This window comes from Thunnus albacares, chromosome 13 (genome assembly GCF_914725855.1).
Source record: "Thunnus albacares chromosome 13, fThuAlb1.1, whole genome shotgun sequence".
NCBI lineage: Eukaryota > Metazoa > Chordata > Actinopteri > Scombriformes > Scombridae > Thunnus > Thunnus albacares.
In genome coordinates this window covers 29,379,336-29,512,796 of record NC_058118.1, presented here as the reverse complement: position 1 = coordinate 29,512,796, position 133,461 = coordinate 29,379,336, and the positions used below count along the sequence as shown (strand labels likewise).

The window sequence follows — 133,461 nt, the reverse complement described above, 5'->3', positions numbered from 1 at the left end:
AGCCACCTGATGCTGCAAGACTGTGAGTGATGAGGAGGTGTTGATCTGTGATTATTGTACACAAATCATCAAAGTCAATCATCAGTTTCACTGAGTGAACGTTGCTAATCAATGAATGGTTGAGAGTCGTGAATGGGTTTTTGGCTGAATGACATAGACGGGGTTGAGCAGTAGGAGACTCTTATTCTGATGAAGCGATAATCAAAAATGTAAAACATTTTGATGTTGTACTTCGTCTCAGACACCTGTAAAAGAAAGCAAGGTGGTTTGTTTAATTAATTTTGATCATGCAGTTGTGTATATATGCATGACGCCATAACAAAAACAATCAACATCAGTATAAAATTATGAATTATGACATGTGATCTTATAAGAAAAAGAACATGAGAGGATTCCAGTAAATCTGAATTTCATGTGCTTTATGATTTAAACATCTCAGTAGAGCTACAGTGCCAGAACACAAAGAAATAAGGCATGGAAAGAAATTTGCACATAAGATCAGAGGGAATAATACCTGAAAAATTTAAAATGGAAACCAGCTTCACTCCCAATTTATTACAGTACAACTTCCCCCATCCCAGCAAAAAAAAAAAAGTCTTGGATGAGTTAGTGCTGGAGGGCCAGTGAGAGCGAGGCAGGGCTGAACAAATGGGACGAGGAGCAAAGTGGATGGGGAAGTAGAAGGGGAGGAGGGCTGGGTATTCTCCCAGCCTGCACCTCTTTCATCTTTCTCATTAAAGCCAGAGCAGTGGGGGCCGTCAAGAATGAGCCCAAGGACATGGGGATCGGGGACCGAGCCTGAGCCTCGCAACAGGAGGTGAAGAAGGAGGGAGGGAACAGCCGAAGCAAGCAGACAGGCCCTCCATGTCAAACCTTCACCTTAAACTTAACCCTCCTCCCTCTGGGACGCAGATAAAGACTTCTTATCTGTGCTCACCTTCTCTCCCGGCCTGGGAACAACTCTAGCAGCAGCAGGGAGGGAGGAGGATGGAGAGCGAGTAGGTCCAAAATACACAAGCTCCCTCTCAGAGAGTGTGTATGAGAGAGAAAGACAGCACTGATGAGCTTCCATCTGGGAAAGACTGATTAAAGAGAGGCGAGGGGAGGAAGTGGCTCCTGATAGATGAAGTGATTCTGAAGAAAGAATGAGTGGTCCAAGAGGGGGTCTATGATCAGAAAGCCTACTGTGACTGAAATTTTGGGATTTATGTAGGTGTTTTTGTTATATAAATGTTAAGTTTTACTGTCTTGTACCTTGCGAGGCTGTTTTTACAAAGATCAAATTCAGTTTTTGTATTTTTATATTGGCTAGAGACCAAGTTTTTAAACGGTACGATATACAGTATTTGAGTGGTTCATTGCACGAGCAGCTTCAGGTGTCAGATATTTCTGAGTAAATCTAAAATTGGTCTTCGATGACACCAAGGTAGCTGAAGTTGAAAGCTTTTCACCTGATACTTATATTGCTAATATGGGACATCAGTTGGAGGAGGAAACAAAGGTGAGCAGTGAAAATACTGCTCAAACTGTCCATCGCAGTTTACAGACCAACCTCCTGGTTCAACTTTAACTTACCACACTTAACATGTGTGTAGAGCTGCGCCGATCAGTCAATTAATCCATTACTCGATCAATAGAAAATTATTCTGCAACTATTTTGATAACTCAATAACTGTTTTAGTAATTTTTTGATCTGATGGGTTTTTTTGTCATACATGATGGTAAACTGAATATTCTTGGTTTTTGGACTGGTGGTCGCACAAAAACAAGACATTTGAAGACGTCACCTTTGACTCTGGAAAATTATAATTGTAATTTTTCACTAATTTTTGACATTTTATGGATTAATTAATAATGAAAATAACTATTAGATAGATAGATAGAGCCCTACATATGTGTGTATACAGTTTTTGGGTGCACTCACTTTCATCTGTTGGTATGTTTGCAGCCTGTCTGATCATCTGACTACTTGTGTTTCTTCTTTGTAGAAGTCGCTGTTTCATTGTATCTCAGCATTTACTTTGGTGAGTACAATGTTGTCATAAATGATCATATGAATGATGGATTTACGGAGTTGAAATAAATCAAAATAATCTTTTAAATGCCACAGGGCAGCTGGCTGCTGTTGTATATCACCCCACGGACAGCAGGCATGTTTTTCTGTTTCTGGACAGATCTACCCGTGACAGATTCCAAAAAGCAATGATGGTGTTTTGAATGGCATGTTTCCAACCAAACCGTGACCAAACTCATATATCAGAGAGAGTTTTTCAACTACCAAAAGTCCGACCACAGGATCAAACTTCATTTCTTGAAAACCTGCTGTTGTATCTTTCAGTTATAGCAAACAGTCTGCAGGTGTGTCAGTCAGTCCAAATTCATGCTGTGCAACCGAATATTGTTCAAACCCACAAAACGTTATTTTAAATTCTACTCAAGATCTCAAAGTTTCCAAAGATACAAACATCTTGGGCTGAATTTTGGGGTAAATGTGCGTAAAACGATGCACAAGTATGTATATAGAATATTTATATGTATTTGATGGAGGACTGCAGTTATGAAAAGCATGGAGTGTTGGGTTTAAGCACTTTACTCAGTGTAAACATCATATAGCTTAAATGAAAAGTTAGAACAAACTGCAGATATACAGTATGCAATACTGTCAGGAGCTATTTAAGTTGGGCGCCCCTGAGGCTTCAGACATTGAACATGAACAGCGAGATCCCTGGAATCTGGCTGGGGGCTTTTTCTCTCCCTCATTTCCTGTCATGTGACAGCTATATAAAAGGCAAAAAATAAAACGCCCAAAAAATAAATAAAAAAAGAACCTACTGTTCTGCAGGTGAAATAAAAAGGAAAAACTGGATGTAAAAGGCGTTAAAGTCAGACTGTATACCTCAAGTCATAGTATTGAAATATCTGGTGTTGTGCAAGATGATGGTAGAATATTATACCATATTTTGTTTAGCTAGATAATTGTGGTAATATTACACAATTGTTGCTGCCTGCTAATGTCTTTAAAGTTTGCCTTATCACAAGCTGTTCTCACCTGCCCGAACAATAGAAGAAGTAAATACTGTATTTGGAAGTTTGGATGAGTCCAAGCAGGTGTGAAAGTTTTCACCATGTGACATAAATATCCTGCGTTTGAATCTTACTCATGAACTTTGTCAGATGTTCAAATGAGAGTCACAATCCAGACCAACAACCACCAACAATCTGTGGAACATCCTCCTCAAGATAAATGCATATGGAAAGGATTATAGAGCTACTCAGAGGAGAGGAAGTCATAATGCATGCATATATTTTAAGGAAAAGCTTCAACAAAATAGGATCATATAGAAAACACAGTTTTATGCTGTTGCAGCTACGAGATTTCCCTTCCTCATTAGTAAATTAAGTCCCACGACAGCAACTACTACATCACCTCTTGAAAAATGAACAGAGCGCCAAATTAAATATGCATATTTAATAAGAGGGGGACATGATTACATCCACTTGTTAAGTGAGAGCATGAGAGATGAGGGAAATGAGAGAGTGAGATCTTCAAGGCCTGCAGAGTGTGAAAGAAAAAAGAGAATTCATCTTTATTTTAACACGGCTCTTTGGGAGTAACCCTAGCAGGACTTCCCCCACTCTGTAGAGCTGATTACTCACATTCTGGCTTTCTGGGGGTTTGGGCTGCGGGTTCCTATAGCAACCAAAAAAAAAGCAGACAGTAAGGAGTAGACTTGCTTGCCATACGCCTTAACATTTTTACCTCTTCTGGAACCATCAAACAGCATTTTGGATCAGGCTATGTGCTGCCAAGTGTCTTCTTTTGTTTTTTTGTCAGACTGGAGGCAGCCCTTTAAAACCAACCAGCACAGAGCTGATCAAAAACATAACTCACACACGATACAACATAAAGATTATTCGATCTCGATCAATCCACTAGTCGTTTGGTCTTTAAAATGTCAGAAAAAGATGAAAAATATCAATCATTTTTTCCAAGATGCGACAAACAACAACAACCAAAAGATCAGACCAGATAATATTCACATTTAAAAAGCCGGAACAAGAGAATTTTAGGATTTTTTTCTTTAAAAAATGACTCAAAACGATTGGACGATAATCAAAATATCTGTTTTCGATCCATTAATTGATCATAAGATATAATCCTGCTTTCGGGAAAGCACAACAATAAGATATTTATTGTTGTATCTCTTTATTTTTATATTTGTTTTTCTAAATATTTTCATTTTTTATATCATCACACTGTCAATTAAATGACATAGACAAGTAACAACACATATACTGCACACCAGCATGCAATATACTGTAATACTACTTCTACTACTACTACTACTACTAGTACTAAATACATTAGATACATTTTTATGGTTACAGAACTTTTATACAATTAAATAAAATTAAGATTTTAGGAAGCTTTAATTAAACAATAACACAATACAAATTTGAACATCTGGACATTGAAACTAACTTTAAAGGATTCAACAGTTTCTCTACTTCTCTTTCAAGAAACAAAGAAGTGTCTCTGTTACTCTGGTTAATCCACAAGACTTCACTGTGAACCGTTTTCTCTTTTACTAAAGAAATATATGCTCACTCTGAGGTCTGTGGATCATCCCAGAGTTCAGGGTCCCTGAAGCAAAGATCTGATGCCAACAGGTAGATTCGTGGTGTCGTTGCAGATGAAAAGTCAGCTTGTCTAATTAGGTGACAAAGGCAATTAAACACCAGAGACACAGTATTTTTCCTGCAGTCTAACTTCCTTTAATAAACTACTAAAGCAAACAGGCTCCTCGAGCTCTGCAGCAAGAGGAGCCCCTTGACCAGCTCATACAAAAACTTTATATTTTTAACACACTCACACTTCTCTGTCTGCAGACACCTGTTTCCTGCAAGATTATTAATGATAATTCCATAATTGTGTGTCATACCCATCTGGCACAACTTCCAGTTCTTGCATTACGTTCTGGTTTTCCAATGATCACTTCTCAGAATCAGGGTCACCATAAATCATGATAACCTTTGTTACTTCTTCTTTCCTAACAGACGGGACGTTCGTTTCGCTGACGCAAACAAGGAGTGAGACGTCTTACTTAAAAACAGAACAATGTGGTTACGACATTATAAAGGTCAATAGACATGGTCAAGAGTGCATCATGTTCCTTAAAGACAAAATTGATCAGTTGATCACACTTCTACACTGGATTAATGATCATCAAAATATTAATATAATAATAGGGTATTTTCTCCAACAATACGCCTCTAATATAGTTTTTTCCTCCACAGTAGATACACATGAGGTGGTAGAAGATCTATTGTTTATTCTGCAGCCAGGCCAACCTGCGTTATAAAGTGATTCATACTAGTTTTTAAAAGAGAAAAACAATTCTAATTTCTAAACAAAGTCTTGATGCCAAACCAGGGATGATAAATTATCGTAATATGCTCTTTTTATAAAGTCTGACGCCTGCATTTTAGACCAGCTGGAAGTGTAGGAGTTGTGTCTGTCTAAAAGCATAATAGCTCTCTAGAACTTCTTCTTAAAGTTGAGATGTGAATCAAAGATCAATAACTTCCTGGCAACAGGCTTGAAGGAACAAGCAGTGATCCAAATGTAAAGCAAAGAAGGAGTTGGTAGGTGTATTGTTGAACTTTTGACAGAGTCAGTCTGGCTGTTTCCAGTTTTCATTTTAAGCTAAACTAACCATGTCCTGACTGCAGCTTCGTACGCCACGTGCAGACATGATATTGATTCATATTGATTTCCTCATCTCACTCTGAGAAAGAAGTTTGACCTATTCTTTTAGGAGCACGGAAAAAAAAGCTTTGTTTTACCTGCAGGTTAGATGTTATCCAAAAGATTTTGAGAGAGATTTCTATGTGCCTAAGCGGTTGTAAAATATCCACAAACCCTTTGAAGATCCTTGTAATCCTTCAGATGTGAAGATATGTAGATCATCATGTACTATTCACTTACTCTTGGATGTTAAGACTGTGACCACAAATCATCCTTGCAGCTATCAGAATCATATGACATATTTGCAAATTGATTGTATGGCTGAAAACAAAGACAAATCAATATTCCACAGAATATATAGACATTTTAAAACACCCTGTAGCCTTTGTATACATCCTAGGGGTGTGCCCGAATACAAATACATTATTCGGCAAAGCACAAATAGTGGGTTTTATATGAATATTTGTTTCATACAAATATTTTAAAAATTATTTGTTGGGGGTGTTCCCCAGAGATATACACATGCAAAGTGCTCTTAAGGACTCTCCATGAACTGTTGTTCCCCTTCTCCTTTCCACAAAGTTAGGTTGTAAAAAAAATAGCCAATAAATGAAAAGTGCAAAGCAAGAATCGCTTTTGAAGTTCCTCCCTACACGTTACACGGTGTGCTGTCTCTGTGCTATGGGGGTATAAATAGATAGGTCTGGCTGCAATGAGGCGATGAGTAAAGTTTTAGCTCAGTAATTATAATAATTTTCTAAAATTAAAAGTGTAATAAAAACAAAAACAAACACAAATACAGATACAAATACAAATACTGGGATCTCTGCACATCCCTAATACATCCATATAATTAAATGGAGTATATATTTTGTATACCATGCACCTTCATACACAAGGGCATCCCACACAGTCCTTGACCCACATATAGGAAATATATTCATCCCCGAGGGGACAAAGCATGAACACCTTAACGGTAAAGTGGGTCAATAGGCCCACTCCCACACACACTTCTTGTAAGCCAGATGGCCAATTTGGTCCGAGCCACGAGAAAATTAATCACAAAACATTTTGTCCTCCGTCTGATTGACTACAATCGCCCTGCACAATAAACACCCCGTAGCCTCCCGCAGTGCACAGTCAGCATGTCAGGTGCAGCACATTCACTGAACATGTACGTTCACAATGGTGCAAAGGAGGAAATACTTGCATTTGGGATGGAGCACTCCAGCTGTCATTTTGTGATGAAGTGTCGTAATTGACTTTTTTTTTTTTTCATGTAATCACTCTTTACTTCAGCCAATGACTTCATGCATTTCTAAAATTGGCTTTTGTCTGAATTTATTGCAACAATCTGGGTTTTACTTGTACGACACAGGCAAACACACCATTATGAAAGAGCTGCAACTGTAAAACTAAAACTAAACTGTCCTGATTAAAAAGTGACCTTTTGAATGATAATAATAATCTTTATGTAGGTTTATTCAAATAAGTTTACAAAGTGTTTTACAGACATAAGAGCGGATAAAACAATGAAGAAATGAAGACTCATAGGAGCACAGAAAATACATACTAAATAATTAGATTTACCAGAGAAAATGTGAATAAAATAAGATAAAATCATAACACAAAAAGCCAGTTCAACATTAATTAAAAGCCAATCTATAAAAATAGGTAATTAGGAAAGATTTAAAAGAGAAAACAGAGGTTACTTGTCAAAGTTCCAGTGGAAGGCTATTCCTGAGTTTTGGACCCCTGACCGTGAATGCACCACCACTCCCTGTCCTCAGCCCGGACCTGAGGACAGTTAACAACAACAACTGGTCAGCAGATCTCAGGGTACGAGCCGGAGAGCAGGGAGAGAAAAGGTCAGCAATGCAGGGTTGGGCAAGGCCTATATGTGTCTTAAAAAACAAGTAATAAGGCCAAAAATATCCAGTGCAAGGAGACCAAAACACATTTTCTAGTTCTTTTGAGAACCTTGGCAGTGGTATTTCATACAAACTGGTGCCATCAGACTGATTTCTGGGACAAATGATAAACTATTACCATTTTCAGCTTCAGGTGCAATATACAAATGTGTAGAAAATGGAAGATAAACCACCATTAAAGAATTTGGCTTGTAAACAAATCTCATGTGCAGAGCCAAACTAACAATGAACTCATCCTGCTTACAAGTCTTGTGTTTGTATCAAAGCCTGATATGGTATTCCTCTGTGCTGTAGTCAAGTGTTGATGTCCACAAACTATTAAAAATCATCAGGGAGTCACACCATTGCACTGGGTGAGATGCTCCTTCATTATGAAGATTACAGGCAGTCAGTTTGTTTAGAAACAGCTCCAAAGACTAATAACCATGATCATGTTTTCAGTCTCCAGAGAGTAGTTCCTTGTGTGGCAGACAAGGACAAAAAATCTCTTATTGAAATATGATTCAATTTTGATAGTCTTTGCATAAACACAGGGTAATTTGAAGATATTTAATCAAAAAAAATTCAAATCAACAATAATAATTCAGGTGTGATTGTACAATGTAAACTCCTCCTGGGGTCAGTAGACCCCCAAATTCCCAGAAACAACACAGAGTGCATGACCCTGTGACCCCGTTCAGGGTTACAGACACATTTATAAATCTGTGATGATGGATTGGTTGGTTGATTTCTTCTTCTATGACTAATACTTTATGTCAAGTAAAGTTGGTTATGATATTCTTGCTGCAGAAACTTCTTGCTGCAGGTACTTCTAACATTCAGGATTCTGAAAGCACAAAGGACTGCAGGGCATTACACAAGCTGGTGGGCTGAAATAAAGAAACCCCCACTGTGTGACAGGTTTAAAATATCACAGCACTGCTTGTTGAAAAGCTTTTCTTTCCAGCATCTGGTTTATTGCCTTTGTTTCCATCTTTTTCAGTAAAAGGTTTCTAAAGCCTCCTTTTGCCTCAGCTGTCATTGTTACTTTCACTGCAGCCATGGTTGGTGAGCGCTGGCCACTGCTATTTCTAGTTTCCCCTGGTTACCATTTTCCTTTTAAATCCGTCATTTGCTTCCCACTGAGGTGGGACGTGAACAAGTAAATAAAACAAAGCTACAGTGAGTGTACACACATTTGCAGCACAGACTCTGAATACATCCAAATCATGCATCTCTTTCTAGCATTATACCATTACAGTGTTTTTACCAGTGTTGGAAACAGAGGATTTGTTCCTGTCCTACACAATTAGGATAGAAAGAAAAGAAAGAACACAAGAGAGAGTGAGGGCACACAAAAAACAACACCTTGCAGAAAAACTATAATAACTTTAATATACTGCTGAATGCTGAAAGTTGGTGATGATGGACTGGTTACCTCACGTATTGATGACCTATAATACTTTTTGTTCAGGGCACAGCAGGGAGTGATGAAGAAAATGCAGCACAGATTGCATCAAGTTCCAAGTAATTACTCCAAAAATGACCTTAAATAGTATAGAATAAAAATATTCAGGGTCATAAGTCCCATGAACTGTTTCAGGTGTGCATGGGCCACAGGGTTAAAGGGCTCCTATGTTATTCAGAGAACTAGGATTACAATATGTAACAGTTTTTCTATTTCACACTGCAGGTTGCACTCTTCAACGGGCATCTCCAGAGACACGGGGGAGAGTGAGTGTTGAAAAAAATGTGAACCTATCTTTCAAGAGGTGAAGCTCAGTAAGTGTATCCCCTGGCAGGGCACTGACATTACAAGCAGCTGCTCAGCAGAGGGCAAGAGAGCAACAGTAAACCCCAAACATAAAGATGTTCCAGACTCGAGCAGAGTCTCTCTCACCCACAAGTTTCTTCTTGGAGTAGAGCTCAGACCTGTGAAAAAAACAAACCTGACAGTCAGCATCAAGGGGCACAGAGAGAAGGGAGATAAGCTTACTGAACATGTCACCCAAAAGTGGTTGCCTCACAGCAGTTGGTGGCAGTAACAGTAACATGAGCAGATCTGCATCAACACAGTAAGACCCAAAGCAAGTGTCTAAGCTACTGCAGGTCACACCTGAACCATGACTCAAAACCCCATGCTTCTTCCCGCCATCTTCCCATTACATTATGAGATATCTTGCACGCACAGTTGACATTTTGTCCTAAACTCCTGGGGTGTCCAAAATGAAAAGGGTTCATCCTCTAGGGAAGATAAATGTGCTCAGTAAATCTCACAGCAACCTACCCATTAAAATTTCATACTTCATGTGAGTATTGTTTTGTCCTGAGGTTAGGTCAGGAAAGGTCAGGAGGTCACCAGAAACATCAGGGTTCCTCTTTTGTGTGAATACGATTACCACAGAAAATATTATGGCAATGTGGTCAGTAGTTGTTGAATTATCTTGCTCCACACACACCAAGGTATGATTATGGTTAAGGATAGGCAACTAAAACAGTTCATTAAAGTCCCCCTCCAGTCAAAAATTAGTTTTTCTGATTCCAGTTAAATGTTTGAGCTTCACTGCAGAATGACACTAGAAGGATGTTTTTTCACATTCATCTGCTGAAAGTGGAAAGATTTCCTGTGCATGTCTTCAATCTGAGTTTAAAGTGTGTACCTACAAGCAGAATTTGTGACACCACAACTAGTTTGGAGCCTTTCCCGATCTAGTATGCAAATGTCATGTGGAAACTTAAAGCCTCAGGTACACTGAGAATGGACTTATCAGTGAAGTAGGAAACATCTTGTGACCAGAAGTCAAGTTTAAAATTTAAAAAAAATTTGCATATTCATAGATTCTTGAGTTTTTAAGAAGGAACAGATGTCATTTTAGGGATTTTAATGAGGTAATTTAACTTTTTTCTTCGTGGAAAAACCATACCAAACCCAAATTATTACTCAAAGCAGAGTATTTTTATATGTCTTAAAACATGTCTGGAGGAGACCTTAAAGGTTAAGGAAAGATCATGGCAGTGAATAAAGATGCAAACTTTAACTGCAGGTTTGTGACAGGAAGCAAATTCTGGTCTTCTGCGTGAAAGTCAGATGATGTCCCACATCCCCACATTAAGGGCACTGAACATCAGTACTAGATATAAATTATGAGGTGCAGATTTGTCCAATAGGGATGCGAATCCCACAGATACTGTGCTGTCACTGTTTCTTAAGGCCAACTGCAAGCAGCACAAGATTTAGCAAATCTTTTGCAAGAGAAACAAAACAAAGTACATGTAATTATACATTCCAGCTAGCTATTGCTCACTCCCCATAACTGAAACACCAAATAGACACTTAATTCAACAAAACAGAGTAAATATAAAGCTGGCAGCTGCAAGATGTGTCACACTATAAAAAACACACTGAACAATGCAACCTCAGGGCTGCTGCTGTGTCACAGCTGTCTGCGGTGGTAACAGTGGGGGGAGTAATAAAATAGTGTTGGACACCTAATCATTTGCAAAACAGCTTAAAAACAAAACAATTGGGCCTCAGTTAAAACTCATGATAAACGTCAAGAAGAATAAAACTGGGACTGCTTTCAGTTAACCGAGGTTTAAGAGAACGTGTTTGCTCTCAAAAAGACCACTAATACATGAAATATACAAACTAAGAATGGATTCACTGTTGTACTAGTAAGTCTAATAAGAAAAAAATGTGCTTCTAAAAACAGTCAGAGGATAAAAACATACAAACGGTGGAAAATCGTACCCTGAAATTGACCTACACCTTATTGTGAAAATGTTGCAGTTGTGAACACTGTGAATAGTTAACACCTTTGGGAAAACTACACACTTGACTTTTTTATGTGATTGGATGATTGAATGGTTTAAGGTTAATGGTGTTAGCAACTGCACTTGGAGTTGTCACTCAAGTTACAGGGGGCTAGTTTCAAGGGGCCAATTTTGACCCTCTGACATGCCTTTCCATGCAACAACAAGAAACAGTATCTCACATTAGTCTGTGAAAAGTTAAAATGTCTCTCATCAGGTCTGTTAAAGGTGGTATTTACATTTTGTTGTTCAGACTTTCAGTGCAGGCTTTGGGTAAAGGAGAACTCCCCAGAAAAGAGTAGCAAAGCTGTTATTTCTTGTCTGTACAGCTGAAAGGGCTGCAGTCATAATGTGGCTGAGGAGCGGCAGATTAACGCTGCCTTATCAGAGCTGCCTGAAGGTTCCTGCTCTTTATTTCAAATCCTTGTTCGACTGAATTAAAATTTACCGGGATTGACTCCATGTAAATATTCAAGAGGCACATCATCAAAGCTCTGTTTTTTTTTTTTTTTTAATTTGCCTTTAATGGATAGACGGCAGTGAAGAAGCAGACAGGAAAAAATGGAAGAGAGAGATGGGTATGACGTGTAACACAGGTCCCTGGCTGAAAATCAACATCCAATTCTGCAGCCTGTGCAGCTTTTTTAGCCTCTTTTGGCCCATAGTTTTGTATTCATCCCCTGCCAAAAGACTGTATGTACCCTACCCACTGTTCAGTAATACTATCCTTAACACCCCATTTACACCTGATATGTATCTGGAATCATTATCTGGATTTGTTATCTGGATAATGACATCTAATCAAGGGTCTTTGCATTTACACCCGGTATTAATAAGCTTTTCTTGTTATCTCAATCTCAATGTTGCCTGCACTGTGATCAGATCTCAATATGCAAATTGCACAGACCTGGTGAACACACCGAGGCAGCCAAATGCATCTGTATGCTATTTTTCAATAGCCTGAGTAAGTAGACTAATGTCTTGCCAGGTCTAATGCTTACTCGACATGTGACCCCCATCTCGCGAGTCGTAGTGGTCCCTCGAGAGTCTCCCAAAGCATTGCTCCCATACAGGATCTACTTATTTTTTGTATACTCAGTAACGGGTCAGGGCCAGACCTCTAGATCTGTGAGCAATGTAATGTCATGTAAAACAAGAATTTGTGGTATATGTATCTGTAGGTGGTATATGTAGGTACAACGATACCAAAAACCAACACGACATGCAGCTGTTGTTTGCCAAGAAATAGTTTCACCGACGTGGAAGAAATCCAGGAAGAATCACAGGAGGCTCTTGACACGATGACAAAAGATAACGCTGAGACGGAGAAGTGCTGGGACAAGTGTATCGCACCTCATGGAAAGTGTTTTGAAGGGGATTAGAAAGGTGCTGCTGAAAGATTAATAATTACAGTTTTTTTAAACAAATCTTGGGATTTTTGGGTCCTCCTTCATAGGTGTTGGTAGGTGGCTTTTTCCAAATTTTTGGACAGAGCCAGGCTAGCTTTTCCCCCCTGCTTCCAGTGTTTATGCTAAGCTAGGCTAACCAGTTCCTGACTGTGCTTTACACACAGACATAAGACTGATATTAATCCTCTCATTCCCAGAGACGAAACAAATTTCTCAAAATGTTGAACTATTTTTTTTTAATGTGCAATGTTAGGATTAATGCAGTAATAAAGAATTTACATAGGACAAAGGTCTTACAAGGTCCAGGAGAATTTCCACATACCGTAGCACAGTGCACACAAAAGTGACTGTAGTCTCTCCATTATTTGAGTAGAAAATAGATGATGTGGTCTTAGATGTCTTGTTAATGTAATCAGAGAAGACTGGATGTGAAGTGTGGCTGTCTGCTGGTGATTAAGAGCTGCACGGACCAAATTTTGATTCACTACATTTGGGAGCAATCGGCCACCTGGGTCCCATGCACGGCTTTAACCAAACCCTATTTTGTGTCTAAATGGAGCCCTGGCTCCGCCCCTTCCCTCCCTCCTCCTGTGCCCTCAACGAGACACTGATGTGTCTGAGCCGAGGTGTGCCACAGTGATTCATTAGTTCATTAAGGCGTCTTGTGGCCATGGCAACAATCTTTCCAAGAGGTCAATGGTAGCATGACAGTCCCCTTCAGGGCAGACCCTGTCACAGGATCTGAGCAATGGCAGGAGGTACAATCAGTTACCCCTCCCCCAAAACATTCTGAGGTCTGCTAACCCATTTATCCCCTTAGCCTTACAAAAACACACACAAATGTGCACATACACAGCTGCATAACACAATGCTCCAACTATAATCTAATCAGAAATTCTGGCTAGTATATCTAATGGTACTTCATATTATTCCAGTACGCCTCCAGCATTGCAAATTTCACCACTGCAAATGGGAGGTGAAGGCACATGACTTTATTTTTAGATTTCCCCAGAACTCTTACTGTTTGCAAGCCCCTTCAGGCGAAATTTGTGATTTTTGATAGTTTGCTTTATAAATGAAAATTGACTTGACTTGACTTATTCAGAATCTGCTATGAATGGTTGCTGTAGAATAACTCCCTCTAGTAAGTTATGTTTGTTGTAATGGTAATTAACAGATGAGTAACATCTAAATAAAAACAAAAGAGAATTATTTTTGTTGAATAATGAACATTATTTTTTCATTTACCTTAATAAACACATTATATATTTCATATTCCCAGACTCCACGATGGCGCTCATTCATTCCAATGAAAGTCACTCACCTAGAACATGAGACAAAAGTCTTCTCTCTTCTATGTTTGCGTTATGCGACTCACTGAGGTCAAAACTTCACCTACTTCTAAGGTGCATAGAAAAGAAAAACCAGCGGTCTTTATAAGGCTACAAGCTGAAATGCATTGGTCTCATAATAGAGTTGTTCTTTCTACTACAAGTGTTGCTGAGGTTTGATCTCTGCACACTTCTTTCCTTCTCCATGCACCTTGGAAGTAGATGAAGTTGTGCCAGAAATCCCTAATCTGCATTATACGACTCACTGCACATGTGCATTAATGCTTCTCTTCTTGGCCCCACCCAGAGCAGCTCCGCCCAGTCCTACAGACTTTTTGAGATAATGTCATGCAAATAAAAAAGGCTTTTCTGGGCTCTGTCAACATTTGTGGTTTGAAAATTCATAATAAAATTAAGTGACATCAGTTCTATAGATGTCTCTGTTATAATGATGCTAATCTAATTGGGGCTGCAGAGGATCACTGTACTGCACCTTGGTACTTGGACCAATACCAACTTCCCGCAGTCTCCGGCTGAATGATACCATGCTTGAAGCCTGTGGAGCCACTGCTAAAACTGGACTTCCTGGTTGGTGTTTCATCTCCTCACTGGTACCCGCAGCAATATCTCTCTTCCAAAACAGCCTCTTGCATTTTTTAGCATAGTGCTATTTTCAGTCTGGACACCCTCTTAGGCAATAAAAGTAGTTAAGACTCACAAGAATCCTCTATCCAGTGATGTAGTTTCCGACAGAGCAATATTCCTGTTTCCATTTGGAGGGTTATCAGTGTGATTGCTGTAATTTTCTTTAAGACGTTATAGACATAAATGTTTTTCCTTGGTGAGCATATACAAGTTTTTAAAATTCATTTTTCTTGCCCTTGAAGCCCCCTGGTATTTTTTTGGTGAATGGTGTTCTTTTCCCACCCCTTCCCCCTGACAGAGTCTGTTCAAACCATCAGTCCTTGACTCCGTCTGGCACCCCTGTGGTGAAACACTCTGCCCCCAATCTGTGAGAGCAGAGCCGCCCGTGTGTGGGCTGCAGAGAGATGGATGATGATGATGATGATGAACTTGTGTAAAATGCCCTGACTACTTCAAAGATTTTTTTATGCCAGTGGTTGATTACCTCTATGTTGGCCTACACACAAGAGCACCATTTTCATTTCAGATTTTAGGGAAGACATTTACTGCCACTACAGTTATAGCTGTGTGGTATTCATACACATGATGCACTGCACATATGAAACTTCACATGACATCCTGCCCTGAAGACTATATTGAGAAAGGGTCGTATTTTCTGTAATTCTGATTCACACAATAGTAGCGGTCTTAATAAGAACAAAAGCCATTTACACCATCATCAATATATCAAAATGTTAAAGGGGAACTCCATCAATTTTAAACATGAAGGTCAGTTTTTAGGTTAGTACTACTCATGTTTTATATTGTCATCTGTGGTTCTGGGGGAAGATTTTTAAACTTTGAGAAAATAACACCTGCTGATCATCTCAGTTTGGGCTCGGACACAACAAATCTATAACAGAAAGTCTGTGTTACAAACTGGTTTTGTGGAGTTTGACATTGGCATTTGCCAGACATCTACTGTATGTAGCCACTAAAAGTTACATCATGGTTAATGTATTTTTGATCATTATTGTACAGAGGAATGATGAAATACTGTTAAGATTAAGTCAGGTTTGTGCCTGAGGTTGTTTCCTGATTCTTTATAGTTCATCAATTATTCATGTGACTTATAAATCAACATAAATACTAGAAAAACAACATGCTTTCTGCAAAATACAATTTTTACTCCTGGTAGATTAAAAAGGCCATAATAATAAATAAATAAAATAATATACAACATTGCAACCAACTCTTCAAAATACGGTAATTAATCTTAATCCCACAATGGGTAAAAAGCTCCATTTTTTAACACTTGCAATATGTTATATGATATACTCAACCTCATTTTTCAAACAAATTCTTCAAAACACATTACAGTCAAGTCTCTTTGATCTCCTCAGTCAGTCAATCTCCAGTTTAACTCACATCGCTCCATATACATAATTCAATTCCTATCTAGTGTAAACAAGCTCAGTACTCGTATATAAGGGCCATTTGCTCTGTTGCAAAGATGAGATAATGAAGTTGAAGTTGATTGAATGCTGTAATGGTCTTCAAAACTTGAATTTGTCTCGTCTTGAACTGCAGTTTTACATTTCTTCAAATGAAGCTGACATACTTGTCTTTTTTTGGACATGATGATTTTGCTGGTTTGCTGTTTTCGCCATAAAAGGGGCATGACAACAAAGTTTTTGCTTCAGGGCTTCATAAAAGGATAATCAGACAGTCAGAAAGTCATATAGAGATTAAAGAGAAAAAATATATAAAGCTGAGCAACACACAGAGTTCACTTGCTCTTGGATCAGTAAGATTTCAGCTTGTTTGTGGAAAATTTACCTTAATAAATTAACAGGAAAGTGAAATCATCTCCATCAACACCTGTCTCCTGTCAAGTCTGAGTACATTTACACGGCATGTGTGAATTTTAATGGAGTCTGACCGTTAAATCTTAAATTTGATACCCTTTCTGCTCCCGCTGCCTCTGTTTGATTTCCAGCCACTCACAAAGCGCTAGAGATGGCTGGAATAAAGATTAAAAGGGAGCAGAAAAAAAAAAGGTTGAGAGAAAGGAATATAACAAAGAGGCACAGCTGATTTAAAGTACAGTAGAAGAATGATTTGGCAGAGGGGACTCATCTTTTTTTCTGCCTCTCCTCTCCATTACAGGGGAAAAGAAGGATTTCAGATGGGGTCTGGGATTTCTGCCCACTTCAAAGACTTTTTCACACGAGCCTCTGACTTTCTTTCCACTCTTACATAAAACAGACTTAATTTCTGAGGGTCAGTGATATTTGTGTGGCCCAGCCTTCATGTCTATGAGTTAAAGAGTCAAATATAGATTTTTACAGCAATATCACAGCCAGTAACAATGACACCAATACTGTTTCCTACTTGAATCCTACAGAAAGGCATAAAGTGCTTTAAACTAGGCACAATAAAATGTAGATCATATGTAGAATGTTTCAAAAGCTAAAACTCTTTTTTAAAAAGTAGGGTAAGAAATGGACCAGAAAAAGAGGAGATTTACTTAAAATGCTTGAAGTCTTCTGGCAAAAAGTTCCAAAGTTCAGGAGCTTTTACTGCAAAAGTCCAGTCAAAGTTGAGTTATGAGAGTGAATGACTGGTCGGGACACCTGCACAGAGGGGGGTGTGATCTAGAGGGCATACATGAACCTCCGGCTCATTATGCTCTCCTGGTGAAGCCCCTTTTCAATGGCAGGTGAAAAGAAATGGCTGGTGATACCATCTGTCACGGACATAGCACATGCCTGTCCACACCCTTCCCATGACAACAGTGGAGTTAGCAGTGAAATGACTGCAGTGCAGAGGGAACTGAGCACTGTAAACTGAAGGGGAAAAAAAGGGAGACAACTGAAAATAAGCTAAACACAAAGGCTCTGCCAGGTAAGGTTTTAAGGGTTATTAGTAAAATCTTCTACTGTGAGTTAGTATGAAGCAAAAAAATTAAGTCAAGAGACAAAGACAAAGGAAGGATGACCTTTTCAGTGTGAGCTAGACACAACTAATTTTTGAAAATGAACTTGAGGAAAACAGTATTAAACTCTCTCAGTTAATAGATTTGTGGAAGTATGATTGGGGTCAAAAATGTACTCAAATACTACCATTCATTTGGTTTAGCAAGGATGCACAGCTGGGTGTCATCTGAATAGCAGTGAAAATGTGTTATAATGTTACCAAAATTAATGATAATGCTACATTCATGAAGGGCATGACCTAGAGGAAACATGTTGATTGAAACAATACCTGGTATGGAGCCCTGTGGGACACCACAAGTAAGGGGAGCGTTAAAAGAAGAAGCCTCATCAACTACAGAAAATGTTCTGGCAAAACATTTTGAGAGGAGATGAGTACTTGATGTCAAGCAATTTATCCAACTAACTTAGTAAAATATTGTGATCAACAGTGTCAAAGGCATAATTAAAGTAAGGTGCACTTTAAAAGGGATAAATCTGAACACTGCACCCGTAATTAAACAGAAAAACATTAGGAAAACCAACTAATCTTTCCTCTTTTGGATGGCAGCATCCAGTAGGGCTGGCAAATAATATATGTGCATTGCAGCCATAATCAGGCAAGAAGTGGGACAGACACAGCCTAGATACTCACCTTGGTCTTCGCAGGTTTAATCTGCCTTCTGTTGCCTCCTTCATATTCCAAAAAAAGCTGAACATAATGTCAGAGTTCTCTTCAACATATCTTCTGTTTCTGTAACAGAAAACTGAACAACTATATAGTGGTGACTCATAAACTCAGTCTTGACAATACAGTGAGACATCTAATCAAATCACTATTTTACACTGAAAAGTCACCTGACTGCATAAACATCACTACAGATTACAGACAACGGCTGTATTGTGTAATTGGCTATTTTGGCGTTCAAAATGACTGATCAGAGAGAGAATTAGAGTGACTTCTTAACATCTCTGCTACACCTGACTGTGTCTTAGCAGGGATATCATTACTTTGTAAAAGCTTTGTTCTCATTGCCCAAACTACAAAGTGTGAATTGTGTTTTAAGGTTCCTTTTGGAGAGATTGTTGAAAAGCTCAGTTTATATGTTTGAAAAATGCCGTCTTAGTGTGGAAGGGAGACCAAAACTAAGAGGAAGTGTTTAATAACAGATGTTTTGGCCCATATTGAAAATGTTATATATGTTAAAAATGATAAATGTAATCAATTAGGCAAAGTATCTCTGACATGTTCACTAGTGCCAGTTTTATACATCAAAGAGAGTCTGAGCTTAGATTCCTCAGTAACGGGGGTAACTAGGGCATGCTGCAGACTAAGGAGGAAAGAGCCAGTGGATAGTGAGCTACTGGTATTAACAAAGGAGAAAATTTGTGGGCCAACAGTTGGGAAAAGCCTGTTTCAGGAAGAGCCTGGTTAGAGTCATGTCTCATGAGTAAGAGGTAGATAGATTTCATGTAAGAGATGGTTTCCTCCAGAGTGGAGAGAAAAACTGGCTCAAATCCAAACCAAATATTCCCTGATGAGGTGCAAGATACACTTTTACACATGTGTGTATAGCTGCTGCTGCTTTTCAGCATGAGGTTTATTTCAAGTTGACAAAAGGCTGATTTAGTTATGATTCATATTGGTCAAAACCTACAGTAGTACGTAATCAAGAAACAAAATAATCTCAACATGAAGCTTGATTTACTGGCTTTTTTGGAACTTTCAGCCGAATCTCACAGTCTTCATCAGTGAAGTAGAATGAACTTCCATGGTCAACACACAATGATTTTGCCTTTTTGTCGAGAAATACTGGACACCCTCACATTCTCAGGTTTCTAAAAATCTTTCAAATGAAACAATCCAAGAAGGTGATATGCATGTATGGCACGTAAGTAACAATTAAGTAAAGGATATATTTCAAAAAAAGAAATACCACAGTTGCCAATATCATGTTTGGTCACCATCCTGAATGCCAAATGAAGGCAAGGGGGTCCGATCTTTTATGATATTGTGCTGTCAATCCTCTTAAAGTGTATTTGATTTTTTTCTAAGTATAAAAAGGAAAAGAGATCCTTGAACCACAAGAGAGAAGGAAGGTCACAGTATTTCCAATCCAAGCTACAACCAAAAGCTAAGGCATCAGTCTTCATTGCTGTAAGGCCCAGGAGTTTTCAGCTGATTCCAAAAATAGCAATGATACGAGAAGGTTTAAAAGGAAGATTCAGCAGCTTGGAAATAGTCCAAAAGTACAATAGTTTGGAAGCTTGTGGCAAGAAAATAACATGTGTATGATTGACTGTAGATATAATGATTATTAATAAAAACTTTATTTCATGCCCCTTTTTCTTTCAAGTAACTTTGATGAAATTCATGGATCAATGAATAATAGCTGTCTTCAATATAATTTATTGTCAAATCAAACTTTTATGATTTCATTAAATGTATTCTATATTGATTCAAGGCATGGATGAAAAAGCTTGCCTGATACTGATTTTGTTTAGACTAAGTAAAATGAATACATATACATAGTTATAGAGTGAAGTATGTAAGAGGCAACAGATAATGCTTAAGTAGAGATGCTTTTGTTTTTATTGGTGGTTTTGCAGTTTGGTGATGAAGTCACTGGGAGTCACAGTGTACACGCCTTTTTTTTTACTGAAGACGAGTCAATCACAGTCACAGTCTCATAAGATGAGAGCCCCACATTTGGAGGTGCTTTCTGGTAAGTCTATAGTGGGCTGTAAGTGTTCTGCAACCACAGGATTTTTGTCTCCACGTCTAATGCCCACACTATGTCCACAGCTGTAGGTGCATGCATGACAGGGGACGGACAGCTGGGTGAGCTTTTCTGCTGCAGCTGTTAGCCAAGGTGACTCTAAAGTCAGTGATGAAAACAGCAGAAGCCTGCTCACTTTACTGGAAGAGTTTCTTAAATCTTTGTTTAATCCTCACTCTGAACACTTGAGTGTGTGCATCATGGCTGATTATTTATCCCTAATGCACTCCTGTGTTGAAAGATATGCAAATATTAATACTTTCCTTTAGCTTTTTTAATCACAAGAATATTAACAAGACCATTTATGTCCTGGAGAAAATGTGTGAGCGAGATGTAAACAGCTGGAAGTATTTTAAAAACTAACATTTTAACAGTTGCTAGGGTGTTTGTAGATTATTGCCAGATGATTCAAAGTGGTTGCTATTGACTTTGTGGGTAGCTTGCAGATTTATAACTTACTGTATGATTGCTAAGTTGTGCTAGATGATCGGTTGGTCAGTTGAAGCATGTTTTATAATTTCAGAATTTTTGAGAAAATATACATTTGTTAGTAAAGTTTATTTACCTTTCTAGGTCAGACTTTTAGCGTTAGTAGTGTTAATAGTGTTTTACAAAAAAAGACAAAAGCAAGAGATAGAGAAAATAGAGGTAGAAATAAATCAAACTAAACAAAAGTAAGTCTCAACTGGTTGGGTGTTGAGCTGCTTTTTGAAGATGTCCTCAGATCTTAAGTCCAAAGTAAGAGAGCTCCGAAGTTTAGAAAGCCAAAACTTCAAAGGCACAGTCTCCTTTGGTTTAAAGCCTGGATCCTGGAGACTGGAGAGAGGTACAGCCAAAAAGTGTGAAGACTAGATACCTAAAGATGATATAGGGTGTGGTATCTCTCTAAGCAGATGCCTGACTGACCATGCAAAGCTCTATAGGTCACTACAAGTCAGTCAATAAGTCAATAGACAGCCTTTACATTTATAAACAAGTCATCTCTATGTGAAAAATGTTAAAGAAGCAAGTGAGAAATTATTTGATAGCATTTTTTAAAATCAGAATTGTCAAGTGTTTCGGTTTTGTGTGTAAATGATCTTCATTTCGTTATGAAAGTTCTCAAATACTGTCCAAAGGAAATTCAATTTTAACTCATGGGTGGATTCAGTTTTAACATGCATTAAAAACACAGTGATAAAACCCAACGTGCTACAGGAGCTAGTGTTTTAAATACAATCAGGTGTGGAAACAGCACATGCATTGCAAACTCACCTGTATTACAACTGAGTCTGTTCCCCTCTACTACTGGATGTGGCTGAAGTGGAGGTATCACTACAAAAAAAAAAGTATTCATAGTGGTAGTAGCAGGAATAACAGTGATATATGGTAACAATAGCAGTATTTGTGGTGATCTAAAGGCAGCATTTATACTAGAACTAGCTTCTGCAGGAGTAGTTTTACATTAATAGTAGTTGTTGCAGTATCAGTATGATGTATGAGGAGTGATGTAGACTTCCTCAACCAGTTGCCGCCTCAGCAATCAGTCTAAAAAGCAAACAAACATGTAGCTGCTGTCTCTGCAATCACAGTCAACTGTCAACAGTAAAATCACAGAAGTGTGAATGGCGTATGGTAGCTCACAGCTAGCCCCTATAGTCATTTCCATGTCTCTGCACCTGTGGTGAGCTCCACTATGGGACACCTTTAACCTGTGTTATACTTGTGATATTAACATTGAATCAGATGGCTCAGTGTAGTCAAGGTTTGTCCTGGTGCCATGTTCATGCTGATTATTATACTGTATGAGATCACTGAAACTTACCTTCACCACCAAAATAATATGTCTATTATGCATTTTTATTAGTCCTGTATGTTTTTACACTTCCACTTGTAAGTTTCAGCTCATTGTTTAGCTGTCCAGCACGCAACTTTACTGTTTTGGTTCATTCTCACTGCTCTCATAGTGTCAACTCATTTTCAGATGCAAGTCTTTCTTAAAACAACAGCAAGGACCCCAAATGAACATTGAAACAGGGTTTTCTTGCTGTAATCATTCCTCCTGTTCATACTGACCATTAGTTCTTACTGACCACCTTCATGATGCCCTTACAATGTCAGTGATGGGGACCAAAATCCACAAGCCGCCTTCTGTGCAAAAATATATTTTAAAGTTTATCTGATTCTAATATGAAGCTTCAGCGTCCAAATGTGTCAAATCAAGTAGATATCTCTCAGCGTTACAGTCTTTTTAGTGCTAAAGTCCCTCCTTTTGTTACTATACTTCCACCACAGCTCAACAGGGAAACACAAAGATGGAATTTGATGCTAAAAAAGACTGTAAATGTGGCAGATATCCACTTGATATGAATAACTCATGACTGCTGAAGTGTCATATAAGTTTCATATCAACTTTTAAATGCATTTTTGCACAAAATGACTGTGTGGACACGCTGCAGATTTTGGCCCCTATCACTTACACTGAAGCATTTGAACAGCCAGTATGAACAGGAGGAATGATTACAATGAGGAAAACCTCTTTCAGAGTTCATATGGACACCTGACTGTTTTAAGACAGACTTGAAAAATTGTGACCAGTGTGTAGAATTTAGTGGCATCTAGCAGAATCGATTTTACAGAAATGGATTATAATATGCATAAGTATGTTTTAATTAGTGTATAATCACCTGAAAATAAGAATTGTTTTGTGTTTGTTACCTTAGAATGAGCCCTTTGTATCTACATAGGGAGTGGGTCCTCTTCCACAGTGGCCGCCCATAGTCTGTAAAAAAAATATGGATGTAGTCATTGTGACATCACCCATTGGTTTGTGAACTGCCATTTTGAAACCCTGAGTTTAGTCATTTGACCATCGCAATCTTGGATTTCACCATTGCCATGTTTGATTTTTGGAATTTTTTGTTTGATTTTTTGAAGTGACCATATTTGGACGAGAGGGTGGAGCTGACCATGACGCTAGCTGCTAGCTTGGTTAGCATGGTGATAGTGCTAATGCTAATTTAGGCTAGCGAAAAACAGGCCTAAAAGCATTAAAACAAAATGTACTCACCGGAAAAACTGAACAGCCGATTCCTTAGAGGGTTGTTTAGTACAAATAAACACTGAACAAGACTTTTAGGCGACCAAGATGTTACAATTAACTTTCATGGACTGAAAACACACTGAAATAGCAGCAGCTCTGCCTATTCTCTGTGAATCTGGGGTTATGCCATGGTTACGTTACGTAATCAACATTATCGGTGTGGTACCGACTTGTCAATCACAACGTAGCCAGGCCCTAAAGCATACGCTGTTTTATCATCTATTTTACTTTAAATGGGACCATAATCTATAAAATGAACATCATGATGCATTGAAGAAGACTTGATTCTAGCGATTGAGACCATAAATCCATTAGGAAAGTGTTTACTGAGATAATAAATCAAGTGAGAAGTTGGGTCATTTTCTCATAGACTTCCATACAATCGGACTTCTTTTTGCAGCAGGTGGAGTCGCCCCCTGCTGGCCATTAGAAAGAACGCAGGTTTAAGACTTCCACATTGGCTTCACTCTCGGACTGGGAGCTACCTGCTGGTGGCCACCATGTTGCACCACCATGTTTCTACAGTAGCCCAGAACAGACAAACCAAACACTGGCTGTAAAGAGGGCCTTTCGCGTTTCACGGCCACCATAGGTTCTTCTCTATGCTCGGAAGGGGAGGGGAGGTGTGTTCATGTGGTTGCAATCTGCAAACTCACCGCTAGATGCCACTAAATCTTACACACTGGTTCTTTAAAGGTGATGATATGTGACATAACATCACCTTTTAAAGAATATGTCCATGCTCTGTTCACAATTTGTGCCCTCAAGTGACCAAAAAATCAGCTACTGGTTCTTTAAAGGTGATGATATGTGACATAACATCACCTTTTAAAGAATATGTCAATGCTCTGATCACAATTTGTGCCCCCAAGTGGCCAAAAAATCAATTAATGCAGTTTGAGTCAGTAGCTTCTTATACACTTAATTACTTTCCACTACTGCAAAATGGGAACACTCAACGTCCAGTAATGTGTAAATGAACTTACCTTCAACCTCCATGCAAATGCTAATAAAGTGCCTCAGTTAAGCTGAATTCAGCTAAAAGGTGTAGAGATGTGATAAGGTTTGCTTATTTAGTCGTGACCCTGAGGACTTTCTACAAAGAGAAGAAATGTATGCTGTGAATTAGGAGAGCTAGTAGCAGAGGAAAACACTGATAAACTGCTTCAAACACATATACACACACACAAACACGAAGCCCCACAATAGGACCCCGCGACACTGAGACTTTAATTGAGCTCCCTCCCCTCTCCTCCTCCTCCTCCTCCTCCTCCTCCTTCCTCTCCTCTCCTCCTCCTTCACCTCTCCTCCTCTTCTGCAGGCTAACTTCTCGTCGACACACCACTTCACTTCAGTTTGTTTTGGACTGGATACGACAAGCAGCAAAGAAATGGCTTTCCTACACACGACTGTTTTCATACCGCTATTTCTTCAGGTCTGCCTGCTCAGCTGCAGCGGTGAGTAAATTCAAAACGTTTTTTTTTTTTTTTTTTTGCAGGCTTTGTAACACAAAAGTTTAGTAAAGGAGGATAAGCGTTGGTATAATCACGGCAAGTTTGAATGAGAATACAGTGTGAGGGTTTTCTTGGATGCTCCGACTAAATACTTCTGTTATTAAAAGCTTTTTAGTTAACTTCAGCTGCTTTCTCGGGTGTTAAAAGTGTTTTTTTTTTGTCCTTGTGGGCTCACATGCGGTTAATTACGTTAGCTTATTAGTCGCTGTTCGCTTCGATGGTGAATTTGAAAGCCTATTACTTACACTATAGTTGCATTATGTGGGCAAATTCTGCAAATTTGACATTTTCTTCAGCCTGTCAGCCTCTATTTTTAGTCTTTTTTTCAACTTGACGACGTTATAAAATATTTAAGAGTGTAATTAATTACTGCGTAATTGATGCTGTTAACGGGCCAATTAACAGAATAACACGTAGCGTAACGTTTGAGCACAGGCATGCATGCAAAGGGGGTTTGTAAAGGCTTGTGGCATAAAGTGTTGGGCAACAGGGGCTGGATAAGTTATTAAAGGTTTAATACAACTGCTGTAAACATCTAAAAAACCACAACACTTTATTTGGACCGCAGGACCAAACTTCGCAAAGAGCCCAGTTTTCTAAGACAGGAGTGTGGTGATTTTTTTGAGTCATGGCTGATGTTTTTCTTCACATAAAAAGGTCAATAATAGCAATGTGAATGTGGAAGATGCTGGTTTTACATACAGGACAGTGCAGTTGGATACTGGCCAATGTGTGAGTATTTGTACTGTATGTGTGTGTCTTTATCTCCTCTGCTCTTGTCATTATGAGAACCAGTCTGAGTTTACCTTCAGATTGTGGATATTTTTCCAAAGACTTGGCTCATTTCCCAGGAAATGTATTTAGATTTATTTAGTGTAGAGCTGCAACTAAAAAAATGTTCTTATTCTTGATCTATCTGCCCATTACTTTCTTGATTCATTGTGAAAATATTGAAAAATGACCAAGGTCAAATGTCATTTGTCCAACTTGTCAATTAGTTGATTGACAGAAAATTAATCAGCAACTATTTTGAAAATCGGTTTATCATTTTGAGTCATTTTTTTAAGGGAAAAAAAACAAAAATTCTTTGGTTCCAGCTTCTTAAATATGAATATTTCTAGTTTCTTAGGTCCTCTATGACAGTAAACTAAATATGTTTGGGTTGTGGACTATTGGACAAAACAGAACATTTTAGGTTGAATCTTGGGTTTTGGGAAACTGTGATCGACATTTTTCACCATTTTATGACATTGTATAGATCAAATGACTAATCAATTAATTGAGAAAACAATCAACAGATTAATTGATAATGTAAATAATCATGAGTGGCAGCCATAGTCCAACCAACAGTTGAAAAGCCCAAATTTTTGTTGTGATGTAATACACCACACCCTGACTGATGCTAGGTTTTTGAGGCTGATGCCTGTATTGTAGAGTAAAAAGAAAATCTGATTGAGATTTATCAGACAATATAAACTTTATGTATATTTTTTTAACAGAAACACACATTTTTGGTAAAAATCTCTTGAATTTGGTTGTGATGTTCTGATATGATCTGAGGAGGACATTTTACATTTAAAAAATAAACTTGTACTGCAATGATAGACTACAGAATACTTATGTTATCTGATCACATATTAGCAATTTGAGCTTATCACATCTATATCAGTATTGTAACAGCTGATAACTAACAAGAAATTGAAAGGTTTGAGGTCATTTAGAAATAGTCTATTACACATTTTGTCCACCAGAGAGCACTGACAAGTTTATTTTTCAACTGTAAAATGTCCCGCTCATTACTAGTATCTTAGTCATAATATTTTAGGAATTGAATGCAAAACATCTATTCAATGATATATTGTCAATGGATCCACCTTAGAAATCTAGTATCTGCTGGAGGTTAGTGGGACTTTAGTAGTAATTTATACTTTGTTTCTACTTTTTTTGACAATTTAAAACATTTATAAATTAATTTCTGCATTGTGTCCATATCAATTTAAAGATAGGCAGCATGTATTTATGTGTGGTAATGCAGTATGAACTTTTCAAATCTGTTTACACTGAACTACAACTGCATTTCTGTGCCATGATACTGAACTTTGACACCAGTAAAAGCAGACATTATGTTCACTGTAATGGATTACCTAACTCAAGCAAGCTTTACTGTACAGACACAACAGGACATCACTCACTCTGCTCTGACATTATCCTTCTTTTTCTCCTAAATCCCTGTTTTTTTACTCTATCAGACTTGTCTTAATTGGGTTACCTCTATTTAATCCTCATCTCCCCTCTACCTCCTCTGGAGACAGGGTAAAGCTGTCTGTTTTTGGATTAGGTCGTTGACCACTGATAGAGACCCTGGCCTTCTAAAGAGCCGCTAAACCATTCTCTATCTAAACGGACCTCCTCCCTAATGGGCCCTGAGGAGCACTTACTCAAATACAATTTGTGGCTGACAGCATCTTTTCCTGAATGGAAATAAACCAATCCTGCGTATGAGAAGAAACCCAAACATGTAGCGGAGTTGATGCACTGTACACCAACCTTTATTGATTTCGGAGACCAATGTTCATCAGTATGATGGTCATGTTGTGTTACAAGAATGAGCAAGTGGTCTGGGCAGCGTGTTTGTGCAGTAAATCAGAGCAGCAGCAGCAGAGCTTTTATGGTGACATTTACAGAACAGAAAGTAGGCACAAAGGACGGGCTTAGTTAGTCCATGCCATTATGAAATATTTTTAAATAAATAAGGATTTATCCTTCAGTGAGTTTCAAAGCTCTGCAGAATCCTCAAAGTCAGTTTTCTGTTGTGTAAAATGTCATTTGCAATTAAAATATGCAAGACAGGCACCTTCTGAACTAGATGGAAGCCCAAAAATATTGCACAACAGTTTTGGCACAGTTATGGGACTCAGAGGGAATTGAGAGACAGACATTGTTTGTTTGGATAAGATATATGAAACATAACAGCAGCCTTATCCTAGAGCTGGTAAACATTTTGAGCCTTAGTGCTTTGTGGAAAATAACGTTACCAACTAACAGAACAGCAGTGTTGCTCTCTTCAGGTTGACTGTTCAGGTGGTAACTTTACTGTCAGTGCACAGAGGGAGCCAGAGTAACTAAAAAATATAGGTTTTTGACAGATGTATCTATTTCTGATGAATTTCACACAGATTTTGGATCGGATCTGTTGTTGTGTGTTGGCACAACAGTATCTCTAAAAGGTATCTTTCCACCCCGAGTGAAAATAGGAAAACTCTACCAGGATACTCCCATTGTCAGATGAATTGAACCAACTGTACTGTAACTGTTCAGCTACCTCAGGCAGAGACTGATGTAGAAACTGAATGTGAGAGGGGAAACAGCTTCATTAATTCAATTTCTCAAAAACAAATTTCAGGACTTTGTTTTTTGTTTTATGTGTTATGTGAAAAATGTCTCATATCTCTTACAGTTAGCTATGCAAAGACATTTTAACAGCAGAGCAAGAGATAATCTTATTTTTTTAATTCCACAAGTTCTTCTTCTTTGTCAAAGCCTGGTGACTACATCACCCACAATGCAACATGACTGCTGACAGTTCGGTCTGAGATTCTGGTGTTTCGTCCTAGTAGCGCCTCAAGCCTCAACCTTACAAAAAATCTTAAATTCTGTTTGCACATTTTAGAGGTCCTTGTTAATAGATTAATGCACAATTACAGGGCTTTTACTTTGATTATTAATGTCCTCCAAAAATATGTGACATTGTTAATAACAGCAGAAACAATTATTCCAGGACTTTATTAGTGGATTGACAGATGACTCAAGTCAACACCATCAGAATTTACCCAATATGCTATGACTTTGTAGTGCTCTTGAACACAAATGCAGTTTCGTATTCATTGTGATTTATATAGATTTATTGATATTTTAAGTGAAATTAAGAATTGAATACATTATTCAAACTACCAATCTTATAATTGAAATATTCTGATTGTTTTGACCGCAAGGTCGGACTGCTTAAAGAAGAAACTACACTTGTACCCATCAGAAAATGAATTGATAGATCTTGCATGGTGTTATGAATACTGCTGGGTATGAAACCTCAATACATAGACTATCCAACACTGTCCAGCAATGAATCAGATTGTTTGTGTCGTTTACTTATTTTAAGGTCAGATGATAAATATATGTATTATATTTTGTAAAAGTGCTTGGCTCCTCAGACATCATGAATCATTGTTTATTTGCCAGATAAGGAAATACGTTCTTGTAGGAAATGTAAAGTATAGTAGTAGTAAAAAGAGCCATTAGGTATCCCGTTGGGTCAGGTCCTTGTGTAAATAATGGCTGGTCTCCACGAACTCTTCATGCTTCTCTGTGGCTGAATGCCTGAGAATGCCTGAGAATGCCTTCGCCCTGCTGCTGGGCCTGTCTGGATGAGGCAGGAAGTGTGCAGCTGTTGGCAGCAGTTGTTCATGTGGGATTAGTGCATTTGCCTGAGTGATAGCCAGGCATGACAGCCATGCAATCTAATGTATTGGCTCATTGTTTTCATTAAAGAGAGTGCACAGTTTGATCCCTGTGGTATTGTAATGGTGCCTCTCCATAGCGTTAGCTATATGTAAGCTAATTCAACTAACATGCTGTACAGTCAAATACTCTACATCCTATTTAATGTAACCCTTTATGTTTTTTTGACTCTCACATTTCTGATGAGAGAAACAGCGTCTTGGACACACACAACACAGGACAGCACTTGACCTAAAAACCAGACACCGGCACTCACATCCTGTGTGGTCAGGTTCAGGCCACTTGGTTATGGTGAGGGAAAGATGGCGGTTTTGGTTAATTAAAGTCTTTTTCCCCTTATTTAACCAAGGCCACCATCTTGAACCTATTTACCTAAACATAACTATATAAACAGTCCTCATGCTTACGTTGACAGAAGCAGATAATGCAGGAAAACAAATGAAATGTTTGACAAATATGTTCAGTATAGAGTGACTTTAATTGGCAACTATTTTGTTTTGGTAATCTTTTAAGCAAAAACGCTAAAAATCCGCTGGTTGCAACTTCTTGAATGTGAGGATTTGAAGCTTTTTTTGTATCATAGGTGATAGTAAACTGAATATATTTAAATTCTGGGCTGTTGATCAGATAAAACAAGACATTGGAAGATGTCACCATGAGCTCCAAGGAATTATAACGGACATTTTTCACTATTTTCTGACTTTTTATCAGCAAAAAGATTGATTGATTAATTGAGAAAATCGTTGGTTGCAGCTCTAGTTCAGTATAAACGTTTTCTCATTATGTTGATAAAAAGTGCAATTCGAGCGGCATACAAGTTGTATTTTAACGTAAGTTTAGGTTGCGCCAACACAACATGCTTGATTATACTTGTTTTCTTATAAAATCTTGACAGAATTCATCGATTTATAAGAAAAAGTTGCAGATTATCTCCTTAAATCTGCTCAACATGTCTCCTGAGCTGCTTCAAATGGACTTAAACTGGCAAAGAATCATTTTGTTTGAATTCACTTTGTTCTGAAAGCCCAGTTTGTTGTTTCAGTCTTTGGTTTAAAGTATGTGTATGCTCTGAAGATCCAAGACATGTTTTGGAAAATCAAAACCATAGCTGTTTAGCTGGCAGGAGCAGAGCTGACATCCACCCGTAAGCCTAAACTAAAGGCTTTTCAGCGGTCTAGTCTTGCATGTGTAGTGTATTTCTGCAGTCAGTGGATGGGTTGATGTTTGGGTGGGATTTATATCCAGCAGCTGTCTCTGTAGTTTGATCCCTGGCCTTCTGGGAGGGAGTTTCTCCTGTATTGACTACCTCTCTGGTGCTGAAGAACTGCACAAAACATCCTTCACTGGTGAGTAATTCAAAGCACATCATTCAACAGAGTGAAAAATCTATACAGTGAACAATCCGCCCTAGAGGAGACAGGACCTGTTTTAGGAACTTGGGACAGTTGTTTAAGCAAACTCAATCATGATGAGAGGGCGGATCATCTGTGTGCATTCATAGGGGGTGAAGAACTCATCATGGAGTCGTGCCAGAGCACTAAAGTCTTATCACTATGTCAGAAACGTGAGCAATGTCTCCAGCACCACAGTGATGTTTTTGTGTTTTGTTTTTGAAGTGATGAAAGTGCTGCAGGGCTTTCTATCAGTTTTTTCTCGGCGTGTTGGGAGAATGCTGAGAGGTTTGTCTCTTAAAAGCTTCTTTGAATCTCAAATATTGGCTGCACTTCTCACACTGGATTGATTATTTGTAGACAATATTGTAAAAGTTGTGTGAAGGATTCAGAGGCATGTTTTTCTCCACACAGCTGAAGCACAGCCGCGTGAGCACAGTTGTCTTCGTGTTTATGTGCTAAGAGTTATACTGTTATCTGTTAATAAAAAAAAACATTGTGCGGCTTATAATGTGGACCTCCAGTCTGTCCTGAGGAATCAGCGCTGTCCTACTCAGAGGTAACCTGATGCGCCAGATGGTTTGTTACACAGAACCATCTGAGAAGTCGTCCATGGAAACTGTTTGGAAAAGGGAAGACACTTTCAAAAAAATACTTGGCACATGATTGGATGAACCATCTGTCTTTCACCGCCTTACCTTGCGAGGCAGCTGGATTCATGACGTTGATTGGTCCAAACCACCGTTGGATCGGACACAAGCGCATAACTCGAAGCTTGTGATGTCGTGATGTCGCGATTCCACCTGCCTCACAAGGTAAACTCAGAGGCGAAGCCCCAAAAGTGAAGCCAAAACGTCCTGATCGCCTCCTGGTGGCCGGCTGCAGTACATGTCATAAATCCTCCTGTATGTTAATGGATGGGACATGAGCCAAACTAAAAAAGATCAAAGTACATGTCAAATACATTTTTCCCCAAAGATGGTTTCTGTCATTTTAGGTAGTTCTTATCACCTTGATGTTTGTCCAAGTGCTCATTTTTCTGATAAGTTTGTTTTAATTAGTTATTTGACGATATAAAAAGGGGGTGTGATGTCATGATTGACAGTTGTGATAGTTGCACTCAAACCTCTGTCAGGCGGCGGGACGGCTTGAGAGGTCGTGTCCCGCGGGCCGTCAACCCGCCACTCGACTACTGCACAGACTCTGGCTCCAAATGGCATCATACAAGGAAGATTTTGGCTTCACTTATGCGTCCATATTTTTATACAGTCAAAGGTCTCCACGTATAAGTATGTTCACACTAAAGCTGCAACGATTAGTTGATTAATTGATGAGTCGATTGACAGAAAATTAATTGGCAACAATTTTGATAATTAAATTCAAATTTTAATCATATTTAAAGCTAAAATGCCAAAAGTTTGCTGGTTTCAGCTTCTAAAATGTGATGATTTAATGCGTTTCTTTGTCATACGTGATAACAAACTAAATATCTGTGGGTTTTTGGACTGTTGGTTGGAAACAAACAAGACCACCTTTGACTCAGGGAAATTATATAATAATTTTTCACTATTTTCTGACATTCTGTAGATTGGAGTGGTGGTGCAGACAGTCAACAGTGCTATGTGGAATCTGTATCGACCAACACAGGAACATTGTGAGCGAGCAAACTAGTGAAGTGCATTAAAAAAAAAAGACACAGAGCAATTTGAATTAATGAGATCCACACTAAAAGCATGCAGCTGATTAATTGCAGAGCGAGCGTACAATGTCATCAATCAATCATTGTCACTGAATCAGACACATCCTGATGTGTCTCATCTAGTGATCAATTTAGTTACTTGATAAGGATGCCTGTCCCTCGCTGTGTGATGTTGAACTTCTGATCTCGTTCTCTGAAGCACCTGCACGAACTTACTTTGTGTGTTGCTGCTGTATTTAGTCATGACGTAAATATAATTTTTATCTTATCAAGATTCATACCAGTTTTATTATGAACAATATAATCAGGCCTACCCCTAGTGCACAACAAAAAGTAACCTTCAGTATGTAATTTTGCACAGAAAAGCTAAAACAAAGAAGCAATCTGATGCTCAGTGTATTTATATTTAGTTTCTATCTTCTAAAATAGCTCCAAGTGAAGCACTAAGTGAACATGTGTTGTCACACTTTCTATATTGTCACTCATTATAAAGGCTAAATTTACCACAGTTACATGCATGCATATGGTGAGAAATTGATGAAATTATAAAAAAAGATGCTATGTTCAATGATCAAAATCTGTCTCAATAGAATTGTTTAGATACAAATCCTAAACCATCCTGTTTTCTTTGTTTTAAAATAAGACAGTCATTAGTAGTATGTCAGTCTTGAGCAGATTTGGCCATTTGTCTCTAAACTCTGCACATGCAAAACTGGCCATCTGTACATGACGTCCCTTCATATTTAGAAGGCCCATCTGTGGGACACATGGCACTCTCATGGGCCTCAATCCGAGTCTTGGCAGCAGTCCCATCAGTGCCAGAGGGAGAGACAAAAAAAAACCTCCAGTATCGCCTTCATTGATATGCTTTTCCTTCCTTCTTTCCCCACTTCTCTCCCTCTTTGGTCCGCAAACAGAGCTTAACCAGCAGCTGCACACACCTGACGCCCAATCCATCGGACGAGGCACATTCTGGTGTGGGGGCAACAAGCAGGGGCTTCGGAGCACACAGCTCACATTACAGAGAAATCGTACACCACAATGGTCTTTGCCTCTTTCCCGCCTTTTCTGAGCCGTGTCCCCCCCCCCCCATCCTGTGTCTCCTCACGCACCTCTCTCATGCCCCCTCGGTCGCCTTTTTTCTTTTTGAGTGCATAGGATGGAGCCTGGGAATATTTACTTTGCTCTTGTTGTTGTCAACAGTTCTGACTAAAACAGCAGGAACACACAGGAAAGAATAGTATGCAGATAAAAGGTGGGATTAACTCAATAAATGTGGAATACAGTACTGGAGTCATAGACATCATCATCCTTAGTCTGTTAAATTTTCAAACACTGTAATATTTGATGATAAGAATAAGAATATATTTGACGTTTTTGTAAAAGTTTAGCTCATGTCATGTCAGCATTGTTAGTCTATCAGGCTTTGGCTCATTCACTACATAGCATACCTCCCACATAGTCTGGAAACCGATCCTTCAAGAACTGTCTTTCAAGTGTCCAACCAGCGAGGACAAGACGTCCTGATGCCAAACGAAAACAATTTGATTTCAAAACAGTTCATTTTTGGCTCTAAATGTGTTTTTTTCACCAAGGATTTTCAAAGCTTATGCAGCCCAGATCATTGCAGAGTGCTACAGATTTTTGTGAAGACACAGCTAATGTTGAAATTTGGAAACAAACAAAAATCTACTAAGATACAGGAATTTCTAGGCAGATACCAATATTTATATTTGAGAGTTTGAAGTTCAACATAGTTCAACATTTTGGGAGATACAGTACCTTATTACTGTCTTACCAAGAATTAGACGGGAAGATTGATACCATTCTCATGTCTGTACTGTAAATATGAAACTACAGCCAGCAGTTGGTTAGCTTAGCTTAGCACATAGACTGAAAACAGAGGGAAACAGCTAGCCTCATGTTTTTGATACCTCTGGACAGGCCCAGGCAAGCTGTTTCACCCTGTTTCTGGTGTTTCCAGCCTTTGAGCTAAGCTAACTGGCTGCTGGCTCTAGATTTATATTTACAGTACAGACATGAGAATCGTATCAATCTTCTTATCAAACTATCGTCAAGAAGTCAAACCAAAATGTCAAACTATTCCTTTAAAGAATTGTAACCAAGATATGTACTGAGCAGGACATTTCACAGTTGAATAATTAACGTAAAACATGAAACATATATTTGACACTTCTGCAGTTTCTTTTACCTATCAACTGATATATGTATGCTTAAAGGGGACGTATCACGCACATTACTGGGTCTATATTTTTATTCTAGAGCTCTACTGGAATATATTTGAATGATTCACAGTTCAAAAAACACCTTATTTACCTTATATTGGTCCTTTATACTTTATCAGTTTAGCCTTGGTCTGAAACAGGCCGTTTTAGCTCCTGATAATTGGTTAGGTCCTGGAAGTGCTACGTAAACAAATAGTCGTGGTAGGATTTCACCTCTTTTCTCGTTCTTTACTTGAAACGGAAACTTCTCAAATATGTTCGAGCCCGAATCTGATCTGAAATATGCAAGTGGACAACACAAATAACACATGAAACAACCTCAGCAACAAATACTAAAGAATAGATGGACGGCCGTTTGTGGCCATGTACGAATACATTCACTTTGACCATGTTTCACATAGACATCCAACATCATAACAGCATAAAAATAACAGAAAATCACTAAAAGTATGTTATGTCCCCATTAATATATGTGATAAACTGATATTCAACCGGCTGATTTATCTCTTGGGCTCTAATGTTTACCAGCACAGAACGTTAAATGGAGCTTGATTAAATAGAAATGGTAATCATGTTCAAACATGTATGTAATATATTTGTATTATAAAGCACATCAAACAAACATCAATATGTCAGTCTTGAAATTTCTTGTAATGTATCAAGCAACTACACGCAGTACCCTGACAGCAGGTAGAATAACTCAGCCTGGAGTGTAGCATGATCAGAGCAAAGTCACCCATTAATCAGGGAGACTGTTTAGTTATAACTGGGTATAAAAGGGTTCAAAATGAACTTTAATTACTCCTGGTGGCTGGAAAGAACAGATTCCCCTTTAAATCCTGAGGGGATTAGGTGTGTGTGTCTGAAATGTGACCATAGCACTATGTCATTGGTTAAAGGTTTCATCTTTAACTCTGTTGTCTTGTAATGGATATGAGATATGTTTCTTCTTGGAACAATGCAGATGCCACCGACCTGTCTTTGGTATTTGCTCAAGGCATCCCCTCAGACCCCGTCATTGTGCTGAGGAATGCCAAGTCCACTGATATCTTTTGTTCGTAGGGTTCATGTCAAACTGCCAAACCAACCAATGTGTCTGTGTCACCTGCCTAAAAGGCCTGAAAAAATATATTTAGTGTAGTATTCAGCTCATCACCAGGATTGAGTTGCAAAATGATATCATGAGTGCCTATGACGAAAGTAACAAAATAGGAAATACAACAGGTAATGTCTGTGTTTCCCCTAACATTGAAGGGGCAAAGAGCACACGGGCAATGTTAACACCTGATGGTGAAAGTGGTTTATTATGACAGCCACCAAAAATAACTCCTCATGTTTCAGAGTCCATATTATTTTCAACTAAAGACACTCGAAACAGGATATATGGAAAGTTATTGCAATTCATCCACTGTCTGGACTACATTTCACTGCAGTCAATTCAATAGTTGTCGAGACATTTCACTCCACAAATGTTAAAGGGAACTAATAATGCTTTGTGTGATTTTTTGTTATTTTTACACTGTTATGATGTTGAATGTCGTGTTCAAACTTGTACGGATGTATTTGAGAAGTTTCCATTTTGAGTACAGAAGGAGAAAAAAAAGTGAAAAGAGGTGAAATCCTTGTACTATTTTACCCTCTGGGAATTAACCAATCAGAACAGAGTGGGCGCATTGGGAGGGGGATCTTAAAGAGACAGGAGCTAAAACGGTCTGTTTCAGATAGAGGCTGAACTGAGGGGCTGCATAAAGGGTCAGTGTAAGATAAATAAGGCATTTTTTGTATTGTAAATCATGCAAAGATGCCAGTAGAGCCCCAGAATAGAAACATAGATCTGGAAGCGTGCTTGATACGTCCGACGTCATGGTGGCGAAATGTCAAGAGACCACTAAAGACAATAGGGAACGTCATCTGGGAACCATGAATGTCTGCACAATATTTCATGACAATCCATCCAGTAGTTGTTCCAATCTGGACCAAAGTGGTGCAGCAATCCATCCTTAGAGCCATGCTGCTAGCACGGCTAATATAAATAAACTTTGTTAAAAAAAATATCTGTATAGAATGCATTCACTATGATATTATAAGACAACATACAGTTTCTATCTTCAACATGCCCATCTAGGTGAAATGACGCTGTCTGGCACAGTGCCAGGAAGTTGCCTGTCACATCAACTCGCACTGACATCTGTTGTCAAATTAAAATGAAGTCGCTTTAAATCCAGACTGACTTTGATGGTGAAAAGGCATCTCTGTGTACAGCGTGTACATGTGCAGATGAATATTCATGATGACCCGGGAGGCTAACCAAAGCGTCTTTCATGGTGTTTGCCTCTTGTGCTAATGGGCTGTGCCATGCGATGGATATGGCATACATCTGGTATGGTTTTCCTGATTAATCCAGTCATTGCTATATACTGTGTAACCAGCTATAGGTTTAGAGCTTTAATTGACTGTTCTTAATCTCACATAGGCGTTTTTTTCAATGAATTTTCAGTGTGAAGTCAGCACACTAGACGCCCAGTTTCTTTAGTTAAAATGAGAAAAGATCCCAACCGTTATGTACCCTTTAAAAAAAAACTCTATATTAAAGAGTGGAAGGACATCTGTATATGATATTATACATAGAGTAGGATTACAGAGTCTTGTGTCAGTGCTGTCTGTAAATGTTATCCCAACCCCTCGGGCTCAACGATCAGGACAAGATTTAACTCACATATCATGCTTTTGTGTGGGATTCTCCCCCGTCAGCTGATTCATAGTCCAAGGCCTAATTATTTTTGTCTTTTTCTCATGTCAAGTCAGTGGTTGCAGGGCATTTGTTTGGCAGATTCCCCAGAGGGCTCATCTCTTTGTTTAAGCTAAGTGTCTCTCAGGAGCATCAAGAGAGGCGGAAAATAAGCTGGTGGAGGAAAAACCAACAGCAACTGTTGATTGGACCTTGGAATTTGCTTTGAATATTTCCAGTCCAGAAGTAGAGCTACAAATAAGAGTCATTTTCATCATCAGTTAATCTGCTGGTTATTTTCTGTTTAATTGATTAATAGTTTGGTTTAGAAAATGTCAGAAAATAAAAAAAAATGCTGATTACAAATCTACAGAACTCAAGATAATGTCTCCAAATTGTTTATTGTCTCCAACCAACACATAAAAACCAAAGATATTCAGTTTATTATCATAGAAAATTAAGAAAACCGGCAAATATTCACATTTCAAAGCTAGAACCAGTGAACTTTTTGTTTTTTAGTCAACTAACCTGTATCAACTAATCAGTCATCTAATCTATTAATCGATCTAATCAGATATCAACATAGTAGTTAGTGTAAATGGTTTAAATCTATAGTAAATGTTATGATTATTATGAGGGCATGGTATTCTTTAACCCCTTAACATCCACCCTTTTTTATAGAATTTTGGCCTATTTGGCATCTCAAATGGAAAAGCTTATAACAGAAGAGCTGTAAGGCCATGATGCATGTATTAGGCTTCATTTGACAAGTAACATCTTCTAGTTTCTAAAACACAAACAAAACTACATCAGTTCAAATAAGACTCAAAAAAAAAGTGTTTTTGGTCCTCGTCTATAATGAGTCATATTTGAATAACAATAATTAGGACATGCTTCACTGAACCTCTCAATCATCTCCAATAGGACAAATTGTGCTAATTGCTTTTACTCATTACTGCTTAATGCTACCTTTTGGATGTTAAAAGGTTAAAATTTGCGTATACTATCGCAATAGACACCTTACCTTTGTTACCAATACGGAAACAATACTCTTTCTGAACACTTGTCTGATGAATATACATGTTTTTCTTTAATTCTCTTTTTTCTTTGACAAAAAGCTTGCTTACTCACTTTTCCTGAAGCTTTCGACCGCATCTTGCTGTCTTCTCGAAGACACCAAGATTTGTCTAATCACAACCAGAATACAAGAAGGTTTTCTAAAAGATAATAGAGTTTAAAATAGGAAAGAAATATGACTTAAATGAGAATCTAGATGATCAAACAACAAGGGAACAAAATTACGGATCTGAGCAGATGCAGATGCCAGCTTTCAGTACTTTACAGTTTTCGATACTCATAGTGATGGACACATTTCAGTCTGACTCAGGTCAGGGAAAACACATATTTGTTTAAATTAATCTTAATAAAACTGAGAACCTTGTATGACTTTAGAATCTGTATGCCTTTTGTCGCTCTCCATTCAGCTACCAGAAGTCAAGAGAGCAGATGTGTGGGAAGAGTTTTCGACAGACGCCCGGCAGTTTGAAGTGAGATGAGCTGAATTTAAATGAGGAAAGATCAAACAAATGTGTCCTTTTCTAACTGTGAAAGTCTTTAACATGGATTTCACAGTATGCAGATGGAATAACATGAGCTTTTTTTTGGAGTAGATGTTCGGTTATAACAGAGTTGGCATTGTGAACCAGTGTGGGCTTTGACATGGATCGTGATAACTTTGGCTTTGGTGACAGATAAGAATGAGACACTGGATGGTGATGTCCGTGTCCCAGACAGGATTTATTAAGGAGCCACAGTGCAGAGTTGACTTTTTTTGGGCAGTTTAGTGGCTGCCAGACACAGCCAGCGTCTTTTGAAGATGTTTCTGATGAAAGCTGTAATGTGATCTACCGCTGCAGCTCAAGTTTAGAGTCTGGAATCTGCCTCGTGGGGCTTCTTCTGCAACTACAATTAAAGAATAAAGAAGTGTCAAAGCTCCAAGCTGACATTATCTGATGAACTATACAAACTGTATTGAAGACTATCTGAATTATTATTTTGGATTGCTTTAGGATGATAAAAGCTGTGGTTAAGCTGTTGGCAAGCACCTTCTAAGTTAATGTGAGAAGCAGAGTTGATTATCAAAGCCATCTGCATGGATTCAGTATTCTCGGTGTATTTGCTTCCCTGTCTTCCCTACATGTAATGAGGTATTTTAAAAGTTGTACTTACTTTCTGTAATTATTTGCAAATATAAAAAAAAAACACACTGTCAAACACACCTAGAAGTTCTCTGCTGCTGACACTTCAAAAATGACGTGAAGTGAAATGATTTATATACTTTCTTTGATACCTTTTATATGTCTATAATATGTTCTGTTTTTTTCCTAAATCGGGAACAACTTCATCCTTTTATTTCGATTTATAATAACATTTTATTTGTCTAAAAAGTAATTAATTATTCAAAGTCGCTGAAGTCTGACCAGCTAATTAGCCTTAGCTTGGGTCAAATGCAAAGCAGATTCGACAATAGATCAGCAAGAGTTTCCTCAAGTCATTACGATATTAATTATTCATTGATTATATTTTTACTTAACATGAAATATTCTTAGTTAAATGTGCAGGGTGAGACAATATAACGATTAGGAATTATTTGTTTAATAAAGGTCTTCTACCTTTTTGAAGTGTAGGTTCCTATGAGAGAACAGGAGAGTTCACTCTGTAGGTAAGTTATGTGATACTAATAAAGACTCTCATGCCCTGATTCACTAAGGCGAGTTCAAACCAGGTCGATTTAAAAATATTTTTCTATATTTGCATCTAAATTAAAACATGCTTTCACTGGAGCTGTTTTTCCTTTAGTAAATCAGGTGTGAGGAGCTATTATAATAATTAGAATAAACCAGTCCTTCATTTTTGTGCTCTCTGGCCGACACTCCTTAAATTTCATATTCATCAGTATAATTGATGTGAGTTCTCACAGCCAGAATGTTTGGTGTGGTGGAAATAAAACCCCAACACATTTGGGTTTTACTCTGTGTAGTCTGTGCAGTTTGCTGGTTGATTTTGTCTTTTTTTTTTTTTTTGCAGTGACTTTTATCGCAAAATATGTGATGATTTGTAATGATACTGATGTCTGAACCGATTTTGGTTCATTACAAAGTATCTTGAAAAACAAACATTTCCAAGTTTTCTGAAGACAATTAAGGATGAAAACTGTCCTTTTTGGACACTTTCCTGTGGTCAAGTTGTCAGACGTGACATGGGATTTCTGGTAATCCAGTGAGCAGATTGCCATACTGTAAAATTTGGCTTGCATGGGTGTCTCTTGTGCTGCTGAATTACTGCATGAGCTACACAGTAAAAGAAACACTTTGGGCAAGAATGACACAGTGCAACGTATTGTGGTTTCTTTGCACTTGGGCTAGTGCGTCTTTTGACTCTTTGAAGTAAACCATAATAGTGTCTGTGTTCTGGGAAGTGATTTCAACCATCCTAAAGGCACTTCTCAGTTATGACCGCAAACCGAACAGCAGCAAAACCTCTCGGTCTCCCTGGAGGGGGAGAGGAGAACATGAATCTTATCTTAGCCGGTCTCCCTGTAGTTCCTCTGACATCATCAGTGGGTGACAGAAGCAGATCCTGGTGTCGGGTCATTGCCTCCTCTACACTGAGAGAAGTCATCCGAGGTGGTTTGGGCATCTGGCAGGGACATCCCCCCCATGGAGGCTGGATGAGGTTGCCGGGGAAACAGACGTCTGGGCTGCTCTGCCTGTCCTGTTGTGAAAGTGACCCTGACCTGGATAAATGACTGAAAGTGGGCAGAGTTTATTACAGTATGAATACAGACTCTTACATATCTTGTCTATATCTTTAGTGATATTGTGTCAATGTACTGAAGGAGAAATTGTTAATTTTCTGGTCTACCACTGGGAGTATGGTTTAATGAAATAACTTTTTTGTAGTAAGCCTAAATTTAAGGGTGATTGAAGATATAAAACTATTTTAAATCCACATTTTGCTTCTGTAGTGGCAGCGGGTCTGCTACTAACAATTTATTTTCATTATCAATTGATTATTTGATCTGCCAAATGTTAAAAAAATAATAGAAAAATGGTATTCTTAAGTTTTCAGACACCACGGTGATGTCCAAAAACCAAAAGATATTCAATTAAGTGTCATACATGATCAAGAAAAATAGCAAATTCTCACATTTGAGAGGCTGGAAGCAGAGAATTTGTGACACTTTACTGAAACAATTAATCGTTTGGCATTTACAATTTCTCAGAGGCCACAGTGATGTCTTCTTCTATTTTGTCTAACAGTCTAATTAACTGACATATATGACAAAGTAAAACAGGAAATCTTCACATTTGAGAAGCTGGAACCATCAAATATTTGGCAATTTTGCTTGAAAAATGACTGAAATGATTAATTGGTCATTAAATTGTTTGATTAATCAACTAGTCATTGCAGCTCTAGTGGCAGCACAAATTACCTCTTATATTATATTTTATAGACATATTATAGATTAGCAGTCATTTTTCTCTCGCGTGCTCTTCCTGGAAGTACCTCCATGCTGTCCAAAAGATACCCGCTTCTCCTACATAAAGTGTGTTTGTACAGCTTTAGGACCCAGGTGGAGGAGGGATTAGCCCCATGTTTAAGTTTTAGCATATGTCATACTTATCTAATATGCAGTCATATCGATATAACAGACCCCATCCAGAGTCCCATTTAATAAATGATGGCCCCTGAAGTGCTGCACAGTCATCAGTTGCAGATCCATTTCCGTGTACGGTATGTCAGCTAGCTACATACACTAATTTGACAAACTTAATTTAAACGTAACAAATTCAGTGCGACTACTTTTTGGGCTAGTTACCACGTCTGAAATACCCGAGTAAGGTTGACAAGCGGCGAACCTGTTAAAGAAATGTCTGACTCTGCAAAGCCCCCTGCAGGGCCGGAGGAGTCATGACGCCATGGGCTTCCTCCACCACCAGCCAGCTCGGCATCTGCTGCCCAGCAGAAACCAGGAACACTGATATCGACAGGCCTGCTTGTTAAAGAGTACATAACACATGTCCAGTAACAGTAGAGGAGAAGACATTTAACACAGCAACATGGCTGTAGATAATTAAGTTTGTTTTTTGGTGACGTTCTTGAGTTTAAAGCCAACTCTGACCATCAGTTCTTTACTTCTTTGCCTATTAGGATTGTAATTTAGATGAGTGATTCTCAGCGACTGGGCCACAACCGTGTATAGCTCCATGCAGTGCTTGTTACCCAGCGGCAAAGATGTTATGTGACAACAACATTCATCTCCTATCTCACACCCCCACCCCCTCCTTTCTACTAGCAGCCTGCACAAGGCCAGATGATGTAGGGTGTAAATTAATTCTGACAGATTTTGAGTGCTTTAGCAGATAGGTTTCCATCACCGATTCCAGCCCGGAGCTGGAGAAGAGCAACATAGGGGGAAGAGAGATTAGTCGCCAGCTGAAAGAAAGAAATCAGGTTTCAAATGTCAGTATGTCATCTCCTAAAGTAATCCGACAGATAACTTGCAAAAAAACAAGCCCAAATTTCTCAGTAGCCTAGAATCTGAATGTTTGTCTGTCTCTTTCTCTGTAATTGTCTGGTCTTAAAGGGATATTGGGTTGATTTAGTGCTGCTTTTCTTTTAGTTGGGGGACAGATTTAAAGAAGCAGAGGACAAAATATCATGTCTTTTAGTTGGTAGTATGGGTTAAGCTCCTGGATCCTGCACTTCCCCAAAAAAAAGCCTCCCTGACTGGTCTTTCAAACTCCACACTCTTAGTTTGTCATAAAAAGTTTTCTCATAAAAATGTATCCAAAAAGTCTCCAAGCCTGAGCTGCAGTAACCCTGATGACATTATCCAGGTTTCCAGAGCCACAGAAGACATTATACAACCGCTTCAACAGACTGAGTCGTATCCTCTATAGCGAGAAAACTGATCCTCATGTGTAAAATTGGTGGAGTTCCCCTTTAATAAGAGGCAGTCATGCAACCTCACCTCAGAAAACTCTACGCTGACACTTTAGAACTAACCTAACTTTAACCCAATTTATCACTTTTTTAAACTTCACTGAATAATTTTCCACTTTTATTCGGCTCTGATTCAGCGTTTTCAAAAGTTATATCTCCTTCATGTTCCCTCGCTCATCCCCTAGTGTAGGCAATTATCATTGTTCAGTGGACTCAATCTGCCATAAGCGTTTACCGTAAGCATTTGATCACCTCATCACCAAATATATCAGTTGATCGGTCCTGTATGTGTCAAACGTAGCTGCATGCTTTACACACTGAAATCTTGTGGTGAAAACTGGACTTAGAAGATTTTGCCCGGTTGTCATAAAAACTTTCTTATATTCTGGGGCTCTACTGGAATATCTTTACATGATTTACAGTTGAAAAAACTCCTTATGTATCTTATACTGGCCCTTTATTCAGCCCCTCAGTTCAGCCTCTGTGTGAAACAGGCAGTTTTAGCTCCTTTAAGAGCCCCTTACAGATGAGCCTACTCTGTTCGGGTTGGTTAACTTCCAGAAGCTGCGTCTCAGCAGACTTTCAGCAGCTCTGAAAGCTTCATAAACAAACAGTTGTAGTAGGATTTCAGTTCTATTTCCTGTTCTTAACTGGAAATACTTCTCAAATACATCTGTACATGTTTGAGCCCGAATCCGACCCGAAATATGCGAGTGGACAACACGAACAACCCGTGGAACGACCTTCGTAACATTTGCCAGCACGCCCAAAAACCATCTGATGTCATCACGAGGAGGAAGCAGAGGTGTTCAGAGCTGGTTGAAGCCCTGGCTTTAGACTTGCAGGGATTTTTTACATATGTTTACCTCATGTTTTGGACCTTTTGACCATGTTTAACCCATAAGAACCCATTTCTCCTTAAAAGGAAAATTATGGGGAATATAAAACAGACCAAATGGACCAGAAGGAACACATTTCTGTAATGTAACATATATGTCATAACTTGTTTTATATCAATTTGTTCAAGAAATGTGGTCAGAACAGGTTAAATGTAATACAGGACGTCTTATTAAAGCATCAGAATTGTTAAATGGGTTGAAACCTACCTTAAGTAACAAAAAACTTTTTAAAATTAGCTAGTTCTGTCACATTTGCTGACCAGCCATTTTGGAAGTGATGTCATGGGTACACAGATTCACACATTGTCACATGACTGCACCAGGATGTTCAGTAGATGTTACTTAGGGGACTTCATGAGTTAAAATCAAGGATAAAGTTGAATAAGGAATTTTCCAGAACACTGAAAGGGTTGGTGACACCTGTGTCACCATGGATTCTTATAGGTTAACATAGACATTATGTTATCTGACATCATAACAGTATAAAAATAACAGAAAAATCCCAAAAAGCTTTCCCATTTAATAAATTCAAAAATCATTTTATATCAACTCAGAAACTCTCAAAGCCGTAGAGAGCGAACGCGACTGTTTAACCTTCTTTGTTCTATATAACAGACCACACGCACAAAAATATGTATGACAGGATAATTTAAAAACACTGTGATTGGCTCTGCTCTATCTTTGGCGTATCAGTGTTATTTTCAGTGTTGGCTCCAGTTCAGCAGGACATCAGGCTCTGTTTGGCATGAGTAATGTTGGAGCTTGAATGAACTGGCAGTACTTCATTCACCGACACTGGTGCTCTGCTTAAAATTGTAGGGGCAGCATCCATCAGTTCTTTTTATTATAGGCATCAAAACCTTTTAGATATTTGACTTTAAAAATCACACAAACTGAGGACGCTGTTGGATATGGTGTTACATCAGAGAGACTGCTTGGGAAAGTGTCCTAATTGAATAAGTTCAATTCAGTAAGAAAAGGCTCAAACACACAATGAGCATTTCATTACAGAGAAAACACTGCTTTGATTCAATTAAGCAGGTCTGACCAGAGCACGAGGAACAAACATCAAAAGCCTGTTTACTGACTTTAATGTGATCAGAGTTAATAACACTCCATGTGTACCGTCTTCGCAAATCGCCACACAAAGCTGTGGTCGTCTCTGCCGTGTGATGACGGTTAGGAGTTGCCGGGTAATTCTCCGGGTCGTCTTAGCTCACAGATCAAGGCCGCTGGTCTGGATCTTTGAACTTGACATTTCAAAAGAGAGAGGATAAAGAGATGCTTAAATATCAAATCCTCCCCCGCTCCTCTCAGCCCTGATATTGGACGCTGTTAAAAGATCAACCGCCTAATCAAAGAGGAGTGTTCTGAGGAGAGGATTTTCCTGGTGTGCATGTCTGTGAAAGTTAATTTATACATGTTTCAGCATAAAAATTGGTTGCCCTAACTTTTGTCTTATTAGCACTTGTGTATATAGATCCTTATACTCTTCTCAACTACTGTCTTTGCCACATGTATTGACTGATATGTAGTGAGAATACAAGTTTAGTATTGTTAAAATCACAGTAGTTTCCAACTCCATGACGATCACTTTATGCTCTTATGTTTGTAGTTTTTAGTTCCTCTAAATGTTTTAGTAGTAACATTGTACTCAACAAGTTCATTGATGAGACACTGCAGCAGTACTAGAGAGAAGTCAGATGGGTCAAGAAACACCAGTTAGTGAAGCAAACGATTTTATACAATCCCTCTGGTGAGCCAAACTTACGTCTATTTGTTAAACATCCGTCACAGTTTACACTGATTTCCATGCCTACTGTACTTGTGCACATTCACTTAACCCGTGTAATAAGGGCTTATTAGCAATAATTAGCAATTATTAGCTCACTTTCAGGTTTACCTCAAAATAAAGTGGTTTAGGTAATAAAGCTGAACTGTTTGTTTACAACTCGTCACTGCTCGTCATTCTTTCCCAATCTGACTTAACTGCTCCCAGATCTAAAAACAATTGCTTTGGTGATTAAAATGTTGTCATAACAGATAAAAAAAAATATGATAGCTATGAAAAACATTGACATACTATCACCTTATAAAGTTATGTCTAATGTTGCACCAGCATTGTTTTTGGAGACATGTTTCTGATGAATTTAAATCTAATATTCATTCTCCTTTTAGCTCTGTTTTTGTCTCCACCAACTCCTGAGGGAAATATCTAACTCTTTAGCTGCTAAATGTTCCACTATGTTCACCAGCTAGTTGCTAACTTTGTCTGTATATCACTTAGTGCTGGGCAGGTATTACAAATCAGAGACTTTTTGCTCCAAACAGCGACGGCTTGAAACAAGAATGATGAGGGTCTTGATAGTGAACCAACATAATAAAGTAGTGGGTCATAAAAAAATAGCTAAAAACACTTAAAAGCTGAGTAGAGCTGAGTGGAACTGAAGAGTTGGGTGATGATTCTCTGTAGGTTTGTCACATACTTATTTTGTCCACTGTTAATATAAAACCATTGATTAATGCATCTTCAGGATTTATCAACTGTATTTTCCTTTAAAGTCATGTTGAACTGTGTGAGTCATTTTCTCTAACTGATGGTGAGACGGAGCTCATAATCAAACTTTGAGCACATAGAAACAGTTTAATGCTTTACATTATTGTGTGTATATATATATATATATAGTACATACAGGTATATATGGAGTAGATAGACTCATTTCTGTGTGTGCAGTTGGTTTCTGTTTGGATGAATGAATGGTTTTGAGGTTTTGAGCGCACCAGTAAACCACAGGAAACTACTAACTTTTCGACTTGTACTTGAACACGGTATAGAAGTTGGAAGAAGGTTAGAGGAAGTGCAAGATTCTTTATAGCTGCACAGGTGTTTGAGAGGCGACTCAACAGGCGTTTCATTGTGTGTGGTCCCGTGATAATACTCTACTAAGTTACCCCCCCCCCCCCCGCCACATCCCCATTCCTCCACCTCCCTCCACACACACACACACACACACTGCTATTTGCCCCTTCTTCCTCTCTTCTGACAGCTCCTACACTTCTTCCCACAAATCACTTGACAAATGGGCCGCCCACAGGTGTTGTTAGAGCTCTCCCCTCCTCAGCTGCCCCCCCTGTCCTCCACGGCATGGGAACGGGGGGGGGGGCGACGTTCCTATTGTTCAGTGCCTGTTTTCGATGCGAACCCCACCTCCTCCATCCTCCCCTCCAGCCCAGCAGGACACAGTGCCACCCGACGACTGGGAATCCAGTCATAACCGCAGCCTCCCCCTGCCCTGCTCAAGGTCTTGGCACGCTGGAGCTGAGCGAATAAAACAAGCGGTGGATATTGTCTGCCGAGCCCTGAGAACTGGAGTCTCCCAGTCTAGAGATGAAGATAAAGTAGACGTTGAGCTGCTCACTGTGCTCTCATATCAAACAATGCAGCTGGTTATGAGTTCTGAACACAGTTATATCATTGTGTTTGACATTGTGTCTGACCGACGGCGGGCATCTGACTCCCGTTAGAGCAAAAAGGAGAAAGTGTTTATTACTTCCTGGGGGACGAAGACTGTGTTTTGACGTGAAATACGGGGCAAGTTTGTTGTGAAAATACAGCGAGTTTTAGATCTGTGAGACGTGTCAATAAGGCCGCTGTGAAGGTGAACATGTTTTGAACTTTTGACTCTCAAAGACCGTGTTTACATGCACACAACAAACCAGGTTATATGAACTGCACATTGTCTGTACTTAAAGAGACTACTTAATTACCATCAACTTTGATATTTGATCAATCGTGTCATTTATCAAGCAAAAACTTCCAATGATTCTCTGCTTCCAGCTTCTCAAATGTGAGGATTTCTCTTGTTCAGACAAAACAAACAAGTAATTTGAAGACGTCAGCTTCGGCTCTATGAAATGTTGAATACTAGCTGATATTCATCAACTAAACAATTAATCATAAAAAAAGTTAAATAGAAATATTGGGATCTAGAGAAGAGCTGCAACTGTTAGTGGATAAACTGATCAAAAGAAAATGATTTGGCAATTATTGTGATAAATACTGGCTCCAGCTTGTCCCTTACGAGGGTTTGCTGCTTGTTTTTTTATCATACTTTACGATCATGATTAGTGAATTAAATATTGTTTGGTTTGGACTGTTGGTTGGATTAAAAAAAAGCAATTTAAGGGGTCTCTAAGGGCGTCTTTGACTTCTTTTTGGCCTTTCATGGACTAAACAATTTTGATTATCGAGAAAATAATAATGAAACAATAATCATCAGTTGCAGCCCTAATCTAGAGTATATATCATTGATTTTCCTGCTGCTTTGGTTGTGGTGTTGGCAGCAGAGATGCTGGCGCACCGTCATAACAATTTGGCTCCTGTAACGTGACTAAGTCCAGCTTTCTGTCTGAGGGGTTAGACTGTGTTCAGACTGAGATTAGCGCTGCCTTCTCAATCATTTCAGCGATATTGCTTCATCGACAAAGAAGGCTGCAGAAAAACAACTTTTCTGCTGCAACATAATGCGAAGTCAAGTCCGATAAGGCAAGACAAGGGTGTATTTCTACCTTCCGATCGTGTAGACAAGAATAAAACGATTGCCACCATGATAACTACCCAGTCTTGTAAAATCCTGTCTCAAAGTCTTATGAATGGCTGTGCAGTGTTTTCTGAATGCTTGAAGTCCTGGAGCAGCAAAAAAAATCCCACGTGTGCTTTGTTTGCTCCCCATCCCCGCCCTCCTCCACAGAGTTTCCCCTCCCCCACCCCGCCGCTGTCGGGAGCTGCACTCTCCTTAACCTGCAAGTAATTGTCCTTCACCCAGCCGTGGAACATCCTCAAAGCTCACCAGATGATTAACTAGACAAAACATCCAAAGGTCTTATCTGATCCTAAAATCTTCTTTTAGTTTTTTGTGTTTCTTTATTTTCTGTGAATCTCCTGCCCTGCAGCTGCAGAGATGATGGCTGAGCTCACTTTTTGTCATTTGGTTGATAAGATTCCAGTACAGGAATACCGTTCACTATAGGCGAACCCTCTTATCAACCTTTTTCATCAGAACAGGTACATGCATGTCAGTTCAAACATTGCTTCATATCAAACAAGCACAACAAAGACTTATTGGCCCCTCTGAAATAAAACATTAATAAAAGATCAGAATTATGTCATTTACAATAGTAGTAGCAGAGTGTTTCTGCAAACTATTACTGCAAGCGATATTTTTAGAAAGTGCTAATAAAATAATGGCAATATTATACTATTTTTTCTGGATTTTTTTCATGTCATGTTATATTTGAGGACTAGACGCTCAGATATTCCTTTTGAATTGATGAGTACTGTATTGTTGTTAGGATATCAAGTGTCTTCAAGTCTGTGTCTTTTAGAGTTAGTCAGCCTTAAAAGTGTTCAGTTCACCCCTGGAGCCTCTGAAGCCTTGCGTAACATGTTTTTCTGCCAAAGAGGAAATAAATTCATGACAAATGAAAACAAATCCAAAGCATCCCTTACAGCAGAAACAGACTGCAGACTGAATAATCTATCAAGCAGCCAAGAATTAATGCCGTCACACATGATGAACTGCCACAGAATATAATTTCGACCACTTCAAAGAGCCTGACAGGAGACAGCGTGAGTGTGTGACTGAAAGACAAGCTACAAAAACGAGGGGTTTACGTTCAGCTTTAATGGTTTTATTTCACTTTCACAAGAGACAAGACTTCAAGGATTTTCAAGGACTATTTTCTCTGTGGATTAATAGTATCTCAGGGAAACATTTACCCAGCGTGAAAGTGTGTCGTACCTTCTGTCTTTTTTCATAAACAAGTGTTGGAGAAGGGGGTTCGTCTTATTATTGGTGTGGTCTTTGGGAGAATACGGTAGTGAGCATGCATTTCAGCTTGAAATGAAAAACTTGGTTTCCGTAATCAGGGTTTAAACAAAGGTTTAAGAGAAACCTGGTTACATTTTATACTTCCCAATATAATAATTCCTAGAAAAACCTTTGGCCTGAGGGTCCTACAATCAAACATAGTCCATTTGTTTTCATTTAAGTGAAACACCACAGAAGGAGGATGGGTGGTAAAGGGTCAACACAGTTACATTTCTGCCAGACATGGTTAAGTGTATATGGCCTGTTCTTGGACTCCCCCCCCCCCCAGGCAGGATGACCATGTGTGAAAGCGCCTTTGGGAAGGTAATCCATTTACTGAGAGCTTTATATAAGATATGAGGCATTAAGGGTAGATGGGCAGAATCACAGACAGATCTTGTGACAAATTAAAGAGAAAACCAACATAAACGAGTTGATAAGATGTTGTTTCATCACATTCACTCCTCTCGTCATAGATTCTTCAAGTCTTTGAACTCGACTGATTGGATAAAGTCTTATTTTGAAAAAAAATGTTGCTGCATTTCAGGAGATTGTTTGTCTAAAACATCATAAAATCTCACATACTGTGGGTGTTATAATACATTCTGGGGTTCAAATCTGGTGTGGAGCTGCTATAATTAGTCGATTAATGGATTGACTGAAAAATTATTTGCAACTATTTGCAAATAATTGTTTAAGTCATTTTTTTAAGAAAAAGTGACCAAACTTTTCTGGTTCTTCAATATAAAGATTTGGTGCTTTTCTTGTTTTTTTATATACTTGTAAACTGAATATCTGTTGGTCAAACAAAACATGACATTTGGTGTCATCACCCAGGACACGGAAATGTGACATTTTTCAGTATTTTATGACACTTTATAGACAAGACGATTAATCAATAAAGATTACTCGATAATGAAAATAATTGTTAGCTGCAGAACTAATCTGGTGACTGTAAGGTCCATAGCAAATGATTTACATCGTTGTCATACTCATCAAACCATTCCATGAATCCTGTTTTGTTTTTTTTGTTTTTTTTTTTTAGCCTTTTCTGTATCTCATCCAAGTTTCGGTCACTGTCTTGCATCATTGCCAACATTGTAGCTGTTTTTGTGGAGGTAAGGAATGTGGAGACAAAAGGCCCTGTTCAGGAGGAAGAAGTTTGGAAAGACCTTGGCACACAAACAAAATCAAAACTCTTCAGTCCAAATGGAAATCAGACAGCGTATTTCGTGTGTACTCCATCCACGAGGATCCGTTTTGCCTGTTGTTGTGGCTTCTTCTTGTTGTTTCACACTTTAATATGATGATGATGAATGAGTACATACTTCTGCTTACACAGAGGATATCAGTTGAGTAGGGGGTCCATCAGTGTGGCTCAGGACACGTTCATGTACACACTGCTAGAAGAATGTGGACATATGTGGTCACCTCCGAATGTGGTCTGAGCAATCGGATCTCGATGCATCCTTGATGCACTTTTGGTGCATTCAGACCTGTACTTAAGCTGTCCACTTGTAATTGGATTAAACAAGACAGGGGCAGAGTTTGTGAGGTGATTGGAGCTCTGCCCATTTTCACACCTGGTTGTTGTGGAAAGTAGGTGTGATTATTAGATTTGGTGTTTCAGAAGGTTTTTGATTGAACGTCTGCCATCGGAATTGACATTATTATTTAATACTGTGGAAACAACGCTGCTTTTGAATCATGTAGGGAGAGTGTGTGTGTGTGTGTGTGTGTGTGTGTGTTTGGGTGGGGGGGGGGGGGGTGTTAGTCGGACTGGCCTGGGTACAGGGAGTAGCCTCTCCTCCTCATTAACACAGCAGTGCACCTGTGATCACTCTGATATTCTCTTTGAGAGCATTAAGGTTCTCAGCGGGGGATTTTGGGGGGGTGTTGGGGTTCGCCATTTTGATCCCTGTGAATAAGGTGTGGCCCACCCGCCCGACAGCTCTACTCATGTCTGGTAGATGGGATAAAAGGAGAGGGAGTGCACACATAGGCCTCTTTGTTGTAGGACAGGCGCTGTTTGAATGCTAATATAGTCAGATACAAATAGACACAATCCAACAAAACAATGCAAAAAAAAAGTTCAAACAGATATGAATGTGCTGAGTGTGTGTGTGTGTGTGTGTGTTTCATAGAGACATAGCTCATCATCTTCTTTAAAGCTAATTAGGTAAGATTTTAATGTAAATGAGGTGAAATAAGAGAATATTCATACTGAGTAGATTCAGCCTGTTTGCATAAATAATTATTATGTTGTTGGATGTGAAAACCATGACATCGTTTTTGTACACTTTCTCACTTTCTTCTGCTATTTTTAAAGTGTGTTACATCTTGATTTTTTTTTAAAGGGGACATATAATGCTTTTTGTGATTTTCTGTTATTTTTATACTGTTATGATGTTGGATGTAAACCTGGTCAAAGTTCCAAAATTTTGAGGTGAACGTGTGTAAAAATGCTCCCTGAAAGTCAAAAGCCAGAGCCTCAGCCTGGTCTGAACGCTTCAGTGCTGAAGATGTTACATTTACTTCCTCATCAGATTGTTTGTGCTTGCCAACAAATGACCGTCTATTCTATAATTTTTGTTGCTAAGGTTGTTCAGTGCGTTGTTCTCGTCGCCCACTTGAATATCTCTGATCGGATTCGGGCATGAACATGTACAGATGTATTTGAGAAGTTTATATTTTGAGTAAAAAAACAAGAAAAACATGTGGGATCCTACTACTGCTGTTTGTTTACGTCGGCCGAGATGCTTCTTTCAGAAGCTGGCCAATCAGGCGGGGCCTTAAAGAGACAGGAGCTAAAATTGCTTGATTCAGACAGAGGCTGAACTGAGGGGCTGAATAAAGAGCCAGTATAAGAAAAATAGTTTTTTGAGCTGTAAATCATGCAAAGAAATTCCAGTAGAATAAAAATATAGACCTGGAAATGTGCATGATATGTCCCCTTTAAAATTTGTTGGTCAATTTTTTTATGAATCTTGACAGAGTTTAAGAAAAGCTTTTAAGTAGTTTCAGTCATCTATTTCGCTCCACCAGCAATCCAAAGTTCAGAACACATTTAGCATTAAAAGGCCTGATGCGCTGTTTAACCAGACTGACCTTTTGAGTCAGCGAGCAGAACTTTGGGTTTTCTGAATCCCATCCTGTGGAGATTGAAATGGAAGTAATTACCTCAGTCCAGGCCTTTCTGCTGGATGGTTGAGAGAAAGCTGATTTAGTTGGCACCTAGTTTGTAGCTTTCAAGGATATTCAGCACTGTGATGATGACCACAGGGGCCGGGATAAGAAGGCCTTTGTTGAAGTACGGCAGCAAGTCAGTGTGCTGTCGTCAGAGGTTTGATTGGAAAAAAGGTCTCCTATTAATAGCGTTAGAATAACAGCCGAGGCCTTATACCTGGCTCCTCTTACCTTAATGTCTTGTCTTTCACACACTTTAATATGAGACAAAGAAGGAATCACTGCCATTTCCAGATTCTGTCTACCCCGAAACACGCTCGAATGTCATGAGATCACTCGACATGTTGTGGAATGTTAAGGTTAATTGATGGAAACGGTTTCAGAGCTTCATTTATCTGGTTGTTTTAATGCCTGCGTTTCTTGATAGGTCAGGACATGCTCCATACTTGTGGTTGGTATTTAGAGCAAACTTGGCAATCCATTCAGGGGGAAGGAAATCCAATCATGTATCCTTGAATTGATATTTATGTTTAAAAGAGAAGCCAAACAGAATTATACTGTTTCCTCCAGAACTGCAGCATTGTGGTCAGGAGTATTTCTTGAATTTGTTGTTGTTTCCAGCTCCAGCAGTAGTTTCAGTGACTGTAGCTGCTTAGGCACCAGCATTCAGGTACTATATGATGATTTATACACAGTTGTTATAGTTGGATTTGGTCTGTTTTTGGCAAGCAGTATGACTAGATAATATATTTATGTTGCATTCTATGTTTTTAGCTTTGGGGTTGAGTTACTAGCAATGAGGTTCGCACCGACGCTAAATGAGTTTTTAGGAAACAATTTCACTGCAGGCTTATTCCCCAAATTTGTTTTTGTTCTGCTGATAGCTAAAGGAACCCCCCCCCCCCCCGTGATGTAGACACAGTGTTTAGCCTGTTGACCTTTAATTAGCCATCCTGTGGCTGCGGAGCAACCTGCATGCCAGAGCCCGGCAGCTCTTAAGGGGGTCTATTGATGGGTAGAGGATGCCGAGTAACAAGCCGCACTCACTACTGAACATCAGATACAAGCATAAATAAAACATTCATGTTGCTCCTTTAATGAAGTCTCACCCAGCGGGCACAGTGATGAAAAATTAATACAGCTGCTGAAGAAGTTGCTAACCAGCGGGAATGATTAGCAATTCTTTATAAAACAGTATTGGTGGACTGTTTGTTGGAGGTCGGAAGATGCACCGAACCCCATAGAACAAGTTGAGAAAGATTCCCAGCATGGTGATATGTTTTTGTATAAGTCATGTGCGGGTATGCGGTTTGATGTTTGAGAGTTCAGATGCCATGGCATTCTCAACAGATTTCTTGAAATGAGCAGAAATTCAGAATCCCATTTTGTGGACACAGTTAATGCGAAGATCTTAATTTTAATTTTTTGCTGTAAAAACATAGAAGAAAAAGAAAGTCCTAGTACAAAAAGGGATCTGCTGTGTGTGCAATAGATGTCAGAAACCATGTCAAAAGAGTCACAGCCAACTCCGTCTCTCAAAAACAGTAGCAACTCTATGTTTTCATTCTCTATTTTTAGCACAGCGTAACACTTTTGCTATGCCTTCTTCAGTGTGCGGAAAATTGCAATTTTTTAGTGATCCCTTGAAATGTGCTCTATCCCACCAGCCACCGACAACCTGTGCAAGAAATATAAACATCTAAGGCAGATGGGCACATTCCTGATACTTTTTTTTAGTTCAAATCACTCTTTCTTCATTATTTCTGATAATCAGACAGAATTGCCATTTCATTTCATGTCATGTCATGCGTTTACATGTGCTTAAATAACTCAGTTGCAGTTGGATTTCTCCACTTAGCTGATTTCTTTAACGTCTGTATAAGTGAAACAGGGTTTCCATAATTGGGTAGAGGATTAGGGAGAACTTGGAGAACACAGATTTCTTGGCCATTTATACAGGTAACTGGGTTTCTTTTTGGCTTTTTACCTTGTGCATGTTCTACATGTATGCATAGTAGGGGTGTGCCTGAATACAAATACTCTATTCGGCAAAGCACAAATAGTGGGGGGGTGTTTATGAATATTTGTTTCATACAAATATTTTAAAAATTATTTGTTTTCATGAAGAAAAAAAAACATGTCAAATACCAGCGCACATGTTGGTTACATCACTATCTCAGTGTCTCTCCTCTGCTCCGCTGTTACGTCTATCAGCAGGTCTCAACGAGGGGAGTCACATCCACCTGCTACGTGACGCACATTTCCTTATTTGGACATCACTCCTGGAGTTGGGGGTGTTCCCCAGAGATAAAGCTGAACTACTGACACAAATGAAGCGCTCCCAAGGGAACACTTATTGTAACACTTTAATTTTCTAAAATTAAAAGCGTTATAGAAACAAAAACAAGATTTTTAAACCTCTTTCCACTTTTATTCGAATACAAATTTTGCTGCCTCAACAAATACAGATACAAATACAAATACTGGGCTGTCTGCACATCCCTAATACATAGGTACAAAGACCTCAGTCAAGGAAAGTAACAGCTGAGTCGGGGATGAAAGTAATTACATGTAACTATTCATTCTCATATTTAAGATAATTTCACCAAAGTTAGACTAAAACTGAAAATTAGCATCTAGAAGTCTAAGTAAAGGTCATTTCCACCACTGAACATTTGACTGTTTGTAAAATTCAGACACATTTTCACTGTCAGTCTATCTGTCATCCTATCACTGTGCCGTCAGTCTACATACATTAAAAAAAAGGCTGGTAGCACAGTCTTCTGTCACTACTATGGTTAAAATAAGAAAGCTACGCTTCCAAAACAAAGGATGTAGAGGAGAATTCTCATTACTGACCTGCTGCAGGCATAGACGCCTGAGCAATGGAGCGAGTGGAGCAAATACATCCCCATTATTCAATTAGCAAAGTTATGGTTTTGCTACCCCATTTTTGTCTTTTTTTAAAAAGAAACATATCATCACACAGTCCCCACAATCAGCTGATATATATATCGATGCTTTGCTATCAATCACACAGGAGTCTGACTGTTTACAAAGGTGAGAAACTTGCCATGTAGCTTAAACGTGATCAATGACTGAAAACAGAACATAGGAAAAAGATTAAATTAGCTAAAAGTAGGATTGTACTGTCGCTGAAATGCCGAACAAATTTACGAGTTAACGTTAGCTAACTTCGCCCAGCCCGCCCACCTAACGTCAGCTCGCTGATCAGACAGGACTCGGCTCTGGAGAAGGAGCTGAATCAGAGTCGGCTCTTTTGAGTGTAATGTGGCTATTAACAGGGCTCCGGACTCTCATGCTTTGACTGTGAGACTCACACAATTTACACTTTTGACATGCTCTCATGCCACACATCCATTTTCTCATGCAGTGAAAAACAAATTCACGACTGACATTGCACAACAGCAGCACTGTGCAGCAGCGAGTCACTCAGACCAGAAATACTGTATACACAAATCTATTATATTGTAATTTATTCCTGTGCATGCTGCTCACAGTAATCAGTCAATGGCTCATCTGGCAGCAGCACAGCGTCTCTCCCTCTCCTCTTGCACCGTGCGCACTCAGGCATTGAGTTACTATGGTTACAGGGACGCTCTGTGTCTGTCACTCTGAAACTTTATTGCAATTTCCAATAATAGGTTTTTTAGTCAGTATGCGTCATACTTTCATTCTTCTAATAGTTGTTTCCTGTCCACCCAATTCATTCATTCTTGGTTTCCTCCCTCAATCTAACTAATCTAGACTAGTGCAGGTGGTTGTTTCTTGACTCAATCCAAGAGATTAGGTGGTGTAGAAATGCAGGGAATATGTTTTAAATTACAGGGAGGACCCACAGACCCCCTGCTAATTAATAATTGGACACTTAGTTTGCATAGTTTGCTCCCCATTTAAAAGGTCCCATATTTTACACTTTTCCAATGTTTTATTTTAAGTCTTGATATCCACAAGAAGATGTTATATAGTTTTACATCTCCTCTCTTAAGCCTCTCTCTGAAGCTCTACCAAGAATAGGCTGTTCTGTGTCTGCTCAGTGCCCCTCTTTTCTGATTGGCTGACTGTTTTCTGAGTGACGCGCGCCCAGGCCAACCACAGGCTGGATTGTAGCCTAGCCTGTAACCAGGTAAAAACCAGGGCTCTGGGTAAAACTCACCAGTGAGTTGCAACGGCCACCGCTGAGGATAATGTTTTCCAACCTTTGGAAGGCTGTGCAGTGACAAACCTGCTTCCTGACATCCAACAGCTGCACAGCGTCCGATGCCCCCCCGGGTGAAACACAGAGAGCAGAGGAGTGGAGAGAAACTAGCATGACCATAAATGACAGCGAAACGCGGTAGAGACTCTCACACTGAGCTGAAATGAAACGAGTGCACATGAATTAGGTAAATAACATAAATAAACGTGTAGTTGTGACATCACAACCTTACAGAAGTCCAAACGGATTGTTTAAAGGGACGGTTTCTGTGCATTTCTCTGTGGACTGAGCATTTTTATTTCAAAACATTTATATAACACCTAGACCTGCTTTATGATCAAAAAAGAAATGGAAGTAATGGAAATCTCCCTTTCTGCAATATGGGACCTTTAAAACAACAACCAGGCGCCCATGGCTGCATGTGTACACAGATTTACAGTAACCAGGTTACTACAGTGCATGTAAACACATTTTCTGATTATCGGCGTAATTTGATTTCTCTGAGTAAGCCGGGGTCTTGAGAGCATGTAAACATACTGAATCATTCAGCCTGACGTTGTCTTTTCTAAATGATCAATAGCAAGTGATGAATCTGTCCCACTGACGTCACTTTCATTCAAGAAGCTTGCAGTAATGGTCGCCAGGAGCAGTTTGCATCGGTCTCATCCACCCTGTTGCCAGTTTTCAGTTGCTAGTTTTTCGAGCTAGGTAGCTTGCTAGCTATGTAGTAAGATGACATCCACATTCTTCATCCTGCCTACAAAGCTCTGATTGGCAAATTGTTTCTCCAACCACATCAATGAGCGACACACAAGACCTATTTGAATCATCTGTATTAGGGCTGCAACTTTGGTCTAAAATGTCAGAAAATGGTAAAAAATGTCAATCACTGTTTCCCAAAGCCCAAGATGCAGCCTCAAATGTCTTGTTTTACCCCAACCAACCCAAAAATATCCAGTTTACTATTGTAGAGGACGAAGAAACCAGAAAATATTCACATTTGAGAAGCTGGAACCTGGAGCTGAAGCTGGAGAATCGAAACAATTAATCACAGACCAAGACTATGTGTGTGTATGCCTCCTTCAACTAAAACCAAAATTGCACTAATCTGCATAAACACAGCATGAGTTCTACCACTTGACCCACCTCGGTGCATGACAGGCTGTTCACAAAAAAAACTCACTACCGCCCTCTGAAAGGTACAATCCCTTAGTCTTGTGAATCAAAGGCCATTATCAAACCATCCTAACCTGACTGAGTTCACCTCAACATTGATCATAGAGGGGTGAAAACTGGGTCCTGACCTGAAGCTGTGATATGCTCTGCTGCATGAAAGGGGGGATAATTGCATAGAGAGGTGCCTTTGAGGAGATTTGCAGCACTTCCTTATCGCTCTATGTGAAAGAATAAATCCTGGACCGTTCACTGCCGCTGACTGTCACCCAGGGAACGGGTGCTGCTGGGAGATTTGTGCCAGATGCTGCTCCTGAAAGCACAGCCGCATCAGTAGGACAAGGACCTCTCATCTGCACTGTAGGGCTGTATGCTTTCACTGTGTTTGCACGTGTGTGTGTGTGTGTGTGTGTGCTCTTTGATGTCAGGCAGTACACAGTGTCCCCCAGGTATTCAAAACCACACCAGGGTTGTGTATTGAGAAATCCTCCTCCCTGTCATCCACACTTACATGCTAGCTTTTTACACCCTCCACCCTCTGAGGGACCCTCAGTGTCCGCACACAACTTTCATTCAAGGAGTCTCCAGGTCCTGAAAGAGTCTGAAACGCTGATCTGCTGCTTACATTTCCACATGAGTCACTTCAAAAAAGCTGATTTTCTTTCCCAAAAATGTGGAATAAAATGTATTACATTACATATGCAGAATATTGTGTATCTGCTAGTTCCAACATTTCTTTGAACCTATATGATGCTCATATTGTAATTCAAACCAGACACCATATTGGTGTGCCCAAATACAAATATGTTATTCTGCAAAGCACAAATAGTGGCTTTTATACGAATATTTGTTTCATACAAATACTTTAAAAATGATTTGTTTTTGGGAAGAAAAAAAACATGTCAAATACCAGTTCCCAAGGGACTCTCCACAAGCTGTTGTTCCTCTTCTCCTTTCCACAAAGTTAGGTTGTAAAAAATAGGCAATAAATGAAAAGTGCTGTGCTGTCTCTGTGTTATGGGTGTATAAATAGGTAGAGGTCTGCCTGCAATGAGGTGATGAGTAAAGTTTTAGCTCAGTAATCAGCGCAGTCGTCTAAGATCCGGGAAAGGCCAGTTTGAGACCCGGTGTGGGGACCTCCTTCATAAGCTTGTTTATTCATTAACACTTGAATTTTCTAAAATTAAAAGCGTAATAAATACAAAAACAGGATTTTTAAGCCTCTTTCCGCTTTTATTCGAATACAAATACAAATAATTTTGCTGCCTCAACAAATACAGATACAAATACAAATACTGGGCTCTCTGCACATCCCTAGTAACGACACTATGAATATTTCAGATGTCTGTATATTATTTTCTACTCGTCTCCCCTAAAAGCAGCCTGAAACATTTGTTATCCTTACAAAAACTTTGATGTCTTCCCTAGAATTTAATTTAACTTTAAACTGAGTAAACTCCATCCGCCGATGAAGACCATGAGATGCAGTTGAAAGCTTTGACAAATCTCGGATGTGGAGTTGAAGCTAAATTTGTTTGTTTCACAAAGCTCGTCCACCTTAACATTAATATCTGAAGCATGAAATTCACTTGTTAATGTTTATTTATTGGTAATAGACCTTCTATACACTTTATCCAGTGATGGTGTGAGACGTTTTTTTTTAACATTAACTAAATGTAAACCATCAGAATTATCATTTATATCACGGCGGCTTTTCTGCTACGATATCTATTAAGATTGCCTGTTTGATGTCTGCTGGTAGGCTGTTCCACCGTTTGAGGGCATAAATAAATGAATGAATAAAGATAAGATGGTGTGCGACTTGTAGTGATTAAAGCAAGTAAAGTATATCCAGAAAGTATCTGTTACCACATCGATCATAAATGAGCTGTAAACCTGTTTTTCATATACTTATAAAACACACACACACACACAAAAAAATGTTGGCAGAACAATGTTGGAAATGTATCTCTGCTTGAAGTTAAAATGTATTGAACGTTTATTACTGGAAGTAATTTATGATCTCACAAGCAATCAGACTCATTTCATGGCTGACTGGACATGTGAAGGATTAGAGTAAGTAAATGAGGCTGGTTTGTGGTGTCAGAGGTGATTTGGACTCTTTATCAGTGGCAGAGCTGCAGATCCACTGGAGGCCTAAGCTGACAGCCTTAATCAAACGGGGGAAGCCGGTAATGGTGACTACTATAGTCAGCATCTGAGAGGCATTGTCTGTGTGTTAGGCGCATAATGAGTGACTGTATGCGGAGGCTTTTTCTGGAAGTGGCCCTCTCACTTCTCATTGTGTCTGTTATTTGTCTGATTTGTATTGTGTGAGTCTTTCCCTGTTTACCTGGAAAGACAGAAAACCCATTTGTCATCTCTCTTTAACTCTGTGTTTACATGCTCATGTCTCCTCTATAAATCTTTAGAGAGGTTAAAAGTGCAGACAGAGATTGTGGCACCAGGTGGGATCTGTCATGAAATCATCTGGATTACTTTATGACGTGAGGGGAGGTTGTTTTACTGCATAGAAGAAGAAGTCAAAGCACTGCTCTTTTTGTGCAAATGGAGCAAGCAGCGAATTCCCCCTGTGCTTCTCAGTGGAGGCGTTGCTATGTATGGGAAATGTGGTCTTAATTTTGAGAAAGCGTGTGTTCCATTTGTCTTTCCTCATACCCCTTTCCTCTCCTCAACTCCTTTACTCACAACCCGGAGTATTTGGGGAAAAGGAGAGGTGGAAAGTGAGAAGGAGACAGGATTGAAAAGAAATAGAACAATCATTTCTTTGTATCGTGGAAGAAGTGGCTTGACCACATTAAAACAAACAAAAATCATCCAGTTTCTTCTGATTAATCTTCCTAGAGAGCTGCTTCATTTATTGATTGGAAATCGAGTTATGATAATAAACACAGAACGGTTATTCTTAGGCAAAAGCCAGCTACCATCTTCGAAGGTTATGAGAGTTGAGGCCAATGCTCTGCTTAGTTGAAGAATGTGGTACTGACAGTCACTAGCTGTGTGTTTTATGAATAATGATGACAGCCCTGCAGGTGGTTCATGTCTTTTATTTTTCTTGCACTTATGCTTCAATGCTGCAGTTTGCAGGCAAAAAAAAAAAAAGATTAAAATCATAAATTGACCCCAAGATTTAATTTTTTGAACGTATCGCGCAGCCCCACCTGCCATGATGACTGGCACGATGGCAGCGCTGGAATCAGTTTTGGGATCACAAAAGAGAGACGGATGTAGGGAAGGAAAAGAGGAGGCGGAAAAGCATTACCATCAACAGTGTAGGAGGGATCTCCAGTATGGTTAATTGCAGTATTATTGTTACTTTAAAAGGCGTATAATAGTGATTAAATGATGGATAATGTCACAGCAGACTTTTGTGCACAAATCTACCTTTAGTGGAGGAGTTAATCTGCTGTTTGACATGTAATTGTGTTTGTTGTTGAACTGGGAAAATCTCCCTCTCTGTCCCTTTCTGTCGTTCATCCCTCTGACAGGCCGGTCATTTGGGGTCTCGCTGTCCAATCACAGGCCTGATCCTGTCAACACATCCAAATATTCTGCAGCAGTGTCTGAATGAATTAGCTCTGTATCATCCAGACACAGACAGCAGACAGCCAACAATTGTATGCACACACACACACACACACACACACACACACACACACACATATACACATACACACACACCCAGGCAGGAGTTTTGGTTGTCAGGGTCCATAGATCATGGGTCATGTGTGTTTGTGCTGTAGTCCATGCAACATAAAGTCACAACAGAAACAGATAAGACCGGTCCCAGGTTGGCTTTAGAAGCTAAATCCCCAGCAACCCCCCCCCCCCCCCACCCCAGTGCTAATCGGATTAGCTGAAAAGTTAGCAGCACGGCCACAAATAGACGCATTTTTTTACGGACTTCTGTGACATATTTTGCTTTTCCGGCCTCCATAATCTGCTTCTTGTCTCCGAGCCGTCTCACGTCATCTTTGTTTCAGTAAACAACGACTTCAGTACATGATGATTTGTTTTTATCCCCTGGTTTAGAGATGGAAAAGCATCTTTTGGCTGACTCTGTGTGTGTGTGTGTGTGTGTGTGTGTGTGTGGTGTGTGTGTGTGTGGGAGAGAGAGAGGGAAGCTTGGGTATCTGGTCCACCCAGGTGGGGGAACAATGGCGCGCCCGTTGTCTTAAAAGGAATGGTTGGCTGAGCATGGGCCGGGGCAGAGGAGGGAGGGACAGAAAGAAAAAAAAAATGAGTTGTGAAAATGATTGGTGCTGAGGAAGGGAGGGAGACAGGCTGGAGATGGGGGGGGGGGCAGCCGGCCTGAATGGGGGCAGCAGGGTGGCAACTAGACTCTTAAAGCTCTTTTCATGCTTGGTCTGTTTCAACCAACGCTGAAAAACACACATGTGAGGACACTGAGGTGTAGCAGCTCTTGCTAATTGTTTTTCCTTTATTTTTCAAAACAAAAGAATAGTCGAATAAAAAACTGCTTCTTTTAGGATTTTGCCAATCCTTTTGAGTGTCTGATGATCCTTAATTCTTTTTTTTTTTTTTTACAGCACAATACAGTTGTACAGTACAATTAAAAGTAGACATTAATAATAGGAAACACAAAACATTTGAATCGTGTTTTACAGTTGAATAACTCTGTATTAAGACAATAAAGTCACAGTTTTCTTTTCATGTTTTCTTTGTGTTTTGTGTCGTTTTCTGGATTCTGTAATGTTCAGTGGAGGAAAGGAACTAATTACATTTTAGAGCTGAAACACTGAGTGGATTAATTGATTAGTTAATCCACAGAAAATGAATCACCAACTCTTTTGATTGACATGGTACAGACCAAATGACTAATCCGTTAATTGAGAAAATAATTCACAGATTAACAGATAATGAATATAATCATTAGTTGCAGCCCTTGTTCATTTAGTCAAGGACTGTGCTTAAATATAATTTTGAGTTTCTTTACTTGAGTATCACCACTTTCTGCTGCTTTATACTTCTATTCCACTACATTTCAGAGGGAATTATTATACTTTCATCACTCAACTACATTTATCTAACAACTTAGTTACCAAAATTATTAGAAAGTAAGTACATCCTCCCTCAAAACAATAGATTCAATCGTACTGGGAGGCTACAGTCTCTGTTCAAAGCTGCATTCAGAACAAAAGTCAGGCACATAAATATAGAAATATCAAACATAAAGTGTAAGCAGAAGTAGGCGAGTTGAGACAAATAGTCAATAAAAACACATGAAAGAGTAACTCCAGTGAACATCAAACAGTGACACCTGACTATCCGTTACCATTCTCTCTCTCTCTAAACCAGATTAAATAGAGAAATTAAACTTTTTGTGCCATCTTGTTTTTCTTTTTTTTACTGTGTGAGCTGGCCCCTCTGGTACACCAGCCAAATCCAACATGGCTTAAAAAGCACTTGGCTCTCTGAATCAACATCCCAGTGTCAGACTGGCTAGCCTTCCCATGCCTGCATTCCCCTCGATGATGCCTAGGGAACTGATTTTCTAGCCAAGATGTGGTTTTGTGGTTACGCTCAGCCAGGCAGAAGGGAGATGAAAATTATGCCATGTGGACAAGAAGCCTTTTCTTCTTTGTTCTGTGAACATGGCAGGCTGGCTCCAGGTTGGCCTGAGAAGACAGTCAGTCATCTGCCAAACACAATGCAGCGATGAATTGATTTAGGGGTTGAGGGTCAAAATTAGAATTAAATGTAGGTAATGATTAGAATTAATGTTGGGTTTTCTTGTGTTGAGTTTGGCTCATGAATGATGTGACATGGTACATCACCTGCAGAAAGCACAGAGTTGATTTATGCGCATGTCTTGTGTGTGTGTTTTTTTTTTAGCGTGGGCCAAGGTGGAGCTGACTATGCATGACAGTGTTGAGGTGTACCTGGGTGACTCGGCTCAGATCCCCTGCCAGTACAGCTTCACTGAAGCCAACAACGAGCCCAGCTTCGTCATGATCCAGTGGTTTGTGGTGAGTACTGCTGAGCTCTCCGTGAAAACCGACACTATATATATCTGGAATTATCCAGCTGCCGATGTATAGAGAAGGATTCAATCATTTGAATCATAGTCAGGGAATGACAAGCTCAATTTATTGTTAAAGCATCAGACTTTTTTTTATTTCTTGCATCATTGTCCACAGAAAAAAATGGTAAACAAATGAATAAAAATGGTCAAAATAGATCAAATAAAAGGATGAAATCTGGCCATAAATATTTACAAACCCAGATGTGATGTTGCTTCTCCTTTCTTCATTTCATTACTTGCAAAATGACACACTCGTCTCATAAAATGTCACATCTCACCACATGCAGTCCAGCAAAATAGAATTTTTGCAATTTCTGATGATGCATTGACCAGGTAATCGTGTGTCGTATTGATGGATTAAGCAGACTGCTGAGTCACAACACAAAATATCTTTAAAACAACTGTTTCTGGATGTTTCTTAGATTATTTTTTCTCCAGTAAATTACAGTCAATAAAATCCACATCTGATGTGTTTTTTTCAGGGTTGAGCGCAATAAGAATTCTTATCAATCAATCAATGACTCTGATAGCTGATATATAAAGTATGTGATCCTGTAAATTATTTGCAAATCAAATTACTACTACAACTATTATTATTATTTATACAGTATGTCACAAAGCGATTCACAACCAATATAAATTCAATGCTGAAAACAATAAAACCGTTATAAATAACATTTCTGGGGTTGTTTCAGATGTTTTACCATCTCCCATACATACTCAATACTTCATGTGAATAAAGAGCACCTCCACTGATGTCAGAGGAAATTATCACACTTTTATGAAGTATAATATTTATATGTAATATAATGTCTCAGGGAAAACGAGCAGATGCAATAACACAACAGATGTCACTTATTTAATGAGTTCCAACCATCAACTGATAACGAGGTGAAACCATAGACTGTATAAAAATATGGACGTAGTTACCGTGACGTCACTCGTTGGTTTCTGAAGAGCGGTTGTGAAGCTCAAAGTGAGCCTCTCCGGCCGTCGCCATCTTGGCAGTACGTCACGCTGCCTAACTCCCAGCCAATCAAAAATGGGCAAAGAGGCGGGCCAAATGGCTGAAACAAGCCACCTAGCGGCTGGAGGACCTGTCACTCAAAGCAGCCATGTCTTTCATTATGCAGAACTGTACAGGTTAATAACATTTAAACGGGTGAGTTATAAAAACATTCAACCCCATACAGTTGTCATGAAAGAGGAAATTAGCTACAGAGACCAAAACCGTTGTTTGTACCAGGCTGTAAACATGTTTATTTCTGCTGTAAAGTTGGGCATTTTAACATGGGGGTCTATGGGGATTGACTCACTTTTGATGCCTCAAGTGGTCATTCAAGGAACTGCAGCTTTTGGCACTTCCACATTGGCTTCATTTTTCAGCCCCGGAGGTTGCCGCTTGGATGAAACACATCAGAATCTGTGAGGTTCAGCTCAGCAGGGGATTGATCGATGGATCACATCATACAGTTTGCTGTGCAGTAATTAATCAGAGCAGCATGTCAAAAAATTTGAATAAAAAAAAAAAAAATTGAGGCAAATGACTCAATCAGTCACAGTTATGGGTGGATGTGTGGGAAAAGACTCATTGTTGTGCTGCCTGTCAGACAGCAAGCTGTAGTTAATTTGAACAGCTGGACGCTCGTTTCACCCAAAAGAGTCTTTAAAGTTTGTGTTTATCAGACAGTTCTGAGTCACTTTAAGCAAAACTACACAATATTAACCAAATATATGAACAAACATTCTCACTGATTTAACCCTAAAATACTGTATATCCAAGTTGTAGTAAAAGGTGAGTAAATGTGCGTCTTCTTGCAGAGAGCTGGAGGTAACAGCGCGCGGATGCGGATCTTCTACAGTGATTTCAGTCAGGAGATGGTGGACAACAACACAGACTACAGCGGACGCATCGACGTGACTTCGGACAAGCACGGATCTCGACTCATCATCCAGGATGTCCAGCTCTCCGATGAGCGGGAATTCTTCTGCCAGGTTAACGGGCTGGCTGCGGGGAACGCCGAGGGCAAGACCCACCTCAGAGTGTTTGGTAAGGAAGCTCATGAAAGGCAGAAAAAAAAACATCTCTTAAAGGAAGATTCAAAGTCTTTGAGATACTATGTCTCTGTTTTTATGATGTAGTTCTTCACTATAAATAACTGAAGTGATTCTTCTCCTGATCCAGCTCCCCCAGAGGCTCCAGTGATCGAGGGTGTCCTTACTGGGATTTCGGTGACCAAAGAGCTGCCTTCTAAGGTGGGTCCACTTTAAGCTCAGACGATACAAAGCTTGAACCGATACAATAAGCCTCAGTATGAACACACACAGCATGATATATAAAACAAAGATATGTCAATGTGACTCTCAATCCAGGTCGCATCATGTGAGGCTCGGAACGGCTTCCCGAAACCCAACATCACCTGGTACAGAAACAACATGCCACTGATGACTGTACCAGGACGTAAGTACAAATACCAGACGAGCCGTTGTGTGTGTCTCTGCATCTGCCATGCCATGGTGTAAATCCAGAAAAGAACAAAAGAACTGCTAAATTATTTGCGAGTCTTTAATTGCACGTGGACGGCGTTTCGACCAATATGGATCTTCTGCAGATGAAATCCAGGCTGTATCCCATTTAATTTCAAATATAGCACATAGATTCAGTTAGCTAGCAGCCACGATATCTAACCATGATTGATCAGTGGGTACACCACTTTGGTCCAAACTGAAAATGTATCTATTTTATATTTTCTATCACTTGTTTTCCATTTACTATTTTGATAATCAATTATTCATTTTTAGTCATTTTATGTCAAACATTTGCTGGGTTCAGCTTCTCAGATGTGATGATCTAACACTTTTCTTCATCATACATGATAGTAAACTTAATATCTTTGGGTTTTGGACTGTTGAGTCGAACAAAACAAGACATAAACTACCATTTAAAAGTTTGGACACACCTTCCCATTCTCTTGAATGAGAAAGTGTGTCCAAACTTATGACTGGTACTGTATATACGGTGATTTTTCCCTGTTTTCAATGAAGTCTTATCGGTACTTGCCAGGTTTGTGAGAATTAATGTTATTTACACTTTCCAGAAGTCACTTGACCACATGATTATTGTTTTTCAAATGTCAAAATGCTCATTTTGATGCCTCTGATGTGTGAAAACTGATTTAAATCTGGTATCAGTAGTGTTGGTGCTGCATCGTTACATATCTGTATCGTCTTGTCCGTACTCCAGATGTTAACGTGTTGATCCTGGTGACTCGAGAGAGAAGCAGTTTCTACTCTGTCCAGAGCACGCTGGAATACAAGGTGGTGAAGGAGGACAAGGACGCTCATTTCTCCTGCGAGGTCATCTTCTTCGTTCCAGGAGCCGTCAGGACGGTCGAATCCAACAGCGTCAACATCACTGTTCACTGTAAGTTAACACTGAGCCTTCCTTGATTTTTTACATTTTTATTTATGTATTTTTTGACCACTCCTCTTTGATTGATATGATATTTTGAAATAATCCTGTTATAACTCATGTTTCTTTCTGTTGATATAAGATCATTTATAGTGACTATTTAACTTAATCCTGTCAATGTATTTATCTATTAAATTGACTGTGCCACTGTTGTTCCTAAGTTTAATATTTTTCTGTATTTGATATCATTATAACATAAATGTGGGGACTGTGTGAAGAGACTCTTTTGTTTTGTTTATTTGGCCAACTCAACGAGTGCATCCTTGTTGGAAGATATTTGTTTTTCAGTTACACAGAACATAACATATGTTAATGCATGAGTCAAACTTGCACGCTGTCTGCGGAATATTCAAATGACGCGTCAGGAACACCCACACACCGCCGCATCTATGAGAGTGCTGGTGATAACAGCAGCTTCTTGTAATTTTGGAGGAAAGGTACAATTTTTGAAACAAAAAAATTGGCATTTTTACAGTATTTTGGTTTTGATAATTAGATTTAGACCAATAAATCAGCCAAACTGATATATCTGCTGATATTATCTCACGGCAGATATATCCATATAGCTGTACTGTAAATGTTTGCCGAGTAAGTAACAAGAAATTGCAGCACAGAAATACTAAACTAGGTTTTAGGTCATTTAGAAACAGTTTCACCAAGTCAAGTTGATTTTTTTAACTGTAAATTGTCCCCAGCATTATGTGTTTTTTAACAAATTGATTGTCAAATATATTATTAAATAAAACAGACTGACTAAACTCCCAATTATCAATATCAGTATTGTTCAGGCTATATTGATAATATATTACTCCAATTCTCCTTAACCTATTAGGCAAACAGCTGGTCTTTTAAAGGGGCATTCCACCTGCTTTACACATTAAGTTCAGTTAAGTCGTCATGAGTTCTACTTAACCTGTAAAAAAAGATTTATAAAGTTTGAAAAAACAACCCTGATGATGCCGATTTGACATCTTTTTTAAGCTTGACTCATACTAACAACTAAAAGTCACATTTCACTCTCTGCTTCACAGATTTTGATCCTTTTCTAGTCCTTATGAATGTACAATATTAAACCACTGGAACAACTTTTTAAACCTGCAACTAATAATTGTTTTGATTATCAATTATTTTCTCACTTAGTGGATTAATTGGTTAGATTATGAAATGTTCAGAAATGTCTCCCATCATCCAATAACATCTTAACAGCTACATTATTTCTCTGTTGGTCCATTGTTGTTTGAAACTGTTTTGTTAGCGACACAGTGGCGGGCAGAGCCAAACACAGTCTGTGCTGTCAGCGTTATGGAAATGGCCTCGTAAAGTGACTTTAGCAGCTCGCTGAATAAGCCTGCTTAATTTGATTTTGTGTGTGTGTGTGTGTGTGTGTGTGTGTGTGTGTGTGTGTGTGTGTGTCTAGACCCCACCACCATGGCGGAGCTGTGGAAGGAGTCGCCCCAGGGCTTGGTCAAAGAGGGGGATACTGTGGAGCTGCGTTGCCAGGGTGATGGCAACCCCCCGCCGCCCTTCATTTTTAACAGAGAACAAGTAAGAATTGAAGGCTTTTTCTCACCCTATAAGTCCCCCAAGAGAGAATGAGTGACACACAGGAGACATGTAGAGAATGTTTTTGATATGCAGAGCTCACTGGGCCCCATGTAGACATGAGTGTGCAAGGTCTGTGAAGGCTCTGTCAGCTCTGACCCTGCTGATCCAGGCTGAGGTCTGAGACCGGAGGCCACACTGACAGGGCTCATGGCTCGGACTCATTCCCATGTTAAGACACACATCCATTGTATGTGTGCACAATACAAAAACCTCAGCTGACTGCCAGTTTAACTTTGCCTAACTGGGCAGTCAGGGACATTTGGTTTGTGGTTGTTGTAACCATGACTTATGAAACAAAAGCATAATTTTAGCTGTGAAAGACATAAATGTGAAATTGTTTGTTTCATTGTAAGTTTGTTCTTTTTTTTTATAGTCTGTTTTTTATTAGTTTTGGCCATTATTCTATCATCAAAATATATTGCTGACATCTGGAGACAGAGTGACTCTGCTAGACTCTGCTGTCACCAGATTAAACCTCTATAAAGTCGTTATACACCAGAAAACAGAATTGTTTGGTTCAGAGATGACAATTCTTACTGCTAGTGGGGTGTAACATGTAAGGTTCAACATTTTGGTGCTCATGGAGGTAAAAACCATGTTGTTAATTGAATCAAAAGGTAAGATTTGCATGGCAGCCTTCAAGATGCGAAAAATGTTTAACAGTGTTATTCATCCAATTTAGTTTTGACACATTGCATGTACAAACCATAGACTGTATAAAAATATGGACGTAGTTTCCGTGACGTACAAATGGTTATACAAATTGGTACAAATGCCGACATCATAGGAAGGTATCACACTTCATCCCATAAAGATAATGTATGACTTTAGTTAATTTCATGGCAATAGATAGATATTTCTCTCTGGACCAGTCGACATCACCAAAAGTCCAAAACACACAAGTAATCAGACCAGAATCCAGAGTTTCACCATATTGTCTAAAATTAATATTTACAAGTCATTACTCAAACTGTCAGGTGTTTATGTCCACAAGATCTCTGAAACCTACTTTGTGGTTCACAAAACACAATCTCCATAGTTTAACACACTGACTGTTTTGCAATGCAATAAACATTTAAATATAAATATTACAGACATTCAGGGTTAAACATTAAGGATTTGTTTAAAAGTCTGACCACTTGTGCTTCTTGCCGTGATGTACTCCTCTCAGTTAAACATTATGATGATGGTCAAAACTATGAAAAGAAGTCTCAGATTGTAAAAAAATACCCATAATTTTTTTTTAAAACCCCGTCAACTTGTGACAATACTTTTCGAGCAGTTTTTTATTACGTAAGTTGAAAGTAAATGAATGCACAAATGCTTTGGGAAAACTATTGTAGCAAACTGGCAACCAAAGCAGGATTTTCTGGCTGTGCTTGATCACTAAAAGGACTCTTAAGGATTATCTGATGCACCAGTGGGCGGGTTTGATTCATCACTTGTTTTCCACTAGAAAACTCTTCTTCCCACAAAATAGAAGTGATGATACTCAGTCAGAACTTTCAATATAGTGATAAAGTCTGTGACTGTCACCCACAGGACTAGCCTGACAGAACGATTTCCACGTCTCTTGGAAATACAGTACGTCTAGTTTCTGTAATTACTTTCACATGATCACAGTATTGTGGTGGAGGCTGCCTTCCCATGATCGAACGGATGTGCCAGTGGATGTGTAAAGATAACATTTATGACAATAAGAGACAGTTCCCAGGGAAGTTAAAAAGAAGGCTAATCAGTGAAGTAACATTTTGGTGCTCTGTGTAAGATGATTAAAGGCGGCTAGGTCTGTTTTTATTTTGAGAAATGTGGAAGATGCTGAGACATTATTATTATTTCCAAGCCAGGTGCAACTGATATATTTTAGAGAAGTCTGAGACGTCATTGTTTCTAAGATGAATCATACTTGGATTATTACCAAAGTGTCAAGGTCACTAATGAACTCAGAAATAATGAAAGAATAGTTTTGAATATGGTAAAAAAAATGAGGTGGAGTCTAGAAAATAAGCTCCACATTGGGTGGAATTATGGAAAAGTATATAATATGGTGTTTTATGATTTTATAGTAGGTTCTTTGTCCCGAGATCAAAGCCTCAGTTTGCTTCGTATTGCTTTTTATGCACAGTAAACCCATTCACATCGAACTCTACCAGCTTCAAGTGTATTTTTTTCCGTATCTTTCTCTTATAAGTCTTTAGTTTAATGCTAAGTTGTGGATGACCTGAAGATTTATTGGCCCATCTGAAGATTTGGTTCCAGGTTACAAAAAAAAAGAGTATTTGTTTCAGGAGCCGGATGTGGACTTGGAGAGCCGCCGTGATGTTTTGTTCCTGTCGTCGGTGTCACGGAAAGACAGCGGCATCTACCAGTGTCGCCCTCTGGACACCGACAGCTATACCGAAGTCAAAGGAGAAATGCAGCTGACTGTGCACTGTGAGGAATGAGCACACACACACCTGAATCTTCCCCTATAAGTATATTTCATTATATTATAATCAGAAGTTTTTTCTCATCTTTTGATTTGCTGTTGATGCAAACTCAACACCTCCTTCATGCTTACTTGTTGACTTGATAAACTCAGTATAATGTACATTTCCACAGCACTGATTTCATCAGTAGTCATGTTATAATCCCTACTCTGCTGCTCTGAGTTTCTCTTTTTAACAGAAATATTGTTTTAATTCACAATTTGATTCCCAACATATCAAAGTTGCTATTTTTGCATTCAGGCTTAAGCCTCCGTAAAAATTCAACGCTTCCCACACAAATATTGACTCACCTTGTCTGTGTTTGTTGTGTTTAGATTTGGACCCGGCTGTGGTGGTACCCAAAGAGTCAGAGGTCATGCTCAAAGGAGAAGATCTGACTGCAACCTGTAACGCTCTGTCCTCCCTGAAAACATCGACCGTGTGGTACAAGGTACGTTTATGTGTAGGGCTGCATCATTAGTTTAGATTCAGTCAGATTAGACTAGCAATCTTGGAGTAAACAGATACAGCAAAGAAAATATGTAGAGCAGACACGTTTCAGTACAGTGTTGGACTCATGCATGAATGAAGTTCCAGCATGCTGAGGATGTGTAGAATAGCAGCAGCAGCATTTTCAGCTGGAGAATGTAGAGGAATGAGCAGGTAATTCAGGGCCAGGTCACTACGACCATCATGACCTGTACTGATGCCAAACATGTCAGCCCACCAAACAAACAGGAGACATCTGGAATATTGAGAAAGGGGCAAAGTACACCACTTACACACACACACACACACACACACACAGAGTGCAGAGACAACTATTCACATTTGGTCAAAGTCCAAGATAAGTGAAATTGAGAAAAGTTCCTCCTCGGGATAGTTAGAGTCTGGTAAACAAGATCAAACCTGTCCACACACACACACACACACACACAGTGTCACACTCTGTAATGTTGGAAGACATCTCTGACTGATTCCCCATCTGACACCTGTGTCTCGACCATAAACTGTATAAAAATATGGACGTAGTTATCGTGACGTCCCCCGTTGGTTTCTGAGGAGCGGTTTTGAAGCTCAAAGTGAGTCGCTCTGGCCGTCGCCATCTTGGCAGTACGTGACGTTGCCTAACTCCCAGCCAATCAAAAATGGGCAAAGAGGCGGGGCTGAATGGCTGAAACAAGCCACCTAGCGGCTGGCGGACCTGTCACTCAAAGCAGCCATGTCCTTTATTATGCAGAACTTTACAGCTTAATGAAATTTAAACGGGTGAGTTATAGAAAAATTCACCCCCCGTACAGTTGTCATGAAAGAGGAAATTAGCTCTAGAGACTTAAACCATTTTTTGTACCAGACTGTAAACATGTTTATTTCTGCTGTAAAGTTTTGCATTTTAACATGGGGGTCTATGGGGATTGACTCACTTTTGGAGCCTCAAGTGGTCGTTCAAGGAACTGCAGCTTTTGGCACTTCCACATTGGCTTCATTTTTCAGCCCCGGAGGTTGCCACTTGGTCTCGACCAGCTGATTCCTCTTTCATCCACAACAAGAACTTTAGAATTTAAAGAATAACTACACACCCCAAATTCTGCTATCTCCCTCCCTCCCAGAGTATTTTTAAAAATGCAGCAGAGGACTTCAGGGCAACAACTGTTGGGGGGAATGGCCTCGTTGTTATGTAGTGTGGGAGGGGGAGGTATTTCATGACATAGATAAGTCCCAAATGGTCGAGCATTGGCCCTGCGAGGTTCAGGGCTGATTTAAAACAAAATAAAAGCTGTTGAGCCATTTTCAAGCCATGAAATTGAGATTTTTTTTCTAAAAAACATCGACATTGATGTGTTTCATCACAGTACAGTCATATAATTTAGTTTAAGTGTGTTTAACCTCTTTAAATCAAAACAAAACTGAGAGTCTACAGCAATGCGGTGGCTGATTTTGTGTGTGTGTGTGTGTGTGTAGAATGGGAAGCTGGTGGGTAAGGGGAACACGCTGCACCTGCAGGACGCCACCTATGACACAACAGGAGAGTACGTATGTGAGGTGACCGTTCCCTCCCTCCCCACCCTGCACACCAGCGGATCCGTTCACATCATCGTCCAAGGTCAGTGATCCGCTACACCATCGAACAACTTCTCTTTATGAATGATACGATGCTAAAGGGAAGCTTCTAAATACTAGACTTTTTTCTAGAGTCTTCTACATTAGATGTATCGCTGAAGCCAAAACAAAGTTTGGTGGTTTCCATCCACCAGTTTTTTACGCATATCCAGTTTGTCCTCAAAGAATTTAGTGGGAATGCAGGAACCTCAGGGTGAAAAAAAGAAGCTGAAATATTGCAAAAATGTTTTTATGCTTGGCCGAAGTGGAAAAGTTGGCATATCCAAAAAGAAGAAGAGAGAGATGTCTTCCTATTTGATCGCCCTGAGTGACCGTTGGCAGGTGAAATAAAAGATTGCATCACATTAAAAACCGACCAGGAAAGAGATTTGAGTTTGCCTTTTCAGCCACCGGATGCCTTTTACTGTAATGTGAAACATATGTGCACAAAGTAGCTTAATGTTGAACAGAGAGCAGAACTGACTGGAATTCATTTGTGAGTAAAAACAATATTTCTGTTAAAAGAGAGTATGACCTGCTCCTGTTGTTGTACTCGAAACGTATTAACAGAAAATCAACAGCATACAGCAAAGGGAAGTAGATCAGAAAAGAGGCTAATAGTAAGGCTACTAAAAGACGATGTGTGTGTGTGTGTGTGTAGGTGGTCCCCAGCTGGTGGGAGTGGAGCAGGAGGTGCAGCTGGAGGAGGCAACAGGCAGGATGGTGAACCTGAGCTGTGAGGCGAAGGGACATCCACCTCCCAGCATCTCCTGGAACATCATCGGCAGCCAGGTATCCATAATGACCCGCAGCACGAAACTGACTTCATGACAGCTGGAGATGCAATTCATCATCCAATACTCATGAACAATAGACTCTACTTATGATTAAAGTTTAAAGTTTGCATGTGAAGTTGATCAGAGCAACATATTGAATTAAAGTCTTGCACTATGAGTGTACGGACCAAATCTGACAGCTGATTTATATGAAGTGCTTTTGGAGATATTTGAGTCGATGGCATTCACACAAACTAACAGCCTGTTTGAATATGGAAGTTATTCAGTCTCAAAATACTAGTATGTAATTGGTTCAGACTTTGCAAACTACTTTTGTTCCCTGTTGTTTTTTTGTTTTATTTGTCTGGAGAAGCTGATAATGACACAGCTGAAAAAAGCTGAAATTATAGTTGCCGGGTCCGTTAGGGTCCTCTAGGGTCTGTGTGACGTAAATTTCGTCATCAGATGGCTCTGTGCGGACATCCGCGTACCTGCAATTTGTTGTGTCCGCGCGGACCTGTTCGCACCAGTCCGTGCGGTCGCAGCGCTGTGTTCCTGTAGACGGCGATCTACTGTGTGGAACGTGTCCTCCACGCAGACCCCAGACGGTAGAACAAACACATCAACTATCCGTCCGTGGTGTCCGCAGCTGTCCGTGTGCGAGTCCGTCCACTCGGGAGTTTAAATGAAGCTGAAAGGCCTTTACACACTGGGGGGGCGACACGAATAAACGACACAAAATTGCGAAATAATTGCCTGCGAATAGTTCGCATCAAAACTATTCACACCGGCAGCGATGCGAATTTGCGACGGAAACACAGAAAAATGAATTAGCGCTCCTGAGAGGATAAACTGCCTTCACCAAGCTGACTGACAGCAGGGAGTTACTGAACCTAAACAGTTTGCATGTCGGCTCCACGGGAAGAAATTCACAGTGTTTGTATTTATAAATACATGATGATGATGCATCAACGTAGCGAGTGAACCTACCTGTCTGCCTGCAGTGCTCACAGACAGACCGGGAGCTGATCAATCAATATAGATTCGTTCAAAACACACACAGCAGGATACTCAACACCCTACGTGGGCCGACGCAAGAAACAGCTGTCTGTGCAGATTATGCTTTGTGATTTGTTGATGCTTTTATTCGCTGTGTGAAAACTTTAAAAACATCAACCTTGTTCCGAAAAAAAATCACGTTGCTTTTTCGCCTCGTAATATTTGCGTTTTGTCTGAAAAAAAAATTGCGTCCAGTGTGTAAAGGCCTTAAGTGTCATATCGGTGATTTGCAGGTGAAAAAGTCGAACCATCTATTAAAAGTTTCATTTTTTAGATAATAACCTTTGTTTCAGTTAGTTTGTTTACTATTTTCAACATAAAGCAGGTTCGACCGGTTCTACTGATCGTTAGAATGCTTTACAAACATTATTTATGTTTTCTGTTTTGCAAGTTGACAAGTGAGACACCAACACTACTGGCAGCTTTTTCCTCGATTTATTCTGTAGTTTTGCTAGTTGTGACAACCTGCAGTATTTTGACTATGAGAGTATAGGCAGCAGGTAACGCTGCTGAATGGAGAGAAAGAAATGTTCATGTTGTCCTCATCAACAAGGTGTGTGTGTGTGTGTGTGTGTGTCTGTCTCCACAGAGCTGGAATGAGGTGATGAACAAGGCGAATGAGCACATGACTCACAGCGTGATCTCAGTCAAGGTCACCTCGGACATCAGCGCTCAGTGCAACGCCTCCAATGACATGGGCACTGAAGTCAAAGCTTTCAGCATCAAAGCCAGTAAGAGACTATTAGTCTTTACTACTAGTAAATCTTCTTAAATGTGTTTGATTTCACATCCTCAGCAGTCACATTTGCATCAATTAGTGCTGGTTCCTGTCATGTTTTTTCATATTTTACCCCGTTTAGTACAAATCTTTATTCAGATGTGACGGGACGGCACCTCGATGCTTGTTCATAGAGGGAGCGGCGTTTCTGTTCTCTCACAGGCTGCATCACTGATAGATTTTAAAAACCTGCTTTTTAGGCTTTTGTAAGCCTTAAGGATGCCCTCAAGACATGTTAAAGACATAAAAATACTCTGCCTTGAATAATAATTTGTGTCTAATATGGTTTTTCCACAAAAAAAAAAGTTCAGTTACCTAGTTAGAAATTCTTAAAACTAAATCTCCTCCTTCTCCCTCATTAAAAATCCAGAATCTATGAATATGTAAATATTTTTTATTTAAAAAGTAACCGCTGGACACCAGGTGTCTCCTTCTTCACTGTAAAGTCTCTTCTCAGCGTTTGTGCTCTGGAGGCTTCAAGTTTCCACATCACACTTGTGTTAAGTTGCATCTCGGATCAGGATCAGCTTCCTAAATAGTTGTGATGTCACAAATCCTGCTCGTAGGTTCACGCCTGTAACTTAGCTTCTTAGCGAGCTCATCTTTAAACACATGAACGTGATACATAATACGTCATTTTGCACAGCGAAGCTCAAACATCCAACTGAAGGAACAAGAAGAAAAACACTTTTTTTTGAGTGAAAGACGACTTTAATTATGATCATGAGTGCAGGAGACAGTCGCTGCGTTCTCACAGTGAATCTCATCAATTTCATCATTTATTAGAGAATTCTGGTCATAATTTCCTGTTTGCTCACTTGTTGTATGCAAAACATATTACTGGATATTCATAATTTTTGTTTATGGAGGGAGTTCTGTTCTGATGATTGTTGTGGTTGTATGAGGTTTTTTTTTAATTTCTTTAATTTAATTCACACAAATTTTCTTCTTATAGTATTCTTTTTATGTATTTATTTATTTAATGCTTTATTTAAACAGGTTGTCTGATTGAGATTAGGATCTTTTTCAAGAGAGACCTGTGTACAAGAATAAACAATTACAAGTGGAATTGTAAATACTCGAGTATATCATTTTGAAATCTTCAAATGAAATGAGAGAGTTTAATTTCTACATTTCTTGTAGCTCACAGAGCTGAGTATTTGAAACCAGTTCCTCCCAGTTTAATGTGAACATGAGGTACATTTGAAGAAGTGTAATTATATGTGACCAGAGATCAGAAGTAACGAGGCAGTTTTAGCAGCAGAGTCTTACAGATGAATAACGTACAATGCTGCGCACACACACACACACACACACACACACACACACACACACACACACACACACACACACACACACACACAGGGACGTTTCAGGCTCTGCCTTCCTCAGCGTCTGTGTGTTAATCAGGTGTCTGATATCAGCGATTATATTGACTCCACCTCTCAGTCATCAGTTTAACCCTCCCGCCATAAAGTTTCAGGTGTCGTGGATTAATTACTATCCAGTAAACTATACAGCGTGTGAACAAATAGGAATTAAATGAGAGTCCTAACTTAATATTATATGCTTGTGGACTGTCAGACATTATATAATATGTAGCAGAATTCTCAAATTAATTATGGCTTCAAATTAATTAAGCTTCAACTACAGAAGGTGTTTAAAAACCCATCGCTGGTGCAGCCTGTGAGAGAACAGAAAAACACTCTTTTTCTTTGATTTTATAACTTTACAACTCAAACACCAGGTGACAAATACTCCAACGAGCATTAACCTTCAAACAGACACCCATGTTTGAATGCCAAAAAAAGCCATTTATATAACAGATAGAAGACGCCAGAACATATTCAGTCCCTCAGTTTTCGCTCACACCTCCACAGCGATACGGGATTGTGTGTAATCAGGAAAGCAGCCGGGAATTAAATATGAGACGTACGTGTGTGTGTGTGTGTGTGTGTATGTTTGGGTAAAAGCTGCCCCGCTCTTAAGTGTTGTTCTACTTGTTCACAGTTCCCATGGTCACCTCAACTGCTCCCTTCTCTCCCGGTAAGATCGTTACCCTACAGTCTCCTCCTCTTGTCCCTCTCGCTCCGCTTTTTTTTTGTTTTGTTTTGTTTTGTTTTTCCAACTCAAAGACTTTCTTCTGTCTCAATATTCACACTTTCAACTAAGTTCTGTCCGTGACAATGAAGCATCGGGACGACTGTGTACATTATTTATGATTTTCAGACAGAGACTCCACACTAGGACTTGTCTTTGGTTTGCTGGCAGATCTTCTGGATGGCCTGCGGGCTTATTAAATATTCTACTTGATATAGAGAGAAAAATCATAACACCAGCAAATTCGAGCACGCCAAGCCTTGTAATGATACTTGCATTCCTACCAAATGCTCTCCAGTTGTAAAAACATTATTTGTTCATCCCAAACACAAACACGTTACAAAACACTGAAAACAAACCGTCTCCCACTTCAACAGACTTTTCCAGACAGTCGTGTATTTTTATGGCGGTTTTTTACATACCAGGAAAAATTGCTGTAAAGTATGGAGAAGGGGGCATTATTATGGGGTAATTTTCTGACTTTGTCTGAGCCTTCATTTCATACCATTAAAATCTTCACTGGCCTGTTGGGAATACAGCAGCCAAATTAAGTACGTTTTACTCCCACCCGTTAAAAAGAACAAAAAAAAGGAGAAACAATGTGAAACATATCTGTCAGGAAAATAGATCCTGTTTACTGGTCGCATTTCTAATTATTAACCTCTTCTAGGAGTCACACAGACCGACAGTCTCGACTCGACTAGAAACACTTATACGTTCCCTCAGAGTAGAACATGAGAGATATTTATGAAGTTTCCTACGAGCAAGGAGCGTAAGCGCTATTTTAAAATTGAATTACATCACTGTTTTATGACTCTAACAATGACGTCGTCTCAGTCCAGCGTATTCAAAATGCTGATCTAGCCATAAAAGAGCATCACAGGTAAAGGCTCAAATTTGTGATAAATGTCGGCCCAGAAGTATCAACTGTTGGAGCAGCAGAACGTGCTGTGAACAAAAATCAAGAATCAATTAAAAGTTTGTAAAAGTTCTAAAGCTTTTAAGAGGGTTAAAGCAGAAGATCATAAAGATCAACCTTTGGCTGGATAACATATTTGTATCATTTAATTAATAGATAAATTCTCAGACAAACCATGAAATAAAAACAAGGCTAGCTTGATGCAGTGATGTAAATGTCACCTTGTAATAGTAGGAATAACACAGGTGTAAATAATAACATTAACGATGGCTGAATTATATTTAGCTGCTTCTGTCTGTTTCAGGCTCCTTGTATTGTTCATCCTGGCTCACTGCGACGCTCGTTAACGTTATTAGTAACAGCTGTACTTTTCCCCGCTGGAGCGTTAAGACCTTTAACTGCCAGAAGAAGCAGAATCTGGGAGTAAAGATAACGGAGATCTGTTTTTCTTCTGTCCCACCTGTCTGCTCACAGCTCTGAATATATAACGAAGTCCCAGGTGCACCAAAGGATGAAGAGCATCTCAATCCGTCCACAGTCTTTCCAAAACAACTACATTATTATTACTACACCAAGTTTTTCCTGTGCTTTTCTTTTTTTTTCTGCTGTATGTGTGTTTTTTGTTTTCTTCCAAAAATATTCATCCCAACAACAAATTCACACATCAGGAAAGTTACCTTCAGGTGTTGGACAGTGGGGAGAGGTGAAGGTTGAAGGGACACATGACTCTGATGCATTAAACATGTTGGATTACAGCAGACAGCTGGACATGTTAGTAATAGTGCACTGACTTGCTATGATTTCTGTCTGTCGTCATCGTCACTGACATGCATCCTTGAAATGTCTCTTTCACACCTTCTGCTTGTGACTGCTGCTTTGCTTTATGTTTACACTTTGGTTGCGACAAAATCTGCTTTTTTTTTTCACTTTTATTTACAGCTGAGTGGAGCCTGTAATCCTGACATGAGTGTGTTATGAATACAGTCGTGAATTATGACAAAAACATAAGTAAATATCTCCTCTCGTGTAGTTGGAGACTGTTTGAACAGGAATCTGCAGGCTGAGCTGCCAAAATATAATCTTGGATACAAAACAAGATGACAGGGTTTGAAATGATAAACGAACACAAACTGAAGAAGCAGATTATTAAAAACAAAGTGTCCTCTTTGTTTTGAATAACTCATCTTTACTTCATGAATGTAATCCTAATAAAGTCAGATATTAAAGCTACGAGTCACAGAACAAAATAAATGACATTTTTGTGCCCAAATATAATAACATCATTTCACACTTGGCTAATTATCTCTTATGCGTAAGGAAACTGAATTTGTTAAATAAGCCACTTAGGAAATAAAGTAGTTGCAATGTGAAGGTGTAGAACAGAACTTTCCTTGTTTTTAAAAGGGTAATCCGGTTATTTAGTGTCGCGCTTCAGTTAAGTTGTTGAATTTGCAAGAAGCAGATTAACAAAAAAGGAGTCAGCAATATTCTGACTTTTAGATATGCACTTCCTACAATTCAACCAATAGTTTCTCTTTTGTTAGACCTTCCTTCTCGGGAAAAAGTCCGTAAGCATCCCAGTTCATTTAACTTCACGTCCCCTTTACCTACAACAGGTTCATGATCTCAGGTGCACGACTACGGCTTTGTCCACATCATCAGTGTTGTTTGTGATTGAAGTGATTCTAACATGTGATTGACCTCTCTGTCTGTCTCTGTGTGTGTGTTTGTGTAGCTGAAGGCAGCGGAGTGATCATAGTGGTGATCATACTGAGTCTGCTGCTGCTCGCCATCCTCGGCAGCGTTCTCTACTTCCTGCACAAGAAGGGAAAGATCCCCTGCGGGCGCACGGGGAAGCAGGAGATGTGAGTACCGTCTCTTCTAATGCTGCGATGTCTACAGAGCAACACAACACCTTTTTAATGTCTGGCAATATTCTGTATTTTTCTGTTTGTCCACAAATCCCCATAAATCTATGAACTCAGTGATGAAGTATTATTCCTCACACGAATGAGACACACTGTCGCACTTACTGACACATTCCTTCATTATTTTGGGTCAGTCCCACATTCAATCTGCAGCTGAAAATAGTCCCCAAGAAATGCACTAGTTACTCCTGTTTGAGTGATGTTTACTAAAAACCACAGTGACCAGCTTGATTCAATTACCCTTTTTATCTGAAAGTTTATATTTGTGACCTTTTTTAAAAGATGAATTGGCTTTAGGTTGAGAGCCACAGACAGGCTGAGGAAGTTGAAAAGTATTGTCCTTTAAGACTAACTCACTTAAGACTAAGATTATAACTAATGTTAAACTAGAAATGCATTTCCCGCGGAAAATGCATGTGAATGCTGAAAACTGGAAGGAATCACAAAGCATTGCTGAAAATATTAAACACTTGTTCAGGATCCCCGTCTGTACAAATAGAATTTAATTACCATGGCATGTTACATTTAAGAGATTTGGCAGTTAATAAGTAGTATGGCGGTGTTTTGGTTATGACCAGTAGGCGGGGCTATTGGTGCCATGATTCAGTATGTCCTGAAAACCAAGTTTCATTTCATTAAAGACAACAGAATTGTTGAAATATCATGTTATAAGGTTACTTTAGCGCCCCCTTTGGGCAGAACTTTATGAAACGTTACACACGTCTGTAAGGTCACCTTGTGTACGACATTTCCAAATTTGGTCACAATCCGATTCAGTATTGAGGAGTTATTGACCATTAAGTGCATTAGGCCACGCCTTCAAAAGTTTGTTAACCAATAACAGACAAACCATAAGAGATATCTGTAAATAAATGAATAAGTTGTGTTCGGGGTCCTCTAAACATGGTATGTATCAAGTTTGGTGAAGATTGGATGAAATATGTGCCAACAGAAGCAAAACATATGTTTATTAAAAAAAACAAAATGGCGGAAAAATTTTATAGGCGCAAATGGGCGTGGCCTATATCAGTCTACTCAGCATCATCCAAGGAACATCCTGACCAAATATTTTTTAATAGGACTTAACGTTCATGAGTTATTAGCCAAAAGGCTAAACGTGTAATAACTGACCACATGTTGGCGCTATTGGAACCATATTATAATATGTTAAGCACTTCGACATGGGACACCTGTACATCAAATATGAACAGTCAAGCACTTTGAGTTTTTGAGATATTAGCTTTCAAACATTCCTCCCATAGACTTCCCATTATAAATTTTAATATTTTAAAAATTTATATAAAATCACTGGAATATGCTAGAAAGCTGAAAAGTAATAGCACACATGTCCTTAAAGAGCTGAACATTTTGATATTTGAATGGTTTCTGTCAGTCAAAGTATAGAGGAGTTGAAAGCTTGCAAAAAACATACGGAAGAATAATAAATAAAGATTTGCTTAACCTTAAAACAGACTGCTTTCAGCATTCACACTAAATAAGGAATGTCATATGCAGTCACCTGGGTTTTTGTTAAATGCCTCCTGTCTGCCCGCAGCACCAAAGAGAAGACCACCAAAGATGACATCGTCGTGGAGATGAAGACCAACACAAAGAATGAGGAAGCTGTCCTGCTAAAAGCCGTCAATGGAGACAAAAAAGGCCCCAATGACAAGGTAACTATAGCGGTGCATGAATAGGACTTCAGTATTTCACAATGTGAAAACAAAACTGAAATGTTCACTATCACCCCACAAACTAACATACAGTTGTGCTCTTTGGTTTTTACCATTTGAGAGGCTAAAAGTAAAGTTTGTCTCATAAAAGTGGTTGGAAAAAGTGTAGACTGTAGATGTAAATATGTAAATACTGTATTTCAGGAAATGCACAGTTGGCTCATTTACATGGTCGACGTCCTTTTTAACAGAAGCTGTTTGACATTTTGGTTTGTAATGTTTTTTGGTTAGTAGATGTGGCTTCAGCATCAGTTACAAATAACTTGATACCAGCTCGCTAGCATGCAGAGAAAGAAAAGATTTATGGATGTACAAAAACGTTTGTGACATGAGAATAGTTTGACATAGCTGGGATCTGGGAGTGCGGTTACATCACAACAATGAAGTGTGACAGGCCATGAAACATAAGCAGTCAGATGATCAGACAGGCTGTAAACGAGCCAGATTATCTAAAATACTTTACATAGAAGTTAAACTGAGAGCAAGGGAACCTGAAATGTTGGTATTAATCCGTCACTGCTCAAGAAAACTTGTGGACGCAAACAACTACAAGGACTGATCGCCCGACTGCTCGTGTTTCCTGCCACATCGGGCTTTTAGTGATGATGCTGAGTTTCCAGATGCTATTTACAGTCTTAATTTTACTGGTTGAAATGGTGGACAAAACGAGGAAAAATAAAACATGGTAATAAACTGGAATTACCTGTTAACCCTTTCATGCATGAATTATGATAACCTCAGTCAGGATGTGTTTTTATTCCTCTTTAGGCATGGAAAACACATTTTTCAAGGAGTTTGTCCAACTTAGTGGACAGATGATTAATTATCTCCCAACATAAAATCAATACTTGGAAATTTTAACAGTTGTATTACTCCTTGGTTGTTACTTGATGTTACACAATTGTATTTACCTGCAAGAGTCTATTACTATAGAAGGAGCTGAAGAGCATTTCCGGCTGGCAGGCGGCCATCTTGGTTTTGAGCTTTTACAGTCTACGGGTGCATCCCAAGTCTCTTAAATTGCATCCACGTTTCCCTCACTTGCGTCTTAGTCCCTCCCACCGTGGATGCAAGGAGAGACGCAAGGAAACCAAGCGAGGAGAGAGGAAACGAGGAAATGTGTTTTAAGAGACATGAGACGTCCTCTCCTCTGAAGCGTCATGTGAAGAGACGTCCGTTTCTGATGACAGTGACAGCTGATCACAGCTGGATCAGCTGTCAGTCGGCTTTAACAGCTGTAGAAACTTGTGATGGAGTTTGTGTCTGCACACGTGTGCACTGTGTTAATACTAATAAAGGTTCACAGTTAGTTTCCTCTCTGCAGCCTGTTACCTGTTTAACAAACACCTAAATAAAAACCTGCATTCTGCATTTATACTGTGTCCTGCACAGACGCACAGGAACCATTTGTACTTGCAGAATGTGTTTATACTATTTATTGATTATTTGTATCTGTGTTTTTTGATAATCCTGATAGTGAGTTCATCATTCAGTAACCCAGAATATGATCAGAGTGTCTTCTGAACACTGGAAAATATGTATTTGGCTAAATGTTTCAGGAAATGATGTGACTCATATCAAACCTGACGTTCAGGAATTTTGAGCCTCACATGTGACTGAATGGAAATGACGATAAATTATGTAAAATATAAATGTGTTGAACTGTTTTTATGGATCAAATTTTTGTCAGGAAGAGTCTGTCTGTTTAATGCAGGAAATAAACAGAAAAATCTTTCTAATACATGAAGAAAGTTGTTAATGGTTCTTTTGTTGATCAGGTCGACAATTAATAGATTTTAATTATATGATGAATCAGAAAACAAGTAAAACATAAAACTTGGGAGTGATACACTTAATTTTAATCTGTAATCTGCCTCCACTTCAATATGAAACTGCAGTGATGTATCAGATCAGTCTGATCAGCTGCAGCGTCCAATCAATAACTGATATCCAATAAGGGGGCGTGTTGGCCGGTAAAAGACTTCCGTGAAGGCCGCTCTCGTGTTTCCTCGCTCCTCCGAGCAAAATAAGAGACTTGGGACGCTCGTCAAAATGGCGCATCAGGAACAACTTCCGGTTCAGGCGAGGAGCCATAAAATAAGAGACTTGAGACGTACCCAGTCTATGGTTTTGTGTAATTTGTGTTGCACTTACAAAGGCTGGCCAATAGATGGCAGCGTATGGGACGACACACTAGAGTCCACTGTGTCGGCTGATGTGCAACTACACCATGAAAACCCCCCATGCATATATAAGAAAACAGCTTTTGTAGTGACCACTATGCATGAAAGGGTTAATTGCATATCACAACTTCTTTGTCCTGTGTAGTAAGTGTTGCTTACAGCTGTGTCCTCCTCTGTCCTTCCAGTAAACCCCCCCGCCGCCCCCACCACCCCCCCCGACGGACGAGCGGTGACGTCTTGAAGCCAGCTGTCAGTGTGTGTCGGAGCTGCGGAAGCCTCCACCGATCTGAAACCTGCAGGGTAACACCACCTCATAGACCGGACACTCCCCCCCCCCCCCCGCCCCCCCCCCCTCATCCCATCATGCTTTGTAAATCAACAGTATTCAGTAGATTCACGAAACCCGCCAACACACACTCACACAGGTATGACAGGTGTGATGAATGTTTGCTTCCACAGTTCCTCCGTTTTGTGTTTTTTTTTGTACTATTTCCTCAAACTGTTGTTCATCGTGTGTATGATGGTGCCTCATCTTCATCATCTTCTTCTTTTTTTTTTTTTTTTTTATGAAAGTGTATATATTATATATATTTTGTTATTTAAGATATTTTGGCACTCAGATTTTCATTTCATGGTAGCGTCTGGCTCGTGTGCATGTTGATCCGTGTTCATTGGTCCGGAGTTTTAGGACGTCAGAGACCAAACGCTGCGTCTGTTCAGCAGCTCTTTACTGTTGGTTCACAGTCACACCGAGAGGAGGCTTGTCAGTGTGTTTGCTCAAGTTTTTGATCGATTCCAACATTTGTAGAAATTGATTTTAAAATTTGATGTTTTCAAGCCAAAAAAAAAAAGACGAATACTGAGGTGTTAATGTCTCGTTTAGGTGGGAAAAAAAAAACCTCTGATCAACATTTAGATCATCAGGAGACATAATCAGATCAATAATATCTATAAAAAACTGCCAATCAGACACACTGGAGGCCTTTTCTTTTGCAAACTGCTGTCAAGCCCTTGTACTGTTTGTAAATACATGTAGTGTACAGACCCGTTAGCGGTGGCCTTGGACTGTTACTGAAGGTGAAAAGGTCAAAGGTTAGTGATCTGCTGTGCCTGTGTTGAGAATGCATCATACACTGAATTAGTTTCTTGTTTCTTGGGTTTGCTCTGTGTATTTTCTTTGTGTTTTTTTCCACTGAGAGCTAGTTGAGCCTGAAGGACTGCTCCGGTGTTTGTGCATGTTTAACACATTTACTACAGATAACACACACACACACACACACACACACACACACATCACACATGCAAAAAGGTTTTCTTTCATTTGCAGGCAGCCATTAGTTCTTGTTTCAGCTGACCGACACTTAAAACATGCTTGACTTCGATTATCCACCATAGTGAACATTTCTGCTCTAAATCTGAATATTATTCCATGTTAATGTTGTTTTAGATCGATATGGAAAGTCTGCAGACATGACGTTCACTGTGACGGTTTAAGCAAGTTTCAAGTGTTTTTAATACATGAAACGAATATAAAGCGATGGCTGCAGAAGGTAGAAAATACATGAAAATGTCTGAATTAGAGAAATCCCTGCCGAGCTTTGAAAAACTCAGAAGATTGTTAAAATAACACTTAACGATGCTTTAAAAGTCTTTCCTGAATCCTCAAAGACTCTTTAACCATCTGGATGTAAAATTAACAAATTAAACAAACAAGACAATTTTCAACCTCGAATGTAATTGCAAACAATCCAAACAAAGTCAGTAATCCTGGAATGTCTTTGCCCAATTTGTAGAATGTTTTATTATTATTACATTTATAAGATTATTTAATAGTTTCATACACAATAACACATTTATATTTTTATTTGTACAATATGAAGGCAAGAAAAACAAGAGTTGCATCTTGAGAAACGAGTAAAAAACCTTTTTATGGATGAGGATTCTGGAAATACCTTCAGAGCAATGATTAGTTTTTCAAAAAATCATCAGGGATTCATCTTGTCTGCGATTCGAACGTAATCTACAACAAGTCAGAACTGCCTAATTTGTAGTAAATCAGCTACAACATGCGAGAAGGCCGGTCTGCTCCTTTAAGGGCCGGCGTTGTGAATATGACGTGTTGGTTGTTCACTGTGTAGGTTTTGTGAAAAGGTTTGTTGCTGAGAGCGCTACATTGCCCAATGACTTGCAACATTTAACAAGTAGTGATACGTTTTTTTTCTTTGTTTGTTTGTTTGTTTGTTTGTTCCACTGAGTTGAGATGTTGACATTGTAGAAATATCCAGGTACAGGACGTCCTCAGGCAAGAAGTATCCTCATGTGTAGCGACGACGACGCTGTTTTTATGGTTTTAGAAAAGCTGCACGAAGCCATAACACCAAACGTCTCCTGTGTGCAGTTAAATATTTCTGCTTTGATTCATAAAATCTGCATCTTTTAAGTTTTAAAAAAACAACTTTTCAACACAACGTTTATTGTTCTGGACTTTTCACCAGTGGGGAAAAAAAAAACATGTTTGAAACTGATCATTGAATTTTTTTTTTTTTTTCTAAATGTGTGTAAATTAAGTACTGTACATGTGATTCTTTGATGCTTGCAGGTTTTTTTTTATATTTTTTGCAAGAAAATAATGCCAAATAAAAATGTTTCATTTAAAGAGAAACCTTTTTTCTGTCTATTTCTTCTATATTTTATATTATTATATGTTTCTGTGTTTGCAGAGGTAGAGTAGTTCATGCTGGAACGGGCTTTTCAATTGCCCAAAGCCTCAATATGAAACAGAACAATAGTGAGTTCAGTGCTTCACAGTCCCACAGTGGAGGAGGCAGGAAGGAGCGTTGCCTCCAAACCGCTGTCAGCACGAGCAAGAAATGACTTCAACAGTAGCTCAGATTTCCAGCCGGAGTCTGTGAGGAGAGACGGGAGGAAGGACAGAAAACACAGCTCACATCTGCAATGAATTCAGGCACCGCAGCTCACGGGCCGCCTTTCACAATCCAAGACAAACTGGCAGTTGTCCATTCGTTTAGCATACGGCGTACAGCTCCAGGTGGAGACGAACTGATAGCGCCTTGTTTCATGCTTTTATTTTGTCCTGTTCAAATGCGTTGCTGATACAACCATTTCACATTTTACTCATCGTGTCTTTAACCAAAGTGCATTTTCTATTATGCTGATATTGTTAGTTTGCACCACAAACTAAATTGATTCACCTCCGTTGTACTGGGTTGAAAGTAGATTTCAAGATATAGTTTATTGTCGTTTTCTTCTTCTTGTTTCTTCCTCCCGGCCCACAGCAGTGCAACAACAGAAAGCATAAAGATATACTGTATATCTAAAAAAAAATCCCTTTAAAAAAATGATAAAATCCCAAGAGATTTATATGTATATAAAAAAAAGAACGAGCAGTTATCAGCACAGTGCATCAAAGTTCATGTCTCAGTTGGATGTAGACAGCTCACCACTGATGGGGGAGTTAAATAATCCAGTTTGCTGTCCAGAGAACTTTAGACAACAGATATCTGCAAACCTGGACAAACCAAATGATCTGAATGGATTGATGCCAACAGAGGAAAGTGATATTTTTTTTACTGATTTTGGGTGAACAAAACCTTTAAAACATGAGCAGTAGGGGAGAATGGAGTAAATAGAGCCACCCCCTTTATCTAGGTAACCATAAGCAAAAGTAATCATGTGACCACAGATTAAGAAAGTATAGTTCACATCACTCGATCCATCTTGGACTCCAGCACATGGAGAGAGTGATCAGCCAATGGTCATGCCAAGTGAATTCCAAGTTATCAGTCTTGTATCTTAATTAAAATAGATTTGTTTTGGACATTATTACATGTCAATTTAAGTCAATGTAAGCTACAAAACAAGGTCATAAACTCAGCATAACTGTGGATCTGAGCTACTGTGTGAAACAGTTTTGTCAGAATGGAGGTTGTGGGGTAAAACGTGCCAGTGATGTTGGGGCAAGTTGAGCCAATGGATCAATTTACCCCCCAAAAATTATTTTCTGATATTCTAGAGACCCTGTTCATGTTTGATCCTTGTCACAAGTGCAAGACAGGTGATAAATTAAAGGAAAAACCAACATAAAGCGTCTCAGTAAGGCGTTGGACCACCACATGCTGCCAGAACAGCTTCAATACACTTTGGCATTGATTCTACAGTCTCTGAACTCTTCTGGAGGGATGAACACTAATCTTCAAAGAGATATTTCCTCATTTGGTGTTGTGATGATGGTGGTGGAGAGCGCTGTCTAACACCTCAGTGCAAAATCTGCCGTAGGTGTTCAATGGGGTTGAGATCTGGTGACTGTGAAGGTCATAACATATGATTCATATCACTTTCATCAAACTATTCAGTGACCCCTCGCGTCCTGTGAATTGGGGCATTGTCATCCTGGAGGAGACCACTCCCATCAGGATAGAAATGTTTCATCACAGGATAAAGCTGATCACTCAGAACAACTTTGTATTGATTAGCAGTGATTCTTCCCTCTGAGGGGACATGTGGACGCAAACCATGCCAGCAAAAATGCCCCCCACCAGCATAACAGAACCACTAGACCCCCTCACTGCAGGGGTCCAGCATTCAGACCTGGACCAGTTTTTCCTTTACAAAAACACATTTACACACACATTCTCTCTGTATCTAACACACAAAGATCACAGTTTAATCTTTACTGGAAATGTTTCGGTAACATGTTGAACAACAGGACACAAACATATGATTTTACTTAAAAGTACAAGTTTTTGCCTTTTGTTAAATTGATGACATTAATAAAGTTCAAAATTATTTTTAATTCTATAATTAATTTTGTTTGATTTTGTGTAATTTTTATATCAGTATTTAATGTTAGCACTATTTACCGACAGGGAGGTTTATTATTTACCCCATCCCCATACCCTTGGGGTAAGTTGTGCCAATGGAGTAACTTTTTTTGATGGGTCATTGTTCTAAAACCATAATAATTAGATAACTTCCATGGATACACAACAAGCTGAGGTATATATAGGAACTATTATTTGAAACAAATACACTTTTATTTCGCAGTAAAATCATCAAATGTAAAAAGTGGCTCATGTTACTCTGTTCTCCTCTATGTATGATATACATTTTAACACAGTACTACTAGTAACCTGTACTTATTTAATTGTCATAAAGTGGTTTAATTTGAAAAAAAAAAGATTTTTAAATATGTTTAAAGCTGCTATAATCAATATTTTTATATGAACAATAGAAAGGAGTATGAAAGACGTCGCTTGTAGAGAATTATCACCTGTCTGCAGTTCATCTCAGCTCTGTGAGGCGTTAAAGTGTCAGTTCATTGTTTTTGGTTTTATGGTCCACAACTGTTTTGGTTCATTCTCACCACTCTCACGTTTCCAGCAGCTGGTTTTTAGTGAAAAAGCTCTAAATAAAACCCACTGTTCACTACCTGCTCAGCAGCAAACGGTAAACAGACACAGTTAACGACTAGCTGGTGAACATAGTGGAGCATTTAGCAGCTGAAGAGCCGGATATTTCCCAAAAACAGAGCTAAAAGAGAGCGAATATTGCACTTACGTTCACCAGGTGGACAGAAACACAAATGAATAAAGTTATTCTTTGACTGCTGGATGTTTGTTCAACATATCAACTTCAATGTCGTGTTCACATCTTGTTTCTGCTGCCCCCAAGTGTCCAAAAAACATCAGTTAATGCAAGTTTAAATATAAAATATGTGAAATAACAGGAATTACACTCTTTAGTATGCACTGATATTTCAACATGTCGAAATAATAATAATAATAATAATAATAATAATAATAATCAAGATTTGGCCCCTATTTTAACAAATGCACCTTTTTACTGCTTTAACCACTAATATTACAGTGTAAAATTACAGTGAAAAGTAAACCAAATAAAATATATACACTTGAGGAAAAGATGAATCTATTCTTTAATATAAAAAATAGAATAACTGATGTACTGAGACCAAACACTGGAAGTAATACTCTATAGAAATGTACCTAAACACTCATTATGCTGCTATTTTGCTGTTTATTAACCTTTACAAGGTAAAAAAAAAACTACATATGTAATATTTAATACCTGAAATGACAAACTATTGACATTTTTTGGGTGAAGTTAGTCCTAGTTATAAAAATTCAACTGATAAACCACAACAGATCACAAATGTTAAAGAAAATACTGTTTAATTAAAAATCTTAATGGCTTAGGCATGAAAACATGGCAACACAATGAATGCTGAGGATATTAAAAAGACAATAAATAAAATCATATTTACACAGGCAATAACAAAGCAACAAAGACAACTTTTTAGTAGGCAAGTTCTTATTTTAAAAGGCGAGTTAAAACATGATTATACCATAGATATCATTGACCAGTGGCTCTGAACTAACACACACACCAGCTGAGGGTAAGTGTGTGTGTTTAAATGTGTTTAAATGTGTGTGTGTGTGAGACAGTGGAGCTTCTGGCAGTGATTCAACACGACTGTCAGCCTCGACAGTCTGTATCTTCACACAGCGGCACTTTTTCATGGTCAAAGTGTGTTAGTGCCTGTGTTCAAACGTGTGTTACTGTACCACTGAGATCAAGTGAACACAGAGCCAAAGGACAGACAGACAGACAGACGACGACACTTTCTCTGTGAGGGGCGATGAGATGCTTTTTTTTTTTTTTTTTGGTTCGGAGCGATTAAAGCTGCAAGACTCGTCTGGAATCACAGCGGGACAGAAAGTCTCAGTCCAGCCAGCAGAGTCACCGATGGGTCGTCATCAATCTACACTTTTTCTACACTTTTTCTTTGCTTCTTTCCTTTTGTTTCTATTGTATTTGAATAGTATTATGGACAGTTTACTCTGTTTTCAAGAGCACAGACTACAGACTATTTTCTGCTTTTAGTTAAATGTATATAAAGGGAATAAGCTGCTTCAAACACCTTTAGTGAATAAAATGTGAGAAATATCTAACAAAAATCTGTATCTGATACATTAAGAAAGTAATTACAGTATAGAAATGCCAAAGTATGTCAACCAAAATTTTAAAATTTGGAGACATTTTGAGACATCTCATAAGTCATAATTGCAAGATAAGGTGTCCATTTTTACTAAATATGTTCAAAGTAATCTGGAATCATAGTTTATGACTTTAAAACGTTCGGTAAATATCTTCAATTCTCTATTATTGTCGTCAGCTTGTATCCAGTATCGATCAGGCTCTAATTATCAGTTTCTAATCTCTCCCATGTGGCGCCGTCTGCATATCAAATGACCACATTTTTTTTATGATATTAAAAGTCTGAGACGAACGACGTCAGAAAAGGGCTCCGACTGACAACAATAACTGTCTGGTGGTTTTGGTTGCAGGTTGTGACTGACAGAAGGCACATTTACAGATTACTGCTGGAATCAAAAAGGTGGTGATGGAAGATTTATTTTGGAAAGAAACTGCGCTCGCTTCAGAAGTACCTTCCTGTTCGTATGTGCAAGTGCATGTTCCTGACTGTAGGCGTGTTTGTATTCTGCGCTGATGTAGTCCTGGACTCAGATCAAGACTCTCTGCTTTGATGATACAGAAAAAAAAACTTTCATCTTCCTCTGGTTGGGTTAAAACACAGGCCGTCATGTAGATAACATGAGATCAAAATGCTTGTGAAAGGGTTGATTTGTGGTGCCTGAGAGTTAACAGCTGCTCATTTTTGGTCCACTGGAAAGAAAAATCAAAACACCTGAGTGCAACCCGAAACATCAGAGGACTCATTTTTAAGTTTGTTAATTTGGATGTTTTGTTGAAGCAACTGACGTCCAACTGATGACTTTGACTGGAGGACTTGATGGTTCCTGATGAAGGACAGTTCATACTACATCAAAGAACATTTCAGTCACCGAGCAGCTCAGAAAATTCATTACAGGAAGAATATTGATGATAAGCGCTCAGCGGATGAAAGGGAATCTCTTTTTAACAACTTTTAAACAAAACTAAAGAATCTAAATCAATGCTAGCAGCTCTACGAGGCTGTAGGCACGTCAAGCTAAATGCTAACACAGGTATGCTAACACTCAACATGTTAGTTTAGCATGTTAGCATTCTTAGGTTTGCTAATGTTTACGTGCCTCATGCTACAGATTGCATTAAACATTAAGTACAGCTGAGGCTGATGAGGATGCCGATTAGTTTTGAAGGCATTTGATTATAAAGTATTTAAGATGCTGAAACTTTGATCTGATGGTGGTGCTAGATGAAAAGCTAAGTTATCACCAGAAGTTATTACAATTCATCTGCATGGCAATCCATCCAATTTCACTCTGAACTAAAAATTTCAACCTGCTGGTGGTGCAAGAGGAAAAGTCAGAGGATCATCAAGTTCTTTAGGATTCGTCCTCTGGGGACCATGAACGTCCGCACCAAATTTCACAGCGATCCGTCCGATATCTGTCGAGATACTTAAGTGATGGATCAAGCAAGCGAACACTGGGTGTAATGTAACAAAAGCATAATTTGTTCCAACTAATGGTGTCTTACATTAAAGCAAATCAAAAACGCTCGCTGACTGAAATGAAAGGTCTGAGTCTGACGATGTGACGTGTGGTACGACGGTCACGACATCAGTGACTCCGTCTTTGAAATCGAACGCTGACTGAGAGTTTCATCATTCTTCTACGAGTTGATTTTCAACCAAATAAAACATCTCCAGAGTTTTTGAATTTGGGAGGAACTGGATTTTATCTTAAAATATTAAATATGGTTGGTTGTATGCGAGTCTAACAATAAGCAAGAAATGTTTCCGCTACGCTCGTCCACAACACAGCCAACGTTAGATATCATCACCCCCTGTGTGTCCTTTAGCGTCTGTTCATTCATTACATACAACCCTGGCTTATTTCTGAGTACCTGAGTCCACACGACAACACAGCACCTTCAGTTTGTTTTGCGTTAGAGCTCAACGGAAGTAAATCCCTTCAAATCTGATTTTCTGAGTGAACCCAGAGAAGCTGTTCTGTGTATAAATGTGATGCTGATTTAAAATTACATGAACAAAATCTGACAGCACATGTTAGTCATTTTGCTTTTTTTTTTTTTTTTTAGTAAGAAACTATAAGAGTATACAGAAGCTTTTGACTAAATAAACCAGTCTTCAGTGTCAATCATGGAATTAAAGGTGCAGCGTGTAGAATTTAGCGGCATCTCGTGTAACGGACTTGACAGAAATGGAATATAACATTCATAAGTGTGTTTTAATTAGTGTATAATCACCTGAAAATAAGAATTTTTGTGTTTTCGTTACCTTAGAATGAGCCCTTTATATCTATTATTGTTGCGCCGCCATGTTTCTACGGTAGCCCAGAACAGACAAAGCAAACACTGGCTCTAGAGAGAAGGACCTTTCGTGTTTTTTTCCCGCGGCGGCCACCGCTTGGATGCCACTAAATCCTACACGCTGTTTCCTTTAAAATGACAAAATGAACTTCTGAAATTCCAGCCATTTGTTAGTACTACACACAGCACGGCACGTTATGAGAGTACTTAAACATTTAACTTGTTATTTCGTTACAGAACCATCATTGAACTGGGAGCTGAGAGGAGGAGAATCACGTTCAACTTGTCAAATACCATCGAAACGGAGCGAGAGCCACAGTGACGCGTACGACATGAAGCCCTGCGATACTGCAACTGCGACTGAACATTCATCAGCGTGAACACACACACACACACACACACACACACACACACACACATCACAGAGTTAATCACTAAAATCCCACCGTGACTCGGTGTCGCTACGTATTTCGTACGCCACAATTTTTGCTTGAGAAGCTGGTAAAGCACTGCGCTGAACTGCTGCCAGCAGTGGGACGCCGAGTCGAGAGCGACGATCCGCGGCGGTCCCTTCTACTGCTCAAAGTCACTGTAGCTTCAACACTTAGCTTAATGAGAGGATGTACTGAGACTGACGGGGGCGGCGGCGGGGGGGGGGGGGGGACAACGCCACAGCACGAGTCGACCGGCCACAAAATACGGCAGGGTCAAAGCTTGGCTACAGATTGCTCACATTAAAAGGCTTCAATTCTCCACGTATGCTGCGTTCAGGTCATATCGGACGTAACGTCTGCCTCTACGACTGAGCTGCTCCTTAAAAAAGGGGGACATAACATGCCTTTATTATGTTATTTTCTATTATTTTTTTATATTGTTATGATGTTAGTTGTTAAACATGGTCAAAGTTTCAAAACTTGAGCGTACGTAAAAATGCTCCCTGCAAGTCCCTGCAAGGGCATAAAGACCCGGTATAAGATAAATAAGGAGTATTTTAAATCATGCACAGATATTCCAGTAGAGCCCATGAAAGTACTGTGCAGACCTGGAAATGTGCATGATATATCCCCTTTAATCCAAACAGGACTAAAGGTTTGAACTTCACGGACACCCGCCAACCCTGCGGGGGCTCCTGTGCTCTCTCTTGCTAGGCCAAAAACCTCAATCTCCAAGTGGCGATTAAGAGTAAACAAGAGATTTTGAGGCTTTCAAAGTCAACCGCTTGGCATCAGCATAACTGCAAATCAGTCCAAGATAATCAAAATAACATATAATACCTGCTGCAGTTCGTTCATTGTGGATTACGAATGATTTTGGATGTGCGTATTTCAGTGACGAAAACGCAATCTTCTTCTTCTTCTGCATCTTCTGACATGACATGAACACAGCATTACTCCCGGAGTAAAGCCTATTGGCAAGTAGTTATTGCCCTGCAGGAAAGTGCTTGGTAAATGCTATCCATGATAATGGCACAGAGTGGAGACAGAGACGAGACAAAGAAGGGCGAGTTCGCCCCGAAGCGACTATGTGACGATGTGCGCCGTGGAGGGGATAGAAACAAACTCGCGCAGGATGTTCTTGGCCGTCTCCAGGTTGTTCTGAGCGATCATCAGGGCTTTCTGGATGTCCTGGATGGAGTAGCCTTGAGATATCAGGCATTCAATCTCCCCGTTCAAGGCCAGGCTTCCTGGGCCCGCAGCAGGAGGAGGAAGAGGAGGAGGAGGAGAAGAGGCGGAGGAGGAGGAGGAGGAGGGACCGGGGATGTCTGGCAGTCGAGCGGGAAGTTCTCTGTTTGAAGGCTGAGGTCGTCGGTCGGAGTTGGCTCGCCGTGGGAGAGGTTTGGGGGGTTGTTCAGGGGAGACACTCGCTGCGAACATACCTGCAAACACACAAGTAAGGAGATGAAAAAAACTGGTGGAAAAGTTTATTCATCATCAACTTCACTCTCAGATTGTGCTCACTAGTAGATTGTAGATCAAACTAATGATTGACAGGCTGTCGATTCATAATAATTCAAAGAAAGAACACCAATCTTTTTCCTCTGCAGCTGCCGTCAGACACTTGTGTGACTTTGAAACTACCATAAGACATGTTGTGGTCACTCAAGTGTCAAGTCATGACAGTAATTTTCATAACTACACAGCCACGTTTGGCTAGAAGCTGGTGGTTTCCATGCCAACCATATCAAGGCTTAAAATATCAAGATGTTAGATAAGATATTATGAGTTTGCTGGAAATGAGCCGTGAACTTAACATATACACACACACGCTTGTCTACTAAGAGTCTGAGAACTATCAGGTAAATGTAACATTTGCCTCTCTCATGTTAAACATTAAATACATTAGTTGAGCTTTAAATGGTCACTATGTCTAACAGCAAGATCTTTTAATATAGAATATAATTTTGTCAGTATTCTTACCTTTATTTAATAGTTGTACATATTTGTGTTATTTTCATTATTTTATGCTTTTATCTTATATTTAATATTTTATACTTGGCTACATAGTATCCATGGTAACGATGCAGCTATAAAGCCCATCACCGGGGGAACAAGTCAGACCAGGTGAGTGTGTGACTGTTAAATGGAAACCTGTAAATAATAATGTATAGCTGACATAATTATAATTATATTGACATTCAGAGTGATTATCTATGTGAACTGATTCATCTGTATCAATAATCTGTAATATAGTGAGTTTTTGATCCTGGTCGAGGTTCGACCGTCGGCCCTGTATTTTGTTATTTAACGGTTATTAAGCTTCGTCACAGAAATCATTTATTAGTATTGTAAGTTTCCTTTGATTATGATAAATAGTTTTACTGAGACCAGGTTTGTATCCCTCAGATCCCGAAGTGCTTGCAAGCAATAAACAGACATCATTGAATCGACATCGGAGCTGTCTGGGTGTCTTCGTTGGAGTCCACCATCATCATCACAACACAACGCAGAGACTGTAGGCTGTCACTATTATCAGCCATATAAAACAAACTTAACGAGGGCGTTATAAATTATAAACTGTGAGGCTAATATAGTCCCCCGTTACATATTTATCGTTGTCACTGAACACAACTGAATTTGTATAGATACATACTTGCTTCTACTGCACTGTCAATGCTGAGAGAGCTGAAGGCTGTCGAAGGACCGCCGATTTCCGCCAGGGTTCTTCTGGTGGGGGCAGGAGGGACGACCGGTCTGGGACAGTCGTACTCATAAACATCCTCCAAACTGGCCTCTTGCGGTTTGTCCTGGGAAACCGCAGCTGAATGTTGAGGGTGGTCTAAAAAAAAAAAAAACAAACAAAAAAAACAGACGTCAAATGATGACTAGCTGTAATCAATATATAATTCACATACAGAGAGTTATGCGAACATATAACATCTGTGAAATAAATATTACTTTACTTGAAATGTTCAGTTTATGTAGAGAATACATCTGTTCTTGAGACAAAGACTGTGTTTCACATTTCCTGTGGTTCACTCAGGAATCTTAAAATGCTGTTTTTAACATTATTTATGATCTGCACTTTCAATTATAGCAACACCCATTCAGTATATATCAATGGAGTAATTACCTATTATAGTAGTTTTCACTGTTGGAGGGCTCTCCTTTAAGCAAACTAATCCTAGCAAGGGCTGCCACTAACACTTATCTTCCTTATCGATTAATCTGTAATTATTTTCTCGATTAATTGATTAGTTGTTTTGGTTTCTGTTTCCCAAAACCTACGAAATTACTCCAAACGACTAAACAATTATCAAAATAGTTCCTGATCAATGTAATAGTTGAAACCTAATCAATTAATTGAGTAACTGTTGCAGTTCTAATCCTAGCTATTTCACACAATGTAGTAAATTAATGTAGTTCCAGTGTAATAATACTGGTACCATAGAAGAAGAAGTAGCAGTACTGTAGTGATAAAAATTACATATTATATTATTTCCCTTTATTTTCCCTAATGATGGTGATAATTTGGTGATTGAGTGTGAATGTTACCCAGGTCAGAGGTCTGTGCTGTCTCAGATGCACCAGCCTGGGCCTGGATATTACACATGGACTCGTAGACTTGGGGGTCCTCAGAGTCTCCGTCGCCCACCTCACTGCTGGGACAAAGAGAGAGAGAGAGAGAGAGAGAGAGAGAAAAAATCATTCAGGAGTGCTAGTATTTGTAATCTCTTATGCCCAGTCTTTGATCTTCTGTTCATTTTTTTGCTTTGGTGTGTGGATTTAGTCCTGTATTTTGTCATCTTTTCATCAAAGCATCAATCTAAAAACCACATTTTTTCTTTTCATTTGCTTCATCTCCTTTATGTCATTTAGTCAGGAAGGTGAAAAAACAGAATGAGTGAAAGTGAGATATCTGTGTTTTTTAACATGGACAAACAAAAATGAGGCTCCAGAGCCCCCTGGTGGACAAAATATTAACTGCTCCAGTAACATTATTGTGGTATTTGGTCCAGTATTCTGTACAAAACTGTGCAGATGTCAGTGCTCAGTGCTTTCCTCGAAATAAACTAAAAAAAACCTGTTTATTTCCCTTTTAAATGGTGCCACATTTGTAAGGAACATGCATTTGTGGGATGAGCAGCAGAGCTGAGTATGTGGGTTGCGCCCATGAAAAATATGTCAAATCTTCTCTGCTAATGCCAAACAGCTTATTCTGCCATTGACTCTTGTTTGTCGTTTGGTGGATTGGATGATTGAACCAGCATTTGTCGGTTTGTGGGGTTTATCAGAGACCACCTCCAGAATTTGGGAGTGGAGAGGATGGAACGGCCTGCCAGCAGTCCTGACCTCAACCCCATTGAACACTTGTGGGATCAGCTTGGGCGTGCTGTTCGTGCCAGAGTGACCAACACAACCACGTTGGCTGACTTGCAACAAATGCTGGTTGAAGAATGGGATGCTGTTTGGCATTGGCAGAGAAGATTTGGCAAATTTTTCATGGGCGCAACCCACACACACAGCTCTGCTGCTCATCCCACAAATGCATGTTCCTTACAAATGTGGCCATTTAAAAAGGCAAATAAACAGGCTTTCCAACAGTATAAGATTTATTGCCAAGAAGCATTGTTACAACAAAGAAATCCTTACTTTTTGTGCTATGTTTATGTTATTATGTCTAATTATCTTGTGAGTAAGCAGGAACTAAATTCTGATGTAGGATAATTGAAATCAACATTTTCCTGAGAAGTAATGAATCAGATTGAACATTAACAGCATCCTGACATTTCCAAGAGTCTCGTTTCACATTGGATACTTTTCTCTGTTTTAATCTTCTACAGTTCAATACAGATCACGGGAAGTTTTCTTTAATTAATATCTTTTGAAGGTAGAATGTGGTTTTAAATTCAATGTGATGCACTCCACATATATCCATGTCTCCCAGAATGTGAGCAGATGTGTTGTTCTGCCACCTGCTGGAAACTCTTAACAAGTTAAAACAGCTCTGCTAAACTATTTTCCCAGATTATCTTTCAACCCCGTTTCCATTGCGAGAACACCTGGATCTTCCCATGACCTGAACTTTTAAGAACCTGGTGAAGCTTTGCTCCTTGCGTTTCCACTGTGAACACTGTGGAATTCATAATTTAAAAAGGCTACAGAGGAACCTAATATGCAAATTTATGTCGTGTTTAGAAGGTAAATTAAGAATTCAATTAAGTGATTGAGAGACAGACACCAATGGAAGAAACTGCTTCATAAAATTCATATAATCTTGTTTCATCTTTTTACTTATTTCCCTGCAGTGTTTGGCTTTATTTAATGTCCAATTTTTTGCCAAATGATGAGAAATCTTCTGGTTTGGTTTTTACTTCTAAAAGCCGATAATCCCCAATTACAAATGAGAAACAGGACATTTCATTTATCCAATAAGCATTCTTCGTTGTTCTACAAGGAACGATTTTCTACTTAGAGAAGCTTGATTGACAGGTACTTCATTAAATATCAGGACAATGAACGGCCTCGGGGATCTTGGCATGAGCGCTGAGTTTCCTGTTTACCTGATGTCATTATGGTGGTTTGCCTGGGCAGGTGGTGGGGGTACCAAGGAGCCTGTTATGACCCAGGGGGCACCAGAGGCTGGAAGAGAAGTGGGACTCATGTACTCATTCTCCTCACAGTCGGACAACACCTTCTCTCCACTTGTCACCGCTGACGCTGGGAGAGATCTGGAAAATGAAAAGCAGGGAGGGATTTTGACTCTTTCATTTGTGATGTATATAATATTTTTATCCGAACTAAAAGAATATGCATAAAATTTACAATGCACAATTCATTTAGACAACACAAACACTTGTGAATACAGGCCTTGAAACTACATGTAATGATACTTTTTGAATGAATTTTGTGTGGTTCCTTGTATATTCCATATTAATTCTATAATTTGCACCTGAGCAGTTCATAACATTTGCAATACTGTGTATATTTTTGTATCTTAAGAAGATGGATAAGAGACTCGTGCCACGTACAGTTGTGCTCATAAGTTTACATACCCTGGTAGAATTTGTGAAATATTGTCCATTTTTTGGAAAATATGACCTTGATCATGCTGAAAACTTGTTGTTTTATTTAAGGATAGTAGTCAGGTGAAGCCATTTATTTTCACATAATTGTATTTGCCCTTTTTAAATCATAATGATATCTGAAATCACCAAAATGGCCCCGATCAAAAGTTTACATATCCTTGAATGTTTGGCCTGATAATAAACACACAAGTTGATACGCACAGCTTTAAACGGCTATGAAAGGTAAGTTTCCACACCTGTGATTTGTTTGATTGTAATTAGTGTATAAATAGTTAACGAGTTTCTCAGCTCTTGAGAGACCCCTGCACATTTCAATCAGGGCTGCTCTGACTTGACTTCATACTGAGCCATGAGGAAAGTGAAAGAAAAGTTAGTTGAACTTTATAAATCGGGGAAAGGATATAAAAAGATATCCAAGTTTGAAAATGCCAATCAGTAGTGTTCAAGCTCTGACTAAGAAGTGGAAAATTAAGGGTTCTATTGATACAAAGCGACAGTCACGTAGAACAAGAAAGATTTCAGCCACAAGTGCCAGAAAAATTGTTCAGATTACAAAGAATAAGGAGGTACTTGAACAAAAATGGGCTGCGTGGTCAAGTTGCCAGAAAAAAGCCGTTACTATGCCAACGCCACAAAACAGCCCACTTACAATCTGCCAAACAGCAACTAGACAAGCCTCAAAACTTCTGGAACAAAGTTATTTGGAGTGATGAGACCAAAATTGAGTTTTATGGTCACAACTATAGATACTATGAATGATACACATCTCACAGATTCTGCCAGGGTATATAAACTAACCCTAGTCCTAGTCCTAACCCTAGTCCTAACCCTAGTCCTAACCCTAGTCCTAACCCTAACCCTATGAGCACAACTGTATGTGAACAGAGCTGCAACAATTAGTCGATTAATCGATTGACAGAAAATTAATCGGCAGCCATTTTTGATATTGATTCAATTCAATTAATTATTCTAGTCATTTTGTAAGCTTTTAGTCATTTTTAGCTACCTTGCACATTTCATTCAGGGCTGCTCTGACTTGACTTCATACTGAGCCATGAGGAAAGTGAAAGAAAAGTTAGTTGAACTTTATAAACCAGTAAAAGGATATAAAAAGATATCCAAGTTTGAAAATGCCAATCAGTAGTGTTCAAGCTCTGACTAAGAAGTGGAAAATTAAGGGTTCTATTGATACAAAGCCACAGTCAGGTAGAACAAGAAAGATTTCAGCCACAATTGCCAGAAAAATTGTTCAGATTACAAAGAAAAACCCCACATGTAACTTCAGCTGAAGGCTGCATGTGGCTATCTCAAGATGCATAATAAGGAGGTACTTGAACAAAACTGCCAAAGAAAAAAGCCGTTACTATGCCAACGCCACAAAACAGCCCACTTACAATCTGCCAAACAGCAACTAGACAAGCCTCAAAACTTCTGGAACAAAGTTATTTGGAGTGATGAGACCAAAATTGAGTTTTATGGTCACAACTATAGACACTATGAATGATACACATCTCACAGATTCTGCCAGGGTATGTAAACTAACCCTAACCCTAACCCTAGTCCTAGCCCTAACCCTAGTCCTAGTCCTAACCCTAACCCCTTACCCTAACCCTAGTCCTAGCCCTAACCCTAGTCCTAGTCCTAGTCCTAACCCTAACCCCTTACCCTAGCTCTAGTCCTAGACCTAGTCCTAGTCCTAACCCTAGTCCTAGTCCTAGTCCTAACCCTAACCCCTTACCCTAGCTCTAATCCTAGACCTAGTCCTACTCCTAACCCTAGTTCTAGCCCTAACCCTAGTCCTAGTCCTAACCCTAACCCCTTACCCTAGCTCTAGTCCTAGACCTAGTCCTACTCCTAACCCTAGTCCTAGTCCTAACCCTAGTCCTAGTCCTAACCCTAACCCCTTACCCTAGCTCTAGTCCTAGACCTAGTCCTAGTCCTAACCCTAACCCCTTACCCTAGCTCTAGTCCTAGACCTAGTCCTAGTCCTAACCCTAGTCCTAGCCCTAACCCTAACCTTATGAGCACAACTGTATGTGAACAGAGCTGCAACAATTAGTCGATTAATCAATTGACAGAAAATTAATCGGCAACCATTTTTGATATTGATTCCATTCAATTAATTATTCTGGTCATTTTGTAAGCTTTTAGTCATTTTTAGCTAAGTTCTTTTAGCTAACTCTTAGCTAAGAGTTCAGCTTTTCAAATGTGAAGATTTCACGCTTTAATTTGTAACACATGACAGTAAACTTAACATCTTGACTACCTCAATTTTATTGACCAAGCGATAAATTGACTAATTGATAATATAATCAGAAAATAAATCCATAATGAAAATAATCATTAGTTCAGGTCCTGTGTGTGAATGGTATGAATATTGTGTTTTTTTATGTTAATCTGTTGTATTTCAGTACGATGTTAAGCTGCTTAAAATCCAAAAAGGGGAACTTTGTACATCCACACCAGCAGCAGAACACTTTGTGACTTAGATTTTAAAGCATCTGACTCACTTAAGGTATTAAAGTATGACATATTGTAAAAATATTTTATGTCCCTCAAAATTTAAAAACAGCAGTGTAAGACACATGTTGACTCAGAGGTTCTGCTCATTTGGCCAAAAGCCATTTGCCATTTACAGGCATTTGCTTCTCCTCAGTTCTTGTCACAGCAGCGGAGCCTCGTACCTTGCAGCCAGGCAGTAGATGGCGTTGGTAGCTGCCTGAGGTTTGCTTCCCTCTCCGCCGGTTCCGTTGCTCTGAGGGATGGACGACATGGCTGAGGGGGCCTTGGTTACGGGCCGTGGGACCATGTAGTTGGCAGCCCAGGCAGGGTGGTCGGGGGTGGAGGGTAGGGGTCTCCTCTGGAGTCTGGAGTCCTGGCTGCCCAAGGAAGGGCGCTCCGGAGGGGGAGGAGGGGGTAACTCTCTCAGGGCTGGAGGCAGAGGTAGAGGCTTGTCTCTGTGAGTGGCTGCCATCTGGAGCGGAAGACGGGTGGAGGTAGATGTTATTAACCAAAAAGATATGAAGACACAAGACAGGAAATGGGGGGTGCACTGTTAACCTAATTATGTAAGTAAGATGGTTGAAATATTTACATGATAGATAGAGTAACTGGAGTTTTATATCATACTTGTTATAAATCAAAAGTGTATGTAAGCATGTATGAATGAAAAAAAATACAACCTTTTGTCTGTCAGTCTGCTCTAGATTATTAAAAGTACAAAAAAAAAAATCACTTCTAATTAACTTTTTTCCACTTTTTAGCAGACAGATAGTAACACAAAGAGGGAATTGTACCATAAAAAGACTAACTTCAGAAGATTTGTTCAACTCAAGCTGTTAAAGTCTCATATTAGCTTCAGTTGAACTTTGAAATGTGTTTTTACACAGAACAAGTACTGTGGATTTTGCTCCCCATCGCTTCCATTTCAATCATGTTCTCTTTACAGCCAGTATGGCGGAAAGGGACAATTAAAGTAATCAAATCAATCACAAATCAAGCTCACAAACACACACACACACACACACACACACACACTTACCTTGGCTGTGGCTCCTTGGCTCAGTGCACAGTGGGAGCTGGAGGGTCTCTGCTGCAGGAGGTCGAGCCGGGGGGGCACCGGAGGCAGCTGAGACACCGGAGATGGTGGACGCTCAACCTACACACACACACACATATATATACAGTATATATGTTTAGATGAGTTGATGTTTGTGTATTCGAGGTTTCTGTATGTGGTATTCTGACCTTGGTGCACGCCAGTCTGCTCATGACTAAGTGCTGGTCTTCCAAGCGATCGTCGTCTTCTTCATCATTGCCAGCAGTAGCTTCCGCTCTGTTGGACCCCTGGAAACCAGCGAAGGAAGCCCCGCTGGCCTTCGGGTGGAAGGGATCCACCACGATGGGCTCCGTGCCTTTAATCTCACAGCGGCAAAACGGGCAACCCTGACCCTCCGACTCCTGATACACACACACACACACACACAGGAAGCGCAGTTAAACCACCGAGTTTTAAATAGTAGTAAAAAAAATATAAAATATTGGGGATAATATTAATTTGCAGTAACTATTAAAAGTCAAACGCAAAAATGCTAAAATTTGTGTGCATAAAAAAGACACTGCTTCATGTTCTGTGGAGCAGCAATGATGATGATGTTTTGCTTTTCATGGTTATTATCAAAACGGAAGGAAAATATTGGTCATACAATTGGTCATTTTTATTTGTTAAAAGAGCTACTAAAGCTCTTACTGTATATGAGCAAAACACTCTTTCCTGTTCCTGTTATTCTTGTTCACCTGGCAGCTTTTATTGTTACAAATGACTGATGGTGACTCAGATTATTCATGTTCATTTCTGAAGAAACATCACAAATCTGAAAGTTGCAACACATCTTTATGGTGCAAGAAACAACACCTACCTTTTTAGTTTTGTGCTACTTTAAGTCCAACACGAATGAATAAAACATTTCCAGCAGTAAATAAAAGAAAGATGGACTTCCCCCTTTGTCTTTACTGTCAGGATTTATAGAGCTGCTATAAACAAGTGTGATTAAACAGTAAGTGTAAAGTGCAGCGTCACCTGCCAGGCGGTCAGACAGGAAGTGCACATCAGGTGTCTGCACGGCTCGATCTTCACATCCTTGTCGTTCTCTGCGCAGATCTTACAGAGCTGGAAAGTGGAGCCCATCTCGCAGTACAACTCGTACTGCTCCTGCAGGGATGAAAGAAAGAAACAAGAGTGTTTATTTACCTTAATAATTAATTAATTTGCCTTATAACAGTGCATCTTTGGCAATGTGTGGCTACAGCACTTGTGTACTAAAAGCAAAGGGAGCAAAGGGGTTTGACTGGTCAGCAGATAAGAAACAGATGAAGCCAAACCTGAGTGACTTTGATGTGGTCCTGCGGAGAAGGTTCACACAGTCCTGTTAGATCTGGATTCTGCGCACGACCATCTGGGAACAGATAGCTGGAGAACCACCACAACACATACAAACACAGTATTATAGAACATTTTCCTTCATGCTTTATTAATTATTGTTTCTAGATTAAATGTCACTGTGGGGGGGTTTAATGGAAACAAAGTGTCCACCCACGCTGAGAAGGAGCAGCAGAAGAAGAGACCGTCTTTATTTATGTTATTTACCAAATTTAACCAAGTTGACGATAACTGCCGTCTTCATCACTAAAAGAGCGAGCTACAAACCTTAAACATCCACTTTTAAAAAGACCACAGTGGTATTTCCTTTCATGCAGAACGAGCTGCACTCATCTCTCTAGGTTCTTTTTTTGTTGTAAAATACTTTTTTTTATTTTTTTTATTTTACCAGTGAAATGTGTGACTGTACAAGGTTGAAACAAATTATTCAGCATAAAACTTATCACAATCTCCTGCTCTGATATTCTACGCTGGTATGAAACAGTAAAGCTGCACAGGAAGAGATAAGTTTTCTATTTATAAAGGGCAGAAATTTATGTAAATAATACTGTTAGTGCTTCCTTATATACTGTGTAAAGTCAGAAAAAACTGCAGCTACAACTCTGACCTGCTGCCATCAATGCAAAGTAAAGATATTTGCAGAAATGTAATTAAGAAACTTGGACATAAACTTACTACTCGTCTGGCTGATTAAAATAGCTTTTCTGGACTCTATTTTTCTTTAAACGTGTATGAACTATAACATTATGTACTCTAAAAATGTATACAGTGGTGCATTGACACTGCGTTGTAATGGGACTCACAATCCCTCTCTGTATCCATCAATGAGGGCTTGGAAGAGTGGTTTGTTATGGGGGATGGTTTGCAGGATGTTCCCATCAGCCGTCACGTAGCCGATCGCCCACTGGCCCAGCCGAGTGCAGCTCAGCCTGAAGATGTAGCTGAGAGAAAGAAAACACACACACACACACACACACACACACACACACACACACAGGCAGCGATATGTTTAGGAATCAGACTCTTGGGTTATTCCTCTGAGGTGTAGAACTACAGCTATCAGTCGATCCACAGAAAATGTATAATTGATTGATTGTTTTAAGTAATTTCTACAGAAAAAAGTGTGATTTTTTCTGGTTTTTTTTGGTCCTTTATGATAGAAAATTGAAGATCTTTAGGTTGTTTGGGACAAAACAAGACAATCTAGGTTGCATCTTGGGCTTTGGGAAGCTGTAACGTTTTTCACCATTTTCTGATTTTTATAGGCTAAACAACTAATAAAGAAACTAATCAACAGATTAACTGATAATGAAAAGATTTAGTTGCAACCCTTCTTACAAAACATACAAAGCTTCAAAATCCTGAGGAGGCAACATTTCAATGCACTGTGGTTTCCATGGTTACATGTGTTTCTGATCTACACAGGAAGTTGCAATGCAGAAATGTTTCAAAACAAAGCGTTCAGGAAGTTATTTGAAGATATTCGTCACTCTGAGGGTTTGTCGTGCGTCTCACCTGCCGGGCTTGTGGATGAACCTGTGCAGTCGAGCCTTGACTTCATCGTAAGTGAGGAAGGCCATGTAACCAGGGTGTGTGACCGCCAGACTGTTCCAGTTCCTTAAAAGAGACGACCACGGCTACACGAAACACACACAGATCAGCTGTTTTAAGCCACATTCAGCTTTTCTGTCAAACTTTCCGCTACAGGGATTTATTGACCCGTGACCTGAACTTTCCATAGACCTAAACCTGTTGGAACCTAATCGGACTGACTTTATTGATCAAAACAATTTCCATTTAATCACAATCAAGCCCATGAAATTTATGAATAAAATATTTTCCCGTTGTAGCCGTTAGATTTACATTTAAGAACGTCAAATTTTAGGGTCTTTGCATCCAAGTTGTGATAAAATCTTTAATAGAAAGTTTAAAATTATGTTTATAAAATGTTGAAAAATACAGAAGTTTCCCTTTAAACCTTCAACCTGCCCTGAACACAGAGATGCACAAATACTGTTGCAGAACATCAGCTTAGTTAATGTATCGTTAAATCGATCCAATGCATTCTCCATGCAGGCACGTCCACACTGCAGAGGGCAGGTGCTGGACTGAAAGTGAGCCAATAACTATCTCACACACACAGCAGGGCTCCGATGTCCACAACTGCTCTTCATCAGAATAAAAACTTTTTAGTCTGATGAAGAGCAGTTGTGCTCAAAACGTCACCTCGGTGCAATAAATTCTGACTCCAAAATTAAGCAACGCAGCAGAATGTCCTTAGTATCAGTTTCCATGTAGAGTCCATCATTTATCTTCTCATCTACGCAGCAGAAATTTATGCCAGATTCACTGAAAGAGCGATGACACGAGCTGAAACACGCCGGCTTTGCACTCTTGTGTCAAAACAATGAACCTCTTTGACATCTCTCAACAGCTTTTTCCACTTCACGCTGCATCATTTTTGATTAATGATCAAAAGCATCTCAAGTGTTACTGACTGTTTCCACACTACGTTGACCTGTAGATGCCGTAACGTAGCCCCAGAGCGCTCTACTGTTACCTGAAAGAGCCTGGTGAAGATGTCAAATTCAAAGACAGAAATGTAGTCGTTGCAGGTGAGGTCGATGGTGGACTTGAGGGCCATGGCCTCCAGGCCAGAGCTGATAGGATGAAACTCGTGGAGGGCCTGACGAAAGGTCCTCCAGGGCACTATGGTCCTGCGAGGGGAGGAAGAGGACCATACATCATGTTTGCAACCTCAGACAGCAACTAGCAAACATAATCAGTGTGAATGGAATGAAAGGGCTGAAAATGTCAGGGTAACATTTAACTCACAAGCACAGAATCTAACGGGAAAATTACAAAAATATACAAATCTGCTAATTTAATGTTCAAGCAAACGCCTGAATTTACAGAATGAAGTTTACAAGCACAGACTTTAAAAAAAATGTATCGAATATTTGCTGAAGTAGGAACTCACTTGTCCCCAAATGACCTTCTCCAAAACTCGGCAGCATCTGCTTTAGTGATCCTGAAGTTGTCGCCCTGAAATAGGCCGTTGGGGAAGATGGCTTTTAGCTCCGCTAGCATGTGACTGAAGATCAGAGACAGCTTGGTGAGGTTTCGCCTGAGTGTGAAGGAAGAGGAAGAGACAGAACAGAATATGCAAAGACAAGTTATTAAAGCACATTATCAGGCAAATATTAAATTCATATTAGTTGTCAAAAAGGTTACAAGCATTAAACAAACATGTATATATGAATGTAGACCTTTATGATGCTTGTATTTATACTGTGTGTTCTTTTAGATGAAATGTCCAGCGTTATTAGGGTATGTATGCTTAAAATCTTTCATACTTATTGAATACTGGAGTCTAAAAAGGGCCATAAAGTTGAAACCTCCCTTCAACAGTTTGATGAACAGGACTGTATTTAGTACAGCGTTGGTGACATTTCCTAAACCCCCTCGATATCTATGAGGAAACGCTCGATTAAAATCACAGTGCGTCAGAGGAAGGATGAACCTTTGCTTAGTAATGGTTTTCTGAGAAAGAGGAAGTGGATGTGATTGCGAAAGACTAATCATGCGTTTATTTTTGTGATTCTACTTCAATGCACATGGCTGACGTACCTTTTTGTCATATGCTGCATTTCACCACAGTGATGGAAAGTGTAAATATGGAGAAACTTCATGTTATTAATAATAACAAAACAGATCAGTATCTTTCATTGGTTCTTTTAGATACACTGGTAACCTGTTTAAAGCCCTTTAATGTATTATAATTATGTTTACAGGTCGCTGGCAACTTAACTTGACCGTACAGAATGATAAAAGTAAGGTAAATGTTATGTAAATGAGTTATTTTGATATGTTTCTAAATTTTGTTCTTCATTGTCTAATGAAATTTCTAAGGCGGTGATTCAGAGGACTCATTCTGAACGGCTTTACTTGTAATTTTGGATTTCAGCTCAGCAAAAACAAAGACATGGACATGAAATTAGACGATGAACAGCAAAATAATCTGCGACTAATCTGATAATGAGTTGAACGTTTAAGACGCTTTTTAAGCAAAAACAGCAAATTTGCTGCCACTCTTAAGTCTCATGTGACACTAAATTCAATATCTTTGAATTTTAGACTGTTGGTCGAACACAAGAAGCGATTTGATGATACTACAACGGGCTTTAGGACATTTTTCAGTGTTTTCTGGAATCACGTAGATCAAATAATTCATTGAATTCATTCATTGCAGCCCTAAGATGAAACCACCTATTCTAAATCAACTCATACTATGTGCAATTCTGTACTGTTAAGTCATGTAATCCAGGTCTTATTTTATGTATATTGAGCTAACTCAATGATTAGCCTCTTTGGTGCAGCTGTCAGTCCTTTCACATCTGGATGTATTAGCCTATTAATGAACGTTCATCATGTCATACCTGGGTTGGGAATTCTCCTCATACATCCTCTCCTTTGCTTCCTTAAAAAGGCTCATGGTCTGCTTAGTCTTGTTGGTCAAGTTCTCCATGACGACGCGAAAATACTCGTTCTCCCCAAGAATCTCCATCCTGCCCTCATATCTGGAGAGAACGGTGCGTAGGTGCTGGTAGGTATCAGGCAGCAAGTCCAGGATGTAAGGTGGGCTGTTCTTCAATGCCACCTTCGGGTTCTGGCACAAACGCACCACCTGAACAGGAAGCACAAAGGCCCAGAGACAGTATTTAACAAAGCATGACAACACGATAGGCAAACAAACAAGGTCTCGGCTCCAGTAGAGCCCTACAGAGTTCACAACCGATAGTGGGACTAAAAATGTTTTGGATTGTCCTGAGGGTGGTTTTAGATGAAAGGTCATGAGGTTATTAAAATAAAAAAGGGTTTATTTTTGTGCTCATAAAATTTTGTGGCAATCAGCCAACTAGATCGCAGGTTATCTTGTTAGCAACGTTGGGTTTATGCCCCAATGGTGGTACTAGAGGAAAGGTCAGGTGGAGGTCAGGAATATCAGACATGTTCAATGTGGCCTGTCGTTATGGAGAACTGTTTCTATCATTACTTGCACTGGTTATGAAAACATTTTACACACTTTAGCAGTTGCTGAGATCTGTGAACAGACAAGTACATTATTTTCAAAATAATAATAATTTTCTCTTCAAAATAAAGTTCAACTAAGCCGGCGGTTTGTTTACAACATGGGGCGGCTGAGCAGGTCATCCACCAATCAGAAGATCTGCAGTTTGATTCCCGGCTCCTCCGGTCCACATGTCGAAGGTCATGTGGGAAAGATACTGAACCCCGAACTGCTAGCGTGCATAAATGATTAGATCTTCCTGCTGGGCAGTTTGTCACCTCGCATGGCAGTTCCTTCCATCAGCGTATGAATGTGTGAATGTAGCTTGTAAGTGTAAAAAACACCCTGAGGCGCTATATTAGTGCAGTCCATTTACCATTTAACATTAAGTCTCTTTGCTTATGATACCTGACCAATCAAATGCGATGTCTCTGCGTTCCCAGAACTCAGCAAATAACTTGTGAGTACAACGTTATAATTACTGACAAGAATGGAGGCCAATACTAAGACCTGACACTGCAGGACAAAAAAATGCCACTTAAATATAATTAAGTAATTGTAGTAACATAAACATTATACCTACGTTTTACTGACTAGAAGACTGTTTTTCTTTAGAAGATTTTTATCGGCCTTTTACTTTTGTTCAAACAGTAAAAACAAGAAGGATGGGCATGAGTGGGTTTGACACATCAATGCACTGTAAATAAATTCACTGTGTACTTCAATGTTTGCTTTCCAGTATAGCGCTGTCTAACAATCGCATTATATAAATCAGGGGAATAGAGAAGTGAGTTGGGAGATCAGGCTGAAATAGCAAGATAATAATGAGAATATTTCTTTATATCAATGTGCCACAATATGGAAAATGTGTGCAAAAATCTCATAGTAATTCCACTCTTCAATAATAAATTCTTTCACTTTTTAATTGCATAAGATCGTGATGATACAGCATGTGATCACATCATCACAGTATGTTTACACAGAAAGACAATAAAACCTCAATTACCCAGATCAAACTGGGAGCTTTGAAAACCTAAATGAAGCACAAAGCCACATCTTTGCACAGTAAACTGCTTAGTCGTGCAATAGTATTTTGCACTCTTTCTCTTATCTGATGCTGCCTCACTTCTTACAACCTCTATATCCGTCTGCTGCTCGTGTCTCTCTCTCTCTCTCTCTCTCTCTCTGTCTGTCTACTTTCATCTCTTCTGTTTAGCTCAGTTATGATTGTGCAAAAGATAAGCAAGAGTGACAGTCAGGCATGAATACACAGAACTAAGCCCTTTTCCATTAAACACGTACACACGTACACGTACACACATACACACCTCTTAAGATCTAATGCCAAACATAAGGCTGCCTCACAGGGACGTACAGTACACCGGCTCCTCAGGTGTTTCCACAAAGTCTTTGGCAAAATGACTAACAGATTAACTTCACTCTGACCTCATTCACCACAAATTATCCTAATTAGATAATACATGAGGGATACAATTGTACTCTAATTTTGGAGGTTAAATCTTCAATTTTCTCACACATACAGTGTAGGCAAGTCAAAGCTAAAATTAATGCCAAAATAGCTTTCTATATGAGACTAAATCCAATACTGCAAGGTTTAGTGGGACTAAGGTTAATCCCATTTCACAACAGATTATGGAATAATGTGTTTATAGCAGTTCAAAGGTAAAATGCCATCGGCATGATAATGTTTCGATCAAAATGCTAATGAAAAAGAGTGAGAGTGACTATTTTTCTGATGTTGAACTGTTGATAATGAACACATTTTCTGGACTATTATTTTAATGTATTTTTTTAAACACCTACAGACACTGTCAATACCTTATCCATGAGTTTCCAGCATTTCTCCACCATCTTCTTATCGACCACTGCAGGTTGGTGAGGCTGAAGAGGCTGCTGGTGGGGCTGAAAGGCGTCCTTCATCAAGCCGATGAGACCGGCGCCCCTCCTCGGATTTCCGGCCATTAATTCGGTCGGCGACCGGGGGTTAGCCCCGGGGCAACGGTTGACAACCAGGGATTATTCTTGACACGTTTCCCAACAAAACTACCAGTGTTTTGCGCCTTATCTGCACTTAACACTGGTAATAATGGGTCAAGCAGAATCTGTCCAAGAGCAGAACAAAAAGGCTGTGTGTACACTGTACGCGACGTAGCTAGCTAACAAGCTACATTTGAAAAAGCTTCTCTCCGTTTTAATTCCGTCGCTAAATAAAAGCTCAGGACATAGTCGTTGTGTTGCTGTGTCTGCTGTCAGACAGAAAGCTATCTCTTCCTGGCGACGGAGGGTTAGAGCGCCCTTTGAAATCGACCCGGCTTATAATAAACTCAGGGTGTTAATAAGCCACACAAACAAACAGGTTGTGCAGCAGAACAGTCAACGACAAGTCAGCAGCTGGAGTAAACACGGATATCCGGCTGTGACCTTCAAAGTAAAGGCTTGTTAAATCAACATGCAAACAGTCAGCTGTGGAAGAAGTATTCAGATCCTTTACTCCGGTAAAACTAATACAGCTATGTAAATATATTCCATTATAAGTAAATGTCCTGCATGAAAAACCCTCCTACAGTAAAAAGTATTTAAGTATTATGAGCTTGATGTAGTTAAAATATTGCAGTAAACTGACTGACATGTTGTAAGATATATAAAAAAAATACCCTGCTTGGAATAATAATATGAGCCTGATGTGGTTTTTCCACACAAAAAAAGTCAACTCACCTCATTAAAATCCTTAAAATTAGACCTCCTCCTTCTCTCTCATTGAAAGATTCAGGATCTACGAATATGCAAATATTCAATTCAAAAGTTTAACTGCTGGATGTCTCCCACCTCAATGAAAAGTCCATTCTCAGTGCCACAGCTTTGTAAGTTGCATAAAGGACCAAAATTAGCTCCCACCCTAGTTGTCGCAAACCATGCTCGTACGCCCACCCTTTAGATTTAAGGTGAACACGGAGAAACTTTCCTCCCTCGGCAGATGAATGTGAAAACAGCCCTCTAGTGTCAAACCCTGCACATTCATCATTCTGTTTTTTTCACGAAATGAAAATCTAAAAAGATGTTCCCCTTCTCCACCCAGGAAGGAATGAAATCCTGCAGGAGAAATGCTGGAGTCAGTAAGTTCATCTTTGATCACATATTTTATTTTACAGCTTATGTTAATTGGCGACTTTTAATTTGTAGGTGTGAATGGAAGCAACGGCAGTCTGGGAGATAGAGAAATACATTCATATTTCTAAAACTCCACAGTGTGTACTGAAAAGCAGCCAGTTGTAAAGCCATACACGATTAGCAGTAAATGAGCTAAATCATTGAACAAAGACACTACTGTGCTCCTTTAAAGCAGCGTATAACATGAGCTGCAGCAGCACCACAGCCGGATGACCTTCACATCAACATCCACTTCTTCTTCTTCCTTTCTCCTCTTCACGCCTTCACATCACAGCCGAACATGAGCACGCCGGTGAATGTCGAGTTCAAGGTCACAACTGCAGTAAATGTAAAATTACATTTAAAGGCAAGTTTATTTAAACCAAACTAGTTTAGCTTTAGACAATCAATAAAACCTGATATACAGGATTGTTTTGGGAGACAGAACTTCTTTTGATTCACTTTCGTGGCTTTGAGAGTTTTTATTTTAAGTCAATTCATATATTTATATATTACCAATAATAAATCATATGACAACTGCATATTCAGGTCGTACACAGTACTCTTCAGTACTACTGAAACGGTGCATTCAAGTCTCAGGAAAAACTAGTCCCTTGAATTCCCTTCGACAGAATGAAAGTTACAATATTAGTTGACTTTAGACGGAGAACGTCACACAGGCACAGGACCAAAACCCACATCAGGAGCCACATCTTATGAAGTTCACAATTTATGACAGAATATATAATGAGTCACAAGGGTTGTCCCTTTTTAAAAGGCCACTCCATATGCTGCCAACAAGTGTGGCTTCTTTCTTCTTCTCCTGGTAATTTGCAGTTTCCCATATCCCAAAGTCCACTGGTCAACTGTAATTTCGGAGTGGGCAGGAAGTGGTGATGACAGTGCTGTGAGTCCTCTGAGACTGTCTCATGTGGGGAGAAGGCATAGGTTTAGCCTCCTGGCCTTCAGTCGTCTGACGGGAACTTCTTTGTTCCATTTAAGGAGGTCTGAAATAAGACACAGCTCAACACATATCCAAGTAGTCTCGACTCTGGTGGTACAGCTTTAAGATTGGCCTATACCGGAGCTCCTTGGAAGCTCAAAGCGGTGTTCAACAGCTGAGCTCCCAGCTCTGCCTGCTGCCCTCCAGGTAGGAACTCTGCAGACAGCTCTCTGTAGGTGCTGCAAACTCTACGCTCATGAACATCCATCCTATGAATGGCGTGTTTCCATCTATGCCGCGCCTCGCCATATAACACTACTAAACATCTGCGGGGAAGATGCACAGCTACGTGGACTTCCTCCTCTAGTCCGACCTCTGGGAGACCTTCTTCCAGGGACATAGTGAGTGTAGTATCTGATAACATGTTGACGGTGACCAGACGTTCCCCCCACAGCCAGGAGTCGTCTAGGTGAGGGTCGATGGCAGAGCCTCGTTCAGGATGGTAATCCAGATTGCATTGCTCCACCGGTTGGAAGTCTGCTAGACTTGGCTCTCGCTGCATCCGGAGAACTACTTTATGGCTCAAAGCAGGGAGTCCGCTGAAGCTGCCAACACGCACTTTCCTTTTCTTGAAGTTCACTTTTGGGCCAAAGTCCTGCAACAAAACGAGACGAGACTTTTGTTCATTTCATACATAATGATTTATATAATCTATCTATTATACATCTTTATTATTACATGTCTTGGTGTTGCACATGTATGGAATATAATAATAATAATTTGGATTTATATGTTAGAGTTAGACATGCATGTTGTTTTCATCAGGCCATGTGTTTCACATAACCTGTTTCCTTCGACCAGACTGGGATTGATTCCACACATCCTGGTCCATGGTGCTTATCAGCTCCTCCTCCTCCTCCTCTGATATGAAGTTCTCCCAAACGAAGACACCAGGGAAGGGGAAAGATGCCGGCTCTGCATCTTTGCGAATGGCAAGCTTCGTCTCAGGATTGTAGAGAAAATGATGCACAGTCTGTGATAAACGAAAACAAATAATAATGTCTGTATGTCTAAAGTCTGCACTACATTGAAAAGGCATAGCGGTCCCTATGTTGTCACTTCTGATGACAAGCCACAATCTGACAGTGTAGAATTCAATCTCTTTCTCAGACAGCTGGGCGGAGGGAACAGACTGAATCATCACATATCTGATCCAGATTTGGGTCACACTCCTTCTGTCCCTTCTTCTAAGAAGTATGACTCAGAACTTTCAGCAGCACTTTCTATAGTAATTATGAACACTGTGGGGTCAATAACTTAAAGTAAAAGGCTGACTTTATTCTACACTTTTATTGCTTAAGTCTAAACCCAACAATGCGTTAGTCTGTCTCTCGGGGAGTAACCGTGTCTGCGGCTAATTTTCAGCTACAGATTAATAAACATTCGGCGCTCCAGTCAGTTTTTATAGCAACAGCAAAGTGAATGTGGGATCCTTTCAAAATAAACCACAGTGGTCGTGATCATGGTGATAGTGGAAAATATAATCTAGTACAACTGAGTGACTCGTTGATGTGTTTTTAGTTGTTTTTGTACTGCAACAGAGCTCTACAGCACAGAGTGATAAGCTATCAAACAATACTTGTTATTCAGATCCATTTGTTGCTGCTCTTTTTATAGAACGTGTTGACAATAAGACAAGTATAGAAATCTTTTTTGTTCCTTTTGAATTTTAGATTCACCTTGACAAAAATCAGCTTCTCTTGTTTTTTCTGTCATCAGCTGTAATTATCCAAAGCACACATTCACACACGCCCCATTGTTGGTATATCGACGCCACCAAGAAACATTCTTATCTTGTTATAATGAGGAGAATAACCAGTAAAAGGCTGTGGAGAATCCTCAGTGTAGAAAACTCACTGACAGTGTACTTTAATCCATGCAGCCTTCTGTGTCCCTCCAGCTGATCACTGAGAGATAAAACTGCCTCTAGGAGGTCAAAACATTGTTTCTTCTCTACGGCCCGACCCATTAACAGATAACAATGTACAATGTTATACTAGAACTACACTTATCTACATTTATTTGACAGCTTTAGTCACTTTTCAGATGAAGATTTGACACAATGGATAATATAACAAGCTTTTAAAATACAATAAATTGTTAAAGATGAAACCAGTGGTTTCCAACCTTTTTGTCTTTTGACGTCTTACAAAAAGCAGTGTGTAGTCGGGGTCACATTTCACATGTCTATGAGTTGTTAACAGCTCCACCAAATAGTGATTTTTCCCTCTAAACTTCTCACATGCTTTCATTTCAATAAATGTTCAAATGATCCAATATTTCAGCAGAAATCAAAGATTAGAGAAAAAGTCCAAAAACTGAAAACAGATTTGTGTATCAGAACTTTGTTTTTTCTTCTTTCCTCTCCCATTAATCATCTCACCACCCCTCAGATTTATCTGCTGACCCTTTGGAGGGGCCCCGACCCCTAGGTTGGGAACCACTGGACTAAACTAGCTAACTGTATATAAAGTAGTGTAAACTAGCTCCACCTCCAGCAGCTACAACAGTAACATGCTGCTCTAATACTGATGCTTCACTATAAATAATCTAATGATGTCATATATAATAATAATAAAACACTACTTTTACCGCAATACTTTAAGTATATTTTGATGCTAATACTTATGTACTTTCTACTTAAGTAAGATTTTTCATGAAGGACTTTTATTTGTAATGGAGTATTTCTTTTTTATTGCTGTATTGGTACCTTTACTTCAGTAAATCATATGTATACTTCTTACACCGCTGTAGTTCAGTAATAAAGTTTACGTACAGGATGGAATGTCCCGTGAAGGCATCCGTAGCTAGTTGTGAGTAGCGCTAGCAGCAGTTTAGCGTCCATATTCTGGTACTAACATCGATGAAAAATACAGTTTTTAACCATAAATGTTTACCTTTGGTACATTCGCTTCCAAATGTCTAATTTCTTTCCACTTTTCACATAGAAGACACCGCCGAATGCCTTTACAAGCACAAGGAGCGACACCGTCAGCGCTGCTAGGAGCCATCATACCTGCATCTTCTTCTACTGTCGGTAACAAAGCTTCTGTAATAGATCAATATCGCCACCTAACGGACCGTATAGTTTTTATTTTTATATTTATATACTGTATATTTTTTATTGTATTGTTATCTACGTTTTTAAAGATTATTTAACTCTTTTTTGATCAGAAAACGAAAAGGTGATGAAAGATCTGTTTTAAGATTTAACATTTCAACATCAACATGCAGGCATTGCATCTGTATAATACATATAGGAAATAATCCAACCTATAAATAATACAAGAAAAAAAAATAGACTAAGAAATGAACAAATATGGATATAATAATACAGTATAAGGACACACGTTTATAGAAAAAAATGACAGACAGGAAATAAGTTGGTATTTTGGTATATAGAATTTAGTTATTACCACAACACAGATAGAAAACCATGAAAACCACAGAGCACATACACAAGAAACAAATGGACGCTCACACAAGCAAAAAACCAAATGAATTAATACAATTACATTATATAATCACTTTGAAAATAAATAAAATGACATAAATCAACTATCAGCTACCAGATATATAATAAGTGATAAGTTTCACCAATCTTTATACAATTGTACAAATGTAGGTTTTAAGATATTTCCGATTTTAAATTGATTAATATTCATTAGTTTAATCATTAGTTTTGCCTCAGAGGCTGAACGGAGGGTAAAGAAGCTCAGTTATTTAAACCACGCCCACCGGAAGTACGTAGTTTCCCCGCGAAAGCTCATTTCTGCGGTAGTTGTGTTCACTCAGGTCGCTGGAGTCCCTGTAAGTACTTTTAACTGTAAATATTAACAAATTCATGAACCTAATGTGTGTTTCTGAAAGATAAACGATTGTGATGCGCGCTAAAACTCAATAATGTTTGATTTATTGTCTGTTATATTAACGTTTAGCCTCGAGATGCAAAGACATGGCAGTTAGTTCCTCCAACGTGGTTAAGTTAGCTTACTGAGCGTTAACCTCTGTTGTATGTAAGAAAAACATCTTTCGAGCGTATTGATACAAGTGAGATAGGTTTCCTCAACAAATGCAGACAGGTACAAGCTAAAAACAGGCATTCAAAGGTAAGGAAACACTCTGAAAAGCTGGTATTGTTCGAGCTGTAAAAACTACAGTTGTGGGTGAAACTTGTGTTGTTGTTTGGTTGTTGTCTGTGACCATTCTCAGGTAAATGACCTCTTCTCTGTAGTATTATACTTATTTATATTTCTGATATACACCCATCATAAATCTTAAACGTGTGTTTTTATTAGAGGAAACTTTTCATTCATTAAGCAGATTTCATACAACTTTTTTGGGAAATTTTTGCTGGGTTAACAATGAAATGGGGGGAAAAAAACAAAGCAGAAGCTCCTTAAACAATGTATCACGCATGTGAGTACAAAGGAGAACAATCAGACTGTAATCATTATATGAATTTAAAACCAAGGAGAATTGACAAGAAGTCATACTTTCATTAGCTGTATACATGAAACCCTCACAGAACAGATCTTTAATATATTTATCATCACAATAACCAAAAAACTACCACCAACAATATGCAGATTCCAGATGAGTGAAATGCTTTAAAACCACATGCTGTGATTAACTTGTATGTGGAAACAAGGGAGCAGAGGAGTAGAAAGCCACTCCATGCGGTAAAAGCGTGAATGCAAACTTGACTGAACTTCCTGAAACAAAGAGACCAACATCAACAACTCCAGGATCAATATGTCTTGTATCAAGAAATATTGCAACTCTATCCACTATTGTGTAATCAGTAATATTTACAAACAACCAGTTTAAAGTCAAATGCAAACAGCTTTGCCTTGCTAGACAAAAGACTAAGTAAATTAAAGGCACAATGCAAAACGTGTTTACATTCAGCGTGTCTAACCGTTACACGTCGTGTCCATCCTCGATACTTAAGAGTTGTGTTTCAATCCTTATAAAACTTTTGCAAAGCCAGTTTAGAAATATTTTGAGACCTGCATTGTTTACATTCATGTCTGGCACATTGCTATGTTTTTTTTTTGGTGTGTTGCTGCCACCATCTGGCGGTCAGTGGAATAGTGTGAAACTGTGGGTGGGAACGTGTATCACCTCGCCCAGTTGCTTGAAGAGCTCGTAATGTAAAAGCGTAGGCGAGGTTTGGTCAGTACACCTTCACGTCACTGTTACAGATTCAACAAGCACATTTCTGACCATTTGAAGCACAACAGACGTGAATCTTTCAACCAGAAGAGGGCATTGAAATAAGATATTACCGCTCTGTTATAAATTTACTCACCTGCGTTCTTGCTTCACAGTTGTTTCTTTGATATCTTCATTTATGAATTGTCGTCTCTCCTACAGATAAACAATGGAGAAAATAACTGAGAAACTGTTACTGGAGAAAAGCTCTCCAAAAACCAACAAACTGGAGCAAATCAAGACACTGAAGTAAGCTTTTATTCATTTATTTGTATTATGTAGTAGAGCTATGAACACTAATGAATGTTTCTTATAAACTTTCTAGAACAATGTAATTAAAATGTAACATGAGTCTTAATTGCAATGATGAGATTAAAAGAAAAGTTGTCGCTAAGGTCATTAAAGAACAATTTTAATTCCTACTATGTGGAAACACTGACTTCGAGCTCTCTGTCGTTCAGTCTGTCTCGACTGGGGCTGAAAATCCAGGACTTACCAGTCAGGCTGCTGTCTCGCCTTCAGTCCCTGGAGCGGTTGGATCTGTCTGGGAACAGACTGCAGGAGTTCACCAAGAATCTGGAGCTGCCTGCGCTTCGCTACCTGGACCTGAGCGACAACCAGATGGAGGATGTTACCACTCTGGAGTCTCTCAGCAGTCTGGAGGAACTCAAGATGGAGAACAACCTTTATATTACTGTGAGGACGTGATTTATGCTTTTGTTTACTGTTTATAATCCACAGTTTGTTTCTTTTTGGTAGAGTACTGTTAAGACTCGTCATATCATATCAATAATATGTTAAAGGACTACACCAGTTCTCTAGTTTATTCACTACAAATTATATCTCAGTGGCTCAGTTGTTTCACTCAGGTTTGGTTCCCTCCACTGGTTGGTGCATTTGAAGGCCAGATGGAGTAATAGATCCTTGAGTTTGAAAGTTTATCAGATGCCAAAACCCTGCAGAGCAGATTATAATATTACGGGGAAAGATTTCACTGATCTGGAGAGTTAGACTTTCCCTGTCTGGTAAATGCTCACGCACCCACTTATAACTCAGGCTTTTTGTTATAAATTTGTCGTCTCCAAGGCCAAGCTGAGGTAACCTTAATGACATCACTGTGACATCATCAGTTATTTTCTCAGACTCCAGCCGCAGATCGTAAAACTGTTTTCACAGGCACCGTAATACTGCCCATAATTAATAAACTGGAATTAATCTCATTCACAGAATTGTCGTGCTGTGTCGTGTATTTAAGAAGTGCTTTTGAGATAAAAATGAGATGACGATGTTACTTCTCTTCATCAGGTGAGCGATAATTACAAGCTGATGGTGTTGTTGCCTAACCTGAGGATTTACAACAGTAAAGATGTCAGCACTACTGCCAACCACCTGCGCTACGTCTACAGTGAGAACCTGCAGACCAGGGTACGGGACTGACTGCTTGTTTCAAGTCTTTTGCTAAGAATAATTTAAGTTTGGTTACAATTTCTCTGTAGTGTTTGTAAAAATAAACGAGGCAGTATAGCACCTTTTTACCCCACAGGCTGTTGCTGTTGTCAGTGTTTAAACTGTCTTTGGTTATTTTAGATCTCTGCACTTTGGGAGAAGAGCTTCAGTCTCCCGGATCCCATCACAGCAGAGAAACTGTCCGCCCTGGAGACAAACTTTGTCAGCACTGCCCGCCAACAGGTTAAATACGGACCCAATTCAGTCAGCGACTTCACCAAATGGAGGGTAAGTTTAGGATGTGAGAGACGTTCTCAGGTTTTCTCAGGCTAAACGAGAGGCAAACTGATTAAAATGCAGCATAAATATAGTTCATTTTCTCTGTTCTTAGGTGGAAATTATGGCCAAGGAGTATCTGCGCTCTCTGACGGAACAAAAGGATGAAACGGAGAGCAAGGAGTCGACTGACACTAAAGAGAACTGTGTAAGACTGAAAGCAGTGACACTGTTGGCTCTAATTAGAAGTTTTTTTTTTTACAAAGAACTGGGCAATATTGATCAAATTAAACCTTATTTTTTGATCCAGTACCACTATTAATATAATAAAGTGATGTAGTTGTGTGTTGGGTAGTATGATCTAGGGATAGTAAAGGAATTATAGGATGTTTTTAATCTTCAAGTTTGTTTTGTGTCTTTGCTTCGTTAATCAGGAAGTTACAACACCCGCCAAAAGGAAGCAAAGTGTATTAGTAATGGACCCCGACATAAACCTGACACCTCGCAAAAAACTGCGTGAAGATTTCCCAGCCTCTTTAGTCGAAGACAGTCCCTGCAAATCCAGCCTCCGCCTCAAACACCAGACAGTAACCCAGGCCGACACCATCAGGATGAGCCCCCGAAAAAAAGATCAGCCTCCCGCAACCCCCACCAGAGGACAGACGAGGACGGAGACGCCCGGGAGAGGTTCGAAAACGCGGCAAACGAAAGAGAACGGAGCTCAGGTTAAACAGAAGGAAGCTGTCGGAGCTGCGAGGCTGCAGAGAGACGCCGACGCGTTGCACACAATAAAGAGCAAGACACAGGTAATGTAAAACTATTCCTGATGTGATTTAAGATTGTGGGACTATAAAATCAAGTTTGTGTTTCCTATGAACTTCATTGACAATTTTGACTCACACAAACAGATTTTTTAAACAACCATTGGCCAGATTTTCAAGGAACATACTGTGAATATTCAGGGTTCCCAGAGAAGAAATCCTAATGTTTTTGATGAAAATTTTGAAATATCCACTTGCAAAAAAGTTTTTTTGATTGTAGAATAATGAAATCCTGTAAATGCTATTCTCGTCTTCAGTTCAGCCGCATGTCTGTACATCTTTGTCCACATGTGTCCTTCCTCCAGCAGCCGGTGTGTCTGAAGCCGGTCCACGTCCTCCAGTGCCACAGTAAACAGGACAGCTCAGAGGACTTCTCTACCCAGCTGTGGGCCTGCGCTTTCCAGCCGCTGCCAGACAACACTGGTACACATTTAGAAAAACAGTTATTTCATTAACTCTCCTACAACCAGAAGAAAGATGAAATAAACTTTGTCTCTTCTTCTATATTTAGCAGGCAGTGGTGGAGGAAGCCGCTTGGTTGCGACCTGCGGTGGAGACTCTCTCTGTGTGATTGACTGTGAAACAGGGATGGTGATGAAGAAGTACAAAGTTCCCGGCGAGGTCTGCTCCGTTTATTCTCCGAGTCTACGCTAGCATAGCTCTCAAGGCTGTCTTGCTGTCTTGTCTTTGTCTTTGCTGCTTTGGGTGCGTTTCCATGTAAAGAAAAACTCATTGAAGTCGTATTTTCCATCCTGTTCTGTCCTTACGATGAATCATTTGGAATCGCTGTATTCACCAGGAAGGAAGGATTTAAAAAAAATTTGCAATATTTCAATCGATCAATTAATTTTTATTTGTATATTTAACACCTCTCGCACAGGTTAATTGCGAATTAATCGCACGAAAAAATCGCGTCCAGTGTGTAAAGGCCTTTATACACACTAGAAATACAAATTATGGAAATGTAATGTAAACCAATATAGTTTATAAAAGGATTTTATAAAAAAAAATCTCATAGTTATGAGAAGTTTTCAGATTGGATTCGTCAATATTATGTGGCAGTTGTGATAAAACTGTGGTAATGAAGGGTAAACATCGAGTATGAATGGATGTAATTGAGTATTCATATAATAATATAAGCTTGAGATGTTTGTGTAACGTTCGTTTCTTTCGTTCCTCGCGACAGGAGTTCTTCTCCCTCGCCTGGTCCACGGTGTTGATGTCCAGGGGGGGCGGGGCCTCGGCTCAACACTGCAGCATCCTGGCAGCTGCTGGGAAGAGAGGGCTGGTCAAACTGATCCACCCCAGAAACAACGTGGCCTACGGGGAGTTCAGAGCCAGCCGCAAGGCGCTGTCTGTCCTCCGCTTCAACCACCACCAGGGAAACTTCCTGTACAGTGAGTCACGGTTATTCCATACTGATAAAGAAGCAGCAGCAGTATCAGATTGTTTGACGCCTCCTCCATTTCAGATATGCAACATCAGACAGATTAAAGTGAAATTATGAAAGATTTAAGATAATTCTGCTTTATTACAACTTATTTTTCTGGTTTTTGCCATTTCTTTTAGTAGTTCACTTTTTCATAAAAGCATGAAATGAATGCGACCAATTTGCTTTCCGACATAACGTAGTTATGTATATCGCATTATATCTCCTGAACCAAACATAACATAACACAGAAAAAGTGATGTCTACCCCCATGTTTTGATGACCAAGGATTACAATGATACCATGTACAACATCATAAACTGTTCAGGTGAATAGTTAATGGTGAATTCATTGATGCTGTGAGAAGGAAATCACAGTAGAGGAAAACCGAGGCTAGACTTTATAATATCATGTCCGTTGCATGCATGTTGTGTAAAGTTTTAAAAGCATTAAAGCCTCTGGAAACGTGGCTTGAAATTGTAAAAATGCATATATGATATCAAAGTTGAGTGTCTCATTAAGCATCCACAAAAATCTGAATGAAAATAAACATTCATAATTACTAGAAAACTGAGCTCAAAAACAGCTCATTTGGCTGCTCAAAGCATTTCTCAGGACTGTGTGGGCGCATCCAGATCACATTTGATTGACAGCTCACTTTCAGCTCAAAGTACCGTTTTTATTTTCTATTCATTCACTAAAACTTTTTGCTGATATGGAATAAAATACTAAATCTATCAAATGGATCCTACTTGGTTGAAAGCTTGAATGATCCAGTAACTAACAAACTAGGTTAGACCACTTGACACTATGTTTTTATTTAATTATACCTCCTGGAGTATGGCGCTAATTGTTTTAGCATCTTCCATTCACTTACATGAAACGGTTAGCATTAGCTTTTCTATTCAAAACTTTTGAGCTTATTATCAATTACCCCCAGTGGTCTACTAGTTATCTTGACTAATCGGCTAACTAGCAGACTAGAGTAGACCACACATATCTGTTTTTATTGAACTATACCTCCCAGACTACGAAACTAAGTGTTTTAGCATCTTTCATTTACTTACATGAAACAGTTAGCATTAGCATTGCTATGCTACACTTTTGAGCTACTTATCCACTCCGTGATTAATACAGATTTGGATGGTGTAACCAAGTCTGCTCGTTAGCTTAACACAGTAACTTTCAAACCACATCAGGCTAATTTGAATTCTCATTCTAGCTAAAAGCAAAGAAAAGTTCACTGCATTGTTTTCTCATGGGGGAGATGAGAGTAAGTGTTGTGAAGTCAGCTCGGCCAGATAGCCATGTCAATCATTTTTCTCCTAAATATGACTGGGCAGGTATTTATTACGTAATAAATTCCCCAGTTTAGCTCCGCCTAACTGCAACCCAGTAACAAGTTAAGGGGAGAGACTTTCTAAAGAAACACATAGACTATGTTCTCATACTTTTTAGGTGTTTACTATATGCACATTAGATCCCAAATTACATAATTAATAGCCAATCTTGGATTTGCCTTTCCAGGGGCTTTAATGTCCAATATATGACAATTTGAACATCAATATAGCAGCAAACAAGTATTTCCTATGTAAAGATATAATGGAGTGATGGCGTCCTGAGCAGAGAATGAAGTCACACTCCCTCTGTGTGTGTTGTTATCCGAGCTTCTCTGTTCTTTGCTTTGATAGCCGGTCCAGCTGCACGTGTTTATTTATTATAGTAATAAATAAAAATCTGATTGACTTCAGTACATGGTCTCACCAGTTCACCTTTTCTGTAGCGGGATCCTACGATAACAAGATAGTGATGTGGGACATCGGTGGAGTGGACAGCCAGTACAACTACAAAGTTGTGTGAGTATTTCTGCTTGAACCAGGCGCTCTTATTCCTTCCTACAAGGTGTTTTTAGCATTTCCTCTTTAACAGAAATTGCAAAATTTCCCTTTTTATAAAGTATTATTTTGACATAACTGGGTGTACGTGAGGTGCCAATATATATACATGGCAGGGGAAGTCTTGTGACATTTTATTCTGCACATTTTGCAACTTCATTTTCAGTATCTTGAAGTAACTTTGGGGTTCTCTGCTTGAATTAAATGATGTAATGGGTCCAGCAGGGTAGAGTAGATCTTCTGACCGTGATGTTTCTGCTCTTTGACCTTCTAGTCAGCTGCTGGTGTTGGAGATCAGCGCCACCCCTCTGCACATCTGCCTCGTCCCCACTTCCCCCAAAACACACCTACTGACTGGCTGTGAGGACGGCCTGTACTGCTTCAACACACAACTCGGTACCAACAACACCACCAAGAGGTAAAAGGCATCCGCAGTGTGAGAGTGATATTAGGATAGACAAGTTAATTTACAACAAGGCAATTCAAAGTGCTTTACATCGAGCATAAATGGCATCAAACACAATTAAAAAGACATATAAAAACAATTAAAACGTGTTAAATTTGGAAATAAAAAAGCTAAAAAGTGAATAAGACAGATAAAACGAGAATAAAAGTACAGTGCAGTGTAAAATATTAACCCTTAATGTGGTTTAATGAAAGGCAGCAGACAGAAAAGTCTTCAGCTGTGCGGCAGCGTCTGAATCAGCTGCAGCTGTCTGATCGATTTTTTTTTTAGGGAAACCTGTGAAGACACCATTACAATAGTCGAGTCTACTGAAGATAAATGCAGGACAAGTTTTTCCAGATCCTGCTGAGACATAAGTCCTTTAATCCTTGGATAGTGGGCTGACTTTGTAACTGTCTTCATGTGGCTGTTGAAGTTCAGGTCCATGACTACACCAAGATTTCTGGTTTGGTTTGTAGTTTTTAACATTATTACTTCCTTGGCTCCAAAACCAGTTATTTCAGTTTTGTCTTTGTTTAATTGAAGAAAATTCTGGCACATCCAACCATTGACTGGCTATTGGTAGCCAGTTACTCGACCCTGATAAATGTGGACCAGCTAGTATCATATAGTATGATTTTTTTTTTCTCACTAGGTCTAAAGAAATGGAGATAACTTTCCCCATATATAAGAAGGAAGACAAAGACCATGACTACCATACCATCGACGGCTTGAGTTTTCTTACTGATGACATAGTGGGTAAGTGAGGCTCTTTCTTATAATATACCAAGGTACCACTGTAGTTTCTTTTACAGTGCCTTTTTAAATGTATGCCCATTGGGGGGCACCATTGGGCACCATTGGGTTACGCTGGATGTAATTAGGATTTTTAGGCATGCCATGATCCTGACTGAAGTATAGATATCCATGGTGCCCAGAGGATGAATCATAGTGTTTAACGGTATAATGATCACCAACAAACAGCACTTTGTTGACAATAATTTAATCAAACCACAGCTGAAAAGTTTTTATGGAGCTCTATAGAGTTTATTTTCCCCTCAGCTGTGCTGTATGTTGGTAGAGAGCGTCTCATGTGGCCACCAAATAAAGTCAGATGCAACAATAACGCAGATCAAATTTGATGCTCAGGTGAAACTGAGCCTGTGAGTGCCCTGTTACACCAATGTTCTCACTAAATATCATGAGTAGAAGACCACATGATGGCGCTATAATTAAGTTTCATGACTCCTAATGTACCACATGCCAATGTATTAGTGTATCTAACCATATATTTGGTTACTATTATCCAGCTATAAAACAAGTATCAAACTCTTGAGTGATTGAACGTCATGTTGGCCATGGCGCGTTACGTTAAATACTATATCTCTCTAAAGAAGATAGAGATATTGTATTATATGGTCTTAAATCTTAAATAAAGGTTGTTTCCCTGAAGGAGTTTCAATCTCCATGTTGTTGCTTGTGTTGATGTGTTTGTTCATTTGTAGTTTTGTAATTTCAGGTCTAATTAGTCAGAATTAGGACTGTTTTGTCTTTATTTCAGTCTCAAATTGACATAAAACTCAAGATGGTAAAAAGGTCTTAAATTTCATCTGCTAAAACCTTGTTCTGCTTCCTTTTATTTCCTCTTCTCTTCTTTTGTTTTTCTTATTATCCTGGGTCATTATGGTCTTCTGTCTTTGTCTTCTAGCCTCTAAGAACTACATGCATGGGTCCATTTACCTGTGGAGCTGGAGCAGGACCAAGGCTCAGCGGCCCGACAAGAAGAACAGAGAAGTGTGCGCCGTGGTTCTGGCTGAGCTGCAGTGGGCCAACACTGAGATTCCCTACCTGGCTCTTAACACCTGTCCTGGTGAGTCCGTGTCATTTAATCAGTACATTTCTTAAAATATAATGATGAACATACATTTTTCAGTACTTCAGTACCACTTGTTTACCAAGACAAAGGAAAGAGACGCCGCAGAGAAACAGTTTTTCAACCGCACGCTTCTTAGTTTGTCGATTATCTTTATCACCGTTTTGATACTTTGAGTTCATATAAATAATTTTCTTTCATTTACGTTAAGCACTTTGATTTGAACTTGACGTAAGGCAGCCATAGATACACATTTACATAACATATTCAAACATCCTACAAGCAAAATCATCTTACGGGAAGAAGAAGAAGAAGAAGTAAATGTGTGTGTTAGATCCAGGTATCATCGGATAATTCGTAATTCATTTGTAATTCAAAAACCCAAAAAAACGGTAAATCTGTTATTTGTTTCAAAACAAAAAAACGTTTTTGGTGTCAGAATCAAATAACGAAAAACTAATCAAACCGGCCCGTTTTTGGTTTTTGCCGATTCGTTTTATCGTTATTCCTTCTTGGATTGAATATCGATCAGGTCTGTGGACATCAAGCCAATTCGTTTTTGCGTTTGAAACCAAAAACAGAAGTCACGTGGTTTTTTTCCTTTTTTCATTTTAAACCAAAAACCAAAAACTAAGTCACGTGATCTATTCCTTTTCAGTTTCCCAACGTAAATCCAAAAAAACCAAATTCAGAAGGCCGTTCAATTTTGGTTTAGAAATCAAGTATTTTTGTCAGTTTTGTACGATAGCGGAAGCGACTACATTAGCCTACCCATGATCCTCAGCGACCGTTGCTATGGTGAAGTCTTGCCACAACTCACCAAGATACAAAATTAGCATTAAAATATATAATACTGTATATAGCAGACAAATAGTTGATATTTAATAGTGAATAGTAAATGTAATATCATTAAAAACATACAAAAAATAAAAATAAGGCTCTATAAACTACCACAAAATGAGAGCTAGAACATTAAAACATAAAATACTCAGAGGTTTATTACACTTGCAGTAGAAAGGGGGCGTCAAAGGCTTTAGAATATAACTTCAGACCAGATTACCTGCAGTTCTTGAGAGGATAGTTTAATCAAATCGATAGTTCTGTGCACGGAGGCCGTTGGTCTAATTCTCAGGTGACGATGCATCGACAGCAGATGCCAAAAGTGGCAAATGACAAGAAAAGGTTATTTCATAGCCTTTTTTGTGTTACACTTCAGCTCTTTTTTTTAATTTTTTTTTTACATTTGATGAAAATATTGTAACTTGTGTGCGAAGAGAGAACTGTGAGTTTGAGAAAATCTATTTCCTGTTATGTGTAAACGGTGCAAATATGATCTAAGTTGTTGTTGCATATGAGCAGGCCAGTTGTAAACCACCTTTCACTTGCTTTGAGAGTGATGTGACCCAGTTAAAGATGTTATTTATCTCTGGCTGTTGTCTGTAAATTCACATTCATTCACTGTTCTCTCCAGAACAACGTTGGCATCAAATGTCTGTAATTTTCTCAGCTTTGTGTTTTAAGTAACAGAGGAAAAAAAAACCCCATCTGAACCCAGCTTGATGTTACACTCGGTGTGTTTTCATTCCTCTCTTTTTAGGCCAAGCTTACATAGTGTGTGGTGATGACAAAGGCAGACTGTGGACATACCATGTCACTAATCTCCAGAAAGAACGTTTCCAGACTGGGAAACCCATCGCGCCCACTGAGGTATCCACATCCTCTAAATGTCCAGTGACTTTTAAAAGTTTGGTAAACACTCTTTAACGGATAATTCAGTTTTATTACAACTTGGATAATATTTCTCATAGATTAATCGAACAGTCGATCAACAAAAAATGAATCGATTAATCATTTTTTTAAGAGAAAACGTCAAATGTAAATGTTTTCTGGTTTCTTTAGTCCTCTATGACAGGTGATGTCATATAGATAGATGAACTGAATACACTTTGTGGGTGATTGACATTTTTATGACATTTTATGGACCAAACAATGAAACAATTAATCGAGAAAATAATCAAGAGATTAGTCGATAATGAAAATAATCGTCAGTTGCAGCTGTAGTTGTTTCCCCACATCTGCCCAGTATTAAACTGGGATTATTCTGTGATTGTCTTTTAATGACTCTTAAAGCTGAAAGGCTTCTAAAGTATCACTGTCTGACTTTATTAATGAACTTTGACTGTATTAAGCTATTAATTAAAAATGACTTTCAAGATGTGTTATTGTTCTCTATCTTTAGTTACATGAAAGCACAATAGAGAGATGTATTTATCAGAAACATGACACAGTATTTTGTGTGCATGTTATCCTTTCCATACTGGGTAAAGACCAGTATTGAGATGTACAACCAGCCAGTGAAACTCTCGCTTCGTTCACCGCTCAGCCGCTAACGTGTTCTTTGTTTTTGGCAGGTGTTGGAGTGGCCGACCCCGGTGAAGAAGGGCCTCGGCCGGGTGGAGGGTCCCTCCATCAACAGCGTAGCGACGGACCCTGAGCTCCGCTACCTGGTTGCCCTTAGCGACAAGAATATGGTGATGGTGTGGAAGAGAGCGGAGTCGTCCTGAGCAAACGCCGGCTGTATGACTGTAACTCCTCGGTGGAAGTTCCTACACATCCGTTGGATTTTTGATACAAATCTTTAATGTTTTTTCTACTGGAGAAAAACTGTTGAATGAAACCAAAACGTTGGTGTTTGTGAGTTTTCAGGAAGTCTCCCAACATGCCGCTGTCTCAGCTAAGAGAGACGGACTGTAGTGATCCTGATTGTGATCTCATTTTCTTCACAATTTGTGTGAAGGGAAGTGACTTTTCTGATGATGTGAGATCTATCAGAGCAAGTAACAACAACAATATTCTTTATTTTCTATATGAAAATATATCATGTGGAGTTTGGCAGAGAATTTTACTTTTTTTTTTAATGTATTTTGAAATATCATCCAAATTCATAAAGTCCAACCATAAAACATTCATTCATTCAGTTTCACAAATGATGAGGTGAATTATCCAGTGTGACATATGACTCAATTTACAGGAAACTGGTCATAAAAAAAGGATATAAACCTTTGAAACAAACCACCAAACTAAATTTAAGTCGACATAATTACAATAATTCAACATGAGCTGCAAATGAGACTCAGATGATTCGTTTTTGATCTTGTTTTTTTTAGTCTCTGTGGTTTTGTTAGAGGCTTTTGCACAATTTTATTTCACAGTAATTGGATAAGATTTGTGACGTGTACCTGAGTATTAAATTGACTTGTACTCAGCCGCAGTAAAGAGCTGCTGACTGTGTTACTGTGCTGCTACAACTCGTGTTTCCTTCCCTTCAGTATCAGAGTGCAAAACTACTCAACAGTAACAAACCATTCAGTCATGTTCAAAGAACCAGATTAGCTGGACGGGGAATATTAAGATACTTTAAGATGACTAAACTTCATTTTAGTCTGGATTAGTTGTAGCTGCTCAGTGGATCACATGACTATGAAGTGAAACCCACAGAGAATTATCACCTGACCGCTGTTCTCCTCACTTCTACAGAGTGTTTTATCTTCTTTCACTTCTTTGTTTTGGTTTTACAACCCACAGCTTTACTGTTTTGACTAACTGTACGCTACCTGGCAACCAGGCTCTGTTAGCATAGTTTAGCATTTAGCAGCTAAAGCGCCAGATATTTCCCTCTGGAGTTGTGTTGAAACAAAAACAGCCA

The 133,461-nt window shown here is 39.2% G+C and overlaps 4 protein-coding genes and 1 long non-coding RNA gene across 14 annotated transcripts; 2 read left to right on the top strand and 3 right to left on the bottom strand.

Annotated features, from left to right (window-relative positions):
• Nucleotides 1-14,138: 14,138 nt before the first annotated feature.
• Nucleotides 14,139-23,326, bottom strand: LOC122995173. 4 transcript variants are annotated; one of them, XR_006406746.1, is made up of 5 exons: nt 23,289-23,326; nt 21,846-21,905; nt 21,278-21,407; nt 18,467-18,578; nt 14,139-17,685 (listed from the first exon to the last, which is right to left on the bottom strand). It is a non-coding gene; the product is annotated as an uncharacterized LOC122995173 (long non-coding RNA). The 4 variants fall into 4 exon arrangements; XR_006406748.1 differs by lacking the exon at nt 23,289-23,326 and adding an exon at nt 22,035-22,316; XR_006406745.1 differs by lacking the exon at nt 23,289-23,326 and having other exon boundaries at nt 21,846-22,316.
• A 1,393-nt stretch (nt 23,327-24,719) lies between these two features.
• Nucleotides 24,720-88,023, top strand: mcama (melanoma cell adhesion molecule a). 3 transcript variants are annotated; one of them, XM_044370202.1, is made up of 16 exons: nt 24,721-25,130; nt 65,000-65,133; nt 67,011-67,239; nt 67,375-67,445; nt 67,563-67,650; nt 68,434-68,613; nt 70,079-70,206; nt 72,555-72,699; nt 73,070-73,185; nt 74,697-74,838; nt 75,496-75,626; nt 77,259-77,400; nt 79,458-79,493; nt 82,202-82,331; nt 83,950-84,073; nt 86,522-88,023. In XM_044370202.1, the coding sequence occupies exons 1-16, from the start codon at nt 25,064-25,066 to the stop codon at nt 86,549-86,551; spliced, it is 1,893 nt and encodes a 630-aa protein (XP_044226137.1). In that variant the 5' UTR covers nt 24,721-25,063; the 3' UTR covers nt 86,552-88,023. The 3 variants fall into 3 exon arrangements, with proteins under 3 accessions (XP_044226139.1, XP_044226137.1, XP_044226138.1); XM_044370203.1 differs by having other exon boundaries at nt 83,950-84,067; nt 86,496-86,537; XM_044370204.1 differs by lacking the exon at nt 79,458-79,493 and having other exon boundaries at nt 24,720-25,130.
• A 7,705-nt stretch (nt 88,024-95,728) lies between these two features.
• On the bottom strand, nt 95,729-114,610 carry LOC122995938 (E3 ubiquitin-protein ligase CBL-like). 2 transcript variants are annotated; one of them, XM_044371359.1, is made up of 15 exons: nt 114,022-114,610; nt 111,551-111,798; nt 110,092-110,238; nt 109,672-109,828; nt 108,627-108,748; nt 107,915-108,052; nt 107,054-107,141; nt 106,752-106,883; nt 105,920-106,132; nt 105,714-105,830; nt 104,857-105,146; nt 101,648-101,815; nt 99,639-99,745; nt 98,737-98,922; nt 95,729-97,522 (listed from the first exon to the last, which is right to left on the bottom strand). In XM_044371359.1, exons 1-15 carry the CDS (start codon nt 114,163-114,165, stop codon nt 97,167-97,169), a joined length of 2,613 nt encoding a protein of 870 aa, XP_044227294.1. In that variant the 5' UTR covers nt 114,166-114,610; the 3' UTR covers nt 95,729-97,166. The 2 variants fall into 2 exon arrangements, with proteins under 2 accessions (XP_044227294.1, XP_044227295.1); XM_044371360.1 differs by having other exon boundaries at nt 99,639-99,742.
• A 1,095-nt stretch (nt 114,611-115,705) lies between these two features.
• alkbh4 (alkB homolog 4, lysine demthylase) lies at nt 115,706-119,384 on the bottom strand. Its single transcript, XM_044371316.1, has 3 exons — nt 119,251-119,384; nt 117,138-117,326; nt 115,706-116,948 (listed from the first exon to the last, which is right to left on the bottom strand). The coding sequence occupies exons 1-3, from the start codon at nt 119,365-119,367 to the stop codon at nt 116,427-116,429; spliced, it is 828 nt and encodes a 275-aa protein (XP_044227251.1). The 5' UTR covers nt 119,368-119,384; the 3' UTR covers nt 115,706-116,426.
• On the top strand, nt 119,310-133,240 carry lrwd1 (leucine-rich repeats and WD repeat domain containing 1). 4 transcript variants are annotated; one of them, XM_044371313.1, is made up of 16 exons: nt 119,310-119,390; nt 121,733-121,819; nt 122,032-122,266; nt 122,876-122,995; nt 123,158-123,304; nt 123,408-123,500; nt 123,727-124,098; nt 124,419-124,536; nt 124,625-124,734; nt 125,300-125,510; nt 127,326-127,398; nt 127,712-127,855; nt 128,538-128,641; nt 129,591-129,752; nt 131,353-131,462; nt 132,167-133,240. In XM_044371313.1, the coding sequence occupies exons 2-16, from the start codon at nt 121,740-121,742 to the stop codon at nt 132,317-132,319; spliced, it is 2,232 nt and encodes a 743-aa protein (XP_044227248.1). In that variant the 5' UTR covers nt 119,310-119,390; nt 121,733-121,739; the 3' UTR covers nt 132,320-133,240. The 4 variants fall into 4 exon arrangements, with proteins under 4 accessions (XP_044227248.1, XP_044227249.1, XP_044227250.1 ...); XM_044371314.1 differs by having other exon boundaries at nt 119,333-119,386; XM_044371315.1 differs by lacking the exon at nt 119,310-119,390 and adding an exon at nt 120,072-120,163 and having other exon boundaries at nt 124,422-124,536.
• The last annotated feature ends 221 nt before the right edge of the window (nt 133,241-133,461 follow it).

Bases quoted from the DNA above. Each gene is read 5' to 3' on its own strand.
- mcama (XM_044370202.1), top strand. From the start codon at position 25,064: ATGGCTTTCCTACACACGACTGTTTTCATACCGCTATTTCTTCAGGTC. The intron at 67,240-67,374 runs GTAAGGAAGCTC...CTCCTGATCCAG, and splicing joins GACCCACCTCAGAGTGTTTG to CTCCCCCAGAGGCTCCAGTG. The intron at 84,074-86,521 runs ATAGCGGTGCAT...GCCCCCACCACC, and splicing joins GCCCCAATGACAAGGTAACT to CCCCCCGACGGACGAGCGGT.
- lrwd1 (XM_044371313.1), top strand. From the start codon at position 121,740: ATGGAGAAAATAACTGAGAAACTGTTACTGGAGAAAAGCTCTCCAAAA. The intron at 123,305-123,407 runs GTAAGTTTAGGA...CTCTGTTCTTAG, and splicing joins GCGACTTCACCAAATGGAGG to GTGGAAATTATGGCCAAGGA. The intron at 125,511-127,325 runs GTGAGTCACGGT...CCTTTTCTGTAG, and splicing joins CCAGGGAAACTTCCTGTACA to CGGGATCCTACGATAACAAG.
- alkbh4 (XM_044371316.1), bottom strand. From the start codon at position 119,367: ATGATGGCTCCTAGCAGCGCTGACGGTGTCGCTCCTTGTGCTTGTAAA. The intron at 117,327-119,250 runs GTAAACATTTAT...CGTTTATCACAG, and splicing joins TGGAAGCGAATGTACCAAAG to ACTGTGCATCATTTTCTCTA. The intron at 116,949-117,137 runs GTTATGTGAAAC...GTTTTGTTGCAG, and splicing joins AGTCTGGTCGAAGGAAACAG to GACTTTGGCCCAAAAGTGAA.
- LOC122995938 (XM_044371359.1), bottom strand. From the start codon at position 114,165: ATGGCCGGAAATCCGAGGAGGGGCGCCGGTCTCATCGGCTTGATGAAG. The intron at 108,053-108,626 runs GTGAGACGCACG...TCTTTCTCTCAG, and splicing joins TTCATCCACAAGCCCGGCAG to CTACATCTTCAGGCTGAGCT. The intron at 106,133-106,751 runs GTGACGCTGCAC...TGTGTGTATCAG, and splicing joins CCTGTCTGACCGCCTGGCAG to GAGTCGGAGGGTCAGGGTTG.